The sequence below is a fragment of the Pseudoliparis swirei genome, chromosome 16, assembly GCF_029220125.1.
Source record: "Pseudoliparis swirei isolate HS2019 ecotype Mariana Trench chromosome 16, NWPU_hadal_v1, whole genome shotgun sequence".
NCBI classification, from domain to species: Eukaryota; Metazoa; Chordata; class Actinopteri; order Perciformes; family Liparidae; genus Pseudoliparis; species Pseudoliparis swirei.
In genome coordinates this window covers 9,586,479-9,705,394 of record NC_079403.1, presented here as the reverse complement: position 1 = coordinate 9,705,394, position 118,916 = coordinate 9,586,479, and the positions used below count along the sequence as shown (strand labels likewise).

General features: G+C 42.0%; 5 protein-coding genes across 7 annotated transcripts; 2 read left to right on the top strand and 3 right to left on the bottom strand.

Annotated features, from left to right (window-relative positions):
• Positions 1–23,672: 23,672 nt before the first annotated feature.
• On the top strand, positions 23,673–26,517 carry slc35g2b (solute carrier family 35 member G2b). Of its 2 annotated transcripts, none has more exons than XM_056434064.1 (2): positions 23,673–23,816; positions 25,067–26,517. In XM_056434064.1, exon 2 carries the CDS (start codon positions 25,096–25,098, stop codon positions 26,344–26,346), a length of 1,251 nt encoding a protein of 416 aa, XP_056290039.1. In that variant the 5' UTR covers positions 23,673–23,816; positions 25,067–25,095; the 3' UTR covers positions 26,347–26,517. The 2 variants fall into 2 exon arrangements, with proteins under 2 accessions (XP_056290039.1, XP_056290038.1); XM_056434063.1 differs by having other exon boundaries at positions 23,673–23,902.
• A 3,299-nt stretch (positions 26,518–29,816) lies between these two features.
• On the top strand, positions 29,817–54,526 carry nck1b (NCK adaptor protein 1b). Of its 2 annotated transcripts, XM_056433455.1 has the most exons (5): positions 29,817–29,999; positions 42,268–42,320; positions 42,792–43,032; positions 52,729–53,480; positions 53,731–54,526. In XM_056433455.1, exons 3-5 carry the CDS (start codon positions 42,807–42,809, stop codon positions 53,929–53,931), a joined length of 1,179 nt encoding a protein of 392 aa, XP_056289430.1. In that variant the 5' UTR covers positions 29,817–29,999; positions 42,268–42,320; positions 42,792–42,806; the 3' UTR covers positions 53,932–54,526. The 2 variants fall into 2 exon arrangements, with proteins under 2 accessions (XP_056289430.1, XP_056289431.1); XM_056433456.1 differs by lacking the exons at positions 29,817–29,999; positions 42,268–42,320; positions 42,792–43,032 and adding an exon at positions 46,205–46,278.
• Positions 54,527–54,615: 89 nt separating this feature from the next.
• LOC130206639 (glycogenin-1-like) lies at positions 54,616–70,051 on the bottom strand. Its single transcript, XM_056434693.1, has 6 exons — positions 69,943–70,051; positions 68,448–68,583; positions 68,162–68,336; positions 67,915–68,077; positions 62,739–62,857; positions 54,616–55,667 (listed from the first exon to the last, which is right to left on the bottom strand). Exons 1-6 carry the CDS (start codon positions 69,947–69,949, stop codon positions 55,440–55,442), a joined length of 828 nt encoding a protein of 275 aa, XP_056290668.1. The 5' UTR covers positions 69,950–70,051; the 3' UTR covers positions 54,616–55,439.
• Positions 70,052–72,249: 2,198 nt separating this feature from the next.
• On the bottom strand, positions 72,250–77,197 carry cpb1 (carboxypeptidase B1 (tissue)). The gene is made up of 11 exons (XM_056433454.1): positions 77,133–77,197; positions 76,444–76,519; positions 76,001–76,125; positions 75,822–75,921; positions 75,633–75,734; positions 75,421–75,525; positions 75,229–75,339; positions 75,009–75,099; positions 74,342–74,544; positions 72,933–73,017; positions 72,250–72,618 (listed from the first exon to the last, which is right to left on the bottom strand). Exons 1-11 carry the CDS (start codon positions 77,195–77,197, stop codon positions 72,431–72,433), a joined length of 1,251 nt encoding a protein of 416 aa, XP_056289429.1. The 3' UTR covers positions 72,250–72,430.
• Positions 77,198–77,867: 670 nt separating this feature from the next.
• agtr1b (angiotensin II receptor, type 1b) lies at positions 77,868–84,325 on the bottom strand. The gene is made up of 2 exons (XM_056434561.1): positions 84,196–84,325; positions 77,868–79,968 (listed from the first exon to the last, which is right to left on the bottom strand). Exon 2 carries the CDS (start codon positions 79,858–79,860, stop codon positions 78,772–78,774), a length of 1,089 nt encoding a protein of 362 aa, XP_056290536.1. The 5' UTR covers positions 79,861–79,968; positions 84,196–84,325; the 3' UTR covers positions 77,868–78,771.
• Between the last annotated feature and the right edge of the window lie 34,591 nt (positions 84,326–118,916).

The window sequence follows — 118,916 nt, the reverse complement described above, 5'->3', positions numbered from 1 at the left end:
GCAGATGAACCCACTTGTCAGTTTAGCTTGATCTCAACCCTTGAGAGGCTCACAGGCAGCAGCTTAGTGCCCGCTGCCTCAGCCTGTCGTTGCAGCGTGACAAATTGTGAACAAAAAATATACTTGGGGGGGTTGCGTGGATGGAGAGAAAGGATGAGGTATAGAGAGAGAGAGAAACGAGCGAGTAATTGGACACACGTCTCCACTTAAAAGAGCATCTCGCCCTTTTATCCCCTGACTGATGTGAAGATGCACTTTGACACTATGTCGCTAGGAAACGATTAAATTGTCACGCTCAGTTGAAATTATATTAAATACAGCAATCCACAGAGTCTCTACACAGCCTCTTGTTGGTTCATATATGTGGGCACAAAGCCCCACGACACTCACTGACTTCTATTTTAGTTTTTTGCCACCATCCCATTCAAATTACAGATATTTGGATGTCATGTAGCCTGTATTTGGAAGTGCTGGGAGCTGTATTTTGAAACCAGTGTTGTGCAGGCTCTGCTGTGCACATTGAGGAACACCACAGTGTGCAGAGCAGAGCCTGGGAATAATCGCAGTAAGTGCCGTCTGTTCCACCTCCAATATACAGGTCGTTATTACATTAATTCTTGCAATTCTATGGCGCCTGAGTAATTGTCAGCTGACTATATGGTGGCTTCTATTTGTACAGGAATAATGTATTTGCTCCCTGTAAATATTGCATTTTCTTCATCACACATATTGTTGTTCAACAATTGGACTAACCTCAGGGAGAGTTAAAGTGAAAAATGAACCCCACTGTCTTAAAAAAACAACCCTATATGACTATTTGAAAAGAATAGTAAAATGTTTTGGTCAGTAGACAGATGATAGAACATATGTGAGAAATAATGAAGGGAAATGATTGACTTTATTAATGACTAGTACACCGTGGCTCTCATCAGAGCCTGTTCTGATCTGCTATTTTTACCTTCGCATTGAAAATGCGGAAGATAATGTTTTGATCGCCATTTATTTATTTATTTGTATGCGTGTTATTCGCATAAGTAAAAAAGTATTAAACCGAATCGCATGAAATTTGGTGGGATGATTGGTTATTATCCGGGGACCATTTGATTAGATTTTGGGATTGATCGGGTCAAAGGTCAAGGTCAAGGTCATGAAAAGGTAAAAATCTTCTTTTTACCATAGCGCGGTCAATTTGTATCCAATTGGCATGCAACTAATGCCAAAATATTCATAATCCAATGCCCAATCTTGTGATATGTGAAGGTATGCGCTCTACCGAGTGCCCGTTCTAGTTATATTCATGGTTTGGTTAAGTTTAGGAAACCACAACTTCTTGGTCAAGGTTGGGGAAAGATGGTTGTTGTGGTTATAAGTAGCAGTTGTTGTTGTTGTTGTTGTTGGAGGTGAGATGCAGAACATAGAAAACCAACGTTGAAGCTCACCAATTCCCCAGGTGGTTTTATGGTATATAAAAATAGATTTTCATGTATTTGAACATCTGGCCAATTCTGTGTTTTCGGACACTCTGAAAGTAATGATGATGTACAGCGGATGAGAATTCCACTGGGTTTGCAAATATTAGGTCATATAACAAAGTATTTGACAAAACCGAGACCTGATGATGACAGATGATGTAAAGGTAAGGGATCAAATAGTTGTTACGCTTAATCCACATGAATGTACCGAATGTCATGGTAATCCTTCCAATAGTTGTCAAGACATTTCCCTTATAAACCACACACTTCAACATCATGATGGCACGAGAGGAAAACACAGGGAATCACTGAAGCTAATACCATGACCATTTGTAATACATATTATGTCAATCCGTTCTGTAGAGTATGCATGTTGAGAAGTTCCGCCGGATAAGAACAACTTTGACCTGGAGCTGGATGAAAGTCAATAGGATTCCTCCTCTGGGCACCATGTCTGTTCATCGCAGTGCAATGTGTGCTGGTTTCCTGGTGACAACAGAGAAGGAGACAAAGCCATTAGGAGGCAGCAGCCAATAGGGAGGTCAGGAGGGTGTGCTGCTTTATTCCCAATACTAATTGCCACTGAGCAGAGCCGAGGAGTGACCGCACGAGACAGCACACATTGTTCTACTGTCAGGACGACCCTGCTGATGTCAATCTGCTCCGAGTCTCTATAACCCAAATATAATGACCCACTTTGATGGATGAATATTGTTGTGGCTTGCAATTTGTCAAACTCAAGTTGCTTCTTCAATCATCATTCATCTTCCAGATGCTTCTTACAGCTGTGGTAGGCCATTTATTGTTGGCATCATTGGACAATAATTCTATAATCAAGTGGTAGCTAGTTTTTTGGAAAAGGCCCCAAAAACACACAACACAAAAACAGATTCAGAAAACCTAACCTTTATCCTGCATCCTTCCTCTTTCGGTGAAGCTACTCGCACCAGACGAACGTGGGCATGTGCACGCGCTTCATCCAGTAAACGTAAACCCGTGAACCACAATTGGCAAAATGTTCTCCACGTCTCTGAAATGCTTATTAAGAATTAACAGACTCTTTTTTGATAAGTCGGTCTTCCTTTTTTGGTTTCTTTGCAGTGTGTGCTATTGTTGCTAATGCTGGAATAGCAACTTTTCCTGCACTGAAATGACCTGTGATTGGCTAAGGCCTCCTGGCACATTTTGGAGTTTAATTTAAAGCCTGACAACGGAGCCAAGAGGAGGTGCAGAAGTCCATTAAAATATGCTAAAACTTAAGTGTTTTTACATTGATGCAAAAAAATAACTGCCTTTTACCAGAGTTTTGACAAAGGAGCCATGAACAGTTTTCTGATGGATGCTCATTAAATTTATTTTTTTAGATAGTTTGCCACGTAGTAAATAAGAAATATTGCTCTTGTATTACCATTGCCAGACTGCTGCTTTCATCCTGGCAGAGCAAAAACAAAACAAAAAAAGGTTTTGTTTTGGCAGCTTTTTCTACCAAGTGTCGATCGAGCAGCTGCAATTTTATCGCGCCGGCAGCATTTTTTTTACTCCCACTCTTCTCACTTTTTTTTGTCTCATTGATCAGGGAAGCCTTTTTGTTCTGTTGAGCAGCAGCAGATGACACAGCGGCGGTAAAGGTTTGGCTGAACCTCGAGCAGTGACGATGAGTGGATGTGGAAACAACTCAGTGCCTTCTGTTCTCCTGTGTCTGTGACACATTTGATGTGACATCGTCACCACTACCCAGGCTTGGTTTTGACCTGATGAGGAACTGTCTCTTACCGTTAACTATCAACCCCCAGGGCAATGCATGCTTGGCTTTGGCCCAACGCAGTAATTATATAGGAACATGCGCACATGTATGCATGCAATTCACAAAAGGAAAAATGTAGTTTGGGATTAGTTTGAGTGTCAGAAACACCGGGGTAATGTAGTTGTCATGTATGATCAGGGTCACTGCTAGGCCAAGCCGTGAAACCGCAGCACGGCACCCTGGAGGTGGTTTGCAGTTTACCAACATGGTGGCTGCGCTGCTACAGACATAGTATTATGCTCTCTTATTTACATAAATCCTATAGTTTTGATGTCAGTGTTCCACCGCACGTGTAACCAAATACATACTTGATCATGGCATTATTACGATCATAATGCATTCTGGGCCAGATTGCACCAATTTTCCTCCGTCGATGAATACAATCCCACATGATTTATCATCCACTTACACAAACAGCCCCTGCACTTATTTCCAATTGTCGCTCCTTCAATCAGCTTTGGCTCTGCCCTGCATGTGTGTGTGTGTGTGTGTGGGTGTGTTCATAAATAGATGATGATGTCTAAATTTGACGACGAAGTGTGCGCAGTGGTCTACCTGATGGCTCCGTAGAGGTGCGTCAGGAGGCACTGTCCGTATGGCGGAGGGGAGCGAACTGCGTCAGCTTTTCAGAGCAAAAAAGAGGCAACTTGTCATGGGGCCTCGGGGAGAGAGCGAGACAGTAATAGCCTACATAAAAAAAGACATAAGACGTTAAAACATTATTCAGTTCATCTGTTGCAGGTTTATTACATCAATACTCTTTCTGCTAAAGATCAAAAAGTAGAACATATGAGAAACCGCATGTCAGAGCGAGAAATGACGAATATGATTATTTGTATAGGTAATTAATGCTTGCTAAAGGTTGATAGAGATAGCTTTTGCTGCTGAGCCTCAGTGATGTGGCTCTGTGCACACATTTAGACAACCTGAGCCCCCAGACAAGGAGAGTAGTGAGGAGCAGGCAGAGTTGGTCAGGCACACACATAATATGTCATGTAGCTGGCGCTTTTTATCCAAAGCTATACAATCATGTTACATTCATACACCGTAGACACAGCTACATGGAGCAATTCAGGGTTAAGTGTCTTGCTCAAGGACACATTGACTAGGGCGGGGATATTGAACCACCAACCCCTCGATTGAAAGATAGACCTGGTAACCACTGACCCACAGTCACCCACGCACAAGAGATCCGATGAAAACAACGGCCAAAACGACAGTAACTCGATGGAAAATGTTATGTGTGAGGGTGAAATATGCAATGCATGTTTATTAAAGTGAAAATATGCAGTTATCAGGTTCGGCCAGAGCCACATTCACCATCAACAGCTGCTGAGCTGCACAAAACACTCAGCCTCCCCCTTGAGAATGCCTTCTTTTGTAATTACTTTGCAGAGCAGGACGGGAAAGAAGCCAGGGCTTTTCTCCTGCTGTGTGAAAGCCTTCCATTCCTCTTCGTCCTGCTTGTAAATGGCCGAGCTTCTGTTAAGAGCTCTCCAATTCTGCCTTCATCCACATTACTAATGCACCCTTAAAAGCTGCATGGAATCAGGGGCTATTTGTTAAGCAATCCATTAAATTACTATTAGAGTTTACGTGGGGAGCTATCGGTTGATGGCATTAGCAATGTATCTTAATTATAGTAATTGTATGAATGGTCAGGCGTTGCATTGGCAGATAGTTTAATTTGGCTTTGTGTGTCCATGGGGACAAGAGGAGGTGGAGGTATCTGTTTTTGTGCAAAACCAAGGCATGAAATGAAGACTTTATTTACATAAGGAGAGGCAAACAGAATGGCAGGTGGGTCCAGGCCGCCGCCTCCACCTGTGGCTGTAATTACTGTGATCAATGAAGATCAAAACATTCGGGTGACTCAGGCCGATCACTTATCTCGTGGTGAGTCATCAGCGGCTCCTATGGTCAACACGGACCCAGCACACGCGAGAAGTTGGAGAGCCCATTGAGTCTGTGCATGCATCTGGACATGTTGGTGTGCTTGCATCTGCGTGTGTGTGTGCGCGCGTGTGCTTCTTTTTTTTTCAAAGCGCTGATGGCAACTTTCCACTGTGGTCATCTGGCGTCCTCTGACAATGTGACAGGGTCTCTTAAGCTCTCCAGCTCTGCCGGCAGACACACACGTGTCACACAAACATGTGAAGACACAAGGCACGAGAAGGAGGGCCCCACTGATGGAGACGGTCATTTGTCCTCAGTACATTGCGTTCCCAGCATGGACTTCACCTCTGTGAATGCAGTTGTAATAAAGGCAAAGAGGTTAATTAATATGTCTGTGGGTCGAGCACACCACTCTTTCATTTAAATTAATATTCTGTCTCTCGCTTTTTCAGGCAAGGAAGTTGCATATGTAACACTAAAAGATTTTTAAAAGTATTATGTATGATTCCAGTATCTTTCCAGTGCAAAAACACTATAATAGTCATATTTTTTGTCATGGAAACAATGTGTTCTGCCTTTATTCTCTAAAATAATCATTATTTATACATTTCTATCTGCAACAAACCAACATGTGTGGTTGAATTGAATGTATCGTCTTTGTCACCATGGCAACTGTAAATGACATAAAGGACATAATTACAGGGTGCTGCAAGATGTCTGAACGTTCATGAGATTGTCTCTTTGTCATCTTCCTATCTTTGCATCTCCTGCACGTATTATCTATTGGTCGTGCTCATATTGATTGTGCAATAGCTTTTTGAGAGCTATAGCTGCAGAGTGCACATGTGTTATTTAATACCAACACTGGGTGAACCTAAATGTGTGCAGGGAGCTACGATCAAATTTGTTTTCTTCTTCTCCAAGGAACACCAAGATGTATCTTATCATGTAGGCGTGACTCCACCAATGTGCCCTGAAGTTATCCAGCTGCTGATTCTTTTCGTTCTTTCCACTGCTATTAACATCCATGTTAATAGCACTAGATCCCGTCCTGACATTTCAGGCATGCGTTCAACTCCAGCTTGAGATGTGGAAAGAACATCTCCACTCGTGTTCACAGCTTTCAATGTACAGCCTTCTGCAGCAGTCACAACTACGTAATATGTTCATCATCTGCTGTCAGACACCATCTGTTTAATTTGAGAATAAGTCAGACGGTGTGGTACACTCACAGAAGGCTGTGGAACTAATGAACATTTTCTTTAAATTAATAGTGGATTAACAGAAATGTCAGCATTGCTCTGTCTTGGGGCTGGCAGAATGGCCGACGATCCATTTCCTCTTCCTTCAAAGATAACCGTTCTATTATCTCCATATGTAAATTCAGAGATCACAGTTAAAGAAACATATCTAACTAGAAAATGCATTTCCTGCTGAAAATGCGTTGGAATGCTAACATCTGAAAGCTTGAAGCTAAAAAAATAATAAGTAAATTGCTGAAAATGTCTGAAAATAGCCTGTTATTTGTGATGGGGCGGAGCCTGTTTTCCGTTTTGGGGGCGGAGTCTGTTTTTTGTGAAGGGGGCGGAGCCTGTTTTCCGTGACGGGGCGGAGCCTGTTTTCCGTTACGGGGGCGGAGTCTGTTTTTGAAATAGGCTGAAAATAGGTTAAACTTCCTGCTGAAAGTGTTGAAGATATGTAATATGAATATGAAGATAATGTAAGCTTTTTAATGTTGAAGATTTTCTCCATAGAATCTGATGAATTAAAAATAACATAAAAGTATTTAAAGATACAACAATTTGAAACATTTGAAATATGATAAGTCTTTCCCCTCTATTCCTGAAGAAGCTGCATTTTTTTATATTTCAATGGTTTAAATAGCTGAATATATGAAGGACTCGAAGAGGGACAAAAAAGGTACGGAATAAATAGAATAATAAGTTTATTAAAGAAGACAAGAACAATAGTTGGACTGCTGAAGCATTCCAACTAAATACGGCTTTCAAGCTTGAACCCACAAAAACATGAATACACATGATGTACAACCAGCACAATAACAAACTGTATGTGGTGTTTTATTAAAATTCCATAGTGTTACATTACTAATCCCAGCCGTGACCACATTTTCCATCACACTGGTGATCGCTCCTTCCCCTCTCTGCTGACCCCTTGATCACCTCTGAAAACTGCATGCACTCGAGTCAGAAACAATCACTTGATCGAAAAGGCTAAGTAGGATCTATTTGCAGAAAGTAATGGCCTCTGGAAAACGACAGGGTTCTCACATCTGCATGTTCTTCAGCAGTGGGATGATTTGGGTTCAAAAGTGAACAAGATGAGGACGCATCAAACCAGATGTCATTAAAAATGGAGCGTGAGCAGCTGAATGTGACTCCAAAAGGGTGTGCGTGAAACTCTCCATGATGCGGGACTGCTGCATGGAAAATACAAAACCCTAACATTTGTCCAAGTGTCTTATCATATGATGTCCTTCTTGGGAAATTGTTTAGCTTCAGTTTATTGAGCAAAAAATACACTTATTTGTTTCTATGCAGAGTTAGATGAGATACTGATACCACGCTCATGATTGGCTCAGCAGGTTAGCTTAATTTAGCACATAGACTGGAAACAGCTATAGCCTAGTAGCTGGAACATGTTATTTAGAGAGAGAGCATTTTGTCTGAGTTTCTTAAAGATATCTATCTTAAATAGGGTGACCAGACGTCCTCTTTTCCCCGGACATGTCCTCTTTTTGAGACCTAAAAAATGCGTCCGGCAGGGATTCCAAAAACGTCCGGGATTTTGCTTCGTCGGATATTTGTGTTTCTCTGGGTCTTTCACAAACTAGTTATTACGCCCTTACAAGTTTTGGAAATGGTATCTCTCTTACGTTCCACCTTCTTGCGCGAGCTCTGACTGTAGAGAGAGCAGCCATTGGTCGACCGATCTCAGTGAGCACCTTGCCGCCTCCACTAGTTGCATTATTGTTTGTGCGGCATGCTATACACTACACCCCCCCCCCCCCCCTTCGCGACGAAGTGTCCTCTTTTTCACAAACTCAAATCTGGTCATCCTATCTTAAAGACATTGTTCAACGCTTTTTTTCTTGCCAAGAGTTTGATGAGAAGATCAACTGTAGTCTCATCTGTGGCTTAATTTAGCATAGCTAATGACTGGAAACAAGGAGAAACAGCTACAGGAGCCCAGCCCTGACCTATAGAAACTACAAACACAGTTTTGGCCTCTATCTATAACCGTTACTTGATAATATTCTGGTCAGCAGATAATTTTGATCTAGTTTCCAGTTTTTATGAGAGTTGTGTCAATCTTCATATCTAACTATTGGCCACACTGTTGAGCTATTCCTTTTAATTAGATGCTTTCTGTAACGGGTTGTATATGGACCCAAATGCAACACAGCTTTATTTTGAACTTCTGGAAACAGCAGGCAGAGTTAAACAGAGTCAGGATCAAAAAGGCAAGGCGGGTTGAACCGGGTCAGGCAGGGTCGGTAACAGAAGATCAGTCTGTGAGAGTTTGGCATGGAAAGAACAATCTGGCAAGGTGTGTCTGGGAGGCAGGAGTTGAGATAAGGGCTTAATTAATGATCAGAGGCAGGTGAGTGAACAGGTGAAGGCAATTAGACTGATGAGGAGGAAGGAGTGACTGATCGAGTGAGGAGAGTGTGGAGCTGAACTGTGACACTTTCAAACTAGCGGTCCACTAAAATGAGCTGTTATTTAAATGATACACAACACACAAAGGGACACACAATCACTTTGCTTTATAATATGCAAAAATACTTTTCTCATACACAAGCCAAACAATTACCTGTCATTCCTGTAGAAAATATCAAAGACATTTGGAATACAACTCAACTATTTAGTCTGTTTTCAATATTTCATCTTTACAAACAGCAACCAAAGAGATATTTTACATTCTATTTTGACCTATAAATGAGGGACCTGATGTTCATTGGCCCTGTGATTGGATTTGTCCTCTCAGATAAGGTTGCTCTCAGACTGCTGTCAGGGACTTTTATCTCCAGCTGCTATTCAGTGGAGGCAAAGGAGCCTTTTATCTTGCCTGTTGATTTAATAATAAAATAACTGTAACGTCCGCCTGCAACCAAACACATGAAAACACAGACGTGGACGGTAGATAATCCATATGGCCTACACAATGAAGATGTACAAAACACAACAAAATTGGGATAGCTAAACCAAAGCAAAGAGATATAACTTGAATTTTTTATTGTCATTTCTTATTATTTGTTCTCATTTAATTATATTTTATCTCCTGAGTTTCAGTTCCCAGCCCTCATCCTCTTAGATAGGACTTCCTTTTTCTATGTGATGCATCAAAAGATAAATGTTATGAAGTCATGCTTTATGAAGTCATGCTTTCTCAACACATGTAGCCGGATAATTAAAATCACAAACTACTACTTTAGAAAATAGGCCATGTTCTGTCTTTCAACATTTTCGATTTTCGATATCCATACCTTGGTCACATCTAAAGAAAATGTTAACATACATATACATGGATCTAAAGAGTCTGAGCCATCACTGTTTGATCAATAGGATAAGATCCCGGTGAGAATTTCAACACAACAATACGTGCTTTGCAAAGGAACAAGCAGCTCTAAGCTGATTAGTGCTTCGCCTGTGATTCAGTACATTAAACCAAGAGCATAAGTCAGCTGCATTTCAAATCTTATTTATTTTTCCCTTTTCCCTCATTCCTTTTTCTTCTCTTTAATCCCCGAAGATCTGAGGCAAGCATACATGCATTAAAATTGAAAACAACCGAATATGCTGGCTTTACTTAATGTATATGTATATAAATTTTCTTTAAAAAAACATGATATGTTATACATATACAGTACGTATTATATATTATACAAATACTTTATGACCAAAACTACGCGGACATCTCATCCAACTTTGTGGACACCTTAAATAACACTTATGTGTGTGTTTTTGTCCTTAACATTTAAAAACCAAGGGGTTTGATATGCCACTACGTCAGCCTCCCTCTTCTGAAGGCTTTCCACAAGATCACAAGAACCTGGCTGCAGAAAGAAATAATGATTGATGCACTCTAGATTTCCTGAAATTAGAAGGAAGTGTTTCGTTGCCTGAACTCATGCTAAATTGTTATATAACGCCGATAGATTCAATAGATTACATACTGCCACCACAGAAAGATAATTATGGTCATTTCGGTGAGTTCACGTTGTGTAGGGGTGTTCGCATATTTTTGCTAGCATTATATGATATATGCAGTGTAAAATGTTGCAGTGCCAAGATAACTCTAACACTTACACTTTTGAGTATGAACATTTGACCATAATGTTACCATAATCATAAATACAACGTTTTGTCATTTCTTCTTTGCAACAATAAGGCTTTCCTTTAAAAGTGCGACACACAGCAACATTTGAAGTCCTCAATAAGTAAATAGTTTGAGAAACTTCAAATTAATTCTGCTCCGGGGTCATGATGCCAGATCAAACCACCAATAAATGTACCATGAAAATGACGTAACGAGTTAAGGTCGTCGTTCCAGCGTTCTTACCTTCTTTTATTGCCTGCAGCCTCTGGCTCAGTGGTTACGTGACATGGGTGCTGCTGACCTGTCTACGTACGTCACCATTTAACATGACTCATGACCCATTTTGTCGTGACTATCTTTCCCCTCCCCTTGCTCCCTCTCTCCCTCCCCTTCTTTCCTCGCTGTGTCCCTGTCTCTCTCGCGAACAAACATGTAAACACACTACCGCACACACGTACACACTCTCTACCCCCATTTCTTTATTGTATTACATATTCGCAATGTAAGCTAAACAGAAAGCTACGGTCAAACACAGAGTGATATAATTTCATTTTTTACAGAGATTAAAATGTGACAATTTTCAGAGAAAGTAGCAGTGTCTGACATGACTTATCCTCTGCTCAGCTTCATTTTTTAATTCTATGGAGTCCCAGAAATAGCATCTCACATTTTCAGTCTCTTTGCAGTCTGCCAGGTTGCAATGTTGACAGCTGCCTGGTTGCTCAAATAGGATCCCCCGGGCCAGACAATCTGTGGAAAATCAGTGAGAGAATAAAAGGCAGAGTAACAGAAAGATAACAGTTGGTAGGGCGTAGATCTGTCTCAACAGCACGTGGTCAAGTCGATTCATAATACCAAGAAAAGCAGTGCCAGAAATGAGGGCACGCAGGCATTACTTCAAAAAAACCTCTTTAGTTACACTTCTTTGAATCCTCTTCTAATGAGGCCATTTTAGGATGAAGTGGGGGATGAATCAACAAATACTCCCCAAATAGCCGACACTGGCTGGCTCAAACCATAACGTGAGTAACAGTGTCTCTTCTAGGATTTCCCACTGTCAGTGACTATGTTTACATGCATCAAATATGACCCCGAAAACAATCACCTGCTGATGAGAGGCTCCTGTACCTACAATGAAGCACAAAACAGGCGTGCCCTTTCCCCAAATATTGGTGTGATCGCCCTTGAGCTTCCGGCTAATGCGATACGAAACAGCTTTAATATTAAAGGTTTATGTAAATGACTCAACAGGAGCATTAAACCGATTGTCATTGTGCCTTTTGCACACGGTCAGAAAGCCTGCCTCTGTATTGTGTGCTATACCTTCCTCCCTGTGATATCACTCATCTCCCCGTGGGTCCATCTGTTCTCACAAAGGAGGTTTATGAGGTGGCTTTGTGTGCTGGAGCTGACCAGCTCCATCTGGTAACAAAGCAGAAAAGATAATGGCCACTGGGAGAGGTAGGCCGTCGATAAGGGCCATGGCGTGCAAGCAATAACAAACACAGTGTGCTGTGGGGGCCCTTCAGGCTTGTAGTACGCTTAAGGGGAGAGAATACATTGCTTGGAGGGCTCCAACATCAATGTATTCAGACTCTTAAGAGAGTCTTTCCTTTGGCACCTTTATTTTGAAATTGACATGCTGAAACTTTCTCGGCCAAATGACTCGCACCGTGTGCATGACAACCAGCTATTATCCAGGTCTCTACTCAGTGTGATTCATGTCCTTCTTTCTTCTCATGAAATTATTGGCTAATTAAAATGCACCAGAGCACAGGGCCATTATAATCTGTTTTGGCTTGGAATGGCGATGACATTTCTGGCTCTATTATATTAGTATAAAGTATGTTAAGCTGTCAGCCACACTGACAAAACTGATGATCTACGTTCTCGCCACGCCTGATTGAAACACTGCCGTTTACACACTGGCTCTGTTATCGCACCTCCTTTTCCTCCTCTTCTCACTCTCTTGTCAACCTTTCCAGCACAAATGCAAAATTATCTCTGCGTCAGATTTTATGTCATGGCAACTGTGTTTGTGGAGATCAATGTAATGGGTTGACCTGACTGCTGCAATCAATATTCTGTTGTATCTGGCGACAAGGAGTGTTCGAGGAAAATGTTCCCTTCCACTAAAATCAAAACAAAGTGCTCATGGTCTAATAAACTGAGAGTACACATGTTAATGGATATTTCAAGAGGCAACTCCAAGGGTGTAATCAAACGTTCTTGCTAAATTTAGAAGCTGAATCAAAAATACATGCAGGTTTAATGAAGAAATGCATAAAGCCCCCTATATTATATATATATTAATTAGTGCTGTGAAAAATTACGCGTTAACTCAGTTAATTCAATTACAGGTTTAACTAGTTTAAAAAAAAAACGCATTTAGCGCATGCGCAGAATGAGCTTCCAATCCGTCTGTTGTTGGTCGTCGGGACGAAAAAAAAGTCACTTGCAAAATGAGCTTCCAATACACCTTCAATCTGAACTCTGTCCGCTCTCATGCAGACGGTCTGTTCATCGGTAATGATCCTTCCGCAGGTTCACCTCCGGAAACCTTGTTACGACTTTTACTTCCTGTAGATCAGGGTCTCGACACGTTGATCGCGACCTGCCAGTCGATCGCGGCGTAGTGTCGGTAGATCGCATGACATTAAAGAGATTGGCCCGCCCCCTGACATGTTCTCTATAGCACGTCTTTGTTCTTTTATTAAACTAAACGTCTGTTGTTGATCGTATCTCCACAGCAGCATGTCATTTCTGTCTCTTCGCGTTGCGTTAACACTTATCGATCTCCGTCTCGCGCGCCACAGAGCTCCGTGCGCGCGCATCGGGACCGAGCAAAAAAAAGTCACTTGTCAATCTGTCCACCTTTAGATTGTATCATGGTGGAGTTAATGGTTGACAAACAAGAGAAAAATGTTCTGTTTAACCCTCCTGTTACCTTTACATTTACGAACATATTTTACCCTCGGGGTCAATTTGACCCCAGCAATTAAAACCTCCAGAAAATTATTATAATTAATATTGCTTCCCAAGTTTAAGTGTGAGGTACTTTATGTTTGTTTGTTGACTACCTAAATAGCCCTTTAAATAAATAAAAAAGTTGATATTTCTGATATGTTTGACAGTGAAAAACAGCCTGGGGTCAAATTGACCCCAAAGAACACCGACATTAAACATTGAATGGGGTCAAATTGACCCGAAAGGTAACAGGAGGGTTAAACATTCTGTTTAGGATGAAGATGTATTAATGTTCCATATGGAAGAAAACTGCTAAATAACTGCTGAGTTGCAGCACCATTGTATAGAAGAATGTATAAATGTATATATCCGTCTTTTGTCATAAATCTCTATGTTCTCACAAAATATACCGAGAATATCGGTAATATGTGATTAATCATGATTAATCCACAAAAACCTGTGATTAATCCGATTAAAATTTTTATTCGTTTCACAGCCCTAATATTAATTAATGTGTTACTGTCAGCCATTCCCATGAAAAGACCAAAAGCAAGAATTAATTTGTTTCTCTGTACTTTCTCACTTCCCTGACTGTGGCACTCGGCCCAGAACCCATGCATTCTTACTAAATCTTTCAAAATATGTCACAAATTTATAACATTTCTCTTGAATAAGCAGTCATTTTCCAAATCGGTTGAGTATTATAGTCATTAGTGAAAATGATTCAAGTAGAGGTAAATGGTGCTTTTTTTGGAAACTATTTTCTGCCGTGAATGAAAACACATTTTGTCCACTTATCGTTAACTGGACCATGACGGTGTATGTGGGAAATAAACTTCAGTGCCTATGTTGGTGGTCAAGAAGGAGAACGCTGTGTGGCTCAGTGTTGTATACTTCGCCGTGCTAAAGGCATAGCTCTGGGGATAGCAATGGCAGCACGTTTCGTGCTAATTGGCAAATGTTAGCATCCTAACATGCTAAACTAAGATGGTACATTAGCATTGTGAGCATGCTGAGGTTAGCATGTAGCCCACAGCTCTCACAGAGCAAAAGCAATGTTGCAGAATTGTAGTCTTGTTAATAGCTTATTAATAACAATGGGGGGGTATATGAGCCACATTATCCCACACTGCATATCATTATTTATCTCTGTTATGTTTGTGTATTTATGCAAGTAAACCTATACTTAAAAAACTATTTTACAGAGAGTAATGACCTATGTCAGGAAGAGTTTATTCATAGAATCAATCCGTTGTTGGTTTTGGTCTTTTGATGAGTAGAATAGCGCAAGGCAATACATCAAGATCATGTTCTAACACATAGCTTCATTGGCAATCCAATAAAACAGCTTGTCTTTTTTATTTTATTCTCATGTTATGGAGCGGCAATTTCACTGACAGCACACCGATGTTGAAAAGGGGGATTTTGATTTAGGCCTCTATTTCACACAGGGCACCAGTGAATCCATAACACCACCGATAAATCAACTTGGTCTCTGACCTTTTCCACTCCCAGTACTCCATCGTAAAACACCACTGTTATGATGCAGATGATGATGAATTCTCGGTCAAATAATGAGTTGTGTCTCATAATCGGAGCCCACATTTTGCTGTCATTGCTGGTGTGTGTCACAGTGATGGCCCTGTGTGGGAAAGAAGTCATCACATGTCATAACATCCTGCATTTGTTTCTCTTCTCCCTCTGATGTCCAATTAGAAACCCCCTCAGGGATTGATTTTGATAAATACATGATACTGGACAGCTTGTTTTGTAGCTGACTCGTGGCTCCACAGAGGCGGCTAAAGGACACATTTACTCTCGCTCAATCTGATTCCCATTTGCTGTTGTCTTGAGATTGATTTTCTTCAGGTCCTCAGTGGTGATGGTGAAAGCCTCAGTCGACTTCCCGTAAAACAACTAACCTGTAAGAATATAAATTGATCCATTTCCCTTTTCCACTGTTTATTTCTGACTCAATACATCTCAGGATTATCTGTGCCGATCTAAGGTTACTTGGGCAGAGCACAAATCAAAATCGTGCAAAGTCAATACATGCAAAGTCAGTGGTAAGTGGCATACTTTATCCGTGAAAGCAACATTGAATTATAAACTGGGTCATTTTTGCAATGAAGAATTCACCCCTTCATCCAAAAAATGTAAACATAATAAGCATCCAGTGTAACGTTGTCATGTTCCTGCCTTTCTCTCCACGCTACAGTCGGAATTAATATCCCTCAGGTGTCTGCGACCTTTGTAACTGACTCGTGAAAGCTGAACAGAAAGTGTAGAACAGTATCTTTCAGTGATGTACTAAATGTCAGGGCCGGGTCTGAAATGATTTAACATGAACAAGAAATTGAAAAGATATTTTGTGAAAGGATAGTCTCGGGCAGTCAGCGTCGTCCAATCATTGCTCACCTTTAGAGAGAGCGCATTCAGACGGATCTGTTGCAGTTAAAACCACTTATCATAATGTCTGTGACTGAGGGACTGGTGGTTGTCGAGTGTGTGAAATGTTCTCGTCAAAGGCACTTGCATATCATTCACGTCAATTTCACAGTGTTTTTTGTCAAGAAATCAAATGGATGTGAGACAGAACAACATGAGTAAAGGAAATAATTAACTGAGAGTTAATCACATTACAAAGATGTGATGTGTTGACTATAATCATTTGCATTTGACAGTGAATTTCTTGATAAATCCAACAAATGATTTGTCCATAAAATGTCAGAATATAATAAAAAATATACTTCAGAGCCCAGTTTGATGTCTTGTCAGTTTGTTTTTTGCTTGGTTGTGTAAAAAACAGACAAAAGCGAAAGAAAAAAAATAGTATGTTGAAAAATGGGGGGTTAGCTATTAATCGATTGTTAATTATTAATTTTAAATTCTGTCAATCAGCCAATTGATAAAATGACTCACTAGTATGTAAAAGGAGTGACATGACATTTAGTTTAATTTACAGCTATACACACAATTAAGCACCTAAACTTCCAGTGGGAATCAATAAAGGATTATATTTTATTTTCTTACATTTCTAAACACATGAAAATGAGAGCGTCAATGCTGTCACTTCAACTTCAAAAATAAACAAGATGATCATGGTATTTCATGTTTGGCATCATTTGCATGCAGAGAGGGAGCAAAAGATGGGAGACGAACATTCACCAATGAGGTCCCAGAGACTTGAATGTTTTAAGATTAGATCTCAAAATTGTTTATTTTTACATTTTTTTGTGTTTGATTGCTATAGAAATCTCTTCTTCTAGGTTGAACTGCAGGTGTGATTCACACTCCATCCTTTTCAGCTCAAACAACACTTTGATCAGCGTTATTGTTCTGTGTCTCTCCAGCAACTAAAGCCTGCAGCGCTCTCTCACACAGCGAGTGTGATTTATGCAGGCACAGTTTGGTTCATTTTGCACCTCATAATATGAATGACATCCTCCGTGCGCTCCATAACAGCATGACGGATGTATCTTGTCTTGAATACATGCTTTCGCCGCTGCTGCTTCCTCTTAGGCTTCCGGTCTCCATCTCTCTCTCTATCAAGCTCTGAACTCTCAAATGGAAGGTCAATAAAACAGCCTCCATGGCAGCTCGATGATCCATTAAGACATGTTCACGATTCTAAATCTAATAAATTGTGCAGGGCATGATTTGTGAATCAGATCAGAGGAGACGTAACGCTGTTGAAAACGGGCATTCTCACGAGAGGAAGCGTCTAGTCAGAAGCGCTGCATGCATTATACAACAGCCCATGCACACAAAGGCTGCCGCCATCAGGCTGCTGTGTGGCAGAAGGGGGGATGAGGCATTGGCTAATCCAAACCAGAAATGGCCATGTCTAACTCTGATGTGAGGGGGAAGCACCTGGGGCAAAACTGGATGCTTCTATTCCAGATGGTCTTGGCAATGTCACTCTAAGATATAGTAGAAAATATTGTTTTTTCCAGCACAGTATATGTACATTTTTTCATGTGGTACCCTTTCTAGATGGACTTAGTCTAATTTTTTTACATCCTATATAAGAGTCTCTGTCAAGGCTAATGCCACAGGTAGCAAGGTACAGGAGCTCAAACGCAGAGGAATCGAGAGGACTCAATGTAGATGAACAAAAAGGCGCTCTTTAATAAGGCAAAAAACAGGTTACAACAAAAACAACAAGGTCCAAAAGGGACAGGCAGAGGATCGTCGGTCAGGGCAGGCAGGCAGGCAGGATCAGGTACGAAGGACAAGACGATGGAAAAAACAACAACAATCCAGCAAAAGACATGGGAAATAGTGGCACAATATATGTATTGATTAAGAAGATTTTTTTTCTTTATGCAAAAAACAAAATTAAAAATGTCATGCATTCATACAAATCACAAATCATACAAAACTTTTTTCTGATTTATTGCTTATATTATTGATTTACAGCAAAAAGAAAACTCAAATATCCTATCTCTAATAATTAGAATATCGAAAAATATAGTATAGGTATTAAACAAATGAAAATTTTTGAATACCTAAAAAAACACCTGCAAGGGTTTTTCCCCCTTGACAAACAACACTCTGTTATAAATTTTTTTTTTTTGGTGAGGAAATATTAAAAATTTTTTGAGATAGGAGAGTGAGTTTTCTTAAGCTGCTAATCATAATCAGCAAAAAAAAAATAATAAGCAATAATATTTCAGTGTTGATTTGTAATGAGACCAGAATGCATGACATTTTTTTTTTTAATAATTTTTAAAAAAAAGAACTTTATCACAATATTCTAATTTTCTGAGACAGTCCTGTATATGGGGACAACGGGTGTATGACATGGAAACAGGTGTACGACATGAGACATTAACGAGACGAGTGGCTGAGGGCAGGTGCAGGGAATGACACAATCAAGGAGACAGGAGAGGCTGAGGGCAGGTGAAGGGGATGAAACGATCAAGGAAACAGAGGAGACACAGAGAAGACACAGTGGAGACACAGAGGAGACACAGAGGAGACACAGAGTACACACAGAACAGAACCTTACAGTCTCCAATGCAAAGGTATTCACTTTGTTGAACAGCCCCAGAGCACATGGCTACTCACGCATATGCCTGACTTATTGTCTATCCATAGTGAAAACTGAAGATGTCTTCTCCACGGGTTTACTCTCATACGGAGATGTAGAGTTGGGCAAACAACACCGGCAGTGATTCCCTTGCTCACCCCATAATGTCACTGAGTCTGAGACATTTCAGGATTTCAAATTGAATGTCAGACGCTGCATAAAGGTGTTGAAGGCCGTGTGACGCACCTGCTCATACAACGCGTCTCACCTGTCTGATTCCTTCCCTCATATAGTAGTGATGGGAAAGTTATACATTTAACTTGTAAAAGTATGTCCTCTGCTCCCTTGGGTGACATGTTCAGCCCGCTTGTCAGTGGATCTAACTGTTTAACTGCATCTTTTGGTTCCTTAAGCGTCATTTCTTCAGCTGGACTATATAATAATTTCAATAATCCCCATCACATGCAAAAGAATTATCCCATACTATCCAATTTAGTATGATATTAAACACACAATGCAAACAAATGAGAATTTGTTTTATCTCACACATCTACTGCTAACACTCATCAAAGTCTCGAGGAACAGGCTCACTGTAAGACATCTCAAAGTGATGTCAGTTATAAAGAGCTCTCACAGGCACAGCAAAAATAAGGAAAATTCAAATTAACGTCTGCCGGAGCTTCAGGAGCCAATTATGCTCCACATCGGCTGCTTTGTGGACCTGATAATATCACAGTAAATGAAAATAAATGTGTTAAAACTCATCATCTGCTATAATGGGAACAAGTATGATCAGAGGTGTTGATGTGTTCTGTTTTTTTACTGCTTTTTCTTTAATAATAAGCTTTCTATATCGTCAATTTTGAATTATATTTTTGGGTAGGTGTAGGATAAATAATTGCTCAGATTTTTCTGAGCATGATGATTTTATATTGAAGGTGTGTGTACCTGCTGAGTGTACTTTGATTACACAGAGGCTCATTCGTTGTGATACAGTAACTATTGTAAGGACTAATGACTGATTTCCTCGTAGTTTTCTACTTCGTGTTATTAAGATGCAGTTCATTTACAAGGTGGGGTGGGCGTGGTTACTTTTAGAGTTACTTAGTGAAATACAATGTTTTTCTGTGTTTCTTATACAATATCAAGACAGACTGAACTATCGCTGTATTAACTGTTGTAGATTGTATGACCAAACACATGATGATTTATGACTAAACACCTTATCTTGACTTTATTATGCTAAACTCAAGGCATCACACTATGGTGACATCTGTGTATTAAAGCATATATCATTGTAATGCCTTTCGGGCCCCCGGCACCAAGGAGTCGCCAACACCAACGAGGTTCTGTTCATTAACATGCTTTATTTCTCAGCAGACCGCACAACGACGCCTCTGCTCACACTCCACTCTCAACTGCTCCTTTTAAGAGAGCAGCGTCGGCTGCTGACTGATTGCCAATCAGCCAGAGCAGCTGGCTGATTACCAACCAGAGACTCCATCCCCACAGCTGCCACAATCATGCATTATAAACTTATTTATATTGCACTTATGATAAGTGCAATATAAATGAACTTGACTTACTTACTTACATATGATCTTTGATTATACATGTTCATGATTAATGTGTGTGACCAGATACTTCTTTACACCTTGTGAACATTGAAAGGGTAACAATTGGTATTTGTTGAGGGTGGAATAAAATATATCAAACCCAGAAAAGAAGCTCCTCTTTATGAAGTAGGAATGTTCCTCATCTCATACATATTTAAAAAGGCTCGATTTAGAACAAACTGCTGAATTGGCCCATTTATGATTTATTGAGGTCTGAGGAGCTATTTGGTATTGGGCTCTGCAAAAAGTAAGCAAAGGTGCGGGATGCTTGCCAATAGGGATGAGCTATTCTCAGAGAAATCTTTGCAGGTAGAATCACATTGGAAAAAAGTTTGAAGTAGTGAATTATTAACGGTGTGTTCTTGCAGACGGAGTGAACGTCCAGCCAGCCTACCTGCAGCATTTTAGATTCATTCACTGGCAATCCATAGGATTTGCATTTAAGTTGCCACATACACTACCGTTCAAAAGTTTGGGGTCACTTAGAAATGTCTTTATTTTTCAAAGAAAAGCACTGTTTTTTCAATAAAGATAACATGAATCAAAAATACACACTATACATTGTTAATGTGGTAAATGACTATTCTAGGTGGAAGTGTCTGGTTTCTAATGAAATATCTCCATAGGTGTATAGAGGCCCATTTCCATCAACTATCACTCCAGTGTTCTAATGGTACATTGTGTTTGCTAATCGCCTTAGAAGACTAATATCTGATTAGAAAACCCTTGTGCAATTATGTTAGCACAGCTGAAAACAGTTATGCTGGTGATATAAGCTGTACAACTGGCCTTCCTTTGAGCTTGAAGTTTGAAGAACAAAATTAATACTTCAAATATTAATCATTATTTCGAACCTTGTCAATGTCTTGATTATATTTTCTATTCAATTTTCAATTCATTTGATAAATAAAAGTGAGTTTTCATGGAAGACACGACATTGTCTGGATGACCCCAAACTTTTGAACGGTAGTGTATGTTTGTAGATATTAACACTGGACCTGTCTGTTAATAAGGACATTTCCAGGCATGCTTGAACTCATTCTCTATGGTACTTGTCACCCTCAGCCATAAAGGTGAAAGCAAAATGAACCACTTCTATTCTCCCATCACACACACAAATTGCCTATTTAAGCCACCATCTTCCATTCACCAGACTTTGTTTGCTCCATGTCAGTGACAGCCCTGCTCTCACCTTCCAAATCCTTACTTTCCGTATAAGCCTTGTCAGTGGGGCAAAAGAAGGGATGGCGGTATGTCGTTGTTCTGCTTTCCGGCTAATACAATTGAGATATAACTGCTTCATCAGTGTCAGACGGCCAAAGCCCCAGACGGAAGATAAATAAGCCACACGTTCATCATGAAAGCCTTTTAGAGGATGTGTTGGGAAAGCAAAATACAGGCGATCAATAGAAAACACAACAAGGCTCTTATATGTTCTCTAATATGCTCCTCAAAAAAAGAATGAGAGCGTAATATAATTACATTTTCAGTAGAAAGAACCCATTATAAGAAAATTAAGAAAAGATTAAGATAGATATGAGCTGAGAGTTGCATGGATTGGTATGGAGCTGTTGGTCATTTGAGTTTCACATAAATGGAAATGCACAACATTTAAACCTTTCAAAAGTTCACAGTAGAAGTTTTAAAATCGTATGTCTCGGTATTGCTTTTGCACAACCTTCTTGCATTAAAGGTGAAAAAGCTTTTCCACTCATGAACTACGTATAGTAAGTGGAGTTTTACAAACTATTTATATGATATACAATGCAATCAATACACCTATTGTTTTAAGGAGAGTATGTGCCAGCAGAGCTTCTACTAAAGCTGCCTGACATCAAATGAGTGGTCGGGATTAAAGAAGCTTAAGGTGTTGCTATCTCTTTAGAGATATTAAATAGAGCAGATTAATTCCCCTGTGAAGTATATATAATTAAAAACTATCCAGCGTTTCACTTTATTGACCTCTTCAACAGTTTGAATTTCCCATAAATTAATTAGATAATCATAAGAACTATCCATTCATAGTGATTATGCCCGGTTTTATTCATAGAGTTTACGGTGTTTCAATCGTCCCTCAATTTAATCATGTGACGCTTCAAACGTTACAGCTTCAGTCACATCGTAGTATTTTCATTTTAAATAAACATCATGTGTTGTGGAAAAATGTAGATGCTGTTAACTTATTCAAAACCAACACAATATTACAGAAAGGACTACAGAGGCTCACAACCTATACATCAAATACAAATACATTTTAAGGAATTGTTTGACGTTTTGGGTGTTATTTCATTTTCCCAAAGTTAAATGTGAAAAGAATACAACTCTCATGGCATGATTTCAATTATTCATTGGTGTTTTAATGATACAGAATGGCACATAAATATTACAAGGCCAAATAGTTATACGCCAATGATACATTTTTAAAATCCATCCTTAAACATTCACTTTTACACAAAAGCACCATTATTTTTCTACATTCTGCAACGTTGACTTCATAAGATGATGAAACAGTCATGCCAAATATTTGCACCCAAAGTAGGTCAATGTTGTTGCTTTGGGTTCCTGTCCCCTGCCATCTGATTGACTCGCTGTAAATAGCTCAATGTAAATGTTGACACAGAGATAATTGCCACAACGACACAAATCACCTTCCTCAGTGCTCTGTGCCAAATAAAGTCAGTAATTCTCCCGCTTGAGGCAGCATGGTCTGAATTACCAGCCGAGGATCCTGTTGCATTGCCTGGGGGGTAAACTCAACAATCTAATTTTAGTGCTTTCAACTTCCCCCATCTTTAACTGACTATATATGTTTGTCTGCCTTTCATCAGCCCACAGTCCACATGTGCAACCCTCCCCTTTCCTTTGAGGTTGTTTTGTCGTCCACCAAATGGATCACTGTATTTAGAAAGTGGCGGTTAAAAGCAATGGTCCTTAAAACAGACACTGTTCTTAGCTGTTTGGAATACGTCGAGTAAAAGGCGCCGCACACAAGGGACAAGCAGCGGTCTCATGAGACTCTTCTTTGAGCAAATGAAAGGGTCCCAGAGAGGGTTATGGGAACAATCACCTCAAGCTGCAAATAAAATAAATATTCAACCAGTAGCTTTTATACTTGCAAATGTGGGGCAAACAAAAAATGTTGCAAATAAAACTAGACAATCCGAAATCTAGCATGGTATAAACCCGAAAGGTAAGGCTATACCCTTTAAACAGGAAACCTATACAGCATGTAAAGTGCAATTAAACTGATGTGGGGGAAAGATGGGAGACATGGGCTTTTTTAAATTTCATCAAAGTATAATTACTTCAAATTGACAAATCAAATCTTCCTCCTGAATTAGATAGGATTTAATCTTATGACCATGATGATGATGATGATGACTGGCCAACGCACGTAGGTGCAAGCAGTCTTGGGGAGGAGGATGAGGAGGAGGAGAACCCACAGTATGTGACAGTGACAGTTGCTTTTGTCCCCGGCTTTCCAAACCCGCGTCAGCTTCACAATCACCATCACCATCATCACCACCATCATCATCATCTTCATCATCATCGCACTCGGCAACAGCCGCTTCAGCAGCAGCAGAGAGGCGGCGTCCATCCGCAGCGTGGAGAGCAAATAAGCAGCACGCATCTTCAAGAGGCGCTCGACTCGAAGAGGAAGATGGGGAAATGGCAGTTGGCCAAATGTAAGGATCAAGAGATTAAACAAGGTCTTGATTTATGATACAACCCCGGGTGTATGCATCAATAGGAACTATTCGAACAACAAGAGGTAAGACGATATTGTGTTTTTCTTTTTGCACACAGATATCGCTTTACTATGCAAACGCTAAAAATGTCCATAACGATTTGTCAGGGGTTGGAGGCTCTTTGCCAGTTTGACCCTGCATTAAACTACATGTTAGTAATTAGCATGTCTTTCAGGATATTGCGTTCATCAAATTCTGTTCGAAGAAATCATGATTTTCGTTCGTGATTTTCTGTCTCGAATTTCTGGAAATAATAGTTAATCAAGCCATCGTCCAATTGGCTGTATAAGTGCTCACAGCACTTGAGGTCTCTTTTTAGACTCAAAATGATGAAATGTTAAATTTTGTTATCATTATCCCTCGATCTGACATAATATTACTATCGTTTATTATTAGATTAAGTTTGTATTCATGTACGTTTCCAAAAGGAGGAGCAATCGCATTTAAGAGGAAAAGAAGGAAATACGAGTATATATCTGCCCCCTTGTGGTTATATTTACGACGTGTCTTCGGGGATTGGCAAAATTAATGTAGTGTATATAACATATTTTTAATTTGTATATATAATATATATATATATATATATATATATATATGTGTGTGTGTGTGTGTGTTGATTGTATTACATTTGTTCATCTCACTCTTAAACCAAATCCCATTGCTGTTTTAAGGAAACATGTCTGAAACTGAAACTGAAACGACGTTTCACAGTCCTTGTTCCGGGGTTTGATCATTTATGTTGTGCAACTCCATTCATTTCATACGTGTCCCACATTCATGTATCGTCCCCTGGGTGGTTTCCTGTTATGTCATTGCATTCCCATCAGACTGCATCAACCTCAGAGTGTTTGCTGCTTGGCTTATTTGAGCTCACATGGGATATTTATAGAAGTACCACAGTAAAAGGTATAAGTAAGGTAGTTATGATACAGTGAGTGCAAGCTTTATCTGTGTGCATGCATGCATTTATACGTGTGTTTAAGTGTGTGTGTGTGTGTGTGTGTGTGTGTGGTGTGTGTGGTGTGAGGGGTGGATACTGAGGAAACCAGTTGAGAATGACATTTCTTTCTGTTTCAGAAAAGCTGAAATTAAATCAAACTCCAGGGCAAAATGCATTTTATTAGTATTTTCAACACATTTTTCGAGTCACATGCTAACATTTCAATAATTCGTGTGTCATCTTTCAGACTATACCCCATCCGAAGCATAAGGAAACATGGATGTATCTTCATCCTCGTTGCAGTATGGATCAAAAAAGCGGGTAAAAATTCACCCGAACACAGTGACAGTGAAATATGCCACTCACTGCCCCCAGCCGGGCGATGAAGGGTATGATGATGCACCCTCTTTTGAGGAGTTTGGCGCCTTCGCCGAGTCTAATGTGGGAAAGAGACTGGTGTCGGACAGCAAAGGTAGCAGGACTTTGTTTGGAACCTTGGAGACCCAGCCGAAGCAGCCGAGTGTGCAAAAAGACAAGGGGGTTGGGGGCCAGCTGGCCAGCTTCGGAGAGGCGAATGTGCTGGCCTCCAGGGTGACGTGGATGGCCTTGTTCGGGGCTGCAATGGCTCATGGCTGCGTGGCACTCATTACTCGTTTAGCAGCTGACCGCTCTAAAGTGCCCTCCCTCGAGCTTCTCTTCATCCGCTCCGTCATCCAGTTGTTGTCTATCCTGGTGGTCTTCTACTACCACGAGGCCCCCTTTGGCCCTAAGGGCTACCGGCTGCGTCTCTTCTTCTACGGCGTGTGCAATGTGATCTCTATCACCTGCGCCTACACCTCTTTTGCTATCGTACCACCCAGTAACGGCACCCTCATGTGGCGTGCCTCTACCACCGTCTTCAGTGCAATACTGGCCTTCCTGTTGCTGGACGAGCGGCTGGGCTACACAGACGTGGTCACAGTGGTGGGAAGCGTGTTCGGTCTATGCCTGGTCATGGTGCCCAATGTGGCAGGCGAGGAGAAGTCCAGGCTGGGGTTTTGGAAGGAGGCCTTTGGCTACACAATGACAGTGATGGCTGGTTTGACCGGCGCCCTCTCCATGATCGTATATCGAGCCATTAAGGAGCGGGTCAGCATGTGGACGGCACTCTTTACCTTCGGCTGGACGGGCACGGTTTGGGGTGCCTCCACCATGTTTGTCATGCAGCAGCCCATCATTCCTCTGGATGGAGAGACCTGGGGCTATTTAATTGGGATCTGCATCTGCTCCACCGTGGCGTTCCTCGGAGTCTACTACGCTCTAAACAAGTTTCATCCAGCCTTAGTTAGTACAGTGCAGCACCTGGAGATCGTGGTGGCCATGTCCCTCCAGCTCATTGTTCTGAGGATGGTCCCGTCGGTCTACGACATCATCGGAGGCCTGGTCATCGTGGTCAGCGTGTTCACCCTGACGGGAGTCAAGCTGTACAGGGTGAGCAGGGCCATTCGACAGGATTATCAAGAGATCCTAGACTCACCAATCAAATGAGTTTTGATATGTCAGTGTATTTGTTTACAATGTTGCTTGGTTGTGCAATTTAAAGAATGTCTGGATCTTCATCTAATGATGTTGTATTGCTGTGTTGTTGGAAGGGTGCCAGTTGTGTAACTAATGTCTTAATATGTGTGTGTGAAATAAAAGACAAATGTAAGATGGTGACTATGTCCCCCTGGTAGTACTGCTTTAATGTCTAATTGTGTCCAAGACCAAAACGTCAGAAAAAAAGTCTGTTTCATTTTTCTGTTATATTTGGAACCATATTGAATATGGTCTTGTGAGTGGCGGTGTATGATGATCATTTTAATGTTATGCACCTTTTATAGTAATAACATCAACCAGGTGGGGTGTATCCCTCTATTGTCACTGCCACAGTTGTCACACTGTGTAAATGTCAGCCCAGAAGTCATTCTACATACAAGGAATGAAAGAATACAAATAAATACCATCATGTTTCATAAAATAACTGGTATTGCCTTTCTTAGCCTTAATCTGTTGCTTGCTGTGTAATTTCCTCAAATAAAATGCTATTGTAGAGGAAGCATATGAACAGGAGTGGATACATGGTTTATGGAAGATCAAACCATATTTCGTACACAAGCTTTACCTTTCAGTGCTTTCTTTCTGCTTGTCACGCAGGTTCTGGAACCAGCAGCCGCTTGATATTTAACACTAGCGATTACATCTCTGGGCGCTGCTTCTGTTTACTTTCAGATGTAAATCAACCTAATGCCCAGAGGCAGGTCAACTGAATTGAATTAGTCCCCTTTAACAACATGAGCCCGTCAGAGCTGTTTTTCTACATGTCAGTGGTTCACCAGGGCTGTTTCCTTTCTCTGTATAGGGCAGTCAGTCTCTGTGATTTCCCCAAGGCAAAGCAACAGGGATGGAGTGATATAAAGACATAATGATGACGCAGAGCAGATGAAAGAGGACATGTTGCGGTTCAAACCTGACACACCAAGGATATTTCACAAAGAGCCCAGCAGGTGGCATTCACAATCCACTCCATCACTTAGTCAGAGTGAGCTGGAGTGAAACGTTACAGTAAATCATGATGGTGGTATCTCCACTGGTTCATACTTATTAGCTATGGACAGTTATTGCATCAAAACAACTCAAACACATGACATGACACACTTCAATCAAACCCTGTTTATTTAGTGAGCAGATGTAGAAGTATTGGTCAACCTCATGACTTGATAAAGGGTTATTATTAATGTATTTATATTGAAATAATCAGCATTGTGGTTATAACCACACACAAAGCAGAAGTGTTGCTCACATTTATTCATTCTGTGTGATGATACTCTCCTATCACTAAAATGATAAGTAAACAAGCTCAATTAGTGTACAACCAAAAATTGAACAACAATCATAAACACATAATAATGTGACATTGTCTTTTACTTTGAAGAAGCACTTTTCCTGTCATGTCAGATTCTCTTTTAAAACACGCCGAGAGTTTATTTTTCAAACTAAAATATGTGAATAAAATGAGATGAAGTGGGTTTTGTCCGCATTATGTGTGTTGTATCATGGTCTTGTTTTGAGATGGGATTGGGTGCAGAAAGCAGAATACATGTAGAGGAGGCCCATCTGTTTGAGCAGGAAACAGATTGCATCCTGCAGCGAGCTGCACAACCTTCCAAATGACTCTGCAACCCGCTTCACCACAGACATGTTTATTAGAAGTGTCATTTCCCAGAAGGTGCCTAAATGGAATTTTATGATGAATTATTGTGTGGATGCATGTGCGTGCATTTAATTACGCTGCACAGTATGATGACTAGAGATTTTGTTGATGAAAGGCTCAAAAACATTAGGCTAATTAGGACTTTCCAACTATTAAATGTAAGTTGGAAAGCTTCGTATAAAGCATCTTAAAGTATACAAACCAGATTACCAGCTGCAGCCAACATTTAGGAAACATTTTGAAATCTAGAAAATAAGGTGTGAACATTTTTGATATGACGTGATTATCTACATATTTCAATTCAATTCAGTTTCAATTCAATTCAATTCAGTTTATTTGTATAGCCCAATTTCACAAATTACAAATTTGTCTCGGAGTGCTTTACAATCTGTACACATAGACATCCCTGCCCCAAAACCTCACATCGGATCAGGAAAAACTCCCAAATAACCCTTCAGGAAAAAAAAAAGGGAAGACACCTTCAGGAGAGCAACAGAGGAGGATCCCTCTCCAGGATGGACAGGTGCAATAGATGTCATGTGTACAGAAGGACAGATTTAGAGTTAAAATACATTCAATGAATATGACAGAGTGTATGAATAGTTCATAGTAGGCATATTCCATATCTCTTTATATATCTAGTTGTCAATTCAAAATAAATTAGCAAAAATTGCAAATTATTACTTCCACCAAATCATACAGGATGAGACTCAGCCTAAAGTAGGCTACATCTCGTCTTTTGTACAGATGATTCTGGGCCAAATTAATAGATAAATAAATAAGTGGCAATCTCGAAGATTAAAAAAAAATTAATGTCTGTTAAGTCACCATCTATTATGGCCCTGCTGAGACTCCGCCAACTCATCCTCTCTACTTCCATCTGCCTGATGGATCATCGAGGTCTGGATCGTGGAATATGCCTACTACTAACTATTCATACACTCTGTCATATTCATTGATTGTGTTGTTACTGTGTTTAATTTGTGTATAATGATTCTTCTGTACACATTACATCTATTACGCCTGTCCATCCTGGAGAGAGATCCTCCTCTGTTGCTCTCCTGAAGGTTTCTTCCCTTTTTTTCCCCCCGTGAAGGGTTGTTTGGGAGTTTTTTTCCTGATCCGATGTGAGGTTTTGGGACAGGGATGTTTCTATGTAGATATTGTAAAGCACTCTGAGATAAATTTGTAATTTGTGAAAATAGGCTATACAAATAAACGGAATTGAATTGAATATTACTGAAGGAAGTAACACAATGTTTGAGCCTATGTTCAGTGACATTCCCAGAAAAAAATGCAGCTTTAAAGCCTTTTCTCATTTATATAGATACAAAATATACACGTCTTAAAAACTAAATATCATGTATCAGCAAGACTCCAGACGACTAAACTCTGAGTAGATATATACTTTATTAATCCCCAAGGGGAAATTTGTACTTCCAAAGTGTTCACTCAAACATAAATTCCAAATCCACAAGATATTAAATATGAATGATTGCCACTTTAATCTCTTTTTTTCACACGCGTTACATTTACAGTAACGATCAGGTGGACTTTTTAGCCTCTCAGTGCAAAAATCAGGACGGATGCTCATGATAATGTAAAACATCAGGAGCTGCAGTGCGGTGAGACTGACAGCGCCGTGGTCCAATCACCACGGAGTCCATTTCTCCGCAGCCAATCGGATGCAATGAGGGAAACCTGGAATCCGAACGGGCTTGTGAGGCTGCAGCTAGCTAGCCTAGCTTTGCTACCCAGCAATGACATGCTTTTGATATAGAAATGCTATTCCAACGGGGCACATCGTCTCATCGGCTAGGCTAGCTGGTCACGGTGGGGAAAAAAAATAACTGGCCGCTCGCAGGGATTCTCGTTATCATTTGCGTGACGCTCTCAGACATTGAATATTTGTTAAAGGAGAGTAGAAGAGGTGGTCATCAGCAAGCAGGTAAGACATGGTGTGATTGTGAGCTGACGGCGAAGAGACCACACCACCGTTTCTCAAGAGAGCTAACCGTTACAGGCTAGCTCCTGCTATCCTTGGATTCACCGAGTAACGTTTTAAGTCACGTCGGCTAACGGCTAACCTAACCGTTAACTGTTAACCCCAGAATAAACAACAGCATGTCCCTGCCAACATGGCCAATGGACGGTCGCCCAGCTGGCCGCCGGCGGGTGATTGTGCTGTAACCGAGATATTTGTCCCGGTAGCGAGCATTTTGTAGAGATTTTCTTCGCCAGGATAACGCTCGCCAAGTTGGATAGCGCGATACACTTTTTTCAAGCTTAAGTTACGACATATAAAAGCACAGATACAACTGCGGCACAAGCCTCTCGAGTGAAGCTACTCTTCGTGTCGTGCTGGCACCACGTTAACGCGTTTATTTCTGAGATTGTAAACCGGGAGGACGCCTCAACGGTGGCCACAGCAAACGGTTCACGTTGCATCTCCCAATTAACTGCAGTCCCTAACTCTCATTGTTTATATTCTTTTTATATAACGTGAATTAATGCTCGAGTTTAAGTTGCTGTGCAGTGATTGCGCCCAGCTTGGTCATTGTCACGATGGAGGCATTCCCTACAATTCACTTATTATTCCCTCTTCCTTGCCCACTGATATGGCCTTTGGATATTTCATTTGAATTAGGGATTGTTCTCGTTTATATATATATATATATATATAGCCTTTTGAAGTGAAAGGATGTCCCTCCCAGTGTACTAGACTGATGGCTTCAGATATCTTGTGTTGGCTAAACAATTGCTCGACACTCAAATGTATTATGTTTACAACGGTATAAATCAGAGGAAACCTAGCAGATCTTACCAAAGTGAAGCTGGCAGCAGTGAACATGATTGTAAGTGCTAAATGAGTTCATATTATGTCAATGGACACATCAATTCAGCTCCCAATCCAAGACCGGAGCTGACAACAGCATAGTAGAATACAAATGTCTGTTAACTTTAATCTCCCTAGGGAGAGAATTTATAGCTAAGCAAAAGCACTGTGCAAACCATTTCTGTTTCGGGGTAAAATGTTAGATAATTGCTCTCTTTGCATATCTCCTATTATTGTGGCTACCTCACACAACCAGAGCCAGACGAAATGTCATGCTTCAGCAGCACAATGGGCGATAAGGCTGTATAGTTGTTGGCAAGCTCTTATGTTTGTGTGGCCTGTTACATTACTTGTTCAACAGTGCTGTGAAACAATCGGGAGATTAATATGGCTTGAGCATTTCATCTCGGATATTAATTCGGAGATATGTGGTTAGTTAGATGTGCATGATTTAAGGGGGGTAGCATGTGTTTCTTTCCAAACGCCAAAGGGTTTCTTTGCAGCTGCTGAATCGTATAGTTTCTGTAATTATTGTCACACTGACAGGCCTCTTCACAGTCTCTCATTAAGGTTTCAGGGAGGTGAGAGGGGGAGAGAGACATTTGGTCTGCCGTGGCTCTGGTCTGAGGATAGGTAGCGTTCTTAGGGAGAAAGATGGTGGAGATCTGCTGACCACCACAATTTGCTTAAAGGCTTATATATTCTCTTGATAATTGAGGCTAATTTGTAAGTAATATGAAAATGGCTATTAGGAGACCCAAAGAGAACATTTGTGTCCATCCAATTCCAGGTCATGAAGGCTACTCCAGGATTGAGGAAGTAAAGCTTTCCGTATTCAGCTATGCATTTCATACTACAGTGATGTGGCAATCTTTACTTAATCTGTGTCATATTTATAGCTCCTGTTGACTCTGATGAGCTCTAACGATGCTCTTTCTTGCTGATATGACAGTATAATCTTTTGGCGAGTGAGGTCTCCTTCCTCTTTGCTTTCTGAGTGCCTGCTCTGTGCTCCAGTCGCCTCAAGCAGCCAAATCTGTGTCCTCACAGCCGCGGGGAAAATACCAACTGTGCATTTTTGTAATAGCCAAAAATCTAATGTGGTTGAAAATTCCCCATGTCAGATGACAAGCCCAGTAATCTAATGTATAAAGTGGCTTTAGGTTTCTATTGAAGTTTAGAAGTAACAGGATTGTTTCTTCTTTTTGTTATAATCTCAGTTATTGCATTTGCTCTCTTCCATTTCCTCTTTTTCCTTTTTCTGTCAGACGTTCTGACTGCTCATACATATAGGTATGTTTGATTGGTCAATAAAAAAAGTACTTAAAGCCCCACTATGTAGTTTTTCCCTTTTAGCGCCCCCTTCAGTTTTTGAGGTATTTAACGTTTACTTCAGTGTCGTAAATACCCAGTTACGATAGATGCAGCCTCGCATACACTTGTATTGAGTTGGGATCATGTGTTGTCCTGTATTATAATTATTATTATTATTGTTATTATTTGTACGTGTCACGGGTTATAAAAGGTGACGAGGGGGAGGTGACGCGAGTTTTTTTTTGTTTGGAGCGCGCTGACAGGCGGCGGACTCAGAACGGCAGCAATCCGGCGACTGTTTCTATTTTGGATTCATACCAACGGGCGGGATCACTAATAGAAGACTGCGCAGGAACACTGTGAACTGGCCCAGCACCTACCGGACTAGGGTGAAGTAGCGCGGGGATTGAACGCGGCGCCGCCACGTTTCCGCCTGGTCGGTCAGCTGTTTGCCGGCTTTTGGGGGGAGGGGGTGCGCGTGCAGTCATTTACTTTTGTTTTGGGGGACTGCAAAGACTTTGGGACTGTCGGGATCCGGGGATTATACTTCGTTTTGAGTGGGTTTGATTTTTTAGTGTATGTGTTCATTTTGGGGGCTTGCAGATGCATTGAATTTGATTTAATATAATAACATTTGGGTTTCCGCATATCGACTGTGTTTCTTTTACGACCATTTGAGCAGAGAGAGTTAACACCAGAATTCGCAGATCCGCCCATTCCCTTTTTTTTTTTTTAGCGTATTGTACCTTTTCCCCTTGATTGAGTTGCTAAGGGCGAATTGTTACAACATAACCAAAAGAATGACAACATTTAGTTTAGATGAAATACCGATCGCGTTTTCAGCCTATATACGTTGTTTTCTAAATGTTTGAATGTGGAGTACGTGTGATCGAATACAATATTGTTGACAACACCAAAAAGCTACATAAAAAGCTCCCTTATACTGTAGCTGCGAGCGTGGAGTGGCACTATATGACATTGCGTAATCACTGCCAGAAAGCAGGTCGAAGTACATCCGCCCCGGATCGGGCGGCTCCAGAATCCTACATAGCCGAGTTATTTCCCCACAGACCCCCGATGGCAATAGCGGAGACGCAAATCGTCATATTAAGTCATTGTAGCGGCACAATTTTTTTCAAGCTGTTATTTTAAGGTACAATTGTTACATAGTGTTGCTTTAATGTGTTAACCAATGTCACATACTGAGAAAGGAACTTTGTCTTTAATAAGGTGAAGAATGACAAGTGCATTTTTTTTTAAATCTAGCAGATCCGAGAACATAAGAAAAATCTCTACTTGGCTAATAAAGCAGACTCGAGCAAAGTTATCAAACACTGCACAGTTTTTGGTGTGATGACATTCCTCCTTACTTCTGCAAAACGTTACGGTCGTTATGCGTGGTTAAAATATCTGCTGTCATTTCTCATATGGAGTAAGTGATTTGACTTCCTCATTTAGGAGGAAAGCAGTTTTGTGGTGTTTTTCTCCATTAGTTCATTCTGGCTATAGGTGCTTTTCTGTGGGTTTGGCAGTGTGAACAATTCTGTACAGCAACTGCAGCTCTCATTGTGATGACATAATTAGTTGTGAATCCATGATAAAAAATACATTGTCCAACTGTTTCGTTTGAAGTGTACATTTCTTTTTCGAAGAGGGTACAGTTTTGAGGCACATCTGCATCTGTACTGTGGCCCACCTCCTAGATATGTCATGTGAATTTGTTGAAACAACATTAGCGATGCCTACAGGTACACTTCACTTCACCATTATCCTCTACGGAATTTAAATCTATGGTCTTGTCATCAACATCGGTGGACGCATGCGAAGAACAATTCCTATTGCTGTTGTAACACTTTGGTAAAATGACGGCAGCACCGCTAACGGCCAACAAACACACGTTATGTTTAGGGATGCACCGATCTGATCGGCGCCGATCCATATCGGCCGATATTCCCATTATCGGTTTTGATCGGCGTTCTCAAAACGGCCGATCAGATGACGTAACATCTGCGAGAAAAACTATCAGAGACGTTTCAATCGCCGCGCACCGCAACGGAGACGATGCGCCCGGCGAGGACCGCAGAGTGAGAGGTCAGAGGGGATCCTCACCACCGAGCGGCGTCCCCGTCCCCCGAGTTGAATCTCTGGGTCAACTCAGCCGACTCTCACATGTCTGCCCCTATAGACTGATGCTCACGGTAAACGCATTCGATCGGGAGCGCGCGAGGATTTTGATAAAGTTAGCGGAAGGATTTAAGTGACAACATCCGGTTTTGCAAAGTTAGCGGAAAGAACCACGTGAAACAACATCCGTTTATCAAAATAAGATGTCGACAAATCATAAACTAACATATAAAAGTAAACAATTAACTGATTTTGTATCTTTATAGATCGTTTCTGAGATTTAGCTTAAATTATGCTAACATTAAAACATTTTTACTGTACCAAGGAAGAGTTTATAAAAATAAGTCAGACTTTTCTATGTTAAAAAAAGTCCTGTATATAGATTTCTCCAAGAGTTCCAGGAAATGAATGATGCAGATGTGTTCCATACATATCTGAAATCCCCTACAATAGCAATCAAACCATTTTAATGTATCAATTAGGACATTTTTCAAAGTAAAAGTCCTAAATGTTTAAAGAAATCTGTAATTTCTTTAATGTTTGAGGTGCTTTATGTATGTATTTCCTCATAGTCCTAGGCAATAATGCTACACAATAAATAGAATGCTTCAATCAACACCGTGATCGGTATTATCGGATCGGCAGGGACTGATTTCAGTGATCGGTGATCGGCACCAAAAAACCTGATCGGTGCATCTCTAGTTATGTTCAATTAAATGATGATGCATTCAGGCTCTGGTAATTGTAAAGATACATTCTAACGTTATCATGATGTGTTCGCATGGAATCTAGTAGAATGAAGTGTTGGTGAGAAACTTGAATAACTCTAATCCAAACCTTGAGTTTTATGATCTGTTGCACAATTTGGAGGAGGTCTCCCAAACAAGCCGAGATGTGTTTCGTCAGCTTTATGAAATAAAAGATCAAGAAATCCTGCAGAAAGCTTTTTTTATTCTTTTGGTTTACTCTAAAGTATATATATATTTTTTTTAAACATTTTTGTAATTTTGTAATTTTTTTTTTACTGTGCTGGCTGAAGTCAGGCTGGTCAGGCTCGCCACCACTTATTTGGACGTTAACATATTTGAAACTATTGTTCTTGGGAACCTCAAAGTTTCTGCTTAGTTTTAGTTTGACAGTTTTAAGTCTTATGTGTTGCTACTTGTACAGCAGTTTTGTTTTTGTGGGGACGTTCAAAATAAGAAAATAAAACAATACAATGTGATAAAATACAGTGATAAGTTGACGTGTTATAAAATGGTGTTCCGTGAAAGACTACTTTGGTCATATTGCTGTTTCTCAGTCAGGCAGCACGGAGCTGAGGATGTTTGTGGAAAATGTTGTTTGTCTCGCCCATCAAACTTCTTGTGAATTTTTGCTGACCCCAGATTTTTTGTGGCATCGCCGTGCAATATGGAACGCCATGCTCACGAGTTCTAACCCGTGGCCCTGCCAGACTTTTGTCACAAGTGGCTTGTTTTGTGCTTTGTGACAGCACCCTCGGGCCCATATTTGCCAGAATGTTCGAAGACTAAGAGGAAGCCAGTGTATCCATTTCATTTCTCCGACTCAGGCTGGGTATTATTATCTTGCGGTTTACAAATGCTGCTTTTTTGACTGCAACAATCCCTTTTTCCAGAAGGCTGCAGGTGCAGCAGGTACATTGCACGGCCAGATCGCCTGACAGCGCACATAATTAAACCACAACAGATTGATTGTCCTCCCGTACTTTATGTTAGGAATCCTTCTGCTGTGTAAACCTTGGATTAGTCATTGGGGAAACCCCCAGGAGCTCTCAGAGTTGGTGATGTAACCTGGAGGTTTATTTTGCTCTTGCCTTGATCCCAGTTTGCTTGGATGTGGCCATCATTGGACCTCGTAGCTATAAGCAAACGGGCCACCCAGAACAACAACCGACAGGGCGTAGATGCGGATCTATCGGCTCTGCTGACGTAGGTGGGGTCTGAGGAAATGGATCCTCGTGTCTATTTACTAATGGAGAGGACATTAGTTTTTCCTTGATGGCATGCTGCTGCTAAGCCCAGATGGAGACTACATTAAACTAATTTAGGGTAAATACTGGAAGGTAATAATTAGATCTTGTGTGAGCCTGCTTCAATTTGACTTATTTATCAAAAAGTAATCCAGTGACTTTATTTCTAAACGTAGCCTCTTCTAAAACATGTTTCCTGCGAGCACTTTGGTTTGTATTTTGTTGTTGTGTCGATCAGGCTTTTACGGGTCGATACGGATCACCGAGTTACTTAGCTGTGAAGATCTGTGTCTTAGTTTTTTGACCTTGTCATCCCTTTTAATGTCGAGTTGGTCTCCCCACTCCAAAATGCAGGAGCCAAAAAGCCACGAATAGCAAGTCAGTTGACCAACACCGTCTCTGTGGCTAGAGAGCAGCATCCAGCATGGAGCCCTGTGAGGGGACGTTATGCAGTCGTAATTCACTGGGAAGTGAAAACACTTTCCAGCTTTGCTTGTGTCGTTTCCTTATCTATTAAAATGATCTTCAGATTTACCAACGAATATCTCTGTCATGATTGGGTGCCCAATCTATCAGAATATGGGTCTTTGATAAAAGACTGATACCATATCATAGAATAGTCTGTGTTTAAAGTTCAGTGCTTGCAGCTTTAGAGAAATAAACCAGGGACTACGGTATATTGTTTGGATGAGATTCCTCTTCCCGCAACTGTCAAAGTTGCCGGAGCATTTTGTGGCTGAATTGCAATATGACATATTTCAATTGGAGGCATCTGTTTGTCCTTCTTCCAGATTAGTTTTGAGCCTTTTGTTGTGAAAATGGCCGAAAAGAAAGCTTGAAACTGTTGGTGTTTCTTGTTGATATAACAGTAAATCTCTGGCAATTCTCAAAGGACATGAACCAGTCTATTTTGGGCCATTCCCAACTGCTGAGCGGCGGATAACCAAATGCTTTCACACAGTCTTGAGCCTATAGGCTCAGCCCAAAACACGAGAGACCCAGCTGTACATATTTCAGTTTTAATATGATATTAGACTAATACAGTTTTATTGGGGAGCATCGTATTTTCTTCCAGCAACTCCAGTGTTCAAGTTTAACTCCTAACTCTCTTAATTGAGATGCATTACACGCATCAATGCAAGGCAAAGATAAGTTATCTAAACTCGGAGGTCAAATCTGCACTCTGTCCGATTGCATCACTTTCCCAGCATCCGGTCACCCTTGTGTCTCCACTTCCTGTCTCACAGCTGGCCTGCCAAGTCTCCCATGACCCTTTGCTGCTATGCCTCTGTTTTGTTTTGAGTGAATCTAGGACCGCCGGGACGAGTCGCGGTCTCACGGGCTTTCGTTGCCGTGGGTCGATGTGAACGAGAACCCGGCGCATGTTCGTCACTCCGTCGCCGTCCGATTGTCAAGCCGGCCCGGTCGCGTGGCCACAATGTGCGTTCTGGTGTAAGTTGGCGGAAGTGCCGGCGTGCCAGAGGGGCGGAGTGAGCGGCGAGCATACAGGGCACATTCCAGAAGGCAGCAGAGGCTGTGATTTCAGCAGGCCGTCACAGGGATTCGGTTACTCTGTCTGCCTCTGTGAGCTCATGCCGCTGCCGTCTCAGTGCCTCAGCAATCCTGTCGAGTAATGGTACTATTTGCGACCACAGGGAACCGTAATCCCTCTCTCAGGCGTGTTTATTATGAGGAATCCAGTGGTTGTGACCTAATTTTTGACAAAGAACTTCTGGTTAAAGTCGGAACCATTCACTGGAATTCTCGCGGATCACTAATACCATCCCGGTTCTTTCCTTCTCGTGCATATGATAAGATAAGATAAGATATACTTTATTAATCCCCAAGGGGAAATTAGTTCTCTGCATTTAACCCATCCTTAGTTATTAAGGAGTAGTGGGCTGCTGTGAAGCGCCCGGGAAGCAACTGGGGGTTCAGTGCCTTGCTCAAGGACACTTCGACTTGCAACTAATGGGGAGAGCGGGGATCGAACCGACAACCTTGGGGTTGCAGGACGGCCCTCTTACCCCACTGAGCTACAGCCGCCCCTATATAATATCTCTGGTGTTGTAGCTTAAAACCGTTTATTACCACGCAGGCCACTAGGTGTGCTCTTTGACGAGATCTACACTTTTCCTCCAGAGCCCTGATGGGTTGTTGTGGCGGCAGCTGGAGGCTGCAGGATGTGGTCAACTCATGTCAGAGTTTCATCGTGAGGTTGCAAACTGCATCTTGATGACACCACTGATGTGCAGATGCGGTTTGTCCCACGCAGTGTAATTAAGCTTCTTTATTGACAAGCAAGACGGTATTTTCTACCCTTTTTTTCACTAATAAAGATAACGGAGCCAGATTTGGGCAAGGGTCCTTTTGCTGATGGGAAACAGTTGTGACCAGTGTTGGCACTCTTGAGAACATGAGTGGACGACTGATAGTAAACCTGGTGTTGCCGTCGCTGGCTCACAGCGGCTGCTAAGGCCGCAGATAAGCTGGGCCCACTCTATCCGCTTGGTATTTGGTAGTGAACTGTTAGCTATTTGGGAAAATAGTTGTAAACATCAGCTTCATTCTAAATGTTGACATTCAAATTCTATGCAGCGCTTTTATTCATTAAAGAAAATTGATTGAATACAAAAATAAATGTAATCCAATTAATGACTTGAGAATTAAATAGAGATTTTTTTTCATAAAATAATGTCAACAGAAAGTCAAAGCTTCAATTCTTAAATTTAATAGAAGATTCTAATGTAAGAAGGACATTCAGTCCAGCCATATTAACAGTGCTATGTTGGTTATTACACGACAGACGACGTTTGTTAACGTCTTCTGTCGTGTAATAACCATGTACATAGAGTTCAATCTGCAATTGACAGTAAATTACAGTTTTTCTTTTGTAGCATGGAGCTGTTTTGTTGGTAAACAATCAAAAAGGACTGAAATTATATGTACTCAAATAACAGAAACGTTATCACCACCAATGAATATAAATTGTCATTGTTTAAAGCAAAAATGCCAAACATATTTTTGTTCCAACTTTCCAAATGTGAGGCTTTGCTGATTGATTTATCTATTTCATATAACTGCAGTCAGTATGCAGATGGCTGCCTTCTGCTGCTGAACCTCTGGGAAGCTCTTATTCTGAAGTAGCTACAGGAAGTACCACCTTAAATTGCCGGCATTTATTGTCCAGTCAAAAAACAAATATCGAGCTGGGGAGTGGGGGCATTCTTTTGGTACTTTTTCTGTTTGCATATTGCAAAGCGAGGCAAAGTAGAAGCTGCAGCCACAGTTAGCTGGGAAAGCCCAGAAGTTCCCCCTGGCCACCGGGTTGGACCACCTGTCTCCCATTCCATGTGGTCCGGTTGCCCTTGTTGACGGCCACATGGCTTGTGAATACAGATCCTGTTTTTGCTTTATGTCTGGTACCCAAGTTATTTTCAGAGTTGTCTCGCTTGCATCTATCTACACAGTTATTGCACTTCGAGCTAATCACTCGAAATCCAGACTGTTTGCTGTCCTGGCTCCTCGGGGGGGGGGGGGGGGAACAAGCTCCCCACTGACATCAGGACAGTAGGAATTCTCTACAGCTTCCGCCGGAAACTAAAAACACATCTTTTCCGACTATATCTGGATTAAAACACAGATTAGCACTTCAGGTTGAAATGCACTTATTGTAAGTCGCTTTGGATAAAAGCGTCTGCTAAATGACATGGAATGTAATATTCACTACATACTGTATTGAGTTTATGTACCGTATGGTTTTCAACAGTTTACATGTTTTTTTTATTTGAAACTACCAGGAAGAAGAGCTAATGTGTCTCAATGGGATGTCAAACCATTCTTGAATCCTGAATCGGCAAACTGACTTACGATAGGAAGATCGCCCCATACTTGTCTGGCTCCCACCGTGGTCTGTTTTCAGGATCACAAAATGCTGCTAAAAATAAAATGTTGTGATGTTTGCTTAAATGGTAAACAGATGAAATTGTTTGATTTCAAGAGAAGGATTGATTATGCATGAGAAAGAAAGTAAAAAACAAATGGAAGCAAACAAGTTATTAGATTTTGGCCAGATAAGCTGAACGTGGCTCTTTTTTTAATTGAATGTGCACTGTGGGGTGGGTGATGGATGGGCTACCTGTTAACTCTGCTCGGCACCAGGGTAAAGGGAGCTCCACTGTGTGCATGTCACCATTTGAGAAGTTTGACCTATCTGACCTCGTGTTTCGTGCTTTGGAATAGAGAGCAGCCGTGGCTCAGTCTGCAGCTGCGTGATTAGCTCAGAGCATCTGTCACCCAACTTTTTGATCCTCCCTCACATCTGCAGTATCGTAAGTCACTGCGGTGTCGATGTGCTCTCAGCGCGCAGCCACCCTAAATGTAGGGGTGGACGGTAGTTAAAAAAAAGAAGTCAGACTGGGTTGCAGTTTAAAAAGTGAAAATGGAAGATAGGTGGGAAAGAGTTAGTCGTACGTTGATGATTCATTCATCCACTGACGGAGAGAGAGAGAGTTGAAAATGAAAGCTAGTCAGGGAGGGATGTTGTAAATGGAGAAGGAGCCTCTTTGGCAGACGGCTATCCAGTCCAGGGAGTGGAGGGATTGTTGCCTTTTGTCTTGAAGGAGTCAGCACTCGAGGAAAGTAAATCGGCTATTTTGGTTTTGTGTCAACGTGTCTCCCAATGTTCATTAATTACATTAGACGTGGAAAAGAAGCAGGCAATGACGTGCCCCCGAAAAACCACACTATACACTCTAATATGTTTTGGTAAACAATGTCAAAAACACCCAACATTGGGTGGGGAAGGGGGTAGCCCAGACCACAGGTTTCCCCCTTAAACATGTTGGTCTTATATATTGCATTTTAGCGTTTGACACTTGTCATGGTCTTCTTGTCATTTCTGAATGAACCATCTCAACATCTTCTTCAGAACAGTTTAAGGAACACTCTTCTCAGCCTGGACTGATTTGCTGTTGATTTGACTCCCCTGGGATAATCTTGCTGGAAGTTTAGCTTGGCGCCTTCTGTTTGCCTGCGATCAGGTTCTGGGCATCTCAAGGCCAGCTGGAGCTGAAACCTATACATGCTGCTTCAAACACAACCAAAACCAAGAGCTCTCAATCAATGAGGTCAGTGTCTGGTCCCTGAAGCCAGTCCGGGTGGGGGTGGGTGGGGGGAGGAGGTAGAAGGTGAAACTCCTTCCACTCCCATGACATCAGGGCAGCTCAGCACTAAGCAGCCCCCCCCCCCTCCCCCCTCTCAAGTGCTGCAGTCTTAACCCAAGCGTAGATGTGCTGCTGGCTACATGGGTCACACGACCGGTTGTTGTGAATGTGGTTATTGTTGAGCACAAACAAGTTGTGATTGTATCTGCACTCCCAAATCATAATTAAAAAATGCCTGAGGATCTCGAAAGTTCTTGTGATAAGCAACGCTGCAAACAATAGAGCCCTGCTTGTGAAGCGGTCCACATCATCGCAGCATTTGTATTGGCCTTATCCCACATCGTTGGTGCTCGGCGAGAGCTCCCCTCCCTGACGTAGCCGCACTGCTGACGCACAGGGCCCCTCTTCTCTACTTCCCTACTACAGTCATCTTTGCCATTCTTCTGGCTCACAGATTTCTCGCACAGTAGACAATCGTCGGACCACTCTGGCAGGAAATAATCGTCCCCTCTGTACATTTATGAAGAATGTGGCTGGTGGATATTGAGAAATTGGCACTATCCTCTCTGGCAGCGGTCAGTGTTGAAGACTAAAAAGAATAGTCATTGACTTGTGTTATTTCAACAGTACAATTGTTAGCGGGGAAATTACGTCCGAAGAGACTAAACTGTGGAAATGGTAGTTTTCTTCAGGGCTCGCTGCAGGAGACATGCGAACATCATGACCACTTACCGAGTGAACGAGTTGGTTTGTAATTCTCTTGCATTGTCTCTTCTGTTCCTAGGTCTACAGAGAAGTATCAGAGCCTTTGAAGTTGCAAGCTTTGATGCAGTACAGGTACAACGATCTATATTCAGACACCGTTTCTAAATGTACTTTTGGTGTTCCTCTTACCTAATCATTGTCTCTGGAGCAAACGGCACACCGATGGGTGAGATGTGTTAAATCACACGGAGATTTTATGAAGATGCATATGTCTTTGTGCAGTTCGTTTTGTAGTGATGTTCATGTCATTAAATGCATGTTGACGTGTCATTTCTGAAACGGAACAAGAAAACCCTTGTTGGCGTTGTCCACCACCTACGCGGACCAATTTCCTGAAGGAAACCCGGTCTTGTTTTACAACAACAGAAGCGGTGCCCACATTTATACTGGTGGTAGAAACTGAGGCTAACTCTATCGCTGCTCCTACTGCTTCACATAAGTCAACACTGGCCCAGATTACAATGTAGAATATAATGTTTTTGTTTTTTGTAATGTAGACAATTCATTTTAAAAACCCTGACCTCCTGTTCTCCTCCCTCCCAGTGTACTGAGTGCAAGATGGCGGAAGAGGTGATTGTCATCGCCAAGTTCGACTACATGGCCCAGCAGGACCAGGAGCTGGACATAAAGAAAAACGAGCGCCTCTGGCTCCTCGACGACTCCAAATCCTGGTGGAGGGTTCGAAATGCCACCAACAAAACAGGCTTTGTGCCGTCCAACTATGTGGAGAGGAAAAACAGTGCCAGGAAAGCTTCTATTGTCAAGAATCTCAAAGACACACTCGGTAAAACCAAACACTTCTGCTCTATTCACTTTGCAAGTGTTTACTTCAACTTGCTATAGTTTGAGCACTCGAGTCCGGTTATTTTAGTTTTAGGTGCGTACACAATCCAGTTAACCTGTATTTGCACTCTAAACATGCAGATACATCGTCACTCATAAGATCTTTTTGATAGAGACTGGCTTGCTTTGTGCTTTATACACAACTGTGGATTGTTGATCTATCTAAATGGAGTAGAATCGGAGAGCATCTGCTATCGAGGCCAGTGACCACATTGTTGTGGTATCTAATGTTCTCTGCTGTCGACAGTCACGGCCTCCACAGGAAGGTGGTCGTCGGTTGATCTCTGATTGGTTGACATGCTGAGAGCTTCTTTCTTCTCACAGCCGACTCAGACTGAAGCTTTAGTATCTGGTTTGGGTGTCTAGGGTGTCGTGTCTTATGTAATGGGGCGTTGTTCCGTCTTCATCTTGAAGCGTTTGCTTAGGTAAGGCTGTTTTACATTACTTTGATTTCATGTGTTTTAGGTTGAATAAGAAATGGCACAAAAAAGAAAATGTTTTAGTTTGTGTTGACTGACTTTTCCAAATATCTCATGTCCTTTTATCAGACTTGATACGACACAGGTGTCGTCTGCTCCGTCAACACAGCAGTAATATTTCTGGGCACTGCCATTTGCCAAGGGCCTTGTACTGCCAGGAGCACGCCAAATGTGACTGTATGTAAGCCACGGTTGCCATTTGTCTGAGCTTAATTCTTGATGACAGGCATTTCTGATAATTTGGGACGCACACACTGACCACTGGCATCCAGATAACCTGATATTAATTTTGCCTACATATAGTGTATTGCTTCTTTTCTCTTATGCGTTTCATAACATGTTGAAGGTCTTGTATTTAGTTTTATGATTTTCACACTTTAATCTCCACCAGTTCGACTCTGCAAGACGCCATTGTCTCAATTAAGAGCATGATGGGGTAACCATGTGTTTTTGTTTTTGGTGTAGTTAGGCCATGTTAGTTTTGGCCAGATCTAATTGGAGTTAAGGTTAAACAACAGCCTTTGCTACAGGAACTTTAAGGCACTCTTAACCCTTGTGTTGCCTTAGGGTCATTTTGACCCGAATCAATATTACACCCTCCCCCCGCCTTTGGATTAATTTGACACCATTCAATGTTTAATGTCGGTGTTCTTTCTGTAGTCAACAAACAAACATAAAGTGCCTCACACTTAAACTTGGAAAACAATATTAATTCTAATAATTTTCTGGAGGTTTTAATTGCTGGCGTCAAATTGAACCCAAAGGGTAAAATATGTTAGTAAATATAAAGGTAACAGGAGGGTGTAATATTGATTCGGGCCAAAATGACCCTAAGGCAACACAAGGGTTAAATAGGCGTGCAGGATATTTATATTAAATTGAGTATTTAGAAAAATGCCATGTGTTGTGTGATATAATGCAGTTCTTTTACTTACTACGTGTATTGCAGTTTATTACATTATTTTTTAGCTGTTGACTGACTTAAGCGCATGACATCAAACAACACTTGTGAAACTGATAGTTATCTTTTTCTCTTTTGCTAATTAATTTGGCTGTTATGACTTACTTCTGCGTGGGTTGACTCCCTGCGAGGAAACCCTGGCCCCAAAGTGGCTTCTACTTGCACAGAGGGATTGAAAGAATGTGGGTGTTGTGGGGACTTCTAACCAGAAGTGTGTCATCAATTTGTCACTGTATCACACTCTCCAGTGTTTGCAAAACACTTATCTGTTGGACATGTGAACTGTGTCTTCCTGTTAGCTGCACAGTGTGTGTATTTATTTATTTAAAGTCTGTGCAATGTTTGTGCTGAGAGGAGACTGGTGACATCCGGGCAAGTAGTGAGTGCAGAAAACCTTTTAAAAGAACATTTTCTTTTATAAATACAGCTTTTACAAATATATATATTTATATATATATATTATTTATATATATATTTTTATATATGTATATACATTCATTTCTATATACATATTATTTATATTTTATATATATTTTAAATGTAGTTATTTTTTTATTTTAAGTCCTGATAACACTAACTTTAATTTACAAGACATTTCCGATGACTTATTGCTTGACTCAATCATGTAAATTGTTTAACTGCTTCACATTTCGGCTGCCCATTCTGTTTGGCCCCAGGAGTTTACTTTTCTCTTGATGTATTGTGTTGTTGGGTCGCACCACGGCCACGGGCTTCCTAACAACTTCCCACCTGTCACTACATCCATTGATCAAATAACCCCAGGTGAACCGCTGCATGTTGCACACGCACACACACACACGCACACGCACACGCACACAGACAGTCAGGTCTCACTCACATAAACACAATAAAAAAAGGACTAGTGTAAAACATGAGTTCAGGGAAATGTGAGCCTTGTTAAACACCGATACAATCGGGAAAGCTTGTAAATGTCACAATCATTTGTCTCTTTTATGAGCTAGAAGTTGATTTAAGATGTTTAAACTGGAAGGTTGTTGTTGCTGGTTGTGTGTGGGAGAACACGAAGAGAAACAGCCTGATGGCTATACTTCCCATATGTTATGTAGGAGGGGGGGAAATGTATAATTTTGTTCTTCTTTTTTTTTTAAACAAGCCCGTTGCTGGGTGTGGAGTAGTGTCATCGTTTGAAAGAATGTGTGAGGGTATGATGTGTCTGCAGATGGCTGTTATTTGGTGTGTGTGTTTGAGGACTCATGTTTCCTGGGTTTGTTGTAAAGTTGTGAGTGTGTCTCCACAAACAACTGCTGTCATGTGACACATCGCACTCACTGACTCACTGAGTCGTAGTGCAGCAGATCCTCACCGGGTGTATTTTTCAGATCGCTTCCCTCCTACAAATACTAATCTGCTGCTCCATGTTGATGGAATAGATCCTTTACTTTCCCCATATCTCTCTCTTCTTTTATCTCTTTCTTTCTCTGAGTCTGAGCTTCAGCCCCCTCCCTCTTTACTTCTTACCCTTTCCATGAGGCCTCTGTACTTTGCCTTCCAGAGCTAGACTGGAGGCCTCTCTATCCCACTCACTCATTGGCTCAGACTGACCACATGGTCATGGAGTGGGCCGCCCTGCTCCGCTGTCCACCCAGCTCTCTGGGTGTTCACATGGAATAACTCTACAGCTGCAGTGGGAAGAGAGCACGGGCCGGGAGAGGGAGAGACAGCGAGCCCAAAATGGACATGGCTAACCTATTCAAACATTTCTTTCGTGAGTTTTTCCACTTTCTTCGTCTTTCTGTCGCTCCTTGTTTGCCGTTTGTAGAAGCAGTGTTGAGAGCTTTTGTCTGAAGTTTGAGGCGTTCTTGTTTTCTCTCTGACTGCAGGAGCGGTTGTCACGGTTTTCTTTCATCATACCCTTTCTGTTAAACAGAAATATGTTGGTTGTAAGTCGATTCCAGCTTTCGGTCAGCATGTGTCATGTTTCGAGCGAGCGATGGAGGTTTCTGTGCGTCCGTGTTGTGCTGGTAGAGAGAGTCTTAACAGCTTTTTACAGCTGTCTGCGAGCGGCTGCAAAGACTGGGTGGATATGCTTTTGAGAAGCCTTCTGCTGAGCCCAAGCCTGTAATTGCCTCAGCAATCATTCTCTGTCTCTTTCTTTTATACACACACACACACACACACACACACACACACACAAAACCACACTCACACACACAGTAATCCTCCCATTTCTTTCTAGCGTTTGTCCTAGTGAGTGGGCTGCAACTTGGTGGATTACATTATCATGCTTGAAGACCCTCTCCCCACCCTGTTTAGGAATATCTCAAGACGTAGCCAAAGTCTGTTTTCTTTTATACAACCCTCAGGGCAAGCTCGCTCATTCTGGGAGGGTCCCCCCCCCCTCCCTCGTCCACCCCACCGCCAGTCATGAGCTACAGTCGAAGGGACGCGGGGTGCTCATGTAGAACACTGTCGTCATTGTACTGAGAGGAGCGAGGGGTCTCTGCTGATTGATGGGACCCGGGCTCCCATCTCCCGCACCTCGCTCGGTTATCAGAGGAATGTCTTTACCCCGGCAGCTCCGTGAGCCGCAGACACTTCACAGCCACACTGACACACTTTTTCAAAAGGGCCTGGTGCACACCCATGCTGTAATCTCACCGTGTAACCGCTGAGTGGTATCTCCTGTCTCTGTCTATCTCTCGACTTGTGTGTGTGTGTGTCCGCTGCTTGTAAAGAATTCAGAGAGTGCAAAGGGCTGAGAAGAACATAGAGATGGGCTCACAAACCTTTTGCTTGTGTAAACCGAGAGCTGTTAGTCTCCTCTCTCTCCCCTCCCTCTGTTTTCCTGTTTCTCAGCCTCCCCAGCGAGCGGAAACTCTAATTTGAGCCACATTTCTCTCTGAGCGTTGGAGGAGCGCAGCCCAGAGAGGAAGTGAGAAGTTAGAAGGACGTTGAATCATTGTGCGGGGTCTGTCTGTTTGACTTTCTGGCAGCCTCGGTCCCTCGCTCCCTGCTCTGCAACTCCCGCTTCTTTTCTCCAAACGGCTGGCCACTGTTCCCAAACGCTGAAAAGCAAAGTACATAATAATAATAATTAAAAGACTGGCGGGAGAGTTGTCAACGTCACTTAGGCTGTAAGATGTTTTTCTCCCGTGAAGCCGTACTCTCATCTTTGTGTTCCTGTTCATTCTGCCATTAAGACTGGCTTAACAGGAAGTGAGCCGTGGTTTGGACTTGTTGAAGACTTGCAGAGCACTGGAGACATGTTGGTCGAAAACCAAACTACATTCACACTAATAGTTGACTAAGAGACTAGTGGACCGAGAGAAAGGGAATCAGCGAATAAATAGATAATTAAGTTATAAGTTTAGCATTTTCTTTTAAGGAAAAATGCCAAACATTGGCTGTTTCAGTTTTACAAATGTGAGTATTAGGTTGTGTTGAGTTTAGCAACACCTCCTGAGTCACTGTTTTAAGGTGTTTCTACTGTTAGAAATGCTGGTGTTTGTGTTGCAGTGTTGCTACAGCGGTCCGAAGTTACACAAATACCAAAAGACATGCTTGATTCACAACTAGTGTGATTTCAGAATTAAAGTGAATAATGCTGGAATAAATACAACCACTTTGTTTTGCTATCAGGGAGGTTTCTTTTTTTTAGAGATGGAGCACTGCGCCGCCATCCCAGCGACTGACGGCTGCCTGCTTTTGATGTCCCAGACGGCTGGAGTTGAAAGGGCTTTGCATGTTTCCTGGGCTGCTCTGTCAGCCGCGTTGGCTGCTTGATTGAAGCTGTCGTGCTGAAAGGCTCCCGAAGCCGTCCCATTGAAGCGCACGCCAACTCGCTCGCGTGTGCGTTCCCCTCAGTCAGCTTGACTCACTCGTTCTGTCTGCCCACAGTGTCATTACATTTAATGTGCAAGTCTCCTATGGCTGTGTTGCCTCGCATGTCCGCTGAAAGCGAGTGACACGTTGTTGTCAAGAGTTTAAATTGCCTTGGACACACAGAGGAAGGACTTCAGGCCAGTGTCGCACCGACCTGATGACCAGAAAGTTAAAAAAACACGTTTGGCTCTAAAGGAAAAATACATTTATTCGTGAGCGAGAGAAAAGCATTTCGCTGCTGTTGAACCCAGTGGTCGTGTTCTGCTCGTGTACTGGGATGTTCAGACAGGCTGACGCGGGGTGTTGTCGTCCACAGAGGAAGAGCGCTGGAATGGAGGGAAGCCGAGGGGTCGAAAGGGCCCCGGCAGACAATGGTGAGCCAGCCAGCGTAGGGAGGAGTTAAAAAACAAAACTAGTTCCTCTATGTCACTGGTAGCCAAACAATCTCAATAGCACTTTCTTCTCCTCCATCTGAAAACAAAAAGTGAAGTTGTAATTTTTTTTTTTAGAGATTTGACTCGCGCGTGTTAAGGCCTTTGTCATTGCTTGCAGTGAGTTACTGCCTTCTGACATGATTTCCTTCCTCTGCATCCTTTTCTCAGGAAATGCACAGGAAAAAGCATCTGACGTCAACAGAAAAAAGTTTCCAGTGTATTTTACTTCTCGATTCCTCTTCTGTCTTGGGGACCTTTCTTACGTAACAGAAGCGGCATGGTGTGCGGGTTTCAGAGAAGCGCTCCACATCTGCATAGACACATTATTCAGGTTCGCTTACAGGTGGGAGTTAAGTGTGGACTGTGAGAGGAGGACCCTCAGCTGGGGAGGAGCTGGGCTGGCGTCAGGGGTTGCTAGTTTTTTGTTTGTTGTTGCGTAGGACCCGTTACATGTTGCAGCATTTGGTTACAAAATTGGCAGCGCCTATTTACTCTTTAATTCAATTAGATTCTACTCGCCTGGCGCCTCACATGTTTGTGCTTTGGTGAAGCTGGGGGTCCGGGACCGTACGCTGGCCCGCTGGTCACACCATCAAAGATTCCCGGCTTCAGTCCTGATGGCATCCAGCGACGTGTCCGTCACAACAACGGATGCTGTGTCTGTGAAAGTGCTTGACCTCAAGGCTGCCCCGTCAGTAGAAGTTTGATACCACATGCAGAGTTGAAAAAAATCGTATACAAGTGGATATAAGTTTATAAATATTCCACTCATTTCAGCGAGTTATTTCTGTAAACGTTAAGAGGGTCGGACAGTTCTGCTGTTTGTCCTCCATACAGTTGTTAGCATTTTACGCTTTTTTCAATTAGACTGACTGACGACGAACTAAATAACTCCTCCTTCCTTGTGTAAATGATAACAACGGACTCGTTTGCACTGCAGCGAGCTGCCGAAGTTGTTGGGATGGCCAATTATATATCAATGCAGAATGGTTTCGCTATTTGTTAGATGTTTGTCGGATATGAAATATGTGTATTCTGATATGTTCACAATCAAAGCTCAGCTTGTCTGGCTGCTCGAGAGGTTTCAGTTGAGTCCTGCACTGACCTGACTCCGGATAAGAGCCGGTCCGCAACGCACTGCCAAAAGTATATGTTGATCAACCATCAGAACCGACCTGCACACCGCCTTATTGTATGCATTATAGTTGAACACTCGTTAGGACGGAAACACAGGCACTTATGAGGGCAGCTAAAGCTGGAGAAATCCACAGCACTTCCTTTCTCCCCCACCAACAGTAAGAGGAAGATCTGGGCTCAATAAACAGAAGCCCTGTTCCAAAATAAATAAACAAAACAAGAAACCTTCATGAAAGACATGAACTCGCTCACACACTTAAACGTCCCTCCAACCCTGAAAATAGTTTAAATTAACAGTGTTATAATTGCAATATGTCATTTGTTACAATAACAAATCATTTGAATGATTAAGATGTGCTTTGCTCCTTAAGAAAGTAGAACCTGTGACTGTCCAACCAATGACGATGTGGTTGGACCGAAGCACATGGAGGGTTCTGCCCGACGAGCCGGGCGCTGCTCGTCAAAACAGCCTCTGCTGCGTTGTCAAGGAGATCTTCGGCATCTTTGTTTTCTTTGCTGCCACCTGAGTGAATTCTCAGCATTTAACCGACCGCAGCGGGACCGATGGGCGCTTCCTCTTCTCTCCGTCTCGTCGAGCTGATGCCGGCTTCTCTCTCATCGCTCTGCTCGGCGTGAGCATCGAGTTGATGCAGCGGCCCGGTTCTGCTTTCTGCACGCCAAGTGTTCCTGTAGGGAAGCGGTCAACATCCTCCCCGACGGGGGCTGTTCGACCTGGCCAGAGAGATACAATATAAGCTCAGTTGTCTCCGTTCTCAGCTGGAGCTCAGCGTTCATTTATTTATGCGGGGTTGACCTCTGACCTTTGTTTGGAGCGAACGAGGTCATTTCCAACTGCTCAGTACACTTCCCGGGGCTTGCACCTGCGCGCACATCTTCTTCCTCAACATGTGGTCATTATAAACTTTGGAGAGGAGTGTTTTTCTTTATCTATGTGTAAATGTTAAGAATTATGTTATGATCCACATTTTGTGGAATTCTCTAATTCGTCCATTTCGTCTATATAAAAAAAATTCTGAATGTTTATATGTAGACGTTTTGTTTTTGTCTTTTTTAAGTTCTTCTCGGAGTTTTAAGTCTCCACAGCGGCGTGAGTAGACTTCCACGTACATACGGCGCTCTTCGCCCCCGCTCTGCAGCCTGTAGTTATCTCCAGCGGTGTGACTAATAACAGGGTCTACCTGGAAGCAGTTTGACGTTGGCCTCTCAGCACGACCGTGACGTGTGTCGGCGCTCCTCGAGTCACGGACACCTTTTCAGTGCCGATGTCTCTGCGGTGAAGCAGATTCAATGTGCGTTGTGACAAATTAGTCACGCTGCTCGCTCCGAAAACAAACACACATACCATCCTGAATGATCCCAAAATCATGGAGACTACGCCCTGCCTCCCTCTATAATTTCACCCAGCTGACTTGATTATGCAAGCGAGAGCTTTGCAAACGTAATCAGAAGGAGTCACTCCTTTGGTTTGCTCGCTGTGTGTCTGGCATCGAGCTTTGGTTTGTCGGCATCATCATTTTGGCCGTAGGTCTGTGGCGATGGCATCTCTGTCGTACCGGCTTTGAAAGAACGAGCAACCAGGTGGATGCTTCTGTTCCCTTAAGTAATATAGGGGCCGATCGAGCCGTGGTTCTCAGAGCTGCTGTCTGGGGTCTTGGAAAGTTGGAAGAAGTCGTGATCTCGCCACTCTGTCCGCTGCTCGCCAAGTGGAGATTCTTGTCCAGTAAGACGATGGCCACGGGCCTGCCAGAGCTCGGCCTCTGGGCTTCATGACCGAGGAACAGGCTAGACGGCTCGTTAAGCCTCTGGGCTGTTTGCAGTTGCCAGAAGGTCGACTGTGTGTCTGCTAGATGTCCCCGCGGTCACGCCCTGAGTGACCGGCTGACATTTGGACTGCAAACCGAAAGGAGAAGCTCTCTGCTAGCCCACAGTGGACAGTGTCTCGAGAAATATGTCCTTTTTTATTCATCCCCTCTCTTTGCCTGAATCAAATGGTCAGCTCACTGCCAGATGCTTGGCGGCTAACGGGATGTTGACCGAGGGGAGGGAGCGGAGCTGAGAGCGGTTGCAGACGTGGGGCAGAATTTGGTGTCCAGCTGCAACGCCGCAGGTGTCCGGGCAGCAAGGTGATGAGCATCACGCGTGACTGCGTCCATGTGCAGTTGTCCGTTGTTCATCCCAGTGTTAAGTAGCAGTACTTTGATAAACTAGTGTACATTCTTTTTTTGTTTCCACAGGATTTATTGGCCCATGCCAAAAACAAGTTTTCACCCCAACTCCATTTCTGTACTCGACCACAACTGCGTTGCTTTTCTTTGTTTCTCCAGCACCTCGGCTATCCCCAAGAATGCAAGTGTGGGGGGCTAGGCCGCTGTCCATGTGGAAAAGGAATGATTTTAGCCCGACTTACCCCCCCCCCCCCTTAATGGTTATTATCGCTGCCTGGTATTTGTCTGAGATTTGTACTCCTTCCTTTACATTTTGAGGTCTCTTGTAATGGTGTGTTTGTGTGTTTTGGATTTCTGTTGAGACTTGTTCCGCTTCAGTGCAAATGGTGTGAAACTGTGAATTCCAGGGACTTGCTTTTCAGTAAAATTGTGACATTTTGTGAAATGAATCCCAAAGATCTGTGTGCCTCCCAGTTCCCCTCCTCTCCTACTTCACTGGATCCACTTCACCCGAGTGTCGCTGATGCCGTGTTCTCTATAACTCTCGCACCTTTCTGATGTGTTTGTGCCGTCTAGGAATCGGGAAGGTGAAGAGCAGAAAGGGGGGCATGCGAGACACGGCCTCCAACGCCGACACGGACACGGGTGCCGATAACAGCGAGCGGCTGTACGACCTCAACCTGCCCGCGCTGGTCAAGTTCAGCTACACGGCGGAGCGCGAGGACGAGCTGTCTCTGGTGAAAGGCACGCGGGTCGTGGTGATGGAGAAGTGCAGCGACGGCTGGTGGCGCGGCAGCTACAGCGGGCGGTCTGGCTGGTTCCCGTCCAACTACGTGACGGAGGACATGGACGGGACGGCGGGCGGGGGCACCGGGGGCCTCGGGGACCCGGCCGGATCGCTCTCGGAGAAGCTGGCGGCCGCGGTGCACGGCAGCACCAACGGGAGCCGCGTGCTGCACACGGTGCAGGCCCTCTACCCCTTCAGCTCGGGCAACGACGAGGAGCTGAACTTTGAAAAGGGCGAGGTGATGGAGGTCGTGGAGAAGCCCGAGAACGACCCGGAGTGGTGGAAGTGTCGCAAGGCGGACGGACAACTGGGCTTGGTGCCGAAAAACTACGTCACCGTGCTGGACTCCGCCGCCCACAAGTCCGCAGCGGGGCCCGCCGGGCCGCCCACGCCCGACTGCGACTACATCTCGCCCTCGAGCATCGGGCGCTTCGCGGGGAAGGAGTGGTACTACGGGAAGGTGACGCGCCACCAGGCGGAGGTGGCCCTCAACCAGAGGGGCGTGGAGGGGGACTTCCTCATCCGGGACAGCGAGTCCTCGGTCAGTAGCCGCCGCGCCGCTCCTGATGTGTTGCACGAGGTTTACGGCAGCGAGGCGCCTTTACACCGGCGGGGGTCACGACCCCGGGCAGCTGGCGCTTTGGCGACAGCGTCTGAAATTTAAAAACCAAATTCTCCCAAAAGCTCCAATAAGCGTACGCTCGGTCTAAAGGCGCCTCGACTGAACACAGAGGAATGAAACACGGAGCAGTGATGATATAAACTTGTATTTATTTTCTTTCTTTCCACAGCCAAACGACTTCTCCATCTCCCTGAAGGCGCAGAGTAAGAACAAGCATTTCAAAGTGCAGCTGAAGGAAAGCCTTTACTGCATCGGACAGCGCAAGTTCAACTCCATGGAGGAGCTGGTGGAACACTACAAAAAGGCCCCCATCTTCACCAGTGAGCAGGGAGACAAACTGTACCTGGTCAAGGCTCTGGCTGCCTCCTGATCCCTCTGACACACACACACACACCTATACATTAACTGCATCCCTATATAAATACACACAGATACTTACGCCAGAACACAAACTAACATTTAAACTCCGAGCCTGAGGACTTCAACACATCATCGGGACTTAAATGCCCGATTTGTGTGCATTCCAAGAGGAGGTATGGAACGAGGATGGGAGACACGCAGGAATGGAGGGGGAGACAAAGAGACGATGGACTCCTGAGAGTTGACGACAGACTTCTTGTTCGCCTATTTTAAATTATCCAGATGTTAGGTCATAGGCAATGCCATTTATTTCCACCTTGATATCTATTAGAGTTGCCTTTTTAGTTTCCTTTTTTGTTGTTGTTAATATATAATCTAAACGGTTTCTTTTTTTTAATTTTTAAATGTGACTTTTAACTGTATCCAATTCACAACAACCCCCCGTATGAGGCATCTTTCAGATGTTCGCCAACTCGCCTACAGAGGTCGACATTTCAACTCGTTCATGTTGTCCGTCTTCATCTTTCCTCTCTGACTGTGGACACGCTAATCCACGACTTCTGCTAACTGCTAATCATGAATAAAAACTAAGTGACCAAAATATATTTATTGATACAATTCTGTTAGGAGATTGCACGGCGGCTGTGGTCGGAGGGTTTGGAGGATTCCTCCTGTGCAAAGTCAAACTTAGTTTATTTTTGTACAACCGAACTGCTCGTCTGGCATATTGCTGTATCCATATCATGTGAATGTTACGAAGCCGAGACATTGCAGACAGTTGGTGGGGGGGGGGGTGGGCTTTGCATGTGTGCATGCAGGCAGTGAAGTGTCCTCGCACTTCACTGCCATCTCCCAAAAGAGCGACGGGGAGTTTGTCTAGAGGTCATGTGACCTCCCCGGCCCCCTGCTGAAGTGTGACTGAAAGCTGATGCGTCCTCCCAGTGTCGCTAACGGGTGTTTCTCAGGAGGAGGAGGAGGAGGAGGAACAACTCGGGTCTGTGCGGTTGCAGCACATCGACGTCGCGCCAGGAGATGTTTCTCGAGGTCACAGAGGGTTTCCAGAAAGAAATTCCTTTTTACGACAGAGTGCTGGTAAAAGAAATGCAAGATGTTCTCTTTGATATCTGTTGCTATTATTCCCATGGTCAATACGTCGTAAGAAGGGTCCCAGCTTGGGGAGTCCGGCTTCGTGTTTCCCAAATGTACGTCGAGTCAGCAAAACACACGGGGAGGAGTTCCTGTATTTGTGGAGTGAAAATGGACCAAGTAGTATTTGAATGTGGAAGAGGCGGAGGCTCAGGGAGACGACGAACACGACGATGAGTTCTCCAGCTGCGGCCAGTTGGACCCAAGTGCAGAAAGGGTGGGGGAGGTGGAAAAATGGACCTTAAAAAATAAAGGAAAGTGAAGTAGGATCTAGGGAGGAGACTTTGAGAATGTTCCAGTGAGTGGAGGATCTGGAGGAGGGGAAGTGAACGAAGGCCGTGTGTCATCGTAGAAAAGAACGGCTTTCAAGGTCTAATTAATCCAAGCGGGAAAAGGGCATTCATGCCACAAGGAACTCAAAACATGGATGTGAATCTTTGTTTTCGTCTTTTCTTTTCTCTCCATTCCCCAGTTGATTGACAGCTCTTCATAAAGCACCTTTTGTTTTCTCTCCTTTGGAGCTGTGCGAGATGACTTGTTAACGGTGCAACAATCACCCGTCAGTCGGTTTTGTGACTGATTTTTAAAATGGCACGTTCTAAATATGTGCATTCAGTTCCAGGCGTCAATCAATTTAAGTGAGATTACATTTGATTAAATGACAAAACAACATTCCAGGATTAAAAGGCTTCCTCTTGGACTCGACAGTCTTGTTTACTACCTGAACACTGACGCTGTAAATCAGAAGCGTGTTAATCTCCTAAATCTATAAACATAAACCCGCGTAGGGCGTCTGCCTGTATTCCCGTCGTTTCTAGTCTTCCCCTTTTTTGATTGGTGCGTCCCCAGATCAGTATTTAGTGCGACAGGAATCCTGCAAAGCGATGCGCGTTATGGGAGCGGCGGCGCTGGGCTTAGCCCAGAAGAGTGAAGCAGCGAAATTTGTAGACATAGAAACACTCTCAGACAGCAGCTTGCTGTTACGTGCGCCTGCAGCCAGTCTGACTCCGCTGTTTTGGGTGAATGACGTCACGTGCGACCTGGAGGTGTTAACCACTTGTGTACCAAATTTTTTTTTTTTTTTGGTTGAAAACATTCGGGGCTAATGAAAAAACATCCGGGGCTTTTTTTAGCCCCTGACCCCTGGCTGTTGCATTGGTGACATTTCTTCTCACACTTCATGGAGAGTGTTTTCCGACAGCGACGACCGACTGCTGACAAACCGCCCGATTGTCTTTATTTTATTGTGAAATTTCCTCCGGCATCGACATTGTCACACAGCGTGAAGGTGACAAGCGCCAACGCAACGTGATCCACTCGGAAGGATTTAGGAGATTTTAATGTGCCTTCACAGCTTTCTGTCAACCAAAGGTTTAGTCTTTTTGTTTCATCATCTTCTTCTTCCCGCCACTCATCACCGCGTGCCATTTGGTTGAAGCTTTGCACGTGCGTCCGATCCGTGAGCGTTTCCTCATTTAGCTGAACATGTCATCGGCTGAGGTTTTATTTGTTTGTTTTTATGTTGTCTCGCATAAAATGCCCATTCGGTGATATTGTGTGTCGTTTCAAGTGACCTTACCTTTGCTGAGTTCATCAAGTATAACTTCTTCAGTGAACAGGGGCTGCCGACATGGACCGTATACACACACGACACGCCCCAGGTGTGATGTCATCATGACGGCGTCGCGTCTCGTTGGTTGTGAAGGAACTGTCATGGTTTCCAAGGACAACACGTGTTTCTAATGTCTGTGTGTTTCATATCAGACGAGTGTCAGACATTCACTTTTGCAGTTTAGCCACTTAAATATGTAAAAAAGAAAAACCCTCAATACTTAAATGTTTGACTTGATATTGAAACACAGAGCTCGTGTCTCCCTGAGATGTTATGAGCGGGCATCTCTTTGTCCACCAATGGAGGCGGCGCGAGCGGAGCCTGGTCGCTGGACAGGAAGGCTGCGACGGACTCGGACGTCACGGATATTATCAAGAGATCGTTTATCAAACTTATTTTTCATCAAACTATTGTTCATGTTCAAGGACTACCGGGCAGTCGGACCGCTTTTGTGTTTATCGACTGCTAAACAAGCCTGAGATCTTGAATCCCCCCCCCCCCCCCCAAACACACACGATTGATTTCTTGATAATATTCAGAACACATGACCCCCCCCCCCTGGGTTCAACTTTGGTGCTTTCTTGCTGTTTCTTGCTGTTCGTTGTCTCTCGAATTTTTTTCTTCTTTTTCTTTATAAGTGAAGAAAACAGATCCATGCTGTGGAATGAGCCCATAAAACAGGGTTTTTTTGGGAAACCTTGTTTTATAAAAAACGGTCGAGGAAAATTAAATTTTTTGAAAAAAATTTTTTTTAAAAAAAAAAATTGCTTTTTTAAAAAATTAAAACCTTTTTTTTTTTTAAAAACCCAAAGCTAATTTGAAAAATTATTAAAAAATTTTTAAAAAAATTTTTTGGGGAAAAAACCATTGAAAAATTTAAAAAAACCCAGGCCCCAAAAAAAAAGTTTTAAATTTTTTGGTTTGAATAAATTTTGGAAAAATTTTTTCACCTTTTTGAAAAATCAATTTATTGTTGAAATAAATTTTTAATCAAATTTAATTAAAATTTTCTATTCAGTTATCCTTATCATTACTTTAGAAATTTATTTTATGATAAATTAAGTTTATAGTTATTCAATTAAGACTTTATCACAATCAGTAATAATTCGGCTCCTATGAGTTGATGAAATCAGAATGCTTGCATAGTTTTCCTGCGTACAGTACTGAATGACAGTTCTGTCACAATATTTAGATTTGAGATCCTGTACGTGCATGATGTGTTCGTAACATGTTTGTTGCTCTACATAAGGGACCACATTGACATAGCTAAAATCACATATTGAGCAGTGCAATTGGTCTATCTGAGGCAGTGGCAAGAGGACTGGTGCATATTTACTTGGAAGCTTTAGAAGACTTCCTTAGGGTAAGAATCAACTGGCAATAGCTTCTAGGTATAGCTTTGGACTGGGCTGATCTTCTTAGGGCCCCGTCGATCACTAGCATGGTCTCGCAATGGATAAGGCTATTTCAGGGGAGAGTAAATTCACTCACAGGGTGGCATCATAGTATTTCGGGCTAGAATGAAGTCATTATCACTGGGGATTTTCAAGACCTGAGTAATCTAGGGGGAAACAGAATCTGCATTGTCCTGACAAAGTTTTGCACTGTCTATAAGTCATCGCTATAGCATTCAAATCAGTGTTTCACGAGGTCCATACACCATAACTGGATACTCTGTTAAGAGTTTGCAATCCTAGATGTACAAGGCCATGATCAAAGTTCTATCAACATACAAATCACGTCTATTACAATAATTTGATCATTGACTGAGCATGCGCTAATCTCTTAAAGGTGACACAAACTATCTGCACTGGGTCAAGCTAGTAGCAGGGGCTCTTGACCACAAATGAGAATCACATTCAGCTTGATTAACTAGTGATACCCAATGCTTAGAATTTTGAACCCTAGCTGAATATTATTCGTTCATACTTTCACGAAAACCTGTCACTCTGTAAATATACATCGCTGAAGGAAACATAGTGTATGAATCACCTTCATAACTTGCACTTTGTAGGTATCATAGATTAGAGTTGTAAAATAATGTACTAACATTAAAGAGAATAGTTGCATGGAAAAGGAGTTTTTGCACACACATCACTCTTTAAATCATACTTGTTTAAATAGTATTAGTTGGAGCTCAACATAATAAACCGGTCACAGTGATAGAAAATAAGCTCAAGGGATTCTCGGATACGAATTGTTCATAAAGCCGGTTTTAAGATATATGGGATCAGGTTATTAAGTTGCAAGCCTGTAGATGTAACCAGAACTTCTGAATCAATATGATAGTAAGTACCTTTAAGGGTAATGTAAATTTGAACGAAGCACCAAAACCTTAAAAGATTCCTTTTTGATAACTAGTTGAGTGATCAATCTGTCACACTAAATCATTAAATCCCTTTATATGAAATATGACACCTTTAAATGATTTTCATATCAATACTGATTTCTCAAATTCAAATGTAACAATACCTGTTAGTAATCTTTATGAATTTTTAACAATGACACTTAACATAACTGAGGTTATAGCTGCTTATATCTATGCATGAGCAGGTATACCATGCAACGACCTGCGTGCAACTCTGAGAAATTGCTTGACGACTCAGTGAATAATTTATACGCAGCAACACAGTAGGGAATGTGTTACCAGTGCAATGTGTCAGTATGCTATGCAGTGTTTCCCCGTATGTAGTGCAACCCAGGGAGTACAGGCTGTGGATCCATGCACGGCGCTGGGATGAAGGTGGAAGTATCTGATGGTAGTCTAGTTCGATGCGATTGTGCTAGGGTTCATTGAGATTCTTAATGTGCTGCATTTAAAGTTAAAGGATCTTTGAAAGATAGATGTTCATAAATGCATGGCACGTTGGATCAGATATAGAGTCAATTCTGTAATTCAGGCGTCAGGTTCAAAGGTTTAGATGTTAAATATAAATTGGATCAAGATTGATTGAGAGAAATAGACTACTATGTAAAAGTTGGATTATGAAAAACGTTAAAAGTTGTGTGTCATATTCGTTGTATTGGAGTATATAAGGTACAGTTTGCTTATCTGGTAGTGCGTTCAGTTAAGGGATAAATCTACAGTGCTAACAGGATCAAAGCTAAAATTCATATGACAGCAGGTTGAGTTCATGATAATTATGCCTGATTTAATCATGGGATACACGTGCCATCTTTGTTGACTGCAGGAGATACATTCCATGGTTCAAGCATGTTCTAAGAACAGATTCCACTTGATGTCATGTTACAACATGATTTGACAGACCGAGCCTATAGTTTAGTAAAGGCGGCATTGCAAAGCATGATGCATCAGCAGTGGATAAATCATGAAAACGTCAGGTGGAGCTGGATATCATGCTGTGGCAACATGATATGTGCAAAGTTGAGACACTTATCTTCCAGGTAAGCACCTAAAGGTTAAACATCGTTGGGTTATTGGATATTCTGAACAGAGGCTGATCGTGGTTAACTTATCGATTTAAAAGAACATATAGTATCCTGAATAAGGCTGAAGCAGCATAAGGAGGTTAGAGAAGCTTGGCTGATACGTGGTCTTGGATCAGTTGTTGAACATGGTTAAGACGGGCATGTGAGAAGAGGCTTTATCCTAGAGAGTACTGTGTAGTGTAATGCCTGGGAGAGACTTGTGTGCTGGCTCAGATGTTCTGCCGATCACGTCTGCAGATTGAAGACAAAGTGTAAATGATCGAAGGACTATTAGCTGTTAGTGAACCTGCCGTTCGCACAATCGCTCAAATTCTGCTGCAGAAGTGACCATATCAGGTCCAGGCACGGTGCCGATGTCATGTTCTTCATGCTGACAAAGACCATCTGGCAAGGCACCAAACGATGTCAAGTTTGCAATGTTACAAAGTCAATTGAAATTCATATCCAAATAGGAGCATAACTAATTGAAGTAATCCATAGTGTAAAATTTATTGAAGTATTTAGGAGACAGATAGGATTAAATTGACGACAATAAGTTATGATTCTGTAAAAGGTCTCAATCAGTAAGTGCATATGAAGCTTACGATGCCTCATGGTCGTAGGTGTGAAATAATCCTCATAGCACAGTTAGGTTAAAATTTTTAAAGCCATTGTAGCATCTCTACAGTACAGTCTAAAGAAGTAACTTGCCTAAGTGATGTTACAGAAAGACAGTTACAAATTAAAGGTCTGTATCTACTATGCCCCATAGAACAGTTTTGTTGAAGAACTATTCTTTTATCATGTTATCATCTTTATAGTTGCAAGTAATTAAAAGTGCAAATTTTTATTGTTGTGCTAGTTAACTAATCCATAAATTATAGGCTGGTGACTTAGCTAAGGGAGGTAATGTACAAGGTTAACTCATAGCAAGATAATTACTAAACCTTATAACAACTTTTATACATACCTTTCTTGTATACTATAGCAAGAATTCAGACTGTACACACACTGTTTGTACAAGGGAGCCAATGCATGTCCTTTCAGCATAGTGTATACAATTCAAAAGAGACTCTTTGAATATGATGATACCCCAGCATTCAGAAACAAACCCCGTCCCAAACATCTTTGTGAGCACAGCAGTACACTGTACTACCAACACAGATTTTGCGCAAACAAACAGAGAAGTCTATGAATGACGTTGATGCAATATGCTCAGTGTGAATTTATCCTAACACTAGATTTTGATTGTGTCGTGATATGACTAGAGTTATAATTAGATGTGACTCTTCATAGTTGCATTTGCAGTTTGCTGTATAACAATTAATGATTGATATGATGTTAATAACATTTGATGTTATATCCAGCGTTAATCAATTTAGATATACAATGTAACAAAGATTAAGATAATCAAACGAATAACAAACACACAAAAATTACATAATACTAAAAGATTACACATGATTATGATTTATACAACTAGTGTTATTTACATACTATTCATATTTAGATTCATTATTAATATTGAAACTTCATGTGTTATAATCATCATATTTCATATTGAACTCTCATTATTTGTATACAACAATTACTTTAGTTTTTTTACAATCCAATTACATATTCAATTTGAATGATAATTAAATAAACAACAATATCTGAATTATATGTATACATGTCATCCTATACATCAGTCTTATCAGGTGATTCGAGTATTTACACATGTATTGAGCGAGTACATCTAGAACAATTAGCATTCAGCACAGTCATATTCCAATTTTACCACACATTTAAACCCAACTTCTATCTTGACTTTTATATGTAATATTAATGCTGATAGGTATGTATAATATTATTTTATTTTAATTATATAATTTCATTATTTCGTTTCTCTGTTCAGCAGATGGGTTATACATTGAGAACCTACTGAGCACACAGATGGTTATACAGGATATATATTCGGCATACTTAATCCTAATCGACCTAGGACTTCAAATTAGTATTTTCATGATAGATATAGTATTAAGTTTCGATTATAAGTCTTAATCATTTTTAAGTGTTTAAACTCAGCTGAGCACTGTCCATTGATAGTCAGCAATAAGCATGAAAGTTTAATTACTTTCATATACGTCAAGAGGTGCATATAGGAACTTTCAGTGGTTTAAACAGTGGGGTCCTTAAAGCATGGAGGTCCCTAACCACAATCAACAGTGGAGTCCTTCTGCTTTCACAGCCTGCTTTGCAGGAGAGGGCCTGATTGGGGCACGTCCAGAGCAGCTCGAGGTGCAAGCATGCCGAGAGCATGCACCGTGACGACCAAAGTTTTGGAGTTTTGCCAAGTGAAGCCGTCAGATGATAAGAGGATCGTTGAAGGACGTGAGATAGGGCCAGTTCATTAGGGGGCAGCGGAAGCATCTGATCAGTGACCAGTGGTCCCAGCACATCGGGGAAGCCAGTGGCTGACAGCCAGGCACCCCCGAAAGGCAGCAGCTGTTGCTGACCACGCGCCTCGCAGCGGAACAGTTTATGATCAAGGGCCCAGCCAGGCGCTCCGTCCAGTGCAGGAGTCCTTCAGAACGTGGGTTTAAGGTGGAAGACCAAGCAGACACATGGTATTCCTGGAGTGGTGAGACTGTGGTTCTGTGATGCTGAATCAGTGTAGTGGCGATCGCGAGTGAATAGATAGGGTGTTTTGTTATGTCAGCTGTTGCCCAGTTGCAGAAGAAGCCATTCAAAACACCTTGGTCTCCTCCTGCAATAGAGGGACAATACAAAAACATGACAGAACACACTGTACTTACCAGGAATTATATGTACAATTCTGCCATTTCAGTTGGTTGGTGTCAGAGCGGATAATAACTTTTACGTAAACCACCACAACAGTTTGTATACATTACATATAACCATCATGGATCATGTCATTAACATTCAGAAAACTATTATTTCCTTCACATTGCTGTAGTTTAAAAAAAAGAAATTGAAGGCATTGGCAGATCTGAATGAGTTATACAAATCATACCATATGAAGCCTGAGTGAGCACGTTGTGGATGTATATTGATCACAGAAGCTGAACAGTGTTGGACACACGATGTACAGAACACGTCAGTCACAATCTGCACTACTGTTGACACACTGATTGCAAAATATCTAAGTGTCAGTGTGTTGTTGAAGGGTGTGATCCACATCCCACATCGGTTTTAATTGCTATTCTAAAGTGTATCGATCGTATGAGAGGACCTAAGATTAGGCTTCCTCTCATTTAGAATATCAGTAATTAAGACAATTCGAACATCAATTAAAAAAATGTGTTTAAGGATGAGAGAACTTGAGGTAAAATGAGAAACTGGGCGTTATTGTGCTTGATGAACATGCAGTGAGAAACTGGCATGGCGTCATAACAGTCAACTTGTTTAAGAAATGCAACAGACCTATCGCTTTGACAGTCTTACGCATTACTACGTCACCGTTTTGAAAGAGTGACAGCCGAGTCAGGGTTCAGTCCAATCATCGGCACACCTGAGAGCCAGATGAGGCCGGTCAACATTAGTCAGCGGCCTGCTGACACCAGTCCAGACAGGCACTGGCAGATCTGAAGATTTTCTAAAAATCATTCCATATGAAACCTGAGAAACACGTTGTGGATTTATATTGATCACAGAAGCTGAACAGAGTGTTGGACACACGATGTACAGAACATGTCCTTCACATTCTGCACGACTGTTGACGCACTACTCTCCACTGATGGCAACATATCAAAGTGTCAGTGTGTTGTTGACGGGCCCTTGCTTGTTCGCAGACAGCAAGGCTAGTTTGAGTCTTATTGTGCATCAATAGTGAAAAGTCTTTATTATTACTGTCAAATCAGTGGCGCCAAATTATTAAATTGCTCACTTGTACATATCGTTAGATCTAGAATGGATTTGCAACATGAGGCATCGTCATCAATGCAATATTATCTGTTATGGGGTGCTGGGCAGGTAGCATATCAGCTTTTATGCTGAAAATATCTGCCTGAAGTGTTGGAAACAATGCTGCAGTGAGACTGAACCGAAACCATAAAGCTGCCAGCCATGAGTAAAAAACAAAACAGAAATCCTCTGTAGAGAGAACATTTTATATCTAAAATAGGTTAAAAAGGAAAAATAGATATTTTTGTAACTCATCTGTACTTGATCAATAGCCCCAGCCCCATTTACAACTACTCCAATTTAAATAATAGAACTAAAGTATTAAAAAAGGTTTAGTCTCCATAAATAAACGTTGCCCTCTGGCCGCCTCGGGTCCTGACAGCCATTTGTCCTGGAACAATTTGGCTAATTTAGGACTTTGGAAGCCCTCACCCCGGCAGTGACTTACACAACAGCAACACTCAGTTCGGGGTCCAGATACACACTTTACATGAAGCAAGTTACGCTTCAAGAATACAACCAGATCGGAAGAGGCACCAATAAAGCTTTTCTTCAGTGAAGGAGCAGCTAGAACACATGCTTGATGCGAAGGTAAAACATGACGGCTCATTGGCTATAAGAGCTGAAGCGCTTCACCTGGTCACCGGACACAAGTCATCGGACTGAAACTGGCACAAGACGAGACGTTGGCCTTTAAAAGAAGTTTCACATGGAGCGCCCGAGAAGCACAAGACTGTTCAGTGTTAGAAACCGCAGACCGCTGCAGTTTAAAATAACGCACAGAGATGCCGTTAGTCTGAACCCACAACCTCCACTGGGCATTTCAGACTTAATATATGGAGCAGAGTGTCTTCATTTTGACGGGATGAGCAGCGCTCAGCAAGAATGTGCATTTAAATCTGCTCGTTCTGGCAGCAGACGTCATTGGAGCCACAGATTGAGATATAGCCTCTGGGTTTAACGGAATCGATGTCCCTTTGCCTTTCCTCAGCAATTATTTATTAATTTTTGTACATCTTCCATGAACTGCAGAGAGACAGAGATGCACGTGTCCTCATAGTCGAGTGGAACTGAAATGCAACTTTAACTCATGCCTCGGTGAACATGAAAAGACCCTCCTCGGCGATAAATAACGTGCCACCAGGCATGCAGACACATCTCATTGATACGAAACACACACTTTAGTAAAAACCAAACAGGAAATGTCACCGACGGGTATTTTTTATGAAAATAAAATGCAACAATGTCTCGCCTGCAATAGTCACGCAAAGAGTGACAACAAACACAGCCAGAATCAGTCGGCGCTTGAAAGCACGGGCCACTGTTATGCAAACCAATTGGTTTCACAGATGGAATCTTTCACAGCGTCACAAAGAAACACAGCTCGTCTTTTAATGTTAGTAAAGGTTCCCCGCTCCCAACAAGAGCGAGCCCCAGCTCTTCTCCGCACAACTGAGAGTTCAATCCGGGTTTGTCGTTTATTCCACAACCGTTTCCTTTGTGGCATTTTGAGCAACATGAGGAAACTATTCATTCGATAAAAGCCCAATCAGCATAGAGGCCGGTCACTAACTAGCTCCTAGTCATCAAAACCTCCGTTATCACATTCTCATGATCAGATAAGCTATGAATACAACTTGGTATCATAATTAATGCTGTTGAAAGCAAACCAAAAATGAAGATGTCAAAACCCAATTACAGTATTGTCTTATAAAGAAACTAGAACGGGCACTCGGTAGAGCGCATACCTTCGCATATCACAAGATTGGGCATTGAATTATGAACATTTTGGCATTAGTTGCATGCCAATTGGACAAAAATGTATCGTGCTATGGTAAAAAAAAAAAGATTTTGACCTTTCCATGACCTTGACCCGATTGATCCCAAAATCTAATCAAATGGTCCCGGGATAATAACCAATCATCCTACCAAATTCCATGCGATTCAAGAAGATTTGACCTGTTCATGACCTTTGACCTTGACCTTTGACCCGATCGATCCCAAAATCTAATCAACTGGTCCCCGGATAATAAACAATCATCCCACCAAATTTCATGCGATTCGGTTCAATACTTTTTGAGTTCTGCGAAAGATTTTGACCTGTTCATGACCTTTGACCTTGACCCGATCGATCCCAAAATCTAATCAACTGGTCCCCGGATAATAAACAATCATCCCACCAAATGTCATGCGATTCGGTTCAATACTTTGAGTTTTGCGAATAACACGCATACAAATAAATAAATAAATAAATGGCGATCAAAACATAACCTTCCGGCATTTTCAATGCGAAGGTAATTACAGTTGAGAAAAGCTAAAGATACATTTAAGGTGATGCAGACAAAGTGTTGTAATTACATAGTTTATCCAGTAGAGAGCATTCACATGATTCAGTACCCACCCAGGTAAATCATTTTAGGCCTTAATTTGAAATATTTGTTCCACATTATGCACTTAGAGCCATCCCAATAATCTTGACAGGACCATTTTTCTAGAAAGAAAAGCATTTACAAATGTCTGCAGTTAAAAGAACATTCACAAAAGCATGTCCTGGTCAAAGATACCTGTACGACATTTAAAACTATGCAATTAACATTTCTAAATGACTACATCCTTGGTTGTGGAGTTACATTTACTAAAACAAGAAATCTGCTGAACACCATACAAAACTTCTTAGTTTGGGTATTTGAGAAAGTGTGCGATGCTTGTATGAGGTGACATAATTGTATACTTTGGAAAGCCCAAGTGTTTCAGAAGGAAAACAATAAAGATTACTCTGAATGAAGGTTCTGTCATGTCTGACGTTTGCTAGTTGCTTTTCTAAAAACAAACAAGGAAATGGCCCATTCAAAAGCCTAAGAACTGTCGCTTTATGCAATTTACAAAAAACGCTGTCACCCTTTCTAGAACTGAATGTTGTTAACCTGCAGTCTGAGAGAACCACAGCCCCAGACAAGAGTTGACCGTTACTTTCAGCCGCTGACTTGAGATGCTCAGTAAACTCGATACGGAGCCAAAAACAACGACCACAATTCAGTTGCAGTCCGCCTCACGGAGAAGAGTTGCTGAATGTCAACCACTCTGCACGACCACTCATTTAGCTTGCACCCCTCCCCAGTGAGTCCCTGAGAAAACCTCGGCTACAGGAGAGCCTTGTGTCCGGGCACCAGACTCATAAAAGGCCTTACTTAGAGCAAAAAATAAATGTGCTCGGTTTAACATCATGTTACCAAGAACTCAATGTTGCCCAAGGCTGGTCAAAGCATTGATGTTTGCATATGACTGAGTCTTAAAGGTCGGCAAACTTTTTTCCAGTGATGGTAAACCAGAAATGCGTGCAATTCTATACATACTAAATCATTTCTTAGAAGGCATTTGCCAGTGACATGTCTATATTGAGGGGGAAATGTTACATGACAAACACATTTTATCTAATATCAACATGCAGAAATAAGCCCAGAATTTAACTGGAAGGTATGTCATGTGGAAGGTGGGAAATGCATTAATTCCTTTTCAAGTTAGAAAATATTGATACCACCCATTATCTTCTACATGTCCATTAAATATGAAGTTACAGCAAGAGTCATTAGCGGAGCAAGAATATTGGAAAGGGGGGCGGGGCTAGCAGTCCTATGGTACATTTTTCTCTTTTGTAAAGAATGCAACAAGCACTGGAGCAATTCCTCAGTAAAATAGTGATGAAACTTCTGATTAACATCAAATAAACTATTGAGTATTCTAAATTCATGTTTCAGTCTGTAACATGAACACAAAAAAAAGCTAATTGCAAGTTCCCAGTCAAAAGGTCACGTCGTCAAATTCCTTGTTTTATCAAACAAAACTATTAAATCTACATCATTTCAGAACAAAAATAAAAACATAAATATGTTCTCGACTTACCATCAAAGCTTCCTTGTTCTGCACAAAACTGGAGCAGTTTGCCATGAGTCTCCAAAGAAGGCCGAAATACAAACACGCCAGAGTTGAAACAGTCAGGCCAGCCAGGGTCGGGAGCAGCGGACAATTCTTCCCTTTCAAACAACTCGTCTATATTTGATAGCACCTAGGAGGCAAAGACAGTAAGTTACAGTACAACATCTTGAAATGTTCTTGCATAAGGAAACAAACAAAGCTCAGTTCGTCTCACCAGTGTGTCTGCGTCCATGAAAACACATTTGGAGTAATGCGTCAGAGTCCAGCAGTGGAGTTTGGTGAAGGTGACGCCCAGGTCTGGCCTGTTCATCATGGCCAGGTGCGCCGTGTCTCCGCTGTCTAGCACATCCACCACCTTCACCTCGTCGAAGATTAGCTTCAGCACGGCCCTAATGAGTCACAATACTAGAGAATGAGTCGCCATCATAAATATTTAAAAAATCCATATTGAAAACATTCCTTCACAAGAAGGCCGGCCGGGTTGGGGTACGGTATCTTACTGGCAAGGCTCTGATATTTGTGGACCAATGAGTGCCACCAGCTTCTTAGAAGTCTTATGGTTCCGGAGGGACTTTCCCAAAACCATGGCTCCCCGAGCATAGCTGTCATTGGTAGCCAACGTCACAAAAGCCTGGTCTGTAGAAGAAAGAACAGGCAAAGAAGATTACGCTCATTGATTAGGAATTGATCCGTGATGTTAAAACATCATTACATTTACATCATTGTAATGCAAGATATTTGATGGTAGACTTCTGAACTTAGAATAGTTTTTCCCCATTAAGGTTGTTTTAACTGTATCTAAAAACACATATTCAAGTTCTCTTTGTAAAATCCTCAAACACAGTAAACAGGTTTCAGAGCCAATGTACAATATGCAGATCTAAACAATTTAGCTCCAGTTGAGCTAAAGCACAATTGGGATATGGAGTACAAGTAGCCATTATTTGACTGGCACTGAATTATCAATTTTGCCATCTGAAAAAAAAATAGCATCTCTGCAATAGGTGAAGCACTAAAATCTTTTGGTAACTTCAGTATAAAGAAAATGAAAAATGCAGAGTTTCCACAAACCGTGGCCTTTGCCTTAATGGAAAGAAACATTTAATCTCTCATTAAGTAGTTTTATTTGAGGAGCAGGGCCCACTCGATCTGTACCACCACCTCTGATGGAAGCCGGGAGCAAAATGTGTCAGCTACCCGCCAAGGCCAACCTCAGAGCAATGACTGCCTTTGAGAGGATAAACTGAAACTATGAAATTCAAATAGTAGCTGGGACGGTTGTGTGATGCAGCTCGTGGGCCAACATAGATCCCACTTGGATTGTATATCAACCCTTTGCGTACTTTACAACCAATACTGGTCAGAGATGGTAACACAGGAGGTCCAGAGTATATGGAGAAATGCCCATTCGTGTTGCCAGGAAGAAAAGTTGCTCTCAGCGACACACCTCCTTTCTCACACACACGACTTTTTTAAATTGGCACAACAAGCCCTGTATTATTTATGCATGACGCCTAACATGACATACATGTTTCATAATTAAAAAAAGAGAATACCACGAGTGGGGAGGTGGGATATCGCAACACACAGGGCCACGTCATGTCAGTCATTACGTCATAAGAAAAGAAGCCTTCAGAGTTATCGTTAATGGAGCACCTGATAAGGCGGTCCGGTAATTAATTGCATACACACCGTGACAAATGGACAGGTGCCGCTGTGCTTTACGGCCGGCACGTAATATGGCAACACAGTTTCAGTTATAGAGTTATGGGGGACAGCAAAGCGCAGACGGAGACGCAGAGAAAGACAACGTTACTTGTACACGTTACTTAGGACTCGACAACCCTGCTGCTTCACACACACAGCAAACTGCAGGCGAGAGACAGGCTGCCGTTTTTACGACAGCGACACAGGGATGTTAGACGCCGGCAAAAAGTTCGAGTCTTTTTAAACTTCACTTTTTTAGGATATGAAAATGTCGAGACGTTTACGTACCAGCCATAACCGAAGAAGTCGAAGCTATACTCTAACCCGGACTCGGAGAAGCTGCAGCTCAGCGTGGACGGGAGAACACAAAAAAAGGACCGACTGAACCTACAGAGGTGGATTTATACCAGTATGACATGAGCCAATCGCCGCGTCACGTGACGGTCACCACACACCCACCTGTTCCCGAGCCCCCACCCCCCTAAAGCCCGGGTCAACTGTTCACGTTTACACAATGTTCAGGGCAAATGTAGAGACACATGTATCATTTAATCATTAGGAACAGACTTTATATTATTTGTTGTACTCATTATATTCATTTAAAACTTGTTTGCAGCTCAACCCCCCCCCAAAAAAGAAGAAGTCGACTTGACCTTTCCACATATCCCCTTCCCATCAGGCTGCAGCCCTGACCTTTCAAACAACCGCCACGTGGCTCCCGTGACGGGTGTCATCTGTACTCTTCATGACAAAGTGGAGATGGTGGTGATGCTGTAATGAGGCGCTGCGATCAGGAACAACATGTTCCATCATGTTGGTTGCAGTTGTTTTCTTTTGTCGCCATCTTGTGGAGGAAAGTTCGATATTATATCACGACAGAAACGAGACACAGAGAAGCAGTTGTGGAACTCCCCGGGCCTCTTGAACCATGTTACACAACAGTGAATTATTTTTAGTTGGTCTCAGTAGATCTCTTTAGTTAATTCTCAACTCAAATGGTGTTTTGGGCATTGCTCTTCTACGAGGGGCAGGGGCATAATCAACTCTACTTTTTTTATTTGTTCATCTTCAAATAAAAGGAACATATTAGTGGGTGCATGTAATAAGTGAACTTTAAATGCACATTTAATGGAATATTCCCTTTACTGCACTAGCGACTCAGAATAATACGATATGAGGCAACAGTAGCTCAGTCCTTGGGGACTTGCCTTGGGAGCCAGAGGGTCGATGGTTTAAGTTTCCGGACAGACCAGATATGACCAGATGGTAGCTTGAGAGATACCATATTGCCTCCTGGGTACTGCCAAAGTGCCCTTGAACAAGGCACAGTACCCCCCTCACCCCCTCACCCCACACACAATTTACTCAATGGGTACTGTGCAGTGCCCATTGAGTAGTTTTCTTGGGGGGGCATTCAGAAACTTTAGTTGATACATTTGCATTTGTCGTAACGTTTCAAAAGCAATCACTGAATTTTGACCGTCCGCCACAGAAATGTGTGCCTGTGCAGTTAAACTCCCTGCTGATCTTTGGCTCCTTTATTTTCTCCGAATGCTTGGCAGAGTGGAGGCGCTGCCAAGGAGTTACTCTGTGGGAGTCACGTGCTGTGCCGCCGGACTAAAATCCTTGACTGATACCCCCACCCTCCCGTCCTCCACCACTGGAACCGTGCCAGAAGAGCGAGGAGGATCACCAGGGTTCAAAGGGGTCTGGTCCAGTAGATCAGTGGGCTGCTGTGTTCTTGTGATGCCTTGTTCTTGATTGAGAAGCAGGTCAAGCGTGTACAGGACTGTCTCAGAAAATTAGAATATTGTGATGAAGTTCTTTATTTTCTGTAATGCAATTAAAAAAACAAAAATGTCATGCATTCTGGATTCATTACAAATCAACTGAAATATTGCAAGCCTTTTATTCTTTTAATATTGCTGATTATGGCTTACAGCTTAAGAAAACTCAAATATCCTATGTCTAAATATTAGAATATCATGAAAAAGTATACTAGTAGGGTATTAAACAAATCACTTGAATTGTCTAATTAACTCGAAACACCTGCAAGGGTTTCCTGAGCCTTGACAAACACTCAGCTGTTATAAATCTTTTTTTTTACTTGGTCTGAGGAAATATTAAAATTTTATGAGATAGGATTTTAGAGTTTTCTTAAGCTGTAAGCCATAATCAGCAATATTAAAAGAATAAAAGGCTTGCAATATTTCAGTTGATTTGTAATGAATCCAGAATGCATGACATTTTTGTTTTTTTAATTGCATTACAGAAAATAAAGAACTTTATCACAATATTCTAATTTTCTGAGACAGTCCTGTATATGCTGACTTGTTCCGGGCAACTCACTGGATGGCTTGCTTTGTCAAAGTTAAGTCTCTCACTATGTTTTCCTGCGCCATGAAGCTCATTATTGCACAAATTCTGGTCACACAAGTTTCCTGACCCATTAGTGATGGGCTGTGAAGTGTAAGCATTATTTTATTCACCATATATACACTGTTTCTTGGATGCTTTCCTACAAATGACAAAGGTTTAGTCCATCAGACACTTTATTATCATATACACATACAAAAAAAAATTTGATTCAGCATGTGGGGATGGATCATTGATTTTATTGTTTGCACTCATCTTGACATTCTGTCAAGCACAGCAAGGAAACATGGCGGGTGGTGCCCGTATCCATGGATACAGGCTGGAGATGGCTGAGAGGTTGGAGGGGCTTGGGGCTGGTACAGAGGGGCTGAGTTGGCAGGGGTCCTGGCAGTCTCATTCTTTAATAGAGGTTCTTCTGCACGTAGGCGGCGATGTACTTGACGGCCAGCATGGTCTCCTCGCATGTGGGCTTGATCTGAGACTCGGGCAGCAGGAAGCCGTAACGGCCAGTGTCGCGCAACTCGAAGGTGAAGGAATACTTCACTCCCAGGTCGTAGGCCCAGTCATCAGAGCCTCCAGCTGCGGGGTCTGAAGGCAGATAAGGAGAGGGGGGGGGATATTCAGAGTGGGATATGCTGATGACCTGGAACAGCCTGGGTGTGTTTTTATACAAATACTGCTTTCAGGGGCCCAAAGAATCCTTTGTGTGCTTGAAATAGCTTTTTCTCATAACAGGTAATACGTTTTGTAGCCTCTTAGGCCATGTCTCTCAAAAGAGGGCGATGCATCATCATCACATCATACTGCATGTCATTATAGGTTTGAAATAGAATATCAAGGTCCCTCTAATACACTATTTCTCCATGGAGACCAATGCAGCTGCAATATCTTGCTCTACTTACAGATGGTTGCAGCTCCAGGTCCACTGGTGTAGCGAGTGCCATACAGTCTACGCAGAGCAGCAGAGGCTCCCTCAGCAACCTTCAGCTATGATACAGGGAAGAAACAGAAGTCAGAAGGACCATTCAGAATGTTTTTGACCCGACACAGTACTGATATATTCTCATATGCTATTTAATAGTTTGAAATCTGAGCCTGTTTTATTCCTGAATCAACCCACTTACACAGCATCAGACACCATGGAACATATCTCAGTCTAAAGTTAGCTGACTTTAGCCACCGTAAGCTCCTGGTTGTACCAGACCATGTAAGGTAGTAAAGCAAAACAGCTGACTTCAAAAACAATTGGAAACACTGTGTTTATAATATTAAACTCTTGATTTAGAAGGGTACGATTGTGCTGTTCATTACTTTGAAAGGTTCTTAAAAAACATCTTATTCTGGTATTCTGGTACAACTATACAAATCCAGTTTGTTGTAAGGAAAGCAAATATTTGTTGCTTTCCGTGCAGCATCCACCTTCCATTACACTTCGTTTAAACAGCGTTTGCTTTAGTGATACCACCGAAAATAGTAAAAAGCTTCAGTGAGTTCCAACAGGAAATGAAACCCCCGGAGAAATGCACAAGCAGGAAATTATATTTCTCCGAGAACAGATGAGTTATGACGGATCCCCGGAGTTCTTTTGTTCTATAAAGTGTCAGAAGAGAGCTTACATTACGAGCCTCGGTTAGTGTGAGAGCCGGAGCAGGCGTGTGCGTGTTAACTGTACACCCCAGTGAGAGGTAAAAGAGCCAGGAAAATGAGGCATACGAGCAGGGAGTAAATAATTTGAAGCAGGCAAGAGTGGCCTTTATATAATACTCATAATAGGACTGGGCTCAATTATTACTGAAGCTTTCAGAAACACCTCTTAGAGAAATTAAAATCACCTTCTATTATATTCATAGTATATAACAACCTTTGGTCTGAAAGTGTTGATGTTCTGCTCTGCTTTGAATTGAGTTGCACTCAAAATGCTCCAGCATTATGAAGATATTTTCCTTGCTATAGTTTTCATCTATGGAGTGCAATACCTGTAGGATGTAATATTCCAAATCTTCTAAAATGAACCATGAAGTGACACTTCTTTTAATTTTAAAACTTGTGTGATAATCCTTATGAAGAACCAGATTTACCCTACATTCAACACACCTATGTCTGATGCAGTTAATCTATTGTTATTGCGTTCCCAATGCACATGTTTCCAGCAAGGCGGTATACACGAGGCTGCCACACCAGAGCGTGGCATGTGACACCCTCATGATGAATAATTATATAGTCACTGTGACTGACCAAGCACGCTAGTGAATACTGTCCCTACTCACTGGTATGTCCAACACACCGTTTACGGGAGATAATGATGACTTACCAGCTCCCTGTGGTCCGCAGCAAGCGCGTAGGTGTAGGAATAGGGGAAGAGCAGCAGCTGGGAGTAGGAGTGCATGGTGAGGTAGGCCTTGATGACGGACTTGTTCCTGCGGATGAAGTCGGCAACGTTCTTGACCTCGATCTCAGACTCAGGTTTGTACCCGCAGAAGGTGTCGCTGCAAGGGTTGTTGGAGGCTCCCATTTCTGTAATGGAAGTTAGATTTCTTGTTTACTTCTTCAAATGCATTGTGAACAGGCTTAAAGGCATTACATCGACTTGAGGAGTACTATGCAGACTGTGAACACTCTTCATATATGGTTCAGGAGGGGGTTTGGGAAAATAACCCTAGAGATGTCATAGTGATGTCATAAGGTGCCCTCTCTTTCAGGTTCAGACCACACATTCATAACACGTCTTTGAATCGTAGCCTTAGGTTTACAAAATTAGGATTTAAAAGATGTGGATGTTTAAAATAAATGATGGTACCAAGTTGGATTGAGAGAAATAAAGCGTTCAAGGTTATTGGGCTGTGTCAAAATATCTCGGCCTGTGCTGCACAGATTTGGACAGTTATAAAAAGATGGTTTCACATATACTCTTTTTGGAAGTGCAATATAAAATAGCTGGAGTACCCCTTTAAGATATACAGTAAACAAGTTGCACTTACTGCACCAGCCGGCGTTGAAGTTCCTGTTGGGATCGGCACCAGTGCAGCTGGATCCAGACTTCCTGGAGCGAGTCTTCCTCCACATCCTGTTCTAAAGTCCCCCAGTGGAGAAAATAAACACGTTAGACATGCATTTAACAAATCAACTGACGCTTTAATATAAACAAGACAGCATGGTCTCTATTAGATTAGACGATATAAGTTAAAAGATGGCACTTACGCTCTTGTGGGTGTAGTCGTAGCCATCAATGTTCAAGACGGGCAGGACAAAGACATCCATCTGGTCGAGCAGGCTGGTCATCTGAGAATCACTGCCATAGGTGGACAGAGCCTGAGGAAAATTGGAAAACAAATAGTCAACAGTGGGTGTTTGTATACATGCTTGTCATGCCTATCCAGGTGTCTTCCTTACCTCTTTGACAAACCACTGGCAGAAAGCAGGAGCGATCCACTCCCTCGCGTGGATACCACAATCCATGAAGATAGCGGGTTTGGTGGAGCTGGATTTCTTACCGAGCTGTGGTGGTTAAAAGTAATCATAAAACATTGAGACATAATCGTTGTTATACTTATCCGTAACTTTGCAACAAGAGGGACTGATATAGCAGGTAAGTCTTGTAATACCTTGAGGACAGTCATGGGGCGTCCCTCGTAGGTGTTTCCAATCACCTGCTTGCTGATCAGATTGGAATTAGAGGAAGAAACAGAGGCAATCCAGGACTGGACCTGAAATGAAAGAGGTGGAACATAAGAACAGGGAATAGTGGTTCGGTCAGGGTAGAGATGGCGTCTGATAATCCTTTTTCCTCTTACGTTGTCCCAGTTGTTGTACTTGGTGTAGCTGTGGGCTCTGGGAGAAGGCTTGTTGTTGGCCTGGCCATCAACAGCAGACTGCAGATCCTCAATCAGGATCCTGAAGAGGAAAGAACAAAATATATGAATTTGAAATGCAGATTGAGTCTATTATTTTGCATCTTTGTCTCGCGACCTACTCGTGCTCGATGTCATTCTGCTGCAGGAAGGTGTACACCATATCCAGGTACATGGCAGGCACACGGATGTCCACGTCGATGTCGACGTTAACCAGCTCAGAGCTCTCGGGGCTCCAGAAGTCCACCTGCAGATGGCGCCAAAGTCAAACACTTGAGCATGTAAATCCAAATTCAAGCTTCTCGTTTAACAAACTGTGATGAGCTGAAAGACATTCTTATTGTCAAGTGAGTAGGGCACGCCAAAGAAACAGCAATATAGAAAGTATTTGATCCAAGTGTTAAAAAAAAAGTTGCAATTTGATATTATTTGCATTATTTGAACGGGCACTCAGTGGATTGACCTATTGAGCGTCCTCCACCATTAGTGAACATATTAAATCCCTGTAGGGAGGACAGATAGCAGTCTAAGGTGTGTGGGTCTGTGAGAAAAAGCTGTGTGTTACCTCGATGCTCTCGGTCAGTTGCTTAATGAGAGTCACATGCTCCTCAAGCACGGGCTTCAGACGGAAGACTTTCTCTCTGAGAAGAAAACAAAAAGATAGGTCTCAAATACAGTAAAATAGCCACAGTGTTATGGTTCAACGTACAGGGCAGTCTCTTTACGACAGTAACACAATACTCTAGCTCTACTCTACTCTAGCTGTACACGCGCTGGCCTTTCACAAGAATGAAAGGTTTTGTGATTGAATGGTTTATATTATTCATTACCCAAGGTTTATAACTATTATTTGTTATGTAGACAACTGTTATTCCTGTTTTCAACTAATGCCATAATACGCAAACATTTAATTGCTTGTGCAGCAAGCTTAAGTGGCATAATGGTTTTCAGGGGGGTTACTGGTTTGTACAATAGGGCCAAAGTAACTTTGAGCAAAGGATCAACGTCATTATGTCTGATGGCAGGTTAATTATATCAAAACATATACGGACCTAAAGCTGACTACTCTCTAATGACTAATATAACACACAATGTTACATAGCAGACAGGTCAGGGGTCCTTGTACAGTATGTCCTCGTTCTTGCTTAATGCAAAGGCCTGATTAGCACTCCAATGCATACACTTGTATAGCAATAGTGTGTCACATCATTCACAAAACTGTTATGTACTTTACAGCAGAAACTGGATATTTACCCCTCGAAGCGAGTGATGTCAGCAAAGGCAAAAGCCACCAGTCCGAGAAGCAGGAGGACCCTCATTTTGTCGGTGAGACTGAACTCGCCACTCGACAGCATTTATAACCCCGACCTGCCGCCCATCCACCAATCATCGCCTGTGATGCAGCAGCATGTTACACTTCTATCCAAAGGGCCACCAGATATTTGTTGGTGCTACGTGGAGGAACAGGGGCCTCCATGATGTATGGTTGATGATTAATAGATGCTCGACGTGCTGGAGCAAGTTTTCACTCAATCACTTGATTTTCCACCTTCATAACATCTTGTTATTTCTGGATGTTTTGGTGACTAATGAGATTACTAATCAGGATGATTGGACTCTTTCACTGTGGGGCAGGTGTGTCGCGTTATACCAGCGTGATATTTAACAATGAAAGAATGATATCATGTTAATAATCCACATCTGATGTATATAATCCAGCGCCTCCTAAATCATTTAATATAGACAGTTATAGTCAAAGACTCTCTGCGGCGACTACACGACAAAAAAAGACAAAAGAGACCAAACCTACATTAAATAGTTAAAGATGAATTTGACTGATAGCAACATATTGTGATTTTCATTACTAATACAAATCTAGAGATATCATGATGTTATTAATATTTTAAATTATTTTAGTTGTGATAATCATGGAGTGAACATCAGATATTGGAACTTCTCTATTATGTTGTGGTATGAAAAACAAATACATTTAGTTTTTTTAGTTTTTACCTTTTATTCATATTTTCACATATTCACAATGTACACTTACAGAGTATGAAGAATAACAAATCGAATACCACAAAAACAACCACTGGAGATATTGACAATGATCAGCCTGGAGTGTTCGTGCAGTATCTTATTTATACAGCGTGTTACTCCTAGACGAGGGAACATTTCATCATTTCAAAGTTATTTTGCGAGTACTTGAACACATTCAGCATGCAGGCACGAGTCATCATTGCCCAATATGTTACACACTGATTTAAACCCACATCACATTTTTGCTATACTTTTTCCAATTGTTCCATATGTACAGTTGCTGGCAGAGCATGCATGAGTGGCTTATGATTTTTAATATATATTTATATATATATGTATATATATATACTATTATTTTTTCTTTCTTTTTTTTCTTTGCTGAGCACTTGATCGCTGGTCCAACTGGTGAGAGACCTACTGAGCACACAGAGTGGTTATTACAGGACTATATATTACGGCACTGTATCCTTAAAGCACCAATGCGACAAACTCCTGCAGGACATGCGTATCTTATATACATAATGAGATAAGTGATCTGTAAATATAGTCTTTTCTAGCATTCATATAGTTTATTCACAGATTTCGTTTCTACTTCAACGGATGTTTTTTTAAAACACTAACGTTCACATGCTTGGAGAGATGTTCCAATTGAATAATTATTCTGCAGATAAGCATTGTACAAGGGAGTGAATTTATATTGGACTTGCTCACAGAGGGGCATATAGGAATACAACGTTTCAGTGCTTTGTAATACAGTTGGGGGTTTAAAAGCATGGAATGTCTCCATCCCCTTAACCACAAACCAAAAAGAGTGGGGAGAGTAAACCTGGACTCTTTTTCTTCTTCTTTTTTCTCACTTCACTTCAGAAGAGGCCTTGCTTTTGGCTGTGAGGCTCAGTCCCTCAGAGGCACGAAAAGAGAGGGCGCTCATCTTGGAGCTGATGCTCGGGTGAGACACTCTGACTCCATTCGGCGAGCAGCGCAACAGCCGCAGCAAGTTTTTGCGAAAGTTATTGCCAACGAAGCCGTACAGAATAGGATTAACGCAACTGTTGAAGTAGGCGATGCAGATAGTGAAGGGCATGGCGGTGTCAATGATCTCGATGATGGCACAGTTCTTTTCCAGTGACAGCTGGGTAAGCATCTGCATCAAGTGGAACGCCTGATGGGGCACCCAGCACAGGAAGAAGGCCAGGACAGCTGCTGCAAGCATGCGCAGTACCTCGTCATCCCGTGAACGGGAGCTTTTCTGGATTTTCCTCGCGCCCACCAGTGCACGTCCGATCAGGCAGTAACAGGTGATGATGATGACAAAGGGCACCAGGAAGCCCAGCAGGCTTTTCATCAGGCTGAGTGCCAGCAGGAGCTCCTTCAGAATCATGGTGTTTTCCATGGTCGGGTGAAGAATGCCACACACTGTCGTGTAGTTTGTGATGTGGTGGATGTCCCTGATCAAGGCTGTGGGCACACTCAGCACAAAGGCAAACAGCCAGATCACGACGCAGGTGATGCGTGCGTACAGCACAGTGCGCAACCTGCGAGACTGCATCGGGTGAACGATGGCGAGGTACCGGTCGATGCTGAGCGCCGTGAGGAAGAAGATGCTGGTGTAGAGGTTAAAAATCACCAGCCCTGCACTGGCCTTGCACAGGAATTCCCCAAAGGGCCAGTTATAGCCCGTGGCGGTGAAGGTGGCCCACATGGGCAGAGTGATGAGGAAGGTGAGGTCAGAAACTGCAAGATTGAGCACAAATATGTTGGCCACCGTCTTGAGCTTCATGTAGCAGTAGATCACCGCCACTACCATACTGTTTCCAACAATGCCGATGACAAAGTTACAGCCGTAGACGATGGGTACCAGGGTGAAGATGAATTCATGGCTTCCTGACATGCCACACGTCAGAGATATCTCGTCCGTCACTCCCGTCGTTGTATTCCGCATTTTCCCTTTTTTTAGTGCCAGATCCTGGGACTTTCAAACAGGGGGCCCTGTCGGCAGGGTGCGTCTCTGGTGACTGATACAGGCCTTGGGCGAGGGCCTCAGCGAGTCCTATAAAAGAAACACACAAAAAAATGTCACAGGCAGTCTCGGGTAAGAGCCATCATTACCGCTGGCATGGCCCATAAACGCTAATCCACACGAGCACCAATGAAAGCGCTCACCCTACACCAGCTCATTAAAGACCTGCACATTAAAGCCATCCTGACGCTTTATGTTATTTCGGTAAAATAAGAAGCCATGAAAAACAGATGTTGTATGTTATTCAATATTCCAAAAATGTCCTTTGAAACATCATTATTCAGACAGTCTGCGTTCTCCCTTCCCCTTTAAATCGTCTCTCGGCTAATGAATGGCAACAGTAAAACAGTGCAGTGTTTATCAAATGGTCCGTCCATCTGGGTGGACTGTCAGCACCCGGAAGGAGAACATTTATGCCTTGTGTTACGACCTTTGTTAATGAAGACTGCATGGCGAAGTGCGAGGGGGGATAACAACGCCATTAAACACTGAGGTACCGAGGGAACTGAAAGGAGGGAGAAGCGTTGAGTTTTCCAGTCACTGTAAAAGACATGTCACGTTACAAACCCTTGGTGTGCTGAGATACATCGTAACCAGCATGAGAACTTCTAATCAGCACACACCTAAACAAACAGGACAGCAGGGATTCGGCTCTGTGGAAACTTTGCTCTGTGAGAAAATCAAACCTGCGTGCAGCGGAAAAATTGCCCCGGGGCTCGTTTTTGCTTCATTTGTACCAGCAGAATGTGAAATGGGAATAAAAAACAAATTCTCCTCTTTGTTGAGAGTCTTTATGTTTCATAGAATGGCTTAGTTAGTGTCATTAGTGGGGCTAATGTAATCATATTAGCATAGGCCTCATATATTCTATTACTATAGCTGCAAAGATAGTTTCTGTTCCTAATTGCATGAAAATGACAACATGTTTGCGGTTGCATTACAACCGAACAGATGTCAGGGAAAAGTGAGCAGATAACACATCGATAAAAAAAACACTATTTTCTACTTTTTATAATATGAAGTTGACTATTTTGTCAGATACAGATAAAGATTACTCCTGTTTTCACAATAAAAATGTAAATCCTCCGATGCAGTTTCGCTAAACTAAGCAGGCGTTTTGCCACAAGATGGCATTCTAGCCTCAAGATTTGACTCTTTCCATCTCACAGCCGACACAGTGATAGAATGACTCATTGTGCATCAAAAAAAAAGTAAAGTTGCCTTTTGCATGAATCCAGTTGCCGCCTCTCACAGTGTGGACGACACAATTAAATGTACTTTAAACAAAATTGCCTCGATTAGTTCCTATTGACCTCTGGTTGGCATTAAGACAGACCTTACAGAAGAACTATTTTATCTCCTCGATATCTCCTCATTTCCCACTAGGATTCAGTGGATGAAGTCTTTGAAAAAACCCATGTGTGCACAAAAGCAACCCCTGTATTAGTTGCAGATGTGTGGAAAACGGGTGCCAAGGGGAACAGAATAATGAACTATATCTGCGGTGCAGTCGGTATGGTAAAGCCCCAACACAGATGTCATTTGTTTGGATTTACACAACACGTGTTTTCTCACGATGATTGAAATAGAGCGTGTCTGTAATTTTAAATTATACAGAAGTGAGTGACAAAACACGTATCAGTTTCACAGTTTGGGGATTTGAAATGGTGAAGAAAATCCTTCGTTGGTGAGACGAGTTCTGATGACCACAAAAGGAAATATCGGTGAAAACGGACACCACGTAATTTTTACGGTCGTTGGTCGTCATTTTAACCGCCAGTGTTTTTCCATGAGGGAGATGCTCAAGGCGAGTTGACGTGTGTGGGTAGTGAATATAAACAAGGCTGAACGTTATTGCTGCCTATATATGTAAGTGAGCCCTATAATAAAGGTGAGGTGGCACAGACGGAAGGTGACTCGGAAGCAGGTGATTTAGTAGGGCTGTGTCCAGTGAGCTCTGGCTCGGGAGTAAGATGGCACATTACTGAATGACAGCCATAAACCCCGGGTGACCACAGACAGGAAGGTAAACACCTACTTCACAAGGTCCACGACCACGAGCAAGCTGCATCCTCTCGGACGACACAATGGCCTCCGAGGCCCTGCGCGGTTTGAAAACACACGGCTGCTTACATTGAATGATAAAATCAGGATGAGGAGGAAGTTTGGGGACATTTCTGCTTCACAGTGAAGAGGCCAACTTCTGAATGTCACTGTAGTGACAGCTTTCCATTTATAATGCTATTTTTGGGGTATGTCAATGCAGCCCCCTTACAGGGATCATGGGAATTTCTGAAAAAGTTAAACCTAGGAAAATTTAAAATCGCAGCAGAGTTCGACCGCATATGGAGAGAACGGTGGTTCCAGTCAACAGAGTTATCCGAGGCTGCACTCGGCCTGAGCACCCGGCCGCTCTGACATGAGCACCACCATCTGGCTGCCCATACACAGAGCCACTAAAACGCTTGGTTGATGGAGTTAATGATTTATACCAGCCCATTATGAAGTGAGGTTCATCCTATTGGGAGCACGCCACCTATTGGGAGCACGCCACCTCAGCCTCCCATGATCATCTTCTCGTTTAGGCCTCGTTTCAGGCCTGTTTGGCAAACAGAACGTTTCGCAACAGCGGGCCCCTTCTGTGTCTTCAAACACGTAACTGGAATACCAATTTATTACCTAGCGTCCCACCACTTACAAATGGGAGTCAAACTTCAGCTTCATTTGTCATGATTACACCTTGTAGAGTAATAATACGGGTGTTTAAATCCTGGCCCTAGCCTCCCGCACTTCACTTCCTCCTCTGTCTCAACTTACTGGGTCTCACTTCAGCTGAAGAGTTTTTGAAGGGGGAAACTTGACCAAGAGGGAACTCATTGACTTCTAAAGTAACTCCTAAATGTTAACGTTGGTGTTTGATTGCAATGAAAATAAATGAACCGCTCCAAACCGCAGCACACTTCTCCATTAAAAACTGTGTGCATCTTATATATCAGTGTTCAAAAAGAGAAAGAACAGAAGAAGTTGATGAAGCGAGTGTGTGTGTGTGTGAGTGAGAGTGATAGTTTCCATGAACTAAATGAAGACTTGACTTCTGCTTGCCAGACAGAGGCTAATGGAAATATTAGCTACAAAGATCATGTCTGCATTTTTCTGTTTACAAAACTGCACTTTCATGTCACAACTAAACAGCACAGACTCGGCCTCTAAAGCTTCCCTTCATTTCCTGTACTTTATGAAATATGCCACACGACACCTTCAATTACAATAACATCACACATTATGAATCCTTTTCTCTCCTACTTATTTAAAATCATTGAGATCGTTTGTTAGAGGATTATTTCACTGCACAACCTGAAATATATCAAATAACACATTGACTGGTTCTCAAGAGGAGGGTGTGTCTCCCACATAGAAACATCAGGAGGGAAACTAAGCACCTATAAAGTGAAACGCTCTTTGTTAAAAGAGTGTGATGTTGAGCAGCCTTCACTCTGAAGCCACAACTTCTTTTCCTCATGTACATTCTCCAGCATCACCCTATATGTTCTTCGCCATTTAGACGTGTCTCTCTCACTGACAAGGCTGAACATGGCATGTCACCTGATATTCAGTTACTTTCCCCCCCACTGTTCCACACACTGCCACCCCGATTCTTCACCATTTCCTCTCTTTCCTTCCTGCCTCGGTATTGACTTCTTCGTAAAATTAGAATGTCCAGGGAGCGCAGAGCTACTGTTTAACAGGAAGTGGATCCTATGGGGAAATGAGACACAATGTCAACTTTACCATTGACTCCATCCTTCACTTTCTAAAATTAGCACAATGCAGTTTTGGATTCTTCCAAATCTCAACCGCACAGTACAGTTGTTTTAATAAAGGCTCTGCCCACACGGGACTTTCACATGAACAACTTGAACAAACAGCAACAACAGGTGGCAACCATCCAGTCAGTGAATACATCTAATATGTCATTTTGGTTAATGCGTTCGCCACACGTGCGTGCTTTCAAGTTAACTTCAGCAATTTTCAACAAAGGGCTTATGAGTTTATATCTACAGACAGCAAAAACAACTTTTTGTGCTGTTGTTGGAACATTAAAATCATCTTAAAGCAGCCACAGTTAACATCTGCTCATCCAATGAAAGAGCCTGTTACAGAAAGTTGAAACAGTTTATAGACTTAGTACGCCAAATATAAATAGTTTCTAAAGTTGGTGAAACATCTTCCTGAAGGTGAGGTAATGCGAGCTCTTACCTGTGGTGCTGAATCAGGAGGCTGCTGATGCTTTCAGAGCAGGACAGACCGAGAGATAGAAAGACCACCTCAGTGTGCCAGTGGCTGCCTCTGATTTAACTTAACTGGTGGAGCGAGACGAGCAGGAATACCGTCTGACACACAAACACTCCCCCCCACTACCCTCTCCCTTTCTCTCTCTCTCTCTCTCTCTCTCTCTCTCTCACACACAAACACTACAGTGATGAATGAATTACACTGGATCCACTCAGTGACGGAGTGTCCAACCATTTCTTTCTATGGCCAACAGCCTGCGCACACAAACAGACACACACAAGATCTCTTACACAATAGCACCTCCTCCTCCTCCTCCTCCTCTTCTCCTCTTTCCACCGCACTCCCTAAGCACCATCTCCCTCTCCTCTCTCCTAATGTCTGCTTTTAATCACTCACTTTCTCATTCATTTGAAATGTATTGCCGCCTCTGACAGGCAGTGCTGATTAAAGCGTCAAATCCAGGCCTGTTGAACATCTTTTGAGGGTGTTCAATTCAGCGTTACGGTTTAATTAACCAGCCACACGCATGCACAGACAGCACTTTGTTTAATCTCACTTTAATATCGCAACCAAATTTCTTCCTGCACTCAAGCTCATCTTTTATCTGTCTATTGTCCTTTGCACAGCATGAAAGCAACGGTCCGGCTTCGCTTGTGATTAGACCTGTCGACACACTTTATTAATAGCTGCCACAAGCTCGCCCTTGCCTTTCATCGGGGGAATACTGAGGGGGAGGAGCCGGAGAGATGGGTACCCTCTTTGTCTTTCACTCCTCGCCGGCCTTCCTCAGAACATCGCCCTTTTTCCAGCGGGCTGCAGTTGCTACTCATGTGTTGAACTTTGTTTTTCAAGAGGCGGATGCATAGCCGGAGTGTTTGAGGGCGCATGTGCATGTCAGGGTGATGGAGCTGACAACTCCTCACAATCAAGGCGGCTTTGCTGAGGCTATTTAAGTGTGACAGAGGCACTTGCTAATGAATGCGACTGTTAAAACTGTGCCACAAAGAATAATTTCACGCGGGATAATGGGAAGGGTGCGCAAGGGAGGAATTTAAAGCCTGCACTTACGTTTGTGTAATCAAGCTGTAAATAAGAAGGCATTTCTATTTTTAGCAACCGCAAACATCGATCAGACACTCCTTGGCTCTACAGATATTTGTCTCTCACCACTCTTCTGTTTCTCAAGGTCCTGACAGGTGTTGAGAAGTGGGTCAGATCCTCACCTCTCCGCCTCAGTCTAAAGCCACTATCGCATCTGTCATGGCGATGGATAGTGATGGATGAGGCAGCATGGCTGTCATCCTCTAAATCCCCTCAGTTTCAGCGTCTGCAGTGTTGACGGTAAAGAGAGCCATCACCTGGGTAGAAGACAAACAAGGAGAGAAAGGAAAAACAAACACTTTGGGCTAAGTGAAGGTCCTGTTTGGTGGCTTTTGCTCAGTCGGGTGTGACCTAGTCATTTGAGAATGATCACATTTACCAAGCCGTCCACGGCTCACAGCATCTCGGAGGTCACCCGGGGTCAAAAGGCAACACGTACAAAGACCTGGGAAACCTTTTTTGAAAATACATGACACATCCACCACAGGGCTCTTCTGTCTTCATGAGCGGCAGGTTGCAGAAAGGAGGACGGTCTCTCGCTTCATCTGAAACACGGCAACGGAGACAGTTATGCCTCCAGGGGTATTATGCTCCATTATGTCTTCAATTACTGTGGCTATGAGAATCATCCATTAGGCAAATGTTATCTTATTGCGTATCCTGTCACAGCAATGAGCACCCGTACGGTATCAAATCGCCTGCGCCGTCTTGGTCTCGCTGCTTCAAGAATTATCAACAATCTATATCTGACCCACGAGGCCTCCCAGGAAATGAGGAGAGAGTTATGCATCAAGCTCCAAAACTCCACTGCCTTTTTCCAGAAAACAAATAATTCTCAGTCGAGGACAGGATGTTGTTGCAACACCCCGCACCATAACGCTGATCTACAAGCAGAAACAGATGTTGATTTACAAAAGGTCCAGGGGGAAGGGGGAGGGGGGGGGGGGAGAGAGATATGTGACTTTACCTTTTTAGAATGGATGGGTGGTGTTTATTTCAGCTCACGGTGGGTGCCAAAGTAAAACTCCCTGAAATAAACTCCATCATACGCTTAAAAAAAACACATTAATGACCATTTCTCTCTGACTTTATGTTATGCAACACTTAGGAACTTGATGCAACCCAAATCCAGGGAATATCTATCATCTATTGGCAGCACGGTGGCTCAGTGGTTAGCACTGTCGCCTCACAGCAAGAAGGCCCTGGGTTCGAATCCCAGTCGTTCCAGGTCCTTTCTGTGTGGAGTTTGCATGTTCTCCTCGTGCCTGCGTGGGTTTACTCCGGGTACTCCGGTTTCCCCCACCATCATAAAGACACACACCGCAGCCTCACCCCGGTCATATGGATGTGAATGAATGTTGGTGGTGGTCGGAGGGGCCGTAGGTGCTGAATGGCAGCCACGCTTCCGTCAGTCTGACTTCTGATGTAGCTTACCACCACCGGTATGACTGTGTGTGTGTATGACTACTGGACTCTGGACACTGTAAAGCGACTTTGGGTGCCTTGAGAAGCGCTATATAAAATAAATGATTATTATTATTATTGGGTAATACATCATATCTGGGTGAATAAGTACAAAGATGTCATGTCATGGATTCATCTGAAATGCTCATATTGAGGCGCGGTAGTGGGCGATGCTCATGCTCATCAAGTTACTCTAACAAGATAAGCTGCGTTAGCACTTAAGCGGTTGTAGGATGAATTGATGACCCAGGTAATTACTGCTAGCATCCAGCACTGCGGGTAACGACGGACCTTTTGCACCAGAGCAACACGGGCACGAAAATGCCGAACCGTCACACAGCCACCACCTGCCGCAGAAACACAATACTCTGTGAGATCTGGAGGCCTCAGTTCGTCGTAAACTGCTGAACTCTATGGATTGAAAAGAAGCTGAGTCATCTCTCATTCCTGTGTTCACATATTGACATGTTGCTATGTGGTTTCCATCAAAAATCCTTGTGTGACTGTATTGCATTTAAACTAGTGTCGAGGGGCCAATACAAATATCAAGAACATGAGCTGCATGTTTCTTTCCTCACATGTTAGCCATTAGTTTCTGTTGAAAAGTTAAACTTGGCTAAACTGCCAAACCTCTTACACAAGAAACATATCTCTTCCGCATAGAGACATCGACGTGCAAACGGGCCGACATGTTGTCTTAATGAGCATCATCTTTTCTCCCTTTTCAAAAGGCTGTCCATCTTGAACTTGTTCTTTTAGAAATTCTCACCATAGAAGAATCGTTGCCTCATCGTTCCCACATGAATGGTATTCGTGAACCGGTTTCACAACAGCAGGTGGAACTAATAACATGATGGATGTTCCAGCAATCACTGCAATGAAATGCAACACTTTATAATGTTATTAGATACACCTGTGTTAAACGGGTCAGAACGTTTGTTGGGAGAAGGGTCGGTTCAACTTTCCCTTTTAAGGTACTCCGAGGGTTTTGACTCTTTGACGTCCACGTAGTAACACAAAAAGGCACAATCTGGGGCTCGGTGAGCAATAAAGCCAAATCGATAAAAAAGTGAGAAGATAAAGCAGTGCAGCTAGGTTACGCTTAATACTAGCATTACTGCATCACACAATTTTCTGCAACATTACTTTCCGCCTCCCTCATTCTTGCATTGGCACTAATGAGAAACAATGATGCTAACTCTGCCCCTAAATAGCGCCACGAACACTTGGGTTTCAATGAAAATAAGTAGGTGTGGTGCTCCCTCTTGCTGCTTCAGGCGCATTTAGTGCTAGTTTAATTGCTCTCTTGCAGGTCTGCTTTCGGCTTACGCCTTGGTTTTTAAAGGGGTTTTTCTCACAATGTTTGCATATATTTTAATTGTGATATAATGTGCTGTTTTTTTCTGAGCTTGGTTATTACTTTTGCATGTGATTCATGATTGTAATGTTTCGTGATGTGGATTTTCAAACGGCCTCTTTCCCAACTCGCCAAATGCGGCCGGTTGGTCAGTGTCCCTCGGCGAATATTACTTTACATTACATAACTTTTAGCTGACACTTTTATCTAACGCGACTTACAATAAGTGCATTCGACCATGAGTACAAACTCAAAACAACAAGAATCAAGAAAGTAATGTTTCTTTAAGAAAGCCAAACTACAAAAGTACCATAAGTAATACCATGAGTAATACCATAAGTAATACCATGAGTAATACCATAAGTAAGTGCCATTCAAGTGCCATTCAAGTGCCACTAAAGTCCTAATCTGTTTTTATTCAATATATAGTCAGAAAAGATGTGTTTTTAGTCTCTGCCGGAAGATGTAGAGACGGTCTTGATTTTTACGAGTGCTTAGTGTGGTGTTACCAATGCACCAAGCTTTTAATGGACCAATATCAACACACCGGTGTCATGATAGACAGTCAGAGAAACTGCCGTAGTATAAAGAACAAAATAGTCCACATAGCGCTGCTGGGAGAGGAGGTGGAAGAAGGCGTCAAACAAACACAGTCCTTTGTCTAGAAACCACCGATACAGAGCAAAACTACAAGTAAATGTTGCCTCTTTGTCATGTAACGTGAATCGTTTGTCACTGGCTAGTCAGTCAGGTTAACGCCAACGCTCTTCTCCTGATAAAAACCCAGTGGTTTTGTAGCACTAGGTCGCTAGCTGCTAGCGGTCTCCTCTGCTGGGTCACCCGGGTCCGCCTCAGCTCACATTGACAATACACCTTTTTGGATTAACCACTGCCCAGATGGCGAGGGCCGGGGCCACCTACTTTGAACTTAGCAACGGCTCTTGCCACCCATGGGTGACGTCACACAGACTATTTTCATATTTTATGGATGATTTATGGTCGATGTTACCTTGTTACCTTGGTTTCATTGACTACTAAACATAGCCTTTGCCACATTCATCTCCGCTGCTCAGCTCCATCCATGTCTTCATACCTATCACGACCTCCATAACATTTCACAAATAGAGTCTTTGTGATCCATCACTATTGTCTCTGGTCTGCTTTGCTGTTTTTTTTGCTAACTCTGTTTTGAAAGTCCCTGCTGTATTAGTATGTTGCATTTCAGTTCACACGCTCCACCTCCAGCCCAGCATCCATATGTGGACTGGGTCTAAGTTCTCCCGTGAGGAGGAACGTTTATTGTTATTTGCTCGCCTCTTCCTGTCATGTTGAACTTGGTGAATGCTCGCCGTGAGTGACGAGGTCAGAGTTTACATGCCAAATATAAACTTTGTAAACATGTCACATTATAAATCCCCCTCATGTCAGTTGGCTAACTGAACCACCCCTTTGTACCATTTCAATACCCGGACACCATGATATAGTGTATGCAATATAGTATGCAATAAATTCTAAGTGTCAGGCATGTGTGGACAGATTCTTGCAAACAATAAAGAAAAGGATGTTATTGAGGTTCCTCAATAACATCCTTTTTTTTATTAGTTTACCAGCTGCGACAGCAATGCTGCTATTGTTTTCAGCCTGTGAGTTTGTGTGTGTGTTGACGTGGAACAGTGTGTTCCTGGAGACACTTACTGGAGTGCGAACAGACACACAAGCTGTTTTTACCAATTTCAGTGGACACAATTAGTCAACAGGATACCGTTGCAACCGTGTACTCGCGATTGTAAAGCTGGCCAATTGTAAAGATGGCCAATTGTAAAGATGGGTGTGGTCTAAGCGAGGAGGCCAAAGGGCCCATTGTTCCCCCGCTTTACGTCCCTGGCCTGGTTTGATGTCACCACACTTTACAGGTATGTAGTTATGTGTAAGTTGAAAGCCGAGTGTGAACGTGTGCGCGGTTGGAACAAAGGCGGCTGAAGTTCAGGGGGACTGGAAGTGGGCAAGGGGCCATTTGAGGGGAGGCTGTAGCTCAGTGGGGTAAGAGGGCCGTCCTGCAACCACAAGGTTGTGGGTTCGATCCCCGCTCTCCCCATTAGTTGCAAGTCGAAGTGTCCTTGAGCAAGGCACTGAACCCCCAGTTGCTTCCCGGGCGCTTCACCGCAGCCCACTGCTCCTTAATAACCAAGGATGGGTTAAATGCAGAGAACTAATTTCCCGTTGGGGATTAATAAAAGTGTACATTATTATTATTATTTGCAACCCCACTTTACGCCTCAGGCATTATTTTGGCATCACGCCTGTTGTGATCACATCACAAGACAGTCTATTGTTAAACACGATATTGTCTCCATCAATACACTCTTGTTGTGTGCGAACATGATGACATAGAGATATGTAAATTAGGACATTTATCAATTTAATAAGCAACCTAATTAACATAAACAGTTATGTTTACAATATTGCAGCAATTATAGTGGTACAATAAATAGAACATATGAGACTCGTGTTTCAGACTGATGTTTATTAGGGGCAGCCGAGAGGATTAGTTGTCAAAAATATAACTGATTTAGATCTGGTGGTGGATGATAACGGATAAACAATGTGGTGTCTTAAAAAGATGTTTTGTGGACTCTCACTCTTTACATTAATATAATATCCATCAATACAGAACAAGTTTCTGGGCTCGTAACAGTCCTAAACATGTAGCGCAGATGGCCCACAGGGGACCTGTCCAATATGACTTTATCAAGCTTTTTATTTCCTCAGTGTGCGTAGGCGCCAAGGACAGCTCCACACATCCCTCTGGTGCAGTCAAGGCTCAGAAAATATTTACTGCATCTCTTACACTGAATTGCCCTGCCTCAGTGGTGTTGTTGTCGGCTCGAGCCTGCTTTAAAAAAGGTGTGTTTGAAAGGACAAGAATGACGTTAGGTTACTTTTATTCATACCCATAGGTAGACGTGGACGAACAGGTCAATTAGTGTGTTTTTGTTCTGTTGTTTTTTTAGATGGAGCGATAAGTAGTCAGGCATACGTGTAGTTAAACCTGAAAACACACTAGTTTTGGATTAACCTTTGCCCCAGAGCTTCAATTCCTGTTCAACGTCACGGAAATCACTGACCTCGAGGTTAGCCGTTGAGATGTAAAATTATGTATTCGCCACACTCCTCTTGATCGGAGCTAAAGGAACAGATACGTCAAAGACAACAAATCTTTTGCACAAACAGGAAGCACCCGACAGATTGGGGAGGGAAGTGGTGGGAAGGCATGAAGCGGGCCTCGAAGAGACATATTGTTTAGGTCTGGGCTCCCCAAGGTTGCCTTTTTATGTCGACACACAGGGAGGGATGGGAAAATACTGGGGGGGACGCTGAGGGAGGCTTGCTACTTCTCCTTTTGGTTAACCTCTCCCATGAATATTTAAAGCTCTTTATTAGATCTATAGAAGATTTTAAAAAATAGATTTGAACTTCCTTCCAGTCCTGTTAAATTTATCAGTCGAATGACGTTGGATTGAAATGAAACAACATTCTGTCATACTGTATAGATGCATTTTGCTTTCTTACGGCACGATCTGTTGAGCCAGAGGATCTTTAGAGACTCAGATAACACAGGAAGAGTGAATGTTGCCTTTAATCTTGATGCTTTGAAGGTTTAGTCATTTTTATTAAAGTGATTTCTCATTGCAATCAGACATCTCAGTCACAGATTACAAGAGCATAAACAAATACATTTGTCTCTATGTTCTTCCATTCTAATAGTTTCTTATTTGGGCTGTCAGTATGGCTCCGTAAACTCAAATACATAATATTGATCTTGCACTGTTATTGGCACTTAACTTTAAAATAAGAATAGATTATCGATGTATGTGTGTGTGTGTGTGTGTGTGTGTGTGTGTGTATGTGTGCTCTTTGGCCGTTTCTGTATTATTCTGGTCAAACTCAGCGTGTGTGTATGCGGGGGTTTCACGCACACACTGGTGTACTCAGGCCCTGGAACCTGTTCTTATCCGCAGCCAGGCTTTCCTTACGTAAACAGCATGTGAACTACATTGACTTTTCTTTCTTACCCATGGCTCTCTTAAAAAAAAAGTCCTAACCAGGCATAGAAACATTACCACGGATTTTTGGAAATAAGTCAACCCACATTAAAATGCAAAACATAAAACAGATATTCAAAATAAGCATCCATTAAATCCCACCAGGAGACTAAATTACACTATTAAGATGAATCTGTGTGTGAATTTATCCAAAAGTACAGTATCTCAGCTTGCACCGTCTTCCCGTTTAAACCCCCTCGGGCCATGTTGTTACTATCTGGGGTTGCTGCAGAGTTTGGGCTCAGCTGAGTCAATAACCCAGGGGCCCTTTAGAAATTATAAACACCCCCGTCCTCCGGGAAGAGGGTGCCTCGCGCAATCCTGCCGATGTTTTGTCATGTCCTCAACTCTGCTGTAACAAACAGATCAGTCTTCGACGGAGGCATTTGGAGAACGTGGTTCAGTCTTAAAGCCACTGTAGAGGTCACAAATAAACAGACTCAAGTCTGCGATAGCATGGGTTTTAATTGGAGGGTTCAGAATGCATTTAAAACAAACAAGGAAACACTTTATTTGTTTATCTGTACAGTATCAATCACTCGAGGGGCAAGGTTTGTAGTTTGCTTAAAGAAGTGTAGTGCGTTTGGGTCAGTAGTGATTTACGAAGTCAAAGACAACAGCTCTGGATTGGTTACACTGGATGTTATTTTGTTGTGTTTAAGTTGTGAGTTCCCTTGTAGTTGGAGCTCTCACAGACACTACTGGTAACTGCTAAGTTGGGTTACTGAGATTTAGAGATATCTATAATTACTGCTGTGCGCTGCATATGAATTCTTGAGTATTGGCCAACAAAAGGTTCACATGAATAAACGGGTGGACAACCCAGAAAAATAATGCCTCCGGCCATGTCATAAACAGAGAGAAGAAAGAGAGAAGTGATGGATTCTGTGTGGCATTTGATTATTGCCTTAGAAGGAAACATAAAGATGATGGCTCAACTGTGTTTTTCTTTATTTTAACGCTCTTTGTACTGTAATAAACTCCATAGAACTGCTTCTGATGTATGTCCCTGTAATTCCTCTTTAGCCATCTGTATGTTATAAGAGCCACGACTCCATAACCTTTCACAAGGACACATTATTGCTGGAACATACTGTAATTCTTAGCCAACATCAACTGCTAATTTTGAGTGAAAACAACTATGTTCATCTTAAAACCTGACTCTAAATGACCTCAACTTGCATATCTCAGTCGTTTTCCTCTTCGTCATCAGGTTCCTGCATGTTTTCTGCATATTATGGGACGCTGAGTTCACTTGACCTAAAGCTAGCAGCAGGTCAGGAACTCTGTTCCAGCCAACTTGACTCGTCTTCGGTTCATACCTCCAGTCCTGTTTGTGCACTGATCTGCACCTTAGAAAATTAAGAACTTACACTTAGTCATGCATTGCATTTAAATTGCTTTAAAGGAGGAATGTAAGTGGGATTCGCTGGTGTTTTTCTACTGAATACTAAGAGTTTAAACCGTTCCGTAAACCGTTCCTTCCCAATCCCAGTGTTTCTGCTGAGGTCGCCTTGCTGAGGTAGTCTTTCTTGGCCTTGTTTTTAAAGGAGTGCCAGTTAGTGGATCCCACCAACGCCTTGTTCTCAGCATCTCTGAGAAAGAGAAACTCGTACTGATTTCTTTAGTTGCTTTCTGTTCTGCTGTTTGTATTTGAATACTTGAAGACATGCGTGAATCACAGTTAGACCCTCTCCAGCTTCTGTAATGTGACATATTTCCAAGTAAAATGGACTATGTGGGCATGGGAGGGTTTCAGAAGGAATGTGTGAGTACCAATAAGGGATTCTATTTGGCTGCTTGAAGGTTGGCGAGACTCAGAGAACACAAGTCTCTGGAGAACCGCAGTGATGAATACGTAACCATCTTTTTGCCTCCACCCACACCTCTCTCACATAGGAGACAGTCCACACTTTTGCGATGTAATTGTATTTGTACGATTCGTTCCATCTTACCTCAGTCGATGAGCGTTTTTCACCCTTGTGACATTTCATAACGGTAAACATATTGGCCCAGGACATTGTTGGATATACACTTCAACGCTTTGAGTCAAGTGCGTTGGATATTATTGCATTGAATCAAGATCTAAGTCCCTGAATGTTGGATGAATCATCAAATATTACTTTTACATTTTCATGGGAAAAGACAAAAATGTTGACATATTATAAATGGTCAAAAAAGTCCCCTTCTTTAAATGAAGAACTTGGTTTGACAGGCAACAACCCCTTTTACCCCCATAATGACAAACACACCACGGCAAGACTTCAACTTATATGGATTTTCAGGGAAGCATGGATCATATTTGTTATTTTTATATACAATACAAAACATTGTACTTCAAAGAGATGCATTAGCAAAGTGGAGTCCTTGCGTCTCTTTGTATTTCAGTGTTTCACTTTCAATTTGTCGTTAACCTTGAATGGTTTGTTGGCTCGCTTTATGAAATCATCTCATCAAGCTGTTGTGTCATCTGTATACATCATTTGGCATCATTGAGGTAGCTAATATCCACAGGCTGGTTTAAAAAGATGAAAATCGCTTTCATATTCTGAAACCATTATTACGAATTGAACTCTAAGGCTCCTAAATTGGTCGTGAGATGCATGTACTTTGTCATTTCCCCCTGATAATCACAGAGGCATTCAGCTGCCCCATGGGTGCTCGTATACTGTGTGTTTCTGAGGTCAGTTAACCCCTACTGGGACAGCTGGAGTGGATGGGAGGAGTAAAGCTAGAGGAAATAACACAGCAGCGGGGTACCTCATGCCAATCAACATTGAGCAAAGAGAGAAACATTAGCCCAAAGACTGATGCTTACCGATTACCCAAGACTGTGTGGGTTGATGTTTTTACCCTTGAGAGGATAGAGTGGTTAATGCGCCGCCTATAGCTTGAATCATGTGGGGCTGTGCTTTGGTGGCTTTGGATATTTTGTGCCGTAGGTTTAGCCTCTCTTGTTCTGAGGCAGTTCAATACCCATTACTGTATGCACTTTGTTTGACTCCTCTGGTATTTGTCAGGATTCCAATGTAAAAAATGTTTTAAAAACGTCTTATTTTCTCACCGATGTTTGTATCGTTGCCGTCATTACGGCATCTAACCACATGAATTGACGTACGGGTCAAGTTTCAGCGTCCTCCCGCTCTGTGTTGGTATGAAGAGAGAGAGAGGAAGGAGGCGACCCACCACAAAACAACTCCTAATGAAATCCCGGCCTGAGAGCTTTGTAAATATTTTCATCCTCTCCATCAGCTTGCTGATAGACTAAGTCCACTCGCTCTCTTTATTAACCCTCCTGTTATGTTCATTTCTTACATACAGCCGTGATGTTCCCGGGTCAATTTGACCCGGTTAATGTTGAATCATCCAAAAGTGGTCAGAAACCAAAAAATTCTAAAAACTATAGTTTGTACATCATCACCAACAACATTACTAACAATTAAATCAGTTTTTAGTGGAATTGAGTTATTTACCCCTCCATAGATCAGAGTTCAATCAGGAGCACTCACTCGTTTTAATGAAAAATACATGTTCAAACAATTTTTTAGGAACATTGAAAGAATCTAAATCTAAATTGCATTAGTCTGCCATAACATGTATTTTCTCCTAAATTTTATTTGCATTTTGTATTTTTTTCTTTTCTTCATGGGGTGATGTAGATACATAGAGATGAGACACCTGTGCTGTTCAGGGTCATAATGACCCGCCCACTAAAAATCAAGCCAAATGAGTCATAAAGGATTTGTATTGAAAGTAAATGTTAGTTATGTTTATTTTTAGTGTTAAGATGCATAAATTATATGATAAAAGATGACCAAGTGCGCCCGGTGAAGCCGTGGTAGCGGTACCCGGGCGATGCTGAGGCCGGTGAGGATGCGGAGCGGTGTAGATAAATACGCCTGAGGAATGCAGGCTTCAAGGCCCCGAATGCCCGTGGGTGAAATGCCCAAGGCCAGTGATGGCGAAGGTGGGTCAGAAGTGCAATGGGAGGCTGAAGTTGGCACAACGATCATGTGGCCAGACTGTCATTAGCAGTAGATCATCGCCTCCATACTCCCCATGCCCAAATGACAAAGTACCGTGACGAGGGACCAGGGAAAGATTACTTCCTGGATGCACAGTTCCGTTTCCGTCTGTCTCCGTCGTGATTCCATGGGCCTTTGTGCAGATGGCCTGTGTCAGGGCCCTGTGGCAGGTCTCAGGACGAATCCATTGGGAAACCAGGTCCAGGCACGCTGATCACCAGCATCCGGAAGCGCCTAGCTACCACGCGCACCAAAAAGCACATCACATATTACGGCACATAAAGCCTCAAAGCTCATTAGCATGCCATAACGTGTATTTGTAAATAATCCAATGAAGAACGATTTATTTGAATGTCCAACATATTAAATCTTTCCAAAGTCCTTAAATCTTATTCCTAAAGCTCATGGCTGTTACCCGTAATAACTTTATGCTGGCGCAATTTAAGTAACGAACGAGAGAAGCTTATCTGATGTCACGTAATGAAACATGAGACAAAGTTACTGAGTCGTACAGTACTGAGCGAAACGGTTCCCCTTAAACCTTCTGAGATAAATGGGAAGAGAAACTCATACACATCTTAATACACACACTGGTACGGGAATAGTACAAATTCCCTGTGAGAAAAATCTTGTGCTGGCAGCGGAAATGAAACAGAAGCTGATTTCTTGACTTGTGCAAGGAATTCAACTCTGATTAAACATTTTTGTTCTAAGAATGGTGAAGAGGATAGTGGTCATTTCCATTATGAATAGCATACCATAATTTACTATTATGCAAAGATATTTGTACATAAATACGTAAATACAAGTCATACAAGCGTTTCAATGCAGAAAGATGCACTAAAGTCGACATCAGAAAGAATACTATGTGCATAAAAGAAAGTTGCTTTTGTAGAAAATCACAGTTCTCCCTTTTCTAACAAATTAATTTGTCAAGTCTTAAAGACTTCATAAATAAATTTGTCTCATCTCATGCTCGGAAAATCAGAAAATTCTCTTGAAGTCATTCCAAGATGCATTGTGATCTAAAGGGCCAAAGGGGGATAAATACAGCTCATCACATGTAGCCATATTCTTTGATTGAAAATTGCTCAAAGTTACTGACTATATTGATAGACTTAAATGATATTCCCTAGTTCACGATCCGTGTTCAGAAGAATGTGAGAAACCCTTGATAAATTTAGACCCATAATCAATTGTACAATAGGGTGCATGTAGAACCCTTAGATTATGTTTAAATGCCAACATGTATCTTGGATGTGAATATCAGGGAACAGTTCTACTTGAAGAGGTATGGAAACACAGTGTATTTTGGGATACCAGGAATGTGAAACACGTGTTATACAGTTGATGAAATGTGATTATGAGGATATACGAAGTGAGATGACCCAATAACAGAACGTCACAGTTTTGGAGTTGAACCCATTAGTGATGTACCTGAAATGACATCGGGAAAGGCAGTTTGAGGCTGTAGGCAATTGAACACTACCGAGATTTCATGCCTTTTCCAATACGCTTCTATGGATCAAGCTAGGGGAAATCGAAGGTGAACTTGGAAAATCTGTAAGGAAGGCTCCTAAATGTTGACAGAAGTGTGACATTAAGCAGACGGGTCAGGACATTTCACAGTAAGCCCAATTAACGAGCAGTCAGAACCCCTTGGAGAATTCCATTTAGGTTTAAACATCAACCGATAGAACTGCACCTCAGGAGATCAAGGACATTTCTGCCAAGTTAAAACAGGAATTGAAGTCAAACACCCGTATGTGATCTTTGAGAATTGGATGTCAAGTCCATTATCTGGGCACGTACTGAATTCTTACAGATAACGTATGGAGCTCCCACTCACAACGCAATTGGATAGCGAACGTTACTGAGGAAATTACCTGGCAGCATTCACCTAGAGATGTATGATCAGCCCATTATGACTTCACTCCATGCACCCTTATGTGCCAACAGACTCGAGCAAAGGCCTTCAGTGGAATGTATGATCAAGTTATACTTTAAAGCTTCATGAATGCATTCAACCTTGAGATCATCCATATTGTACCATCCCCCTAACGACACTCATTATGCCCTGTTGCCTTGTGGTATAAAGGTAACCTTTCCAAAGGTCCACTTCAAACTCTCTGCAACTAAATACTACCAGCTGGCGTTTGACTGGCTAAATAAATAATCAAATACATGAGTTCTAGATTCGACTTGTAATAATCAGCCAACTTCAATGCAACTCACATTAAACTTTTTCTATTATTGGTGTCATGAGAACTTGCAGGATTGCCGAATTTAGAATAAGTTAATTTTAATGAAAATGAATGTGGAAAAGAATTGCACAAGATCAACGCTTTGTTAAAACTTTTATGTTCATCGCTCACTGCCTGAAGCACAGTCCGTGAAATGCACCTGCTTATAACAATGTTCCATGTACTTCAAGACATAACATCCATTATGACTTATATTTATACCAAGTCCCCATCAACCGAATTTTTCACAATACCACGCCATATGACGCATACACAGACTCATTACTCAAGATTTGTGCGTCGCCTGTCAAGCATCAGTAAGTCATCTAGCAAAACTTTTTGCAGTTCAGAACCTAATTCTTTCCTTAAATTTCACTCACAATCTTCAACAGCAAGTACCTTAAGTCTCAAGAATGTTCCTAACACTGTACCAAACTTCATAGTTTCCCATATTACTGCCTCTTCAAGAGTTATGTTTTACTCGGCGCCAACTCTTGCTCTCATAATTCTTCGCAATTGAGGATTCACTACAGCGAAGATCCTTTTTGTTAATGGAGACACAATCACTCGTTCTCACCAAATCTCATCCTCCTCTCATTGTGCTTTAAATTCAATTACTTAACGCAGACAAATAAAGGTAAGCACTCCTTGAAAATGAGTTCAATTGTCAACGTTACCAAGCTCACAAACTCTAAATTGCAATTTGTCCAACACCAGTCATGTTGTTAGAATAACCAAGCCTTGATCTCATTGTACAACTTAACTTAAGCACAGGCGTAGCACAGCAATAAGCTGAAAACTTAACAGTTTTCTGTCTAAACATTTTTAAGTCTGCACTCTCCAAACTTAACTATGTATCTCAAAAAATTTACATGAGGTTATAGCATTCTTTCATACACTGGCTGCTTGAATAGGACACTATCATCTTCACAGATTCACTAACATTGCCACCTAGTGAAGGCCTCTCTAACAAATCACTCCTCCGATCCTTCGCTTAAACATCCTATTTCTCTGCTCTCATCTCCCTTGAAATTATCAAACACATACTGTGTGGGTTACTCGAGGGGATGTGTCAACACTCATGGAAAACCCTCACGACAGCACAGACAAGCCTTTACACAATGCATAATTCTCTGCTACCTCTTTCACCTCCTTCCTCCCCTTCTCCTATCTCTCAATCTCATTTTCCTTTATCACCACTCCATGCTATAAGTATCGCCTCTACAGGCAGGCGAGGCATGCTCTCTACCCTTTCAGGTCATTTTCCGCACACTGTTACATCAACAGCCCCCATTGCACCAGCTTTCTTACTCTTCCTTGCATAACCAATTCTGAGCCTTATTATGTCCTTTTCCTGCATCAGGCTTGCTAGCATCGGAATCTGATTCGAATGTCCTGCTAGACTTAGTCACCCAGTCTAAACTCAGTGTATTACATCGAGGCTGTCTTGAGCGAGTTAACCGCAGGGGTATGTATTCTTTTAACGAACAACTGCCTCCTCAAGCTCCTTTCCTAGTTTTAAGCAACAGTTCAAGAAGGTGATTAACTATCCGCACAGTTGATAATGCATGTCATGGATTGCTGCACTTAGCTGGTTCGCTCTTCAATTAAGGTGCAGAGATGGAAAGAAGCTTACGGGTATTCACTCAAAACGCTATTTCACACTTATGCTAGGTGGGAATCTTTTTAAGCATCGATTTAACGATGATTAGAAGCTCATGTTAGCAGGCCGTCAGCAATTAAACTATTTAGCTGGCGTATTTGTAAGTCACAAACTTGCTATGAAAAGATGGAAACATCACCTTGAAGTTAAAGTCCTACTAGTGCATGCTAGGATGGAACTAGCTGGATACATTTAGTGCAATCTCATTACTGAGGCGCTAGCAGCAGCAAACCTGATTTTGATCCTGACCACAATGATTACTTAACTCTGTGCAGACGTGCGTTTGGACTACGTCAACATCTACCCCTCCCGTTTCCATATCACATTTCTCAGCTCGTCCATTTCATTTCAGCATTCGTCATCCGTCATAATCTGTGCAGACCTACCTCGCTGATTATAACACATCCCAGTCAGTACTGGGTAGGCAACAGGAGGACCTTAACAGGCTGGACGTCAGTGAAGCACAAGTACTCTAAATGACTCCTTCATTTAAATTCCATTTAAGAAACATCCTTAGCATGTTCTGTTCATCTTCAACGTCAACCTCAAGCACGGAACTTATCAAATCATGCTCACTAGTCTTGTCCTCTGCCAAATTGAAAACGAATTGCACCACCTGATTAGTCTGTATCACGTGCACGGGTTATCTCAGCACTTGCCACATAAAGACATCAATCTCGTCGTAACCAGTTCATTGCAATTGATATCTTTTCTCCTGTCCTAAGCGTTGTTACGTCGTAGCTTAAGCACCCGCGTGACTGGTCCTCTGCTTAGAATGTATGGACTGGTCGCCACTGGAGCAAGTACTCCCGAAAGAGATTATGTACAACTCCATACTGCTTTTCTGATCTGAATGAGGATTGGAGCCTGATGGACCTAAAATAGTTTATATGCACACCTCGTGATGACACTGATCCTCAGAGAACTGATCAATCGCCGCGTCCAGGCTTCAGAGTCTACCTAGTGCTGCTGGTTTCACACGGGTAATGCAACTCCTAGTTAAACCCACTACCAAATGGAAAATGGATTTCTCTTCACTTTAAGTTTGGGCCCCAAAATTTTTGACATGGGCCCCAAGGAGACGTTTGGAAAAGTTCCGAAAGGGAAGGGGCCGGGGAAAAAATTTTTTTTTTTTTCCCCCCTTTTGGGGTTTCTTTTTTTCCCCAAACATCAAAAAATTTCCCCTCAAAATTTTTTTCCCCCCTTCTAAGGGGGGGGAAAATTTTCAGTCCCCCCCGGGTAGGGAAAGCCCCCGGACCGGGCCAAAAACGAATTTTGGAGAAACAAAAATTTTGGTTATTTGATGACTTCATTTAGACTTACAGCTGCTACATGGGAACTATCATACAGTTTTAAACTTGCGGAGTCTTACCATTTGTTTGTTGTTGTCACAGACTAAGAGATTTCTTTTCTCTCCCGCTTGGTCTTGACATTGTGCTGAGTTTACACCTACACATTAAAGCTCCATCCTACTTTCCCGCTTCACGGAATTTCTCCGCAACATCGTTGAAATTGCATTGACACGTAAATGACCTCCTCCTTTATGCGTTCGGTTCAAGGTGCTCGGCAATAAAATAGCAGCTAAATCACTAGAAGTGTACATAGTGATAACTATTAAGTTTGACCACGCCACTGGAGTTCAATTGATGTGTTGGAGCATGCAGTTAGCGGCAGAATGTCCCATGGTGAGAAGTTCGGGATGCTAACTCTGTGCCTGCACACCAAGCACATCAACTAGCTCGCCTTGGGCAAAGGAAGTTAACATGCTGGAGTATTTGAGTCAGTTTGCATCCCTAATGTCGGAACAAACGGTAGCCCCGGCGGTAACACTCAACGCTTTACTTGTTTATTTATTTCTGTATTTTTGCCCCCTTCTAATCGCCTGTTCCCGAATTAATTGCTCAATTAGCATAGTAAATTAGCGAAACAATTATGATGCATGGAAAACTTCCAGCACACACCATCACAGCCAGTCTGGATACATTTAGTGGGGTGAAGATAAAATAAATATATAAAAGAGGAACAAACGCAGGCAGGGTGGCATGGAGAGACAGAGAATTACAGAGTTTGTAGTGAAATAAAACATTTGAACAAACAGTCCCGGCAATTGGAAATGTGATACCATCTCCTCAGTGTGAGATGTAATAAACATGGCAGTGCAAATTTATTAGCACTGTATAAAAGTAGCAATGAATTAATTCTGCATGCTTCTTAGATGGTTGCATGGAGTGCAGAAAAGAATTAAACACTTTCTTACTTCTACCCCCAACACACACACACACACACACACAAACACACACCCACACGCACACACAGAGAGATACATTGTGGAGGTGTCAGAAGGATGAAGCTAATATAAACATTTTGAAAGAAATACATGTTTTATTGTAAGTTTTCTTTATGTGGGTTTCAAGTTACTACCGACAGAATGCAGTGACTTACATTTACAACAGATGCATTGTGTGTGAATTACACCACGCAGCATGCAGTCCTAGGACTCTGGGTCAAGGGTCATTTGGCCACTGAATAATTCCCACCTTCAGGTTTTGGAAGAACCCTCGTGGTGAAAGGGACTGACCCTCTGTGTGTGGCGGTGATGGGCGAAGAAGCAGGAAGCTCTTTTACCTGCAGCAGTTATCAGCCGTATGTTGTGCACACGGCACCACCTGCTCCAGTTAGAGTCGTCCTGGAGTTAACAGTCTCACTCCATTCCATGTCATTTGAAAGTCTGCTCGGGAGAGTAGCTTTGCCATTACTGTGGAGTTTATTTAGAGGGTTTCTACTTTTGCTTCTTCCTAGATTTATGCCCACTGAGCACTGAATTGCTTATGTGCCACCCCATTGGCTGTCTTTGAAGAAGATGCAGCATTTTGTTTTTGTCCAGGTGACTGGCTTAACACCGCCAGCTCTCCGAGTAACTTCTTTTTGATCGTTCATCTTCGATGTGTTCTTTGCTTTTTGTCTAGACTCGGCCCGTGTGTCCTTTTCTTCGAACTCTGATGGCCGATGAGATTGTTCTTTGGTTTTCCTTTGTTTCATTGCCTGCCATATTCAATTCAGTTTATTTGTATAGCCCAATTTCACAAATTACAAATTTGTCTCGGAGTGCTTTACAATTTTGTTTTGAAAAAATGCAGTGACATGGTATTTTCTATGGGAAGATCAATGTCGAAGAATTATGGAATAATAGTTGTGGTTATGGTACAGTGGGCGCCATCCTTCGTATTCTTCTATGTTTTAGGGATATTCATATCACTTATCAAATGTACATGCCATTAGTCTGCATGCCTTGTTTTAAATTCAGTTAAAAAGCATGAGTAAAATATAAAATGTTTATCCAGCTGCTTGAGAATACATTTTTTATGACAGAGATCCACATTTTGTGTGTCTGATATCTGTCTTTATGGTAGGGCTGTCACCTCTTTGAGACATCTATCAAGTTGAAGCTCTCTGGTGTTTCCTTGGACCTCTGACCAAGACACAAACACACTTAACTGGAGCCTACTTGGACTTTTCTCACAGTATTACAAAGTTTATATTTTAGGGGATTTTAACATGTCTGCTGCCCGTCTCAGACTCTTGTCAAAGATTTTGTGGATACTTTGGAATATTTTAACATCACTCAGGCCAACCGACACATTGAAAGTGTCACATTCTAGGCTCGTCCTGTACAATGGTCTCGGCCCCGAACATTTTTTCAAATTAAGGATATCTGTGTGTCTGATCACAAAGCAACTTTATTCAGTGTTATTCAGGGTTTTATTACAACTTTCTGCTGCTTTTTTAACTGCTTTTAATCAACTTTTAGATATAGAACAGCAGGTCTCTCTTTTTAATAACATCTGTCCTGGACTCTGTTGCCCCCAAGAAGTTAAACGTAACAACACAGCCCTGGATAAATGAAGCCACCAACAATTTAAGAGAGACTGTCGGAGAAAGGAAAGAAAATGGCAAAAAACTGCTCTGCATGTATAGTTTATAAAACATGGAAAGATACATTGAATAACTACCAAAAGGCAGTTACAGAATCAAGAACCTCCTTCTCCAATTTAATTCTAGAGAATCATTCAAACCCCAGAGTCTTATTCAAGGTCATAGACACTGTCATAAACCCCTCCCCCCATGTCATTTTATTGAAGTTTTAAAATTACTTTAATAATAAGGTAAATTAAATAAGACAACAAATTACTCCCCCCCCCCCAACCCGTGTTTTACATGCCAGTAGGGACATTCAAAACTATTTGTCATTTTCAACCAGTATCATTGACCTTTTTATCCCAATTTATATCACATGAAATCAGCCACATGCAGCCTGGATTTTATTCCTACAACATTTTTCAAATAGGTTATTGGAACTGTAGGGCCCAGTATTTTGTTAATTATAAATAGCTCCTTAGCAAGTGGTACTTTCCCTTCAATCTTTAAACATGCTATCGTATAACCGCTTTCAAAGAAACCGAAGCTTGATCAATATGTTGTTTCCCATTTTTGGGCAATTTCAAAACTTCCATTTGTATCAAAAGATTTAGAAAAAGTGATTTCAATATAACTTTGAGCTTTTATGAATCAGAATAAAATATTTGAGAAATTATAGTCAGGTCTTAGAGCACTTAATAGTCGAGAAACTAATGACCTCATTTTAGCAGCAGACAGGGGGGAGAGCGCAGTTTGAATTCTTTTAGACCTTTTGGCAGCTTTTGACACTGTAGATCTCACCATTTTAATCGATCGCCTCAAAACCTTGGTTGGCATCAAGGACACTGCACTTGGCTGGTTTTCTATACCTTTTAGAAAGATCTTGCTCGGTCACCATAGGTAATCACTCGTCTTCCACTACTCATATTACCTGTGGTGTACCACAAGGTTCAATTTTAGGTCCACTTTTATTTTATATCTACATGCTTCAACTTGGTCAAATCCTCCAGCGACACAGCGTATCTTTTCATTGCTATACAGACGACACACAGATATACCTTCCGCTGAGACCTGGTGACCCAGAGAGCCGAGCTGCTGTTTTAGATTGTCTCTCTGGCGCTAACTGCTGGATGGCACAACATTTTCTTCAACTTAATAACTCTAAATCAGAAGTCATATTATTCAGTTCCCCAAACAATTCAATTCAATTCAGTTTATTTGTATAGCCCAATTTCACAAATTACAAATTTGTCTCTGCCCCAAAACCTCACATCGGACCAGGAAAAGGAAGAAACCTGGAGTAGGATGGACAGATGCAATAGATGGGCTTTGTAGGTTAAGAAGAATTTTAAAAGTGATTCTTGATTTAGAACACGAGCTGCAGCATTCTGGATCAACTGGAGGGACCTAAGAGATTTATTAGAGCAGCCTGCTAATAAGGAGTTGCAGTAATCCCATCTTTTGAGACAAGATGAGATGAAAGAATGCAGTCGAGTTAAAGGACAAGATTCTTTACAGTGGTGTTGGAGAATCCACATCACCAGATAATTGATCTCTGAGGTGCTCAGGGTCTGAGTTTAACATCAAAGACATGCTTGAATTTTACAGAGTTGGTTGCTCTCCTCTGGTTTTATCGATAAATATAGTTGAGTGTCATGTGTTTCCTGATAATATTGCCCAAAGGAAGCATGTATAAGGTAAATAAAATTGGTCGATAAATAGGATTTAAACCAACTTAGTGCGACTGCTCCAGTCTCTGTAACAGGATGTCAGGTCTAACAAGACCAGGACAGAGAGAGTCCTTTATCTGCTGCCATTAAGAGGTCATTTGTAATTTTCACCAGTGCGCGACTTACAATAACATTTCAACCTAGAGTACAAACTAAGAACAACAAGAATACAGGAAGTAACATTTCTGCTATCAAATAAACTATTATGATGTAGAAAGTCGCACAACTGATTACCACTTTCTCAAGGATCTTGGAGAGGAAGGTTCAGGAGAGGTTTAATAACAGCCACCTTGAAGGTTGATAATATCTAATAATTAAAGGCAAAGGATGGGGTCCAAGAGACAGGTAGAAACCGTTGAAAATAATTGGTCACGGTTGATAGGAGAAAATCCCTCCAAATATACACCAGGAAGGCCATTCCACTTGAGGACAGATTGGCACTGGTTATGGGCAAGAGATTATTAATCTTGTCCGTTAAAATCTTTTCATTAAAGAAGTTCATAAAGTCATTACCACTAAGGTTTATAGGAATGCTCGGCTCCACAGAGCTGTGACTCTCTGTCAGCCTGGCTACAGTGCTGAAGAGAAACCTGGGGTTGTTTTATTTTTCTATTATTGATGAGTAATAGGCTGCTCTGGCATTACGGAGGCCTTCTTATATGTTTTAAGACTATCTCGCCAAACTATCAAGCTCTGAGGGTTATACCAGGAGCAAACCTCCTCTTCCTCACTGTCTTCTTCTTCAGAGGCAGTGTCATTCTCAGAGAGCCTATGGCACTGTCAACAAGATGATCAATCTGGGACGGACTAAAGTTAGACCAGGAGTCCTCTGTTATATTGAGAAATCAAATACAGAAGGAACAGCACTATCAGTTAGACATCTAGTGTAGAAACTTTTGACTAATAGTATAAATTCAAAAGTTATGAGGTTGTGGTCTGACAGAAGACGTTCAAATGCTCAATGTCAACGCCATAAGTAAGAACAAGATCAAATCGAGTCCAACAAGGAGATGAATGCAGCACTAAGGCAATCATTATCAACATCCACATGGATATTAAAATCTCCAACAATAATAACTTTATCGGTTTTAAGAACCAAACTTGATATAAATTCTGAGAATTCAGATATAAACTCTGAATATGGACCTGGTGGCGGGTACAGAATCACAAATCGAATTGGCTGTAGTGTTTTCCAGGTTGGATGTGAAAGACTAAGAACAAGGCTTTCAAATGAGGTGTAGTGTAATTTTGGTTGAGGATTAATCTCCACCTCCTCGACCGGTGCCTCGAGGAATGTGAGTATTAATATGACTTGGAGGAGTCGATTCATTCAGGCAGACATATTCTTCATGGCTCAGCCAGGTTTCAGTTAGGCAACATAAATCAATGTGATTATCTGATATTAAATCATTCAGTAACACAGCTTTAGATGACAGAGATCGAATATTTAGGAGACCACATTTAATAGACCTATTTTGTTGCACTGCTGAAATAATTGTGTTAACTTGTATACTCTTCTGCTTACTTTTGATTTATTTAATGGACAGACACAGTCTCTACTCTAAAGTCAAGGGTGGGCAACTGCTTGAATGGAAGAGCAGAGAAGGGTGTTAAACTACAACTCTGCTCCCGGTTCCTGATCTGAACCCTGGGTTGTCATAGATTAAGTCCGGTGATCAACTTGGTCATATCTCCTCATCAGATCAGGTTTTCCCCAGAAAGTCTTCCAGTTGTCACATTATGTCTGTCTGCAAATTTGGGAGAGGGCCAGAGAAAATTACGGTGTCCGACAACGTCTTGGCATAAGCACACACCGATTCCACATTAATTTTAGTGAGTTCCAATCTGACTGTATCTCCGCCAGCAGCTTCAAACAAGACTCGGTGTGTCGCTGAGCAGGAAAACTGAACCATCCGATAGCTGTCTGAGCCATCTAACCTAGACCTGCCTCCAACCTAGCAAATAATCTACACTTGTTGCATGTATCGTTATCATTAAGTGAGGCAGGGGGATAACTATTCATGAGACACACTGAGCAAGAGGGAGCGGGAGGGAGAAGAAGAAGTCATGCTCGCTGTTGAGCTGGCAACCAAAGCTTACCGGAAGAGTGAGATGATGCGTTCAGGAGCAGCTGGGAAAATCAGACTGTCTCATCGAGAGTGAACTTGCTCGCCTGTTTGCCTATTTTAAACCGGTTACCAGAAATTTGTGTGTAATGTTTGACTCTCAATTAAACTTTGAATCACAGATTAAAAAAAATATTCTTTCAATTACGAATTATTTCAAAAATCTAAACAATAATGTCACGGTCAGAACTAGAAAAACTCATTCATGCACTCATTTTCTCGAGACTGGACTACTGCAACTCCCTCCTTTCCGGCATGAATCAAAATTCCATCTCCTGCCTCCAACTAGTCCAGAATGCAGCAGCTAGGCTTCTGACTGGTTTTAACGGCCTTCGGTCCTCCGGTGGGCCTCCTGGCCGTTCCAAAGTCGAGGCTTATATCAAACCCTGCTTTTGCCATTAGAGCCCCTCGACTTTGGAATGACCTACCGAAGGGGATAAGGCTCACAGAATCAGTGACTTCTTATAAATCACTTATTAAAACCTATTTGTAGAGAACAGCTTTTAAGTTATGTCGTCCTTTTATGCAGTTCTTTCGTTCCCCTAATTTAATTTGTCTGCTGATTTTTTATTTTTTATTTGTATCTTACCATTATATTTGTTTTGCTTTGATTCTCTGTAGAGCACTTTGTAAATTCAGTTTTTAAAGGTGCTATATAAATAAAGTTATTATTATTATTATTATTATTATGAAGAGAAGGCCTGTACACACATATTTAATTTGAATACATTAGAAATAGAGCTAAATGTAACTATAATTATGTGCTTTAGAACGTTTTAGATAAAAAAGACTCGATAGTTGCATGGTCATTATACACACCATATCACACACCACAATACAATACAAACAAAGGTAACTAAAGGTAAAAAGAGAACTTTAGAAAGTGCCAAGCGAAGCTAATATCAGCTGGAGGTTGGAGCTTCATATTAAGCCAATGAACAGAAAGTGATATCGATCTTCTTTGCGAACTCTCAGGAACCTTAATGTATTTCCTGGAAGAGTTGCACTTCTGCTAATGACCATGAATTAGTCCGACACGTACAGATTCAGCCTCACTCATCCTCCAGCAGTCCAGAAAACCCAAATTACCAATTACTCAAATAGTTCTGAAAAAACACATTATGTGTTAACTGTATGTGTGGTGTCAGGCAGGTGTGGAATGGTGGCATCACAAATTCCCATTGGCATGGTCCCAATGGCATCAGTTCCTTGTGAATATCACATACCTCATTACGCTCTACTCAGTTTAGGTTCAATGTGTAATTAGTTTAATGAGTGTTGTCCACTGAGAGTACTGTGGAGGGACCCATCTCCTAAGCTAATGTATTTGCATGACAGTATGAGTGGCGAGCAGATTGCACATCACAGTCTAGCAGTAGGCTATTCTCCTATGTGTAATAAAAGATCAAAAAGTCACTGACGGTTGAAGTTAGTGGACTCACATTACGTACTCAACAGCTCTCTCCGTTTTAATTGCATTACATTGTTTGGCAAATATCTGTTTCAATTTGTCCAAGTTTGTTTTTGTTGTTGTCTTCTTTCATTTATCTTTTCCAAGGCCGACACAATCTGTTCAGTCTTGTCATGTAAATAAGAGCTGCGTCTCGAATAGAGGGAAATTAAATCCAAAGCACCCCACTGGCTTTCTGGCAGCGACATCAAATGGCTGCAAGTAGAATCTCTGTTATACGTCCATTGTTGCTGTGTTTAGCCGAAGAGCTTAAAGCCTCTCCGGGGACACAAGACAGTTCAGTCGAAGTCAGTGGCCAAAGCGGAGGAAGATGAGGCAGATGAAACAGGCTGATCGAGTGCGCCGCATTCTGCACATGTTGGCACCATGTCCAGGATAATAAAATGTTTTCAAAGGCTTTAATGCAGTGCTTTGGGAATTGTCCGATAGCAGGCAAGAGTGGGGTATTCGTCTTTTTGTACGTACAGTATGATTAGCATGTTCAATCCCAACTTTAATACGGCAACTGGGTTAGTCGGTGGCCCTTCGCGTCTGAATTCTCAAACTCTACGTGATTACCGTGGGAGTAAAGAAGAAACATCCGGGCGGATGGCTTGCTTGGTTCCAAAAAACACTGGACTGGCATTCAGGAGAGCGGTGTTTATGTCCAGTGTGAAACCAAAAGTCATCGCTGACTTATTTGAAGTACGTTACTACGCTGCTTACCTTCGTAACTACCTGACCCCCGTATTTGAACCCAAACTAAGATGTCCTAACCCTAACCGAGTGGTGTTCTTGTCTGACACTAACCAAGTTGTATCTGGTGAAGTATATCATCACAACGTATGCATAAAATGAGCGTAATCTGACACTAGAGGGTCACCTCATTTCAAACGTCGCCCTGATCCACTCAGAATGCTCTTGCAGTGGCAAACCTTTAAATTCCTGCAGACAATAGAAGTAATAAAAAACATCATGACAAGTTGTGTATATTTAAGAGCTAAAAAAAACTCATTTAAAAATGACTACAAACAGTCTCGTAGCTGGAAAGAGACAGGCTGTTACACTTTAATTCAAAACCCATCTATCTCGCTAAACTGTTTTCTGTTCGCAATTGCAAATTCAGCGGTCCTCTCTCTCTTCTTTTCGGGGGAGGGGGGGAGGGGAGGAAAAGTCGGCAGTCGGAACGTCACCAGTCTTCGCCTGTCAAGGATGTCACAGCTGGACTCCGCTTGTGAGTTGATTAAAATAGGAGAGTCCGTAGCTAATTAAAAAGCTCTTCCCTTTTAATGCGAGAGCGTTAAATAAAGGAGCGGGAGAGAGGATATAAACAGCATCCTGACAGATCGTTCATTTGCAGAAACTCCGGGCTCCCTCTTGGCGTAAGCGGAGTGTGTGAGGGGAGTGTTGATTTGGAGCGGAGATGCAGTGTCAAAGGTCACCTTTACGGAGACGCCATCCTTTGGTGTCGTCCTGCGGCATCTCCAGTGCGTTAAAGTTTTATTTTGTGATCTTATTTCAGGTTTCGACATAATAATATTCTTTTGATGTTATTGGTTCCCCCAACCCACGGTGAAGATGGGGAAAAAGCGGTAAAATAAGCAGCGTTTCCTGTCTGCATTTCCTCTCCCGGCTCAAAGGGCAGGTAAAGTCTTCAGCCTGAATTTTGTGTTTATTTTACAAGCGACCCCCGTTGCTGCGGCTACTGCTGGTTGGAGCTACCCCTAGGAGGTGGAGATGATGGGATGGGTGGGGAGCGGTGGGCAGGCAGTGTTTTCCAGTTTAGAGTTACAGTATTCTTGAACTCTTAGTTTTCCGCTGTAATTGCTCCCTCCTACACCGTCGTGTTATCTGGAAACAACATCCTTATGACAACCAGGCCTGAAAAAATGAATAATTAATATAAGGTGCTTTGCTTTTTATAAGTGCTAGCTTCTCCAAATGAGCGACATTATACACAGGAATGCATGCTCATACAAAAAATAGAAATGTATTATATACAGTAGCTTGTTTGAATTCTGCCACAAGTCACCTGGGAGGCTGAGGGGTGGAATCTGAGTATTGAGATCATTATGAAGTGTCGTGGTTCTTTTTTTCCATTGGTCACATAAAGAAGAGTTTGACCTTTCTTCTTTATGTGACCAAGATACATTTCTTTGCTATTATACTAGTGTTAACTCGCTCAAAATAGATATAAAGAGTCTTATATGAGTTTAATGGGAACATTTTCCTCTTTTTTTTTAAAGCTCATTGCATCCTCCAGACGTGTTGGCCTGCAAAACACACGCCACGTTGCACACGCTTGCTGTGTCGGGTCGTGTGGCTGCAGCGGTCCAGAAAATTACACTAAAGGAAAAGTGGGCAAAACATAACACGAGCAATACTCAATGATGACGGTAACAGTGAAGAAAGTCATAAATCGTATCAAGTCATTGCGGTCGGCGACATTGGAAATATTGTTTTGAACGTAAGAAAAAGCGCACAACTTGCATAAATACAGCCGGTCTTACAAAACAGCGGTCCATAAAAGCTTTTGTGTGGCCGTAGAATTTTATGAACCCAATTCCTTTCCTATATATTGCCAACATAAATATGGCGCTTCACCGTGGGATGCTCCACGGAGGGTCGTTAAGACCATAGGCTCAGCAGCAACAGGTTCGGATACACAACTTTTACTGCGGGCCCTATGAATTTTTCCCGTCAATGCCTTCTCTGCATGTTTGGGTGTGAGCAGAGGCCGCACACTGTGTATCGTTTAAAAAAGATCTGGGTTTCCAGTGCTGATGTGAGATGATTGAGGGCTTTAACACGGGGTAAATACTATACTCTTCTTGCGTATGTTGATTTCCGTATGAAACATTTTAACAATGTAATTCACACCATTACAACAGATGTGCCTGCCACACTGGAGTGAGAGATATTTCTTGATTAACCTGAAGAACCTGAACTTAATTTTTCCACTCGATTTTGAACAATACGCATGATCTGTATGTTTGCCGTGCGTTAGGGATACAAAGCTAATGGATTTTGATGATAAATGAGGCTGTTATTAAACACCCGGCGACCAGGAAATGTATATATTTGACAGCAGATGCGTATGCAGATAAACGTCTGGCCAGTACAGATCGGCGCACGCTATATAGAACATAAAACCATTAGGTGATGAAAGGAGCAAACACTTTTGCAAAGAAAACGATTTACATTCCCTTTCATCCAAAATATGTAAGATCTCAGGCATTTTGAGAAAACAGAATACGAGGATCTCAAAGTCTATGATGCACAACAGGAAAAAGGCAGTCGACTATATCATCATAACCCTTTGGCAACAACACTGTGGTGGGTGATTCAAAAACATGTGCTGCCATTTTATTATGCCGAGGGCCAAGTTTTGGAGACTTAAACACCCCGCCAAGGCTTGATAAATCTGGCTTGAAAAATCTCATTTGGAGAGAGTTAGGCATCTGCAACAATATTTATCTTCTTCCCTGTCCAAGGGTAATGGGTTAGGCAGGATGGATGAGGGCACAGTCCTATTGCCTTCAGGTGCAGTGATCTCACAGAGGACCCGTAGACAGGCTGCTTATGACGAAGCAAAAGGAAACACATCAACTCCCTCAGTAAACATATCACCACGGTTGAACAATTGCCTATTAGCATAATTAGCCAGCCTGATCTTAGACTTTTTATGTATGCAAGTCAGTGTGTGTGTGTGCGGGTGTTTGGAGGGAGGTGGGGGTTTTGCTGTTGTTCCACAGCAATTAAACCCATCTAATTTCGAGAAGAACAAACATTCTTCGGTGGCTGGGGGAAAGCTTCGGGGCGCAGAAACTTCAGGAAAAATAAAGTCCTCGGTGGCACCAAGTCTCGTCTGATGATGTTTGCTAATTATGCAGCCAGGCACTTCCTGGGAAAACACAAAAAAAGTAATAGGCAAGTGTCTGCGCCTGAAGCTTATCAAGAAACAAGCAGGCAACTCTATCTGCATCTGGCCTTTTTGTATCTGATAAAGAAAAGAGTAAGGAAAAAGAAAACAGAACATCTAAAGGTCAATTTCCAGTGAAGGACTCTGTCTCAGATGTAATTAACCTTTTGATTTAGGACACTTTGTCTCATAAATAAGCTGGCAATTAGTTTATTTGGCCATCATGTGATAGTAATGACTCTCATTAGCATGACGTGACCTCCTCTAATCTGTTGCCTCCCAGACTCTTTACTGGATTTCTTGTCTTGCCTGTTGAACCCGCCTCTGATGACTGCCGATGTGTTCCCATTGATAGAACACACGCGTCTAATGTGAAAGGAAGCGTTGTTGTGAAGTGAGAACCTCTGTCATCTCTCCATAACATTATGGGACTCTCTCTTATCTGCAGATTAATGGAGGTCAGCATGTTCTTTTATAGTAAAGCACTTGTCAGCCAACACATGCATGAGTGATCAAATGCTTCACAATTGCTTCCCAAATCATTATCCAGATTCAAGTGCTTTTGTTCCCAGAGTAAGTTCAGATGTTTTCGGGTCAAGGCGACTTTGGTTCTGCAACTTTCTAAAGAAAGTCAAATGGGAAACAGAGTTGACGGAGAACAATCAAGGACAACAGTGCAACACGTCTTCTCAGACTATCAGGTCTGAATACGAGTTAACGAGGCAGAGCTTACAGGAAAATGTGGAGAACATGCACTTGGAGACTGTAAGCCAGGAAACCACGGGGTGGTAAGATGTGTGAAATGGTCTTCCCTGTGCAGCCTCGCTCAGCAAGGGCCGCAGATGTAAAAATACGGCCTGTTTTTACAGCACCGTGACTCTCGTGGGGATTTTTTAAATGTAAATGACGACAGCGATTGCCTTACTTATAGTCACTTTTCTCAAGCTGTCGCTTTGATTTTCTGTAAAACTACAACCATGTGCATGATTTGGTGTCTGTGATGCTAAATGATGTAAGCCGCCTACCTATAAAAGTTCCAATGATTAATACATATTTAAATGAACAAATAGACAATAGTGACACTGTGTGTATATTTGAAAGTACAGAGCAAAGCATAAACATAGTATAAAAGTCATACACTGAAAACAAGAACTCTTGGCTCTGTGTGTGCAATATATCACAGAATGCTTTAGGGTGACAAGCGGCAATTAACCGTGGAGTGAGAAGACATTTATAAGCATTTCATATCTCATTAAATACATTGATTTATCTTACAAGAAATGGTGTTCTTGTGTTCAAACCTCTGTATAAAATGTTTCTTTGGGAAATCTACAATTCACTGATTTCCTCTGAAGTCCCTTTCACACACACAGAAACCCTGAAATGATCTCGGCATTACCCCGAGGAGCTGTATGTGAGAATGCGAATGGCTCAATCACTTGAACCGAACATTTAAAAGAACTTACCCCAGTGCCAAGAATATGTTTAATTGAACTTATGTCTGAATAGAGCAAGTCATTGTCCGGAGAACTGTCAGTGGGCGAGATGATGTTTCTATTGTGTGGGTGGCCGAGACAGGAAAGATACAAACATCTAGAGGTGAAGAAGAGTCCTGTTGGGTGCTCCATGTGGGACAGGGCAAATCCAAATGTCCAGACCTGATTCTGCAGACTCTGGGCCTCATGAGAGAAATTACACAACAACTAATTTCCTTATTTGTGTTTGTATCCACAATATGTTTAAAAAGTTTTTTTTCCCCATTGATTTCTTCGGGGTGACACCAATGTTTTGTTCTTTTAGCTTTTCTATTTGATAAGAAAAACATAATAATAAGAAGAAAAAAAGACAAATTGCTTGTCTAACACATAGACACATATGTTTAAAATATAAGGGAATGTTTTAAAACATGTATTTCAAAGAATCACATTTAGATGATTATATTTTAGAATAATTATAATGATACGATTATTAAATGTGAGGGCAACATAATGAATAATGGTCCATTCATCCCAATTAAGACTAGAAAACATTTATAACAATATGTTGTTCGTTCTTTTAAACTTCGGCCATTCAGGCCTTTGACGTTCCTGTAACGGCAGTACTGACACTCTGGAACATCTCATGTTTACTTTAAAAAAAGTTTATTGTACCTCAATTTCATTTCTGCTGACTTTACAGCCTTTTTGGGGACATTTCTCCAATTATTGTCCAACACCTGCCTTAATAAAGTATTTAGTGAGCTGTACCTATGCTAATAATAAACAATTGGCTTCACACCTCCCATTTATCATCAAGTGGGATTCATCATTCAGCACACCTGGGTAAGAGCATTTTGGTATGGTGAAGAATGCTTCGTGCATCTGGAGAAACTTAAGAGAAAATATCAGAGAAATTTAAAACAATGATGCTGTATGAGGCCCTTTATCTGGAGTTCATATGAAAAAAATAGCTCGAGACAATTAATCATAACCCTTTCTTTTATACTTTGTCTCTCCGTGAGACCCGATGTTATTTTGGAAATGGTTGATTATACGGATTTTTTAAAAAGCAGCCGTTATAGAACGAGGAGCAGAAGGTGGAATAAAACCGTTGCTCCAGTAAATCTCCGCGCTGTTAAACATTTCTCTCGTAACATTGAAATAACAATGAACATAAAACCTGAAGAGAATCATGGAGAAAAGAAATGTTTTCATCTGCATTGTCGCTTTAAAAGGTGGAGATTTCTAACTTTTGGTACAAATAATGAAAAAGCTAATAAATACCTGCATTTATTACACTAATTGTACTCCTCTTGATTGCTTTTTTTTTAAAAGTCTTTTTTGTATCCCTGAGACACTCAAGCTGAGTCTCAATCAGTTGAAAACACAGGGAGATGACTTTACAAAATAATGGCAATATGTAATGTATGTATTCAGAGGATGCACAAATAAAATCGGTCTCCAAGAAACCGTAAAAGGTTTAGCAAGAAAGATAATGCTCCACCACATACCACGTGTATATTGTTGAGGCTCTGAAATACAATAACTAATACAGAGCTGATTGGAAACAGTTGAAGCAAGGTACACAAGGTGGCTTATATCCTGCCTGGCCGTGTCTGCCTTGGCTCCAGCTCGGTGTCCACATCGTCATCCTCCAACATCAAAGACGGGGAGCTCCAGCTGAGATGTTTATCTGCATCTTGAAGTCTTGAAGCCATCCAGCCAAAAAGAACAATCGTGTTTTTTCACCATCTCAGTGTCCCATTGTCCCACTGTACTGCTCAAACAGCCTAGTAAATATCCCAGAGTTCATAGGCAATAGGCAATAGGCAATAGGCAATAGAACATACCTGCTCTGACAATGCTGTGTTTACCGTGCTGCAGAGAAAACCTAAAAGCTTCTCTTTGCTTCGCTTTGAGCGAAGAGAAAGGAAAACTTCCTCGTGATTGAGTCCAACTATGTTTCCAGATGTGCCAGGGGTCAGAGGTCAAAGATAAAAGTACCAGGATGTGGCGTACCCCAACTGGAAGCCGGTTTGCAGTGTGTGCATTCCTCACTGGAGGGGGGCGATGAGCCGAGTCCCCGGTGTTTCTTCTTTCCACCGCTCTCAGTGAGCGGCCTCATTTTGCGGTGGTGAATTATGATACCGCAATTTTCCCTCTCGCTACCTTGACAATGTTTACCAATGGCACCGAGGCAAGCAAAATGTCAGCCATGTTAAACACAGTGGGTGAAGAAACAAGCGGGGAAGTTGTTTTCGGTCCTCGCTGGAGCAGAGGTCTCAGACTAGTCTCGGACCTTCTCCACAGGGAGTCGCTAGAAGTGTTAAAATATTCCACATTGCTCAGGGCAGAGAGGATTAAATCATTTAGCGCCACATCCTTGATTAGAAATTTTAAAAACAAGTTAAAGTGCAGTTTGTCGCAGGCCAGGCAGAGATCAGTGTTTGACTGATAGCTCTGAGTAAGGACCAGTCTGTTCACCCCCTGCCTGGTGCTGAGCGGCAATAGAGACATCACAAGTTATGCATAAGAGTCTAGGCCTACTATGTCGATCCAAGACTGTCTCCCAGAAATTGGGCTAATTTCACACACACACTAAAAAAAAACGCTAATACGATTATTTCAAGTGTGTCAGAGGCTTAATAAGTGTGGAAATTGGCCTGTCATATAAGACCTGAGAGTGGTGGTAAATTGCGTGATTACAGTCGCAAAGCCTTGGCTTCCCTTATTGTTTCTTTATATTTCGTAATCTGCTAAATGAAAATGGACTGGACAACTTCATTAGAATTCTAGAAAAAAAGTGGGGAACATTAATATGACAGAGACAACTTTATTGTGGTATTATGGTAATAATGGGCTTTAGAGGATGTGCAAAGATTACATGTCCCTTGAGATGGCTTCTTTTATTATGAGGCTCCGAGTGTTGGCTCCGAAAAATTGTTTTATTACCCTCAGCCTCTGGCAGAGTGGTCCTACTGAAGCATGACCACAGTGAACCCCCTAGCTCTGGAGAGAAAGAAAAAAACAAGTATTTTATGAATATGATATGTACATACAAAGAATAATTAGTTTGTATACATGTAGAACATATCCTGTAAGGTTGAATATATGGTTTTAATTGTTTAGATGGGAAGTCGTGTGGACACATCTATAGGTTGAGTCTGCGTTGTTGAAGGAAGCCTGCAGGGCCACTAGATGGAGTTATATCCTACAGAAGAGCTTTGGGACCTGGCAGAAGTGAGACAATAACAGCAGAAGTGAAGAACAGGACAGTCGCCCCTTCATGTGCTCAGACCTTTGGAGGCGAGAATGCATAGTTTCCTGCACAGAGACCACAGCACAATGTTCCAGTGGCCTGGTCTTATTTAGTATCCTAGGAGCACAAATGATTCATAAACAGACTACACACACACACACATGCCATGGGAGCAGCAACCTTTTATTAAAATGAAAATGATAATCACCTCTAGTGCATCCCCCAGGTTTCAACCTCTCTCATACAGTGAGCTAATTAGCTTTGTTAGTGTTTGGATTGGATTATCCATACGTATGTAAGTAGGCTCTGTGTGACTAGAATACCATTCTGTGTTTTCGTACTGCAATTTTATGAAATGAACAGCGACCACCTGTGTTTTTACACCTGCATAGTGCCGTATTTTACGTGTCAAACTGCCTAAAAATACACTAATATCTTAACGCCTTCCAGATTAAGAGGCTACGCAAGTTTGTGAATTTAACAATTTAAGATGTCAAATCCTCAGAATTTTTACTTTGTAAAATGTTACAGGATTTTACAGGATTTTCCATGAGATGAATCTCACAGTCCATCATTATTACAATTAATGTACTTTTTTTTGGGGAGGGACAGGGAGCAAAGGAGAAGACAAAGGGAAAAAATCAAATGCATCATGAAATGGGCTGACGGCATGCCTTACTGCTTGATATGATAATGCTGAAGCATGTCACTAATGGAGAGAAAATTATATAGTTAGATACATCAATAATGGTAAAGTGACATGCCATTCTTTTTTTATTTTTAGTCATGCTCTCTGCTTTGAATCCAAGAGTAGTGTTTAGTGGACAAAAGCAGAACAAAATATTGTAA

Coding starts and splice junctions, on each gene's coding strand:
- slc35g2b (XM_056434064.1), top strand. CDS start 25,096: ATGGATGTATCTTCATCCTCGTTGCAGTATGGATCAAAAAAGCGGGTA.
- LOC130206639 (XM_056434693.1), bottom strand. Junction 62,858..67,914: donor AGAACAAGGAAGCTTTGATG/GTAAGTCGAGAA, acceptor CCTCTATTGCAG/GAGGAGACCAAGGTGTTTTG. Junction 55,668..62,738: donor TTCAGCATCACAGAACCACA/GTCTCACCACTC, acceptor ATGCACATATTT/AGAACGTGCCATTTTAAAAA.
- cpb1 (XM_056433454.1), bottom strand. CDS start 77,197: ATGAGGGTCCTCCTGCTTCTCGGACTGGTGGCTTTTGCCTTTGCTGAC. Junction 76,126..76,443: donor AACTGACCGAGAGCATCGAG/GTAACACACAGC, acceptor CGCCATCTGCAG/GTGGACTTCTGGAGCCCCGA. Junction 75,100..75,228: donor ACGACTACACCCACAAGAGC/GTAAGTGCCATC, acceptor GGGGGACTTTAG/AACAGGATGTGGAGGAAGAC.
- nck1b (XM_056433455.1), top strand. CDS start 42,807: ATGGCGGAAGAGGTGATTGTCATCGCCAAGTTCGACTACATGGCCCAG. Junction 43,033..52,728: donor GAATCTCAAAGACACACTCG/GTAAAACCAAAC, acceptor TGTGCCGTCTAG/GAATCGGGAAGGTGAAGAGC. Junction 53,481..53,730: donor TCCGGGACAGCGAGTCCTCG/GTCAGTAGCCGC, acceptor TTCTTTCCACAG/CCAAACGACTTCTCCATCTC.
- agtr1b (XM_056434561.1), bottom strand. CDS start 79,860: ATGCGGAATACAACGACGGGAGTGACGGACGAGATATCTCTGACGTGT.